Consider the following 144,179-nt stretch of genomic DNA (forward strand, 5'->3'; position numbering starts at 1 on the left):
GTGATGAAGACTTCTCCATTAATCATTAACACTTCTGTTTCCTTTAATACAGCAAAACCTCTTCTTAGTTGTTCTCATCAAAGCACGGGCTGAAATTTTTCAAGGACTGGAAGCTAAGAAAAAAAGTTAGATTGAATTAATTTTTCATCGTTCACACAGCTCTTGCAAGAGCCACGGTTTGGGTGTGTTCGTCTGGTGTCTGCGAAGATCATTTTAAACAATATTCATCTCCTCATATCAATAATCAATAATAACTGACAAATCCTTCCCTGAATTTGCTCCAGTATTTGTGTTTTCAGTACTCATTTGGTCTGCACCTTGAAATTACTCAGTTAATTCCTCACTGATGGTGTCAAATAGTCATTCCATGTATTTGTTTACTCCTCGTCAGATTTCATGGTTTCAGTTTGACCTTTGGCGCAAATATTCAACGTATTTCCAGTTCTGAAGGCTAAAAACAGTGTTTTTACATCCTTTGACATGCATTGCTGCCCCATCAACTCACATTGAACTTGATGCAGATATTCATGGTGCCCAGAGGATGAACCCTCCTGACTTTGCTGATGTGAGCATGTTCATATTTTGAAATTAGCATTTAGCTAGAAGCACCACTGTGCTTCAAGTGCAGCCTCACAGAGCTGCTAGCATGGCGGCAGACTCTCAGTCATGTTGTTTAAATGAATAAAGGATGTTTATACACAGGAAGTAACAATCTGGATGTAAAATACGAACATTTATTCAGGTTATGTGCAAATCTCTATTTGTGTATTTGTATTATTTGTGTGTGGATTGGAAATTTGTGAGTACCCCAAAATATCCTCAAATCATTGTATGTCTTATTTTTCCATTTGTAGATCTTACAATACACATTTGTGACCAGTGAGTCTAATTTCATGCCCAAATATTTTGCCCCAGAGTCAGACACAGCCAGCTCAAGATTTACCTTAAAACTGTCCGAAATGTTATGAAGCATGTGCCTGACATTCAGAACTGCAAAGGATACCTATGTTGTTAAAAAACAGTAAGAAATAGAGACAAGTGCTTTAACACTAACAGTATTATTAAAGTAACACTAGCACTTGTTTAGCTGCCCAAAACTTCCTGTGTTACTGCCATAAAATTAGCTGTTTTATTAGAATCAGATTGTCCCACACTTGCAAACAAAAAAAGAACATTTTGGGTTCTTTGTATGCCGTTTTATTAGCTTATTATAGGTTTATTTTCATTTTTCAGGACCATTCTTCTTCACATTCGTACAATTATGTCCTCATCCTCAGGAGCAACATCCAGCTACCGTCAGTGCCTGTTCACCGAGAGCTGTCTCGTTCTGGGGAATTTTACGGTAACTGCAGCTGAGAAGGTATTACTCACTCACAGTCCCCAGCAGGAGTTGTACAGCTGGTTTGGGATTTGCACCAGAATTCATTCATCAACAGCAGCTCAGAGACAAAGCTGGCTCACAGGTTGACTTTGGATGTTTATGGTGCTCAGCGTTATGTAAATGTATATGTTAAAATGTATAACCCAACCAACTAAACAAAGCTTTACAAGGGAAAAATCAAAAATTTCAAAACACCTAAGATTTCCAACAAAATGCATTCAATGTTGTTCATCAATGAAAGACCTGTTATCTCCCCAAAACCATAATTTCAGCCAAAAACAGTGAATATTAAACTAAACTAAATAAATGTCAGAGTTGCTTTGTGGATGAGTAAATAGGCGACTGCTTACTAACATGTTCACCAGAACTACCTACAGTAACAGCAGAATGATATGTCTGGGCTGTGACGTAGTCAGCTTGTTGTGGAGTTTCTCTGCCCCCTGGTGGTGAAAAAGAAGTTAATGCAGCTTTAAGAATTCCAGCATGTTATTAAAATCTCATGGTTGTTACTGTTAGCAGGTGTGGATTTGAGTTATGTGAAGGTCCAAATGCTGAAAAGCTGTTTCCCCTGTTTCCAGTCTTTATGCTAAGCTAAGCTAACCAGCTGCTGGCTGCTGTCTTAGATTTAACAGACATACGTGTGAGTGGTACTCCTGAACCTCTCATGTAACCCTGCAACATAACAAGTGTATTTCCCAAACTATCTCTGCAACTGTCCTGTTTTGGGACCTTCATTCATTGAACGTCTTCATGTTTTGGCGAACTGAACATATGCGGTTGCAACTAATGACCATAAACGTGACACTGATGTGCTTACTGGATTTCAAAGGTCTGACCCACCCTACTCTCCCTCTGATTGGCTCATCCTGATATTTTCACCCTAACCACTCACACTCCTCATGCCTTAACCGAACAAAGCCATCCGATGAAGGCAGCCAATGAGAGGCGGAGCAGGGCGGGCATGACTAGTGCAACTGGCAATTCAGCTGCAGCGTTGAATATTTGAAGAACTTTTCTGAACAAATCAGCACAGATTCCAACAGAAGGAGTCCAAACTTTTTATGGGTCAGTTTGAATGTCAGACATTTTGCCAACAAATCTGATGCATCAAGTTAAAGTGAAATATCTGCGAGTGAGTGATGATCACAGGAAATCAGTGAAAAAGGGAAAGATTGCGAGCCAACAGCCGTTAAGTTCCTCCATCCGAGTCAAACTCACAGCATTTTGTAAAGGATGCTTACCTTCATATTCTAGCAAATAGTCAGACGTATAATTTACTAGACTACTTTGTAGGAGATCTACAGCTTTTGCAGCTCATTAAAAAATGCTGAAAGAAACGAACGTGAACCAGCTTTTTCTTTGGGACTGTGAACTTGAAAATTCGAAATTGTGAACTATGTGAACATAAACCAGCTCATTTGAATCTGTGTGAACTGAACTTTGAGCTAGCTCTTGCGAACTGTAAGCTTGCACAATAATGAGGACTGAGGATGCAAAATGCCACCTTTGTCCAACGTCCGGTCCACGTCAGTTAGCGGACCACAAAGACCATCTGAATCCGAGGGAAACGAAGAGTTAAAATGGGAGATGATGTTCTGTGTCAGAAGGCTCTCTATATTCATGAGCGTTGCCATAACACAGCTGTCAGACAAGTCCTTGAAATATTTTGGATTGCACTCACACTGCTCATGTGCCCGTGCTCTTAGTGGAGTCCCACAGCTTTCGAGAGCTAAATGCAAGCCAGCATTTCAGAGTGAGACACTTCACTAGCTACTGTCATTAAACTCCATCACACTGAGGTGGACATCAGTCTTTGCAATCAGGTCTGTTTCTTTTCAAAAAACAAAAAGGTTTGCATGCAGGGTGACATGGAGCAGCCATTTCATTTGGATTAACGTCCATTAGTTCCACTTTCAGAGAGCAAGCATTCATGACTTTGAATGATATTATTTGATTTCCACTTAAATGATCAGAAGCGACTCATCAAACACAGGAAACCTTGAAGGAGCTCTAGTTTTACATGTTTGTTTTTTTTGTCATATTTCTGGGAAATGTCTTTTTTGATCTTTATTCCACCTCCTGACAGCTAAAAGCTACATGCCCAGAGTAGCTGATTATGATGATGGGTGCACCGTGGGACTGGGTGTTCTCACAGATAATTAGTTTGTTGTGGGGCACCTCAAATGTTGTCATTTCCTGGCCCTGAGGGTGCACGTGAACTCTGAGCTTCATTTCCTCTGGAGAAGCCTCCGCTCACTCTCTCGTTCTGAGGGACTATTGTTGTAAACAGTAAACGCCACCCCCGTGGACGGCGCCATTTGCCTTGTAAACTGTTTACCGTACATTGTCGAGATGTTTTGTCTATAATTTTCAGTCCTGCAAACAAGTGTTCACAATTTTGTTTTCATGATTTTGAGTTTGAGTTTGGAAAACCCCTCGAGCGAATCATACCTGACCCCTGTCAAACAAATTTAGATTTTACTGTTGAGTACGGATGAACTCAAGATTAAATCCATTTTTTGGACTTCCAGAGAAAATCCGGTAATTCTGTCTAACACATCAATGGAAAAATCAATTCAAACTACAACACTGCCACCCTCCGCCCCTGCTGCATCCGTGTAGCCCTCGCTAAGCTAACATTAAGCTAACGACTACAGCAAGAAAGATGCAGTGTGCTGTGTAAGTGAAAGCATGTGTCGATTTGGACTTTGTATGGGTTCAAATAGATCTTTAAATTTGCGATAGTTGCGTCTTTAACCTAAATGAGGCGTTAAGTTGCTCTTTAAAGTGAACAAGGAAAAGAAACACAGTAAGCTGCGAAGCCCTGCGTGATGCTAACACCTTAAACCTTTGAACAATGGCTCAGCATTAGTGACCTCGTGTCTTACCTGACTTTGTGGGACATCATGAAGATTATTTTTACAAATTCAAAATAAATCTCCACGTCTTCACCACAAATCTGCCTTTGTACTGCACAGATGCTGCTACTTAATATATCTGTTATTCCGGTGTTTATGTGTGTGGGTGGGTGTGGAAAGCAGATTTGTGAGTGTAGGTGTATGCATTATGCATACCTGTGTGTGCGTCTGTACTGTATGTGTGTCCTTTAAGTAAGTCAACGTTTGGCTTTAAACTATTTTGGGCTTCAGTGAGTCACTTGAAAAGAAAAAACAAACTGCCAAGCTGCTCTGAGAGCAACCGATGAGCAAACCTTTCAGCGACTCCTGTGCAAACCTCCCCTCTCGTTAAAGCTTTATCTTTCATTACTGGAGCCTAAGAGCACTCTGTTAAAACACACAGGACACTAAAACCAGGCCGCTTTAATGCAGGTGTTCTGTCAAATTCACAAGCGGGACAGTGTTTCAGAAAGATCGCTGCCCGCGAGCCAGGCTTTTTCTAAACCGTGAATGTCCGGGTGAAGTAAAAATGTCAAGGCCTTAATGGACTGGAATGTTAATTGAGGCATTTATCACGATGTTGAATCAGAGCTTTTACATGGAAACGGGCTGCCTGGACCTGCCCGGCCCTGCCAGGAGTCCCGAGGGCATTGTCAGTGCAGTTTATGTCGAGTATCTGTTACGACATCCTGCCTGAGCGCTGTGGCCTTTAGGGGGGGTTCTCCTCTCTGCCGGCTGTAAGTGAAAAATGAAAAACAACTCGATATAACTAATGAAACGCAATGAACTTCTTTCTTGATGCAGTGACAGAGAAGCACGATATGATGAATCGAACGGAGGAATTCAGCCAACACACACACAGTCCAGCTGTGCCAAGCTGGTAGCCTTCGTATAAATCGCCTCCCTGTTTAGCGAAGTGATCGAGGAGGTTTGCAGACATGAGGATCACAAGGAGGTGAATCTATAGCAAATGCTGTGTTTTATTCTAAAGCTCAGTGCTATTAAAACCATTGTCACTTCCCTTAAACCGTGTTTCATGTGTCAATGTACTACATCACACAGCGCAGCATTTAAAAACCAGATGTCTGCGTGCTCTTTAATGCTACTGTGGGCTTGTAGGCACAGATCTGCTAACAGTCATAAACTTGTTATTCAGATGTGTGTTGTTGTTATTCTTTAAAGGCTGAACAGTGTTTGCTGTGATTCAGTCATAACCAAGCACATAATAAGCTGACAGTGTGACGCTTTCAGGCCATTGTTCCATTGTTCTCCCTGTATGTCACTGTGTAGAGGAGAATGTCAGGCGTATCTGAGGACTTACTCGATCACAGCGGCTGAAAATGCCACGTAATCATGACTCAAGATCCGTGACAACAGACCGGCTGGAAAAGAATCATTTTTACACTTTAGGATCATAACGAGCTGTGTTTCATCAGGCCTAATGATGATGACATACAGGTTTTGCTCATTAAAAACTAATGAAATGATTCTTGTGCACCAGCTCAGTTTTCACAGGTTCTTTAGCTATAAATACGATATAATAATGAGGCTTTTCGTCTCCTCCTACAGCTTTCCTGCTGGTAGTGGAGTATCTCGACTGGTGCACATGTTCTGTTAATACCTGCATCACAGCTGTCATAAAAAGTGATAATTATATTTGTCTCAACTCTGCCAGTTATGCTGTTCATCATTTTAGCTGGATAATCAGACTAAACTGCCCTTTAGCTTCATCATTCAGACTGACATCATGTTGAGTCATTAAGTCGTTATTTCTGTTTCATTGATCTATTTATTTATCCACCCAGCACATTCTCACTTCCAGCTCATTACGTACGATCGCTTGGACCAACTTTTTAAGGGACCTTTTTCAACGTGCAGGGCTCCACGGTCATGTTAGCACTAACAAATACACAACGTCCGGTTACACTTTTAAAGTAACGCTAGCTCTTTGGTTCGGTTTAGGAAACAAAACTACTCGGTTAAGGGAAAGATTTCAGTTTGACTTAAAAGAAGTATGTTACTTACGTACATTACGTTGATTATGTTACTTACGTTACAAAAGGAATCGACTTTCGCTTTCACACAGGAGACCAGGGTCTGTGTCCTGTGTTTGTCCCATCCAACCAAGTCTTCCACCAAATGTGGACTCTTCTTGCTCTTTACACTACGTCATTGGGGGTGTCGTCCATTCTTCGTCCAATCTGGGAACTTGGAAAGTAGCCATCAGTGAAAACAGCCATCAGCGAGCACAACAGACCTGATTGAATCTCTGTAATTACTGGAGATGTGGGCTGCAATCATGTAGCAGCAACATGAAGGTCACATCCTCCATATTTAATTATTTACTGTGAATTTGTGGGTTTTAGCAGCATGGGGGGAGCGGATATTGTGACATGTGCTGATTAATTTTATTTTATCCACAGTATTTTCAGACTGTTTGCGTTTGACTTTTTTATTCTTAGTGATGAATTTAGACCTTCATGCTAACACTGTTATTATCTGTACTTTATTTATGTTATCATATGGAACCAACCAACCAATCAAGGGTCTGAGACCAGGCTTCTAGCATTTAGCCAATATTTAGGCATCAAAACTTCTATCAGATTTGATCCGTTTCTACATTTGAGCTCAAAGGTGAAGATTTATCTTTGTCTGCAAACCTTTTTCATTCAGGTGTTGACTCTTTCATTCTTCTAATAAAACCTTGCTAAGAAGCTGCTGACTGAACTGAATTACTAGTTTTTGCCAATAAAGCCAGAAACTGTTCTTTTTCTTTTCATCTTTTCATGATATTTATTATTATGATATTGTTTTTTGTTTACATGAATGCTAAAATACTGGCAGACTGGAACTCTAGCTGTTCATAATATTAACATTTCCACGTGATGATGAATATGAATAAATAGACAAAATAAAGAAACACTGAGTGTTTCACATTTCTCTGCTGTCATTAAATTTTGTATTGAGTGTTGTTCATTGAATTTTTTAAAACGGCTGGATGGCACACTTCAGCGCCTTTTTTTTTTATTATCATCATTGGATTCATCGTGTTGAAACATGTTCCAGCTAAGGTTCGCTTGATTTTTGTATTAGTCTGGTCATCAACTAGAGCCAAAAAATGAGATTTTCTCCTCTCTGAGTCACACTCAGACGTAATCTACATTCCACTGCTCGCTTGGTTGGACGTCCAGCTGTTCACAGCGTTTTCCCCGCTGATGGAGGAGTCAGGCAGTGTTTTTCTGCTGATAGCTCTTCTGAACCATAGATAGAGAGGCTCCTCATCCCACTTACAGATGTTTGCGATCATTGTTCCAGTGAGATTTAATGGAAGTGAGATGATGGCCAGAGATTTAACCCGGTCCTCAGGTGGCCTGCTGTATTGGTTTTGGACTCCGAGCAGGGGCTTCGGTGGAAAGAAGCTCCCTCGTCTGGCTGGACGGCCAGCTCTCATGTGTCAGGGAGGTGGGGGGTAAATGTGCTACAAACGAGGGGTGGATGAATCAGCGTTAAGGTTCATGGAAAAGTTCACAGACTGAACAACTGAGTTTAATCTGTGCCGTATGAGTTATGGTGTTGTGGTGAACTGGGGTCTCTCCAGAATGTCAGAGTTAAGACGCTCAGTCCTGCTTTTGTCAACGCTGTTATTTCCTGGATGGGAGAAAGCCATCTGGGCTTTAAGATGTCAGATATTTCAGATATATTTATGGCATGTGCGTGTGCATCAGTGCTCTAAAGGTTTATGTACAGGCTGACAGTTGTCTGCCACTTGTACGTCTTTCGTTAAAACACCTGCATGTGTTTACCACAATATGCTCCATCATTGTCAATTTATTTGAATAGAAGCAGATTCATGGCTGCAGAAAAATGCATCTGTGTCGATCAGTTGTAGACGAGTTTACTGTGTTTGTCCCTGCAGTGTCAATGTGGTGCAATGTTTAAGTCTGACTTTCAGAACAAAGACACAGAAATCTTGTCCAAAAGAGGGAGGGAGAACTTTTGTTTGACTTGAACCGAACACACAAACACCATATTGACGCCTGTCTATGTGTGGTGCTGCACACACTGGGAGTGCAGCCTTATTAGCATGTGCCAAATCAAATTCCACAGACCCGGATCACTGAAAGATAAGGCTAATGATATTCTATATTTTTCTTACTGTCAGCAAATCCCATGAAATGCCAAAACCAACAAGTGCTGTCTGTGCAGTCAAAGCCTGATCCATCTTTTCCCTCTGTGCCTCAGAACTCCGCTGGTGTCCAAAAACTATTAAAAACACAAATGAGTCACATTGTAGCACTGGGCGACATGTTCCTTCATTACCATGCACACACACACACACACACACACACACACACACACACACACACACACTGCAGTTTATTTTCATTCAATCGCACGTGCACCACCCTGCTGCTGTAATTACTCAATAGAGCACCAAGTGTGTATTAATCCAAGGCTGAAAACAACAAATGTGCTATTTACTCCTGTTCAAATAGACTTTGCTAGAAACTACAGAGCCCAGCTGTTTTAGGAAACGACTTTTTTCTTCTTAAATGAAACCATATATTTGTGACTTCTTTTCAAAATTACATCTTCAGTAGGAACGAACGGGGGGGGGTCTCCCCAAACACATCCGTCACTGCAGCAATCTGTCATTTCAACACTCGTTTTGATGTCCTGTAGTTCCTTCAGTGATCTTTTTTAACTTGTGTAAATGATGTTGGAGTATTTGGAATAAAAGGTATTAAGAGCCCACAGGTGCAGGGTGCAGCCTTACAAGGCCTCGGTGTTTAGCACCAGCTTTGAAAGTGACAACATTCAGGTAAAACTCTGCCGCATCGTTATTCCAAGAGGTCATCTGTCATTCGTTTCCACAGCAGCCAAAATGCTCTGTTGACGTTTCCCAGACGTAATAAATTTCACACCACTTGTGGACACATCTGCTCCGCTCGCTCATTCTAGTTAAATACAATATAACACTGTCAGATAATTGAGTGGAATCATAATTTTCTAGCAGGGATATTTACATGAGGATTTATAGGTTGTTCAGTCTCATCGTGACACAAAGAACATCCTCAGAAACATTTTGTTCGTAGCAGAAATGGAGTTGTGTTTTGTTCTTTTGTTCTGTGTGTCGGTACATTAGTGAAATATAATTGCTATAAATGCACGCACTAGCTGCGTTTCCATTACCCCTAGAAATGCGCAAAACCTAAATATCGCAATAAAATACTGGTAATGGAAACACCTATATTTCGAAAATCCTCTCAAATATCGCAAAAACATTTTTACGCTCTCATGAGGTGGTTTTTCAGACGTGTCGATATAAAAGTGTATCGCAAAAGTGTAATGGAAACACTTTTTTCGCATTTACATGTCGCATCTGGTGCCACAAGAGGTTCAAGGACATCGCAAAGCTCGTTGAACGTGGCCCGGGTCATCCGAAAATGTTGTATCCACAGTTCGTCTGTGAATTCCTCATTTACAATCTTCTCCCAGAAATCCCTTATTCGTGGCCGCTGCCACACATAAGGGCTTCGCCTTTGAACAGTTATACGTTGCCTCCGCCTTCTGTTCATAATAAGTACAGCAACAGCCGTAGCGGCTCCTGAGATCAGTGTACCGAGACGCATAACGCTTTCGGCCATCTTCCAGTCTCGCGGGACGGCCGAGAATTTACGAGAATTTCGGTTAGTTCGCAAAACACCGTTCAATGGAAACACCTGCAAGTAGCACTTGAACTTTGTCGAAATTTCAGAAATATCGCTTTTATTTTGCGAACAACTGTAATGGAAACGCAGCTACTGACACAAACACTGTGAACGGTTCAAAGTAAGCAGCAAGAGTAAACATATTGATATATTTATTGTCTGCATTTTGGAAGAAGCTCTGAATCTGAATTTTGTGATCTGGATCTGAAACTAAATGTTAATAAAAATGAGTAAAGAGATTTTCTGTAAACTCATCTTGTGACTCACCAGCGTTATTAAATTCAGTATCCTGCTGGTAGTTTTCTTATGCCAGGATCAGACTACGGCAACAAAGGAGAGGAAAAGTTCATAGCAGCAGCCCTGCCTCTTTGATGTTTCCTCGAGGGAAGAAGACCGAGTCAAAAAAGAGAAATGTTGGTGTGAAATAGCAGAAGCTCTTCATCAGCCCGGCGAGTAGCTGCTGCGCTGTCATCACATTAAACCCGTCCCAAGAATATACTCATCATTACTCCAGGAGCATATCATTAGCTAGCTACCATTCAAGAGCTAACCTTATACAGCACATCCACGGCCATTTTTTTTTCTTTTCCTTTTCACTACACAAGACCACCAGCATCACAAACATGATTGACGCCATGATTGACAGATGCTTCACCCGCCTCCACGACATCTCAACTTGTGCGTGATCGTGAGATAAGACGTGCCGTGATTGGTCGGGGTCGTACGTGGAGTCTTGCCAGTCACCCGACCGAGAAACAGAAGGAGTTTATGGTGTTGTGATCGTTAAATCTGACACAGTGACCTCGTTATAATCATCTAGTCTGATCCCGGAATCACTGTAATTGATGCTTTAGTCGCCGTTCATGTGACAACACCCACCGAACAACACAGGAGCACCAGCGGTAACAAATTAGGACTCTTTTTATTTGAAATTGTTCACCTTTTACACACTGACAGTTAATATACACAAGCCTTTGTGGTCCCTCTGGCCCGAGACACGGTCAGTGACGATGTGTGCTGAATATCAACTAGGATGGCTTACGGTGGATGGGAAGATCACACACACACACACACACACGCACGCACACACATCCAACACACACTCATACATACATGGACAAGCACACGCACACATGCAGAAGCACTCACCTGCACACACACACACAGATATGCAAGGACGAATACAAAAACACACATTACGACACGTACTCTAACAATCTAACACAGTCTAGCCATCTAATGTAGACGTCAACGAAGGAGGGGCTTTAAAGTGCATACAGGAACAGAGGAGGGCCTCGCTCGCTCGCTCGCTCGCTCTCATGATCAGTAACAGCCTTTAAGTTATGAGCGACAGTAATCCTCCACTAAAGCAATGATCTTAGTTCCACGCTGTATCTTTACACAAAGCATATCCCTACCATATTTTTAGCTCACACTGCGCCTTGCATCATGAGATATTGACACTGCATAGTTCACGGGGTTAGTCTTATACATTATTGCGGTACAATGTAGGTCCAAGTCCGGGGTCCGGCCATGAGCCGTGGGCTGCAGCGTGACACCGAAAGCATGCACGCTGCAGCCCGGGTTTTCGGTGGGAACAGAGAAATAGATCTACTGAGAGAGAGAGCGCCCAATGCTTCGCTGCAGGCCGGTTTAGCTTTAAATGTGGGATAATCCACACGAGGAGCGGTGAGACGTGGTAAAGGTCCGATCACAGTATGAAGATGTTCAGTATCTGGGATGCATAAGAGGAGGACAGATGCTGCCACGACTCCTTGGCCTGGTCCGGGTGAAGCGCGTGGTTCGGTCCTCGACTGGAGGCCAAACAGGTCAATAAGGGGCAAATAGGACTTGTGGGTGGGAGGTCCTGACAGGCCCAGGGGCCGGGCGGAGCAGTGCAGCGGGGAGGGTCTGTGTCTGGAAGAGGGTGGGGGTTGGGGCGTGGTTAGTGGTGTGGTTCGTGCGGTGTGGGAAAGAGTTGCTGATGGCGGCAGCGACTGCCGCCAGGTGAGCAGGTATGATCTGTGGAGTCAGAGGCTGACAAGGACGCTCCTTCCCCAGGGACAGTTTGATCTGGAAAGAGAAGGACAAAACACGGTCAGGACGGCCCAGATGTCCACATGTGGACAAAATTTTACAAATCTACGCTGCAAAACAGGAAATCCTGAGAAATTTGTTGATACTTTTGACACTAAAACACTAAAATATGAACATGTTTGTTCCATTTAACAACAGAAGCCAAAGTCCACAAATGTTCAGTGTCATCTCAATGCAAGCTGTGACAAAGAGACTGAAACAGTCTTAAACTGGCAACATTTCCATCAATGAACAAATGAATAAGATCCCAAATCTGGCCAGACGCTCAATGCCAACATGCAGGGCTGGACAGCTTTTAATATTTGGTGCTATTGACACATTTCAGTACTGAGGCTTGACGCAAATCTTTAGCGCTAGATGACAATAATAAGCAAATGAAGTGAGCACTGATGTCATTTATCTGGGAACAAGCCTCTTAAATGTGATGAGTTGCTGCTTTTCTCTGGTTTACATCACTGTATATTAAACATGTTTGAACTTACTACTCTGGCATTTTCTACTGTCGCCTGCTCTTTGTCAGAGCAGCTTCACTGTTTTGTTGTTGTGGTTTTCCAGACTGTTCCCTGTTACAACCCTGGATCCACAAAGACAACACTGCGGCGTCACGAGCAGCATTTAACTTTTGAATCAGACTCATTATAAGAAACCTGACTGAACAGGCAGCATGGTGGCTGAGGACAGTGCTGCTGTGGTGCAGGCTGCAGCAGGGACTCACACAGGTGCCACGAATCAGAGGCTGATTGCTGAAAGCTGTCCAGGTGATCTGCAAGACACCGGAGCTTGTGTGGGAAACTGTCAGCCTTTTGCATTAGAAACACCCGTTTAATGGCTTAACGGATGTAGCTGCAGTGTTTTACATGTCAAATGCTGCTACTTCAAGGCAACAGTGTTAAGACTAAACTGAAACTAGGTGTGAGACCTTTCAGTTAAGCGAAATAAAAATAAAAATATAAAATAAAATAAGAAAAATAAGAAAAATAGTGTCAGTCTTTGCTGATTTGGTCAAATATGTGAACACAACAAGCATCTTCATTGAGACTGTCTACATGACTGTGAATCTACTTCTGTTGTAACATCTATTCTGAAAACCAGTCAGACTGCTCAGCTCTGGCTTTGTTTTAATGTAGCTCTGCGTTTACATAATGTTTGCTCTACTGGGTGATTTCATGTCTCAACATCCTGCCTATGCATTTGTATATGTTTTTTCTACTGTGTTGGTTTTTTGTTTTGTATTTTTTATTCTCTTCTGTCTCCTTTATATTCTGACAAATACCCTCCATATTGTAATAAAAAAACCTAAAATCAACACTGAAACTAATAAAAACTAAACAATAATATACCAAAGTATAAACTGAAATTACTCTGGTTTTTGTGACGAACTGCTTTACTGTAAGATTGAGTTTTCTTTGCGAAAGAAAAAAGAGCAGAAATGAAAGAAAGAAAGAAACAACAGACAGACAAATGGAAAGGAGCGCCCAACCTCCAAATAAGAGCCTAATAGGGTGAAAAGGTCACCAAAGTTATCTGGCTTAATCTTCTGTATCAGTAATGGAAAAGCTGTGCTCTCGCGGCACCGGGATGGCAGCCATTGTCATGGGTTATCAATCACTGACTCAGGCATCGTAACCCTATGGGAAGCATTCTTTACTCTCCGCTCATCAAAGAAGCTCCTCTCCGTTAACTCAGTCAATGATGGGTTTCGGGAAAAGTCATTTCCCCCACACTGGTAACCCCCGTGCTTCGTCTCGGCAAACAGTGGGTGTGATGAATGCCATTTTCTGAGGGTTTCCGTGCGATGGAAAGTCGGCCTCTCCTTTATCTTTCCCACACTGAATCCACACGACTCCTCGGTGCATCCTGCCAATCCTGCGTCTCGTTGCGGCGCTCGAAAACATTTGACTTTTGTTTCAGCTCTCGTTCGCCGCATCGGAGCGCCAGCACCAGAAAGTTAAACGATCACCTCAGGGAAATATCTGAAAATTATTTATTGCTTGACACTAATCTGAACTGTCTTGATGCAGAAGACCACACACTGAGCTACTCCAGATAAGTTAAAACTGACATTTACAATTACCTATAAATAGTATTCGACCCGCGTTCCGCCTCCAGCTCGCTGGCCTTGGTACATGACATTTTTGTCTATAAAATATCAAGTTTTCAAATTAAATCATGCTGTTCTCTGCCACGGGTTTTTAATAAAAGGCAGGTAACAGGTGAACCAGTGATGAAAGTTGACATTTTATTGACTAAGCTGATATGAAGTGGATTGAAGGTGCCTTATCAAACAACACACCGTAGCGCCTTTGTGGCATTTTTTTGCTCGTCAGCAAAGAAACTGGGAAATTTCTGCATGAAGTTTTGTTTTGTTCTCTCCCACGCAAAGACAGATCTGAGCTTTTTGTTTGCTTTTTTCCAGGAATTGGACGATGGAGTAGGACAATGATTCAGACTTCAAACAATAACTGTCTGTCTCCTACGAGCTGAGTCAAGGTGATCAGGACAGGCTGATAAGAGGACTGAGGCACGCAGTGACTCACCGGCTGCTTGGTCTGGCCTTTCTGTGGTTTGCTGTAGGGGCTGTATTTCGGTTTGGCCGGTTTACCTGCTGCTCGGTCTTTATGACGCCGGCTGCTGATGTGCTGAAAAGGAGACAGAAAACAGGCTTCAGAGAGACGTCCTGAGTCACGCTGTAGGTCTCAGCATGTCACTCTACTCTGGTTAAAGCTGCAAATATGCTTAAGAACTTTTTCATGTTACGATAATCATGGATAAATGGATAAAAAGGATTGAAAAGATTGATCATTTTTGTCCATGGCACTAAAATGCAGAGTCTGTTTCTGATCAAACCAATCCAGTTTTCTGTTGTCAGCGCAGAAGGTAATTTTTCTGGGAAATTTCCAGCCCTTTCTTCTGTTAAAGCTGCAGCAGGTGAGATGGAGAAGAGAGCAGCCTGAAAATTTGAACCAACACTAGTTCACGTCACTCCCCTTCCCTCCCCGCCTCAAAGCCCCTCCTCCCTGCGGCGTGTTTCGCAGCTGCCGTGACAACCAGTAACGTTAGCCTTAGCATCAGAAACAAGCTAACTCTGCCCAGCCACTACATCGCAGTCGCTAACATACCGTAAGCACTGCAGTGTTACTGTAACAACCACCATATTAGCTTCATGGTTATTTGTTGTCTTAGCCGTATATCCTGTTGTTGGCAGCGGCGGTATGGGCAGTTTCTGCTTTGTGATTGGCTGTTGCTCCGCCATAGCTTTCACTAGCCTCCTGACGCCGCTCACAGAGCTGTTTGACTGAGCGGCAGCCAGCAGCATGAGCGGAGGGAGGGGGCGGTTCGCAGCGTGTGTGAGCAGTGATTGACAGAAGTCAGACAATCCCTCAGACGCTCCTCTGGCTCTGATTGGTTGTTTTGTGTCGGGCGCAGTGGATTCTTGCAGATCACGGTAGGAGCAGTAGGTGGGACCAATGGAGCTGTTTTTTTTTTCCACAGATTATGTTTCATGTACTGCTGTCTGGGCACAGGGACAGTTTTAGCAAATATGACCAAAAATTACTTTTATACAAGTTACCTACTGCAGCTTTAATTCAGTTCATATTGAACTAACACAATACGTTACGAAACATAAATGCCAACTTTCTCTTAACGTAACAAGAAAATGTTGCTAATTAACGTATCCGGCAAGTCGCAAAAATGTTGATACTGAGCAGATGTTTACTGAAAACGCATTTCATCTGCTTTCCACCAAAATAGATATCTTGCAATGCACTATCCATTTCATGCTGGGATCAGATCCTTTTGTCTTTAACGATGGTCAACGATCGCAGTGCCAGAGACTGATTGACAAGACTCCACGTATGACCCAACCAATCACGGCACGACTTATTTCGCATCCTGGGGCGTCGCAGATGCTGCACGACAGATCATTTAGCATGTCAACACTGTCTCAAAACCAGACTAGATCTGAAGCAAAACTCTGTTTTTTCCCTTATCAAAGTGCTGTTGTTGCCTGAACGTAAACACAGACAGAGTCTGGATGCAAACCCTGGATTCTGGTGTCACAGTCTGCGCTTTGCTCACCACAACATCATTATGCAAATTAGTTACAAATAAACTGAATTTCTAGGAGAGATGGTTGGAAATTTCAAACCTGTGAATCCCGAAAATCTTGCCAATTTGAATATTTCTGGTGTGCGAGAGGAAAGATTGGGGGGTCATCAGAACCACAGAATTCATCCCCTGAGGATCATGAACATCCAGCAAATTTAACAATACGGTTTTTATGAAAGTTTGAGACACATTAGTTGGTCAAGACGAAGGTTTGACCAGTTTTAGGTGAAACAGATCCGTTCAGATATGGACAACCCATTGCAGAGAAAAACTGTAAAAATGATCAGTTTTATTTTTATTTATTTATTTTTTTATTACAGATTGTGCTGCTTTACAGACGCCTGTTACTTCAGCCTCAGGCTTGATGCCATTTCAGCTGAGATATCTTACAATGTGTTGAGTTGGAAACAACACAGAGGGAGGGGGCAGGACTAAAAATACACCTCCTGTGTGAAGGTGAAAAGTATTACAGCTTTAAAGATCTCATTGTGACGGGAGCCACCCATGGTGAAAATTACTGCAGTTATGACCCTGCGAGGTACAGAAGTACAGAAAGCATTTACCAAAGGACACATTATGTTCCCACGTTAAACGCAGAACGATGACGGAGTGATATTAAAGCTTGTCTGATGCTAAGAGACCAGAAACAAGCGGCGGATTTGAATAAACAAGTAGAACAATAGTCTGGAATGACATATACAGAAATACTCAACAGCCAATAAATAATTCAGTGTGGGTACACATTGACAACAAAAGGCAGATTTCTGGCTGCATCTAAACTTCACAAGTGCTTGCAGCGGGTTTAACAATCACACTTTTCCTCTGGTTTCGAGCCGTAGCTGAAATTTGTCATGCTGGATTCTCTTCGCGGGGAATCGCCGCCGTTCAGAAGCACTCAGTAAAAGTCCCCGCATGAAAAATTCACACAAAGCCTGTCTATTTTCAGCCAGAAAGCTCAAGGTTAGCTCAGACAAAACCGAGCGGTTTTCAAGTATTGTAGATGAAATTCCCCCCATGACAGAATGATCAACAGCTACAAGAAAAGAAGATTTGCGGAGTGCCCCAAAGCAACAACCGAGAGACACGACGCGAGTTTTCAGCCGAGCCGCACGGAGGAAAATATCACAGAGAGATCAGATTATTGTCGGCTTTGCTTAGCAACAGGATTTCCTTCACACAAATATTTTCCTTATTTGTGGAGGGGGATTAAGAGGAACTCAGTTGACTTCATATCTGCTAGGGTAACTTAATTTCTGGGTCACGTACCGTATGCGCTTAACCAGAGTTCTTTTTGCATGGGTGCATGTGCATCACACAGGTTTCAGACAGGGAAGGCTCTGCTGTGACAGCAGCACGGCAGGATGACAGGAAACATCAGCAGCAGTACATCTCTGTATCCAAAGCAAATTAATCTTAAATCCACCGAACAATGAAATCTGACACTGAGGTGAATCCAAATATGTACGTATGTTTTCACAGATGAAACGTTCGGGCTTGTGCACACGAACGAAGCCTGTCATTAATTGAAATGCATCAAAAAAAGAGAGAGAATTAAGGCTGCAGCATCATTATGGGCTGGGTAGGGTGTCAGGCATGGATCTGATCACTGAGCAGCTGCAGGTGACTGCAGCTTTTCACAGTAACCAGGTTACTACAGTGGATGTCAAAGCATTTTCCAGCCTGAGCCTGACTTCTCCTTGTAACACTTCTGTGTCTGGTGAGCATGTAAACATCAACCAGCTGCCAAAGGCACATTTACCAAATTCCTGTCGTGTGTCCCTGTGTTAATTGTCCAGTAATCTTTGTTTACCAAATATATTTCTGAATTTGCTGCAGAGACCAGCAGTCCTCTGCGGCACCTCTCTCACAGAGGACATGTTGACATGTCACAGCAGGAGAGGCACAGGTGTGCATCGTCAAACTAATGATGAGGGAATTCCACTCAGCTGCTTTGGTTTCGGGTCCCGGTGGAGCTGCTTCCCCTGCCTTCCCTTTGCTACTGTGACAGCTCTGACAGTTTACTGTGAAAAAGGCCAGTTTGTCTGTGAAGCCATTTCTCCTGCTTCTCCCTGGAATACGTCTGTTTCGCTGTGACTTTAAAGGAGACGTTTGAACTCTTACAGCAGTTTTGTGCTGGACATGGTGAATTTAGATATGAGGGGTATCTGTCTTCTCATCTAACTCAATGGCAATAGTATGAATGCGCTTATTTCAAAGAAAACATGAAGAGATCCTTAGCAAAACCAGATATTTCCATTTTGATTTATTTTCCTACATCAAGCAAACAAACCAGCTTTTGGCTTGTTTTGACAAGACATCTCAAGATTTTTTGATTTCACGAAATCATGTTTTTTTATTGTGCACTTGAGGGAATATCAATCAAACCTGTGTTGGTTTATTCATTTTAAGAAATTTCCTTATTCAGTTTGACTTTTATCTGTTTTTGCAAGTGAATTCTTGAAGCGATAAATATTTATGTCAAATAATGATGAATGGTGATAAAATATTCCTTTTTTGCAACATGATTCTCTGTAACCCAGTAAAATCCAGTATAACGAATGAATGATGATATCCAATCTGTATCGATTTCTGGCCTTTGTTGCCTCTTTTGCTTGAATTGAATCTTTAAAAGTTTCACTTTAAAAATGCTTTGTGTGCAGGGAAGTTATGACAATAATTTTTTATTCAGTTTTCTGTCCTCTCACCTGTTTTAGCTGAGTCTCTGAGTTGACGTGCACGTCACACGTCTCACAGTAAAACGTTTTGTTCTGCAGGCCTGTCGATGATTTGGTGGATGCAGCCAGTTTGCTTTTGACTCCCGGCCGGGGGAAAGACTTGATGGAGCCCACGCCGGTCCTGGCCTCGAGCATCGTCTTGTGCTTCGTACCTGCAGGTTCGAACAGGAAGCAGCGCGGTCAGTTCGTGAACTTCACTCCTGCCTGAAGGAACGGGGAGATCAGAGGGTCGCGTCCGTTAACTGCTTTCTGATCTGGGTAATATGGGGGCCGGTGTGAAAAGGTCGACTTGTAAATTTTCCCAAAACATGCCTGATCAAAGTGGAGAACTCTGCTAAGGTCATGCAAAGTTACATATTTGCCCTCAACTGTTGACTTGAACCTAAAATGCCTCTGGATTTCTAACTCAAGCCACAAAAAACAAGTCCTAACCTTGCTGTTTATATAATCTAAATTAAATGTCTTCGGCCACCTCATCTCCTTCTCTGAATGGGAACCGCTCTCTTCTACAAACTCTAAAAGCACTTTGGACATGTCCAGAACTTTAGGATTAACTTATATCCAGCTTGTTATTTTCCACATGTGTATATTAAAAGCTAAAGAAGCAACTCTAAGCCTCTGCAAACCTGCAGGTCTTGGACTCAACCACTGAAGCCAAACACCGACTTTTCCTTCTTTGAAAGGAAATGGAATATTTCGGCAATTACGAAAGGATCCTGTCAAGACACTGGAGGACAAGATTTCCAAACACTTATCAAGAACGGTCTGGCTATGAAAGGCTCACACACTCTCTGCTGAACAAGCCTGATGAGAGTGAGTTCACATGGGACCCTTTCACCGCCCGGCTGTCTGTAATGCAGCCACGACTGCAGCGCTGGAAGACGTCAGCGGCTTTTTTTTCTAGTATGGGTGTTGGCCCTGTTGACAGATTTCCATTTGACTGGCTCTCTCGTTCAAACTTTCAATGAAATGTTAATTATATCTAAAAAACTCATATTGGAGAGCAAAAGCAGTGGGATGTTCCTGTGCATGACTCAGCGCCCTTTCATCACTGCACACCTGCCAGAAATTAGTCTGACGAAGCGATTGAGAATACAATCTTTGTTTTTACAAAAGCAGGGATGTCTCACCATACCTGATCAAACTTGGATACAAGGTTGCTATAGAAACCACTGACACCCCCCCCCCCGCCCCCCAAAGAAATGAAGTGGTTTTTTTTTTGTTACACCTGACAATTATTGTTGGAGACAGCCAATACAAGTCAAGAAAGATGACAAAGAACACTTCAACGCTGATGCAGGATGATTGTGGAGAAACCCAGCAGATAACAACCTTCTTCACAAAAAGCATCGACTGAACTGAACAAGAAAAGGACTTGAACACTGACGCCGGTGCGTGTTTTTCATGGAACTCACAGGACTTGAAATGGAGCAATCACGCTAAAGTTGTGGAGTTTGACATGCGTTGGAACATCTTCTGTGCAGATACCTCCGTCCTAATTACCACAAACACTCCGCTGAGGTTTGCGTTTGCAGGAAGCGTCAGCACATGTCTCTTACCGCTGTTGTGAGCCTCCAGCTGCGACGCCGAGTTGACCGCCACTTTGCACAGCGAGCAGTACAGAAGACGGCGAGCTTTCTCCTCCTCTGTTTCCGTGTCGGTCTCCGTCTCGGGTTCGGCCTCGGGCTCCAGGTCTGGGGTCTGTGTGGGTGAGCCGAGCTCCGACGGTCTCTCGTCCCCTCCAGTGGCTGAGGTAGTCTCTGGGGCCGTGGCCGCCGTGGCGCTCGGGACTATCGGCGAGGCCGCAGGTGGCGGCGTTGGCAGCGTAAGGGTCATCAAAGATGTCAAGGGTTGTGCCAGTCTGAGCACGGGGGACAGCGGTAGGGGTGACGCTCCAGGAACGACATCTGCAGAGAGAAAATAGATGATCTGTTTGGCATCGTGTGGCTCCATCCATCATTTAGCGACAAAGATGTTTTATTCATGAATTTCAACCAACAGGTGGCTGAACATGATCAGACTTCAGAAAATCATTCCTATTTTGTTCGTTTCATTTAAAGATATAAGATCAAATATTAACACACAAATTTTAACATCCAAAATATGAAGCAGTGTATATACACAAGTATTACCACAGTTGAATCTGAGTGCAGCAACAAAAGGATTTTTTGTGAGTTGGATTGAGATAAACTTAGATATTGGTTGGTGTGTGCATGAGTGAACATTTTACTTCAAGCCATTGTCAAAACCTGTTTCAAAGAGCTTGAGAGCAAGTGAAGAAGATCAGAACATATAAATGAGTTAACACATTAAACGTTTCTTTGATAAGAAATTGATATGCTGCAGAGTGAGAAAACAAAGCACAGAAACGCTGCAAGTCACATAGAACGCAACAGAAATGAGTTACAAACATCACTCAAACACCAGCAATTAGCCCCGTCCGCTGCAGCGAGCAGCAAGGCTCTCAGAGAAACACCCCCGCAGAACAAAATGTATTAATATCTGCCTTTTCTTTTAATAGACACATAGCACACGCTGCTGCCTTTTTCATGATAAAACACATGGCGATGATATGCGGGGTTGTAAATTATGAATTTAATGGAATGCAACTCATTAAACGTATGACCTCTGAGGGATTTAGACTGACAAAATTTTCTATTTTCGGTCATTTTTCTATCTAAACAGATTTTCTCTTCAACTCTTGGTCATTTTTCAGGCTCTGAATCTATTGATAGGAGATCTTAAGCTGACAGGAATATTTATGCTCAACAAATTCTACTCAGATGAATTAAAAATGAATGACCACGCCATACACAGGTTTATGCAGTACACACTAAAGCAAGTCAAATGTCACAAAAGGTAGACTAACACAAGAAAACAAGCAGTGGACCAGTCCAAACTGGAATCAGACTTCACTCTCTGGACCAGACAAGTAATTCTGATTTATATTTATGATAATTAAAAGAAAAAACTGCCATTTGGAGCTCTTGAGATGAGTCATTCAGGAGACAATTGATTATATGCCATGGCGTGTATGCAATTATGAAATGAAATCTATATTATTGGGATATACAGCTCTGCAAAATGATCACAGCCTTAATTTACTGTCAGTGCGTAAGATCTCACTAACATTTATACAAAAAGCTGCTGTGTTCTGACAGAAACGTCTGATACTTTTAGGGATAAAGACAGCAGCGGATCAATATATTTGACTCATAAAACAACAGCACATGTCAGTGTATGGAATACAGCAGACCGCTGCCACGTTCACGAAAATGAAATTTTGCCTTAGCAGCACCGCCTGATCGATGCCAATGCCTCGGAGTTCTCCGCACTCCAGTGTCACAGAATGAAGATCAGCCAGCCAGGAGAGCAAATCAATAGTGAATTATGTCATGCTATTTTTGTGGGCCATTATGTATGGTTCTTATTTATCCCAGCAGAGGTGTCGGCGGTTGGCGCCGCAAAACTGCTCCACGTTACATCGCCACCGCGTTCATTTCTGCATCAGAGGTTGGAGCAGCAGGTGTGTTTCTCGTGGCTGAGGAAGTTCAGACATCCTTTAAGATAAATATGAGATGAAACAGAAAGAGCTTCTGGTGAAAGCTGTCTATTCAAGTGCAGGTTCAGGATGACATCCAGGGACAGCAGCTCGCCGTCTGCATGAAAGCTTTAGCTAAATGCTTCAAATGTATGTAAATGTATGCAATGTGGGTTTTTCTTTTAGTATTTCAGTGTTTGTGAGCGTCCCATCCATTAACCTTTGAAATGGGTTTCAGACGTTTATACGTGTTTTAATACTCTCCTCTTATGGTTGACTGACTCCAACTATGATTTTTGCTGCACTTTCATGAAACTCGGTGCATGCTCTGAATGCAGATCTTTATGGTAAAATGCCTTATTTTTTCAGGATTGACAGCAACAAAGTAGACCCTCACAGTCCTGCAACTATAAGCCTGACAGCGTTGGTGGTATTTGAGAGTGAAATTAAAATATGCTAATGGGGAACCAGCTGGTGTTCATCGTTTCCACAAGCACGAACAAGACCTCTAATATTCGGCTAATAAAGAGTTATGAGAAGTATGTCCTGTGCTATAATAGTTTACATCTGAAGTCAGGTTCAATCAGTCTATCGATGTATTGGTCTGGATCCACACTCATTTTACTGGCGTCTTGACTATGTTTGCGCAGCACGTATGTCTGCTCTGAGTCAGCAACAAAACTACAACCAACAGCCAAAACAGACACCACCCTATGACTCCACCTCTCACAGCTGCACAGACTTTAATCTTCTGCTTTGTTGACATCTCCACCCAATCATTTTCTGCTGCTTTTTCAGGTTTGGGCCTCAGTGGCTAAGCAAGCTAACCACATCCTCCAGCTCTTCCTTCGAGAGCCTGAGGCAGCCCCCCTGCCAGATGGGTTACATAATCTCTCTAGTGGTCATCCCAGGGGTCTTGGACATGTCTGGAGTAGCTCCACAGGGAGCCATCCAGGAGGTATCCTAATCAGATGCCTGAACCATCTCAGCCCTTTCAACGATTGTACTCCCGGTTCATTCTGGACGTCTGAGCTCCTCAGCTTATCTCTAACAACAGAGCAAGTCTGACATTGCACAGAGCCAGGACATTATTATCCAATACAGAGAAAGGGAAGGGTGATTTTCCCAAAAATCAACAAATACTCAGACCTCAGCAACGAGAATCCAATGAGATTTTGTCATTGCCAGGAGGAGGAAGTTAAAAGCAGTATTATGATCAGCCTCTAGTGGATACAGTAATTATGATGGGGCCAAAGGAGAAAGTCACATGGCGTAGTATGAAGAGCATGAAAGTCTGCATATGGAGGAGGTTGGGTGGATGGACTTTCACCAGGAGACCGCTGTTTTTATCCCACGTGAAAGTCAACACTGACTTATTTCAACTTACATAACGTACTTAAGGTCGGTAATGTCTGTCACGGCAACGCTTTTAAAGCAAACCATGACTTTACCTAAACCTAACCAAGTAGTTTTCATGTCTAAACCTAAACAAACTGCAACTGCTTCACAACTTTAACCATGTGATGACGATGGTCCAGTATGCCCATTGCTGCTTCTCTCCAGTGGTCATCTATCTTGTTTTTTGGATGGTCATATATGTGGTTTTGGGAGCCATTGGCAGTTCAGTCATTTAGGTATGAGGATATGTTGTTTTTACAGGCAGCCATGAAGGAAACCATGTAGAAATTCAAGACTGATGCACTAATCAGATGCACAAAGTAAATTTGAGATTATAAACTGGATCACATGATGAAGAAACCACACTCAGCTGCTGTGATGTTTGTCTTCTCGCTCTGTTCGTGTTGCTGCTGCAGTACTTTTGTGCCATTTACAGACTACCTGGCAGCACCTGTCCATCACATGACCAGGTGACCTTAAACAAAAGCGTATTGATTACCCTTGAGGATTGAGCGTTCATATGCGATACACGTAGGACTGACTGACCTCTACCTGTATATCTGTGTGTGTTGTTCAGGGAGATGCTGCAGATGCCTGTGGATTGATGTAAAGAAGAACATCTGGCAGGGAAAGGCCATTATTCCAGGCTGTTACACTCAAACCATGACTGGAACATTTATTTAAAGTCTGTGGACTCAGCTCTGAAAAGGGGACCAGCGACTTCACTTATTACTTGTGTGTAATTTATGTTCTGTTTAATTTGAGTTGAGGCTGAATATGCTTCAGAAAAGAGCCAGAAAATCGAGCCGGTTCCCTGAATCCATACAGTCACTGCATGCTGCCATGCTTTGACCAAGATTTAACAAGATCACAATAATCGGAATTTAAACAAAGAAGATGTGCACTGTTACTTATGATGGCTTAAAATATTTAGTTTTGTATTCATATTCATATTACAGATGTTTTCTAAAGCAATAATCTTTATCTATGTCGACAGTCATCATTTTTGACCGTAATGGTTTTACCACTATGAACGACCTTTAGATTACTAAGTCCAATTGAGCACAAGTCATTACCACAAAAACAATAATTAATCTGTGAACTATTTATGAAGTGTCTGACCTTGTCACTCCTGATGAATAATGTTCACGCCACGAGCAGAGCGGCAGCGACCTCTTTGCTCCCTGCAATTAGCGACCACCTACTCCCTGTCCACTCCGGTGTGCCAGGCTTCAAAACAACCTGAAATCACAGCGATTAACTCACTCGCTCTCACCGTGCTCACCAGCGACCAAAAAGCTGCCATCACACCTGCTTCTCTGGGCAGCTTTTCAATGGCACGGTCACCAGACTGAGCGTGGCTCCAGGAAAAGTGCGAGTAAAGCTTTGGTGTTTGTGTGAGCCAGCGAGATTCGCCTGTGAATTGTCGTTTCGTTTCTGTTTGGAAATGCCTCTCATTTCCCTCTTTCATTTATCAACAGCTGGGAAGGATAATCAGCATCATTTTCTCACCAAGAGAATATTTCTTTGGCAAAGACTGACTCCAAGCTGACCCAGTGCTTTGAACAGCAAATACAACAGCTTTCACGAACTGCGATATATTCAGTCAACAGTTGGGGAGAGTAAAATGCTCCGGGTGCTATTATTAAAGGATGCCTCAACATTTTGGCAGCCTGCTTGTTTGTTGTGATACCTGGAGTGTGAAGATCAATATCAATTTCATCTTTATGAATTCAGTAAAGAGATGGAGCCATGATTGCAAAAGCAGTATCTCACATCTTTAATCTATCACTTTTTACAGCCATTTGTTGAATGTTTGGAAAGCTGCACTCTCCAATCTCTAAACTTTCCTGTTTGGCACAGGTGCATTGAATCATTTGTAAATCAGCTATTATGCACTTTCCTATCAGTGAATAACAGTCTCTGACATCAATCTGGGTTCAAACCTGGCCACAGTACAATCTGCAGCCTCTCTAGTCATAAATGAACTGTACAGACAAAAGGTAAAAATGTGCAACCCTCTTCACTGACCTATCCAAGGTCTTTGGTATTGTCAACCACTCAGTTTTACTTAGTAGATAAATATCACTTGGTCTAGATGAGATTGCTTGTAACTGCTTCCAAAATGATTTAACTAATAGAACTCAAGCAACAGTAGTAGAAGAGGTGAAGTTACCCTTCTTGGTGGGCAACAAAGGAGTACCCCAGGGATCTATTCTGGGTCCTCTACTGTTTACCACATATATAGCATATATTGTCATGGACTATGGACATAAGAGTAATGTTCAATGTTCTCATCTGACTTTTAGCAATAAAGGGAATAACTTTATTCCCCAAAATGTCAAACTATTCTTTTGAATGACATGTAAACAAAGCTGTTGAGCTGTTAGAAGACACTTTAGAAACAGCTAAACATGTCAGGAAGCTAAAAAAGATCAAACTGATACCAAGCTACTTGGTAATTGTAATTGTAACTGTAAAGGAAATTACCCTGTAAATTTGTTGTCTACGCTTGTTTTTTTTTCCCAAACGACATTCAAATGCAAAAAAAATGAAAAATTAACTACAATAAAGGTACTAAAATGCTGCTTGATGACTTGGACAAGCTCCTGGTGATGTCTAAGCAGGCAAACAAGCAAATTTCCCAAAATTACAAAGCATTCCTTTAATCCTATGAACAGTAAAGGCCGCGCAAGTCACAGCTGATGTGTGAAGAAGTGTGAAGAAACTGAGTAATAATCATTAAAAACAAGAAAGGTTTTGTCTTTGTCTGTCTGTATTACAAAGCCCGGTTGGTGAGGCCATCCCATGTTAAGTCATGCATGTATTTGCCCTTGTGTTGGGGTGAACCCATCTACCACGGTGCCATTAAAGACCCATTTGCTGTTGGAAGGGCAGGTGATTAAAGTGTACTTTGGCTGGCCTAGGACGCCGTGCACTCCGGGAAGCCTCTAGTAATCCATATCCCCAGTCAGTGTGACCTAACTGGCTCTGCGAGGCCCAGTTAAGAACTCAATCCCCTCTCATTAATGGAGGTAATGACTGTGATCAATCTAAAGTTGGTATGGGTGAGCGGGGCACGACAGCAAAGTAGGAGGAGGGAGAGAAAGAAAGAGATAGAGAGATTGAGGCCAGGTAAAAGAAAGGGGAGGATGAGAAACAAGAACAAAAGGGGATAGATTTGGAAGACAGAGAAAGGTGGAGCTGGAGGAAAAGAAAAGTTAAATGAAAGTTAAACTGGAAACGTAAGCAAACTTTAAGGCAAAACAACAAATCAAGCATGCGAAATAAGGAGAGAGAAAGACAAGGGGTGCAGGGGAGGCGAGGGGAGGGACGCGAGAAGGTGAGAGGGAAGAGATAACATTAAAAGAGAGTAATCGAGTAGGGGACACAATTAAAGAGAGAGAAACTGAGAGGGTGGGAGTGATGGAGGCAACAAAGACGAGGAGACTCAAGAGAAGGGAAGATCAGGACAGGCGCTGCGACCCTTGGAGACAGGACACCGCCTCCTTTCTTTCCTCCATTTGTACCTCAGCCCCTCCTGACTCTCCCCTGAGATTTGCTTCGGCGATAGAGGAGAAATGCTCCTCCGAAATCCTTCCACTCCACTTAGGCTTTCAGGCAATCACAAGACTCCCCAGAGATCTGATTACCTTTCTCAATGAAGCTGGATTAAGCTCTTTAATTAAAATGATTGGCCCTTATTATATGCTGTCACAACTTAAAGGACAGAAATCCCTCGTGGCTCTTGAGTTCTGTCAAATTTCATTCTGCGTCTCAGGTTTTTTTTTCCTCCCCCCTTGTCAGCATTCAAAGCGAACAAATGAGAAAAGAGTCACGGTTGAATATTCCTACAATAAAAGATTGATAAGGTGAAAAATTTGCATTCACAAATAAGTGTGCGTCGCCGCCTGCAATGGTCTTCTTCTTTTTTTTTTTTGAAGAGAAAAAAGCGATCCCAGATATTTAACGGCAGCAGGAGTCATTGATTTGAATTCACACTGATTTATTTCTTTCCAGTTTCATTCGAAAGCAAATGATCCGCTCCTAATTTCTGTTGGGAAGTTTCTGCGGTTTCACGTCGCCGTCCAGAATCCCCACAAATGAGAACATTTGCGGCACGGCGCAGGTATGCAGCCAATCTAACCACACACTCATCGGGTTTGCTGCTGTCTCTCACGTCTGTGTGTAAGGGCTTTTTCCAACCCACCGCGTATGTACACAGACTTGGGCAAAAAGGTGTTTTTTTGGGGGGGTGGCGCGGGAGGGCGGAGGGGGGCGGCGGGCAGCTGATGGGGACCTGAGGAAGAAGACTGTCGGGAGGGGGGGGCAAAAAGTCTTAGCTAGCCTCCTGCCTGCTCCATTGTACAGCTGCTGTCAGTGCTGGCATGGCTCCCCTGACAATCTGCTCTTTAATAGCTAATATCAGGGTACATTTCCTCAGGCACTGGACTGGAACTGAGAGATGGCGGGCTGTGCTGTGGGCATTTCCCTCCCTCCCTCTTCCTCCCGCCTTTTTCGCTCTCGCTCGACTCTCCGGCGCTGCTGCGACGACACACAAATGCACACACACAAACTTGACAGGCGGCCGCTGAGTCATCCGGCTAATCTATACTATCTGGCTGCGTCCAGCTGTCCGTCCACCTCAGAGCACACACCAGTTCAACAAAGAAGTGAAAACGCGGACGCTCGGCGTATTCCACGAAAGCTGCCCTGTTATTACACGCTTTCAGACAGCCTCATTATTCCTCCATGATGCACTTAATGTTGTGTCCACTTCAACTTAAACCACCCTGAGCAGGCGGAATCATCAAATCTCAAAGAGCTGTTTCATTTCACAAATTATTCCTTCCACTGCATTGTGTAAGACCTTGTTTCAGCCAAGCAGTTTGTTTTTTGCTTTGTTGTTATGGTGATTTCCCGAAGATAATATGAGAGAAAATCTGGAAAACATGATGGCGACCCCGTCAAACGTCATGCAGGCGTTTAATGAAGCGATCATTAGCTTCATGTAAGTAGGTTTTAATTAATTCCAGCATTTTCATTTTCAGAATGTATAAATGTGCGTTCAAGTATTTTGACATGAAATGAGTTCACTAAACTCTGTAAATTAAAGGGGGGTTTCAACGATTTTACACATCGCCGTCTGTTTCCAGGCCTTAAGGATCTCTGTGTGACAGAAGCTGCATCCAAAACCTTTCGTGGCTCCAGAGGGAGCTGCTCACGTAGCCCACTCCTCATCCTCCTCATCCTCATCTTGAGACTCGCAGCTCGAGGCTACATTAGCGTCTCTCTGTGTTCAGATAAAAACTAGCTACTTTAGTTGTGTGCGTCACAGGTTAACGGTATCAGCACATTTCTGACCTCTGCCGCTTCGCTTCCTTCGTCTCAGTTCAGTTAAAAAAGATCTGCTGTCATTTCTGTGTGTGTGCGCAGCCTAGGACGTAATTGTTGGAGTAATCTCAGACCGAACTGTTGGCAGTCAGGTTGCATTGTGGGTAATATGGGCACCAGGTTTTAACGAGGAGGAAGAATGCATGGAATAAATGAGATGATATCTCTGGTTCTGCTGCATCGATTTCAGTCCCCTTCTTAAAACTGTCCATCATGAGTGCGACAGTGCAGCAGGAGTGCAATGCTCAATCAATGGTGCACTATTTCAAGTTTCTGAAGAAAGATATCGAGCATAATAGACGTAATAGACACTGTTTATGCATTAAATCTCTCCACACACCCCTCTTTCTCTGCTTCTGGCATGATGGAAACTTGCTGTGAGTGGTTTCATACATATTTAGCTGAGTCATGTTTTCTCCAATCATAATGAAAACAGTGCTAACCATGATGAATGTATCGCACACATCTAATTTAACAAGGTCACGGAGCGGCCTGACAAGTTGTCTTTGGGCAAAGTCTCCCGCGATGTGGCCTCAGCGCTCAGGTCTCCGTCGCAGCTGAGGCGATGACTCTTCAGCGCAAATGGAAAACAGATCCGTCACACGTGTCAGCGCAGCTCAAACAGCTGTCGATTAAACTTAATACCTTTTTTTTTTTCCACTCACAGTTAGTTAGTTCAGTTGAGTCACACATTTAAGGCAGCAGGGAAACTTACATTTTTCTTGGCATATTTCAGTGTATTCGTACAGAATAACAAACGCTCATTATTAATGCAGTAATTAGAGCCCCGGCAGCAGCTCTTAAATAACCAATCAGGTGCATTTCTGAAGCAAAAATAAGCACCTACCTGACGTTGCTCTCAGCACTGGGTGTGTTGTGCTTTGGAATAGAATTATTACTCACCAAGTATTTTGTTTTTCTGCTGGTAATTGTGAAGAAAAACAAACCCATTGAAAGCCCACTCTGCAAAAGCAAACAGCGCTGTGCCACCCTGTTGTTTCTGCCTACTCTCACTGCGGCCATTACTCTTCCCCGAACTCAGCTTTTCATTAGAGTGAGTTTGGTGCCACTGATATACCGTCAAATACTTCAGCCTTGCAGATAATGCAGCATTTACCCGCCTCGACAATTAATTCTTCTGACATCTGAGCACATTAATATTCATTACCCGGTGCCACTTTTGACAAACTGCCGCCCCCGCACACCGTAGATATGATAGAGAGATGGTGTAGAAATGTGCTGCTGCTTTTTTTTTTTTTTTTAAGGCACTGAAATGATTAATAGCCATTTGTCTGTTCGGTTATGATGGCTTGTTATTGAAGGTCTCTGAGGTCTTTGCCTGTGTATAATGTGTTTACAGTTTTGCATGTTTGTATGTTTTGTAAATGTCGGGCAACGTCCATAACAGATGGATGCCTCGGTGCAGGTAGAGTGGGAGGAAGCCGACGTCCGAACACATTTTTACTGTTTAGTCCTCAAGTTATAAATGAGTACTGCAGGGGAATATGTATAACAACATGAATACAAACACCAAAATTTAACAACTCAAAGCCAAAAAGTCTTTAACACCCACTGTCCTTTAATTTTCTCTTTAAGTGGCTTTAATATTGTAAAATAAACAGTTAATGATTAAAGATTTCATAATAATGAAAAGATTTGAATCTGAATTTTAAACATTTATTTGATTATTTCACCATTTTATGGTTCTATATTTTTGTCCGTATCTTTAATGTATTTTATAATGGTTCATTTAATCATCTAATACTGAACACTTTGGGTCTCCACACATTTATTGTGTTAGCAAGACACGCTTGGGACAGAAACTATTAGCTTCTAGTACATTTAGTAGTATTACAGTATCCAGATGTATTAATTTTAAGTGTGCAATTGAGGTGTTGCCCCTTAAACAAATTGTAAGGAAACAAAAAATATCAGATATTTTCATCACATTTCCTTATTTTATTGATGATAAAAATAGTCCTGGACTGCGCTCCATCTCTTTCTAAATTATTAATTAATAGAATATTAGTCAACATGATCGTCAACAAAAGGATATTATGAAGCTTCTTTCATCCTTTCATTGAAAATCTGTTGGGTGAATCAATGAGCCTTGGATGGTCAAGGTTCCCACGGCACATGAACGTCCCACAGTTCACATGATGTAAAGGTAAGTGAAAAATTAAGGCCCCAGCAGCTGCAGACAGAGTGAACACAGGCTCAGCGCATTAAATATCTACACAAGATATAAAATAACTCAGAGTGCATGACTCCATTAACAAAAATCTACCTCGATTTTGAGCTCAGATCTGTGGTTGTAAAGCTCCATTCAAAGACTGATCTGACTGTCGTTACACTTTTCACTCCTGTTGCTTCAGACCTCCGAGGTGGCAGCCAGAGTTTGCCTCAGGTACGTCACCTGAAAGCTCTCTTCCGGTAAATGTCGACAAACTGCCGCGTGGATTAGCTCAGGGGCAGTTTGAGTGCAAATTGCTCCACTTAATGGTTTGACATTTGTGTAGCAGCTTAGCAGCTCTGTGGGATGCGAGACAGACTGCTGCCAGGTGTAAAGCTCTTAAAGTGACATAAAGTCTAACATATGGCCTCAGTGAGGATAAATATATAGAATTAAGTACTTAATTAATATTGTTTTCTCCTCTACTTTTGAACTCATACGAATATTATTAATATTTGTAGCATTTATGAGCCAAAATCTTCAAACCTGTATCCTCTTAGACATGATACCTGGTTGCGGATTTCACTTCAAGCTACCTTTAAACTTCAGGCGTGAATAGGTCACACTCACAAATACGTCACGGTATGTGATGAGCTCCAGAAATGTGCTCCTGATTTAAGTACTTGTGGAACATTGGAAGAAGACGTGGGCAGAGGTGAAATGAATCCCAGAGCGCGACGGCTCAATGTGTTTCCAATTCCTTTAAAAAACCTCTATTGTTACAGTTAAAGGGGAAGACTTTCATTGGGCCAATTTCATGACATAATAACAGGCGGCTTAAAGAATATTACAGTGGAGGAGACGGAGAGGGCAGGGCTCCTCAGCAGAGCTTTCAGTTGCCAAAGACGTTATTCTCCGCAGAGCCAAAATGAGACACAGCAGATAAAATCATTTAAAATAACCTGCATCTGGTTCCTGTCAGGCGCCGAAAGTTGCAGTTGCTTTTTATTTACTTTTCCAACATGTTTTAAAGCAGGAACTTCCATCGAGAGTAAGAACCTTGTTTGGCAGACACCTGGCAGAGATAACCGGATTTAAGCAGCCACCTGGCTGCCGCGAGATGAATATTAACTCAGCGCACGACAATGTGCACCGGAAAAAATGTAATTAAAAGTGGGATAATTGGCAAATGCAAAGTACAAATTCAATATAGGAGGCATGAGGTCTGCAGCGCATGGTTATATAAGTTGCAATGCTTTCACAAACTGCCATCAAATTGAGGAATTTAGCATGATTTCAACTAATCCGTACAACAACATGTCTTCCAACAGTGGAAGAGTTTACGGCTGTTGTGAATGGCCGAACTTAAAGGCAGGATGAAAAGCCTGCCGTCAAAGCCTCTGCAGGCTGCATCGAACTGCCTCCCTGATCGCGCTCCAAGAACTCTGTGGCTTTTGTGTGGCTGTGTCCTTTGTACAATGAGTTGTACAAATGCAGATCGTGGCGCAGAGAGAAGAGAGTTTGAGAGAAAATTAAACTTCTCTCTCAATGCAGAGGAGGACTTTCAAGGTGCATTCACAGGTAAAAACTCAACGGCAGGATAAAGAATGAGTTTCCAGTTATGACCTTGGTTATCATGGTGCATTGTACGATGACCCCGATGAAGGCCGCGTGGCTTCCTCACAAAAAAGTTATTCTTTATGCTACAAGTGTTGCAGGAGTTTCCACCTCTTCGTGAAAGTTTAATCCCCCTAAATGCCGCAGTCAGAAAGGGAGTTAAAGTCGCTTTAGTGGCATTCAGACTGGAAACAGCTGTGCATTAAAAGTGCACGTGTGGATGTGTTGTGGTTGCTTCAGGTACCAGACAATGAAATATGATCCAGGAGTAACAGCTTAATGCCTCTGAAGGCTTACAATTATTATACTTTGAGACAGGATTTTACGACTCTGGAAAGTTATCACACTGTGAATTATTTCACCTGTGAAATAATTGATTGTGAGGTAAGCAGCAGAAATACGCTGTTACAGATTCACCAGGACTGTGTGCTTGTACGTACTAACCTGACTGTAAAAAGCAAAAATACATTAGAAAGTGATACCTTGATAATCCGACGCACACTCAACTGAAAACAGCACAAAGACAATATATTTAATGTTTGAGCTTCATTGATTTCTGTAAATATCTGCTTATCCTGAATCTGATTGTTTGGATCATTCCACAGGTAAACGAGCTCGTTGGTAACAGGTGAGAGCATCATGAAAGGGGCATCCTGGAAAGGCTCAGTCGTTCACAAGTGAGGCTGGAGCGAGGTTCACCGCTTTGTGAACACATGATTGGATGAAGGATGTTGCTGCATGAGCTCAGGGACACTTCATCAAGCTGTTGTTGGTAAACACAGTTTGTCTGCAAATGATTGAATCCTGATTTTATTTATGATTCACACAGCTTCCCAACATCTTTGCCGGATGACGTTATGCTGCGTTGCGGTAAAAGCTGATCTAGGTTGAACTTTTCTGCAGGACAGCTCTGCACCGACAGAGTGGTCCCATTCGAATGAATGGAGGGGCCATGTTTCTTTTTTCAAACGGTGCTGCTGTCTGCATGAACGCGACCTTGATGATCCAGTGAGCACTTTGTTTGAAGCACACAAGGCCCTGCTTCATCCCTCTTATGTCTGACTGTGCCGTGTGTCCTGCAGAGATCTCCCACCTCTACAAATTCAATATACGAGCACTCGTCGGCAGTCAGCCATCGGCAGACCAGCCAGCACAGGCTTGATATAATCAACAGTGAGTCCGTCCAACACATAGAGTGATTGCATGTTGTGTGCAGCAAAACTCCAAAAATGTGCGTTTGCTGGGTCCAACATTCACCCCCCCCAGAAGAGCAGCCGCTCCAGGAAGACAACAACAAAGAACATGTGCTGGGGAATGTGCAGCAGGCAGGAAAACACAAACCTTTCCTGTCGGTGCCGTTGGGAACCTGCGAGGTGTTGATGCCCTTGGCGATATCTTGGTTGGCGGTTTCCTTGGTGGCCGCTGAGCCTTTGAGCTTACTCTTCGGTGCGTCCAGGGCTTTTAGCTTCTTGGCATGTTTGGTCCCCTTGTAGTGGGCCAAGGCCTGGCTCTGTGAGGAGAACAAAATAACAGGCTCGATTTAACGCTGGGAAAGCAGCAAAACACAGAGCCAGGATGAAATGAAATCTGAAAACTAGAGGACCACAGTCAGAGTCGCCGAAGCAGAGGAAGTAATTAGCAGGGGACAGTTGATACGCCCTGCAGTCCAGCTAAACGTGCTAACGTTTGATAGTGTTTTTACTGGTTTTAGGAAAAAATGTTCTTCTCTTACCCAGGTAATTGGTTTTCTAAGTTATTTAAGCTCTGCTCTGTTTATTTTTTTTTATCTCTTGAGTGAATAGAGTCGGTTTTCATTTTTTCCAAATAGCTATAGTAAATCCATCATTCTGGACCTTAAAGTAATCTGTTGTTCTACAGCAGCGATGTACTTCAGAGGGCCGTCGTGTCGGCTGTTTTTTTCTGGTAAAAACAGAGACGTTTTGCAAAACCAGCCCATTATTTCCCTTTCATTTCCCCTGGTTCCAGCCCCTGAATAGCTGTCGAGATTTCAAATTTGTCTCGCTATTCAAACCATCACAGGGTGGTAATGAAATGACCATTCAGAGTGAATATGAAGCCCGTTTCTTTATTAATGAAAATAATACCTGCATGTCAGTGATTGAGAAATTTGTGTGGCCTGCGATGTGGAATTTGTGAAGCGGCCCTTCGGTTGAAAGTCTGAACACGTAGCTCCACCGAGCGTCACCTTCACAACAGATTCACCCGGGCACACAGAAGTGGGACATATGCAAAGACTTTGAGCTGTCCTTGTTTACCTCTGCACACTTCCCTGCATACTTTGCCGATGGCAGTAAGGAAGGTATCAGGAGAGATGCAATTGCCTCTCGGAATAAATAAGTGCGCCAACCACACATCCCCAGAAGACATTTGTAAGCATCTTTATTTATGGGCCGCTGTGGGGATATTCATTAAAGACTGCTGGGACAAAGAGACCGTTCCTGGTAGTATTCTCAGCGTTGCCGTACACTGTTCCTGTTTCCCTTTGTTCCCTCTCAGTAATTAGTTTCCCTTGTTTTATCAGTGGTTGTTTAATTGTAGGAAAATAAGCTTGTGGTATCACGGCAAAGCTCTCACGGCTCTCCTGAATATCATTTAAATTGGCCAAATTTCCTACATATAATATCAAATATAATAGAAAGAGACAAGTAACGATGTGTCATTATATGACGGGAACGAAGTTTCCAGAAATTCATCGTTCAGTAATTCTGTTGGCAGCGGCTGTGAAACAGCTGAGGTGCCTTAAAGGTTTTCCCTTCGTTAGAGAAGCCGTTTTTGGATGAGGCATCACTTTCTCAAACAGAGAGCACATCTTGTTCTGGCATGAAACCATTCATTCTGGCCCGCATTCATCACTCTCCAGGTACCAGAGACATCACTTGTTTTTCTGTTGTGAGACTCAGGTGATATGGATGGCTGTTTAACGCGACTACACCAATAATTCATCTTTCATTAGAGCAATGAAGTGGAAGAATCGCCTGAACTCCGAGTTTGACACATGCATGATTAAAACTGGGAAGGAAATCATTTGTTTTCCTTCCAGGTGCTCTGCGGAGGGGTGGGGGGTGGGGGGGCATCAAACAAGCTGGAGTCAGAGGGTTGTTTTAGGATTTAGAGGCTGGCTGTCTGGAAAACTAAAAGGTCACATTTAAAGATGTGTGCGTGTCAGCTAAGATGTGGGCTATGCTACTGTAAGTCCTCCCATTAAAGACCCTGAGAACACATTTTCTTAATTGACTTCTAACTGTGAGCAGTGGGGTCCAACATGAACACAGACTGCATTCGTGTTTTCCTCCAGCTGGTTTGAACTGGGCAGCGCTCCGTTTTCCCATTTTTGAGCATTTAACTATAATAAAAATGCCCCTTCTTTTGCAAACTTGAACTTTGGCTTCGTTGGCTTTAAGTCTGAAATAAATGCATGTTTCCTTTTCTCAGTAGAGCTAACAAATTTGAGTTTGTACTGAAATGATTTCATGCTTTCATATCTGATTTTTGGACATGCGCTTCACTGTAAATGTGCTTCCGATTTCATTCATGTTTGAACAGGCTTCAAAGTCCCTTTACTGTGAAAGCCATAACAGCAATCTGACCTGTCATCATATCTGTCTTGCAGCACAAAGTTAGTATGCAGACAGATGTATTGAATATGCTCCTTGTTCTCTTCCTCTAAAGCTGCACTAATCAATATTTCCATGTTAACAGAGGATCACGCAGATAACTGTGCAATGACAAACCCACACAAAGTCCTCACCAATGCTGCAGTTCCTCTCAGCTCTAGTTCAAGTTCAAGTTCTTTATTTGTCATAATCTCAACAGTTACAGTGAAGCAGTCGTTGGCAATGACATCCCTGCTGTCAGCCTCCTCCCACAATGCTCATGCAGCATAAATGAAAATCCCCCGAGTAAATGAATAATGAGAATCAGAGAATTTCAGAAATAAGACATAAAATAGAGCAGAATTTACAGTAGAGGAATAAAACTACTGTGGTAGGCTGGTGTGTAACATGGACCAAATGAAAAATGTAGACAGGTTGTTCAGTAATGTAGTAAATGTATGTCCTTTATGAGAAGCAGTCCTAATAATAATAATAATAATAATAATAATAATAATAATAATAATGCATTTTATTTGTGTAGCACCTTTTAAAACATATTTAAAAGGAGCTTCACAACAGCAAAATAAAGACCAAAACAATTAGAATGACAATAAATTAAAGCATTATAGAGGAACATAAAAGCAGAATAACGTATATGATATTGAAATAATAAAAAAATAGAGTTGATTACTATATGCACACAGCAAGAAATTAAGTAAGAGCACATTTTTAACACATTTTAGATTTAAAAGAAGACAAAAATGAGGCCCTGAGAGCAAAGACCTGCTCTTGGTTTTCAATCTAGATCCTGGAGTGTCTTAACGAGACCCAGCAGAGGATCTCAGGCTGCACTTAGGCTCCTATGTGATTAAACACTCACTGATATACTCAGGAACCGGTCCCATCCAGGCCTTAAAAGTGATGATTAAAATCTTAAAACCGATTTTTAAAACACACAGGTAGTCAGTGTAATGAAGCTAAGATTGGGGTTATATTTACTCCCTTGTTAGAATTAGTGAGGAGTGTGGCAGCAGCGTTTTGAATTAACTGGAGTCTGGAAAGGTTGTGTTTGCTTAAGCATGAGCAGAGTGAGTTACAGTAGTCCAGATGGGATGTGATGAAGGCATGAATGAGAGTTTCTGCCTAACTGGATAAAACAAGACTGGAGAATTATCTTAACCTGCTGACTGAAATTAAGATTATTATCAAAAGTGATGTCCAGATTTCTGCAGCTAGCTCTGCACAGATAGGAACAGGATATTGACTGACACACATACACTGTGATGATTTAGCTTGTAAACAGTTCTCAAATCAAGATATATGCAGCTGTACGGCGACATGTGCAGGTAACACACCCAGGTACAACAGGTGAAGCGTGCCACTGCTGTAGCAGCTAGCTCAGCTGTTTTATTTGGTTCATTCTCACCGCTCTCATCAGCTTCGTTTAAAGGCGCAGCACACTGCTGTTTTTAGCAGCACGTTAGCAGTTAGCTGGTAGCGATTAGCTAGAGAGAACATTGTGCAGCTTTTAGCAGCTACGGAGAGAGAAGTTTCTCTCAGGAGTTGGTCGATTCCAAAAGAAGAGAGAGCATTGGACGTCTATTCATCAGGTGACCACATACACTGTGGAAGTCCAAGAGAAAGCTAATGCTAATGTGTCTGCAGGACGTGCAAATAAGCAACCGTTTGCTAACATGTTAACAGCTAAGGTGATGATATAGCAGTGTTGTGGAAACAGCCTGCATAGATATGTGAAAATCAATAAATGCAGCTTTTAAAAAAATTGTTTTAGTAACCTTTTTTGCACAACAAAACTAAATCAGCTGAATATATACTGCCAATGTGGCAATAATACTCTTCTTGAAAATGTGGTTTCAGTGAGGATTTTTGCCTTTGGTACAGGAAATATCTCAGAAATCATCCTCCTAAAGTTTCATTCATGCTTTAACAGAAACCAGAGGAGGAGCTCAGAGGAGCACGTCCAACCCGGCCACTCAGAATAAGGAAACTATTGTCACTATACATCAATATGCATCAGATCATTACAACAGTGCAGTTTATAGTTTATGGGGATGTGAGCTGCATGTCATGATCATCTGCATGTGTGCAAAAGCTGGTTGTCCTTTTTTTAGGCTTGTGTGGTTCATCAGACATCGTCCCTTCCTGTTGAAGTGATGATATTCTCCTTCCCTTCCTCGTGTTCGGAATAACCAGCATGTGGATAAGGTCTATTAAAAAACGCATTCAATTAAAAAGGATGTGAGTAGGCAGGAGAGGAGGCGGCATGGCAGAACCGAGAGAAACTGGAAATGTTCAGTCCACATGAATGAATGCTTTGTCCAGAAATCTGGAAATAAATCCCAGAAAAATCATGTTTGAAAAATTGGGTTACAACATCAAACTGGCCATTGTTGTGCTGAGACAAGAGAGGAAACTTCAAGAATCAAGCCCGGGGGTTCAGAGCACATTGTTCAGGCTTTATAATTAAGTTAACTCGATGTGATTCAAATAAGACGATGAGCAATTTCTTCCATAAACAAGCGACTGTTGCTGGTGGTCAGAGTTATTCAGAGCAGACCCAAAGCTCAACACGGACGAGAGTTTACAAGTGTTACAGCTGTTTATGTTTTCACTTGCTCTCATAAGGCGTCCAACAACTAAATTAGGAATTTAACACTCAAATAAAATTATCTGTGAAGCGCAGCATTGATGGAACGGAGGGTAAATCGTTTTTATTTGTGGAACAGTTTATTCAGTTTTCTTTAATCTGTGGATTTTACTCACTTTTATTTGTAGCACTGACTTTGTGCACCATTTTTAACCAGTCATAAATCTTTATGACCTAGATTCACAGAGTATATACCAACTTGTAGACAGTTGCATCATAAGGCTGTAAGATATGGAAGGGAGGCGTCTTCAAGGGCAGCAGGGATGTAAATTAAAGCCTATTGTGATGCAGATTTTGGGAGGACGGTTCATCTGATTAGGCCCACAGCATCACACATGCACAAACCCACCCACACACATTCCTGTGGGTAAGTTAAGACCCCTGTAAACGATGCCAATTCACAACAAAGAGCCACTGGTTATTGTCTTAACCCACAAAGCCTGAGTGGACGCTTCAGTGTCTGTGGGGGAGCAGGATCAGGTATCGTGGGAAGCAGCCACACCTCGCTCTGATCCTCTGTGTGCATCAGACGTGTGTGACGGCCTAAACCAAACAGAAACATATTCTTCAAACATGTTTTCTTCTGGAAACAGGCTGCAGCCAACACCTGGTTTTTGCTGAGTGTATTTATGCTTTCTCTCAGTGAAGTCGATCAAAATCGAATGATTCTCGGATTGATTGTTGCCGTTGTCTCAGAACTGAGAGGATGTTTATGCCTGGATAAATAAAGAGAGCAAATGTTTGAAAGTAGCAGGCATCTGCCATTAAATCAACAATCATAGAAATACTTCCAGTAAAAGTCATGTGGTCACAATCCTACTAAAGCAAAACAACTGGAGTATTATCAGCGAAATGTACTTCAAGTATGAAAAGTTAAAGACTGCTTTTTGTGGAGTCACGTGACAAAATCATTAGGAAATTATATATGTAACTACAGCTGTTAGATGAATTTGGTGGAGTAAACACAAACACAGGTACAAACGGGTCGAAACACTTCAAAATGCACGAGGCAAAGCTCAGAGAAGATGCAGTTAAGACTAACGTGATGATCTGAGAGCAGCTGTGGACCTCAGGCCTTGTGAAAAACCTCTTAAATGATACTTTTCTTCTTCAACACAATTTGACAGAGCAAGACTAATGAGAAAATCATTCCCAGAAACATCAGAAGGCCAAATGCAATTGCGGTTCCTATGAGTGAGTCTGATACTCTGTCCAGCCAAGTCATGATGAACGTCATGCACGGCGTCGAGTATATCTCGCGTCCATCCAAATCCGTGCAGTTTCTCGAAGTGTCTGTGCAGTTGCAGGAGTTGGGTACCACCGTCGAGTTGCCCCAATCGAGGTGTCCATCAAAGACCCCGCAGCAGAACCCGGCCCTCTCCACGTTCTGAAGAGACTGCTGAATTTCCTTCGGCTGCTCGCTCAGAGGAAGCAGCTGCCTCATGTGTTTCTTCACCAGCTCCTGGGCAGCTGCGGTTCTTGATACGGCTCCCAGCGATCCCACCGCCAACAACATGAGGAACATCGTGAGCAGGCCCAGGAAGAACAGGGCCAGCAGGCAGCGGTTCTCTCGGATCGCTCCACAGCAGCCCAGGAAGCCAAAAATGAGAGTCACGGCACCGATGAATATCAGCAGGTTTACAGCTGGGAGCTGCTCAGTGATCTGGTTATCTGCGTGGTTGCTCCTGATGTGCACGAATAAGCTGAGAATAGCGATTCCACCCACAAAAAACAAGAAGTTGAAGGTGAAAAGCAGGTATTTGATCACCTTGTTGACCGCCATTGTTGAGCCCCACAGGGTCTGAGTCACCAGGTGCTGAGTGCTGAAATGCAGAGGCTGTGGTCAGAGCAGGCGGGAACTGAGATTTTTGTGGGCGTGTTCAGCGGATGTGGGGTCACGGTGTTGAAAGCACAATGAAAACAGGCCTGAGGGGGTTGGAAAAGGTAAGTTCTCAAATGACAGCACCTCTGGATGCTCCTCAACTGTTGTTACTCAAATAAAGAGACGGCATGGAGGGAAAGGAAGCTTGGCAAACCAAAATCACTGGAACGTAACAAATGATGCACCTTTTTAACTAAATAGCACACGAATGCAAAGGCAAAACAAACAAAAAGTCGCTTTAGCACATTTCTGTTTTGTCACATGTGAGCTGTGGGCATTAAGCAACAGATCACGGCTTGTGTTTTAGCTTTGGCCTCATTGTTTGGGGCCCCACAGGTCCTACAGCTGCGTCTATAAAAATAAAAAGAATTGCAAAATCAATAAGTTCTTTTCCTTCAAATATCTTTTTGTTTTCTCGTGGTCTTGTTAAAACCCAAGAAGGATTGAAGTGGTAACCCTTTCCCACATACCCAGTTTATTGCACATTTGATGAGAGAAATGTAAATCATTGTTATTAAAATTGGAAATGTTTCATGTTTTATATGTTAACTGTGGCTCTCTGTGACACATCTTCAACCAAACAAAACCCAAAACTGGGAGTCGGCAGAGTTAATGACGCATGAAAACTACTGTCGACACCTATCAGAGACACAGAGCAGGTGAAGCTCTTTCCTTCTTAAAGCTTTGCATTAAGTTTTGGTTCAACTTTGTTTCTGATGTCAGTGAACATTATAAAAATGTCCACCCCTGCTCCAGTTAGTGGCATTAGTGGCACCCAGTGTTTGCTTAAGATGCCATTATGCTCCATCGAATTGCTTTGGAGGCCCCCTCCCCCGACACCTTTCCAAGAGTTGAACTCTGGTTCCTACTATCAAGCTCGGTAATTGACTGCATTCCTTCCAGAAATCCCATTTAGATTATCAGCTTGTGAAAACTGGACGTCTGCAAAGTAAACAAGCTAAATTTACAAAAACATGAGTCAAGGTAAGGAGATAAAGGAAGAGTTGTAAATGCATTAAGCGTAAGCAGGCAATAAAGCGTAATCTGGTGACTCACTGTCAACAAATTACAGACTCGAGTCGAGTTTATGATCTTGACTCATAAACATGAACGGGTCTAGTAAAGCAGAAACATCTTAAAATCTTTTAAGACAGACAAGCTCTTTTCTCTTTATGATCTCAGACCATTAACTGGTCTACAGACAGACTCTGCTCGGGTCTGGGTCGAGCAGGAGACCACAGGCGGGCCTTCCCGCCGCTTCCCTCAGTCCATGCTGCAGGTTCGCATTACGACAGAGCAAATTAAACGTCCTCTGCCGAAGCTGCGGCGTAAATAAAAGCATCCTCTGGGTGTTCCAGCTCAACAGTGTACCTGCTGATTGACAGCTAAGCACAGGGTCTATCTCTCTAATGAAGCGTTCAAATTAACAGCTGATGGACAGTAAATACACACCGAGATCGAGTTCCCCGCGTGAAACATAATAACCTCATCCTGAGTAATCACCGACACGTTCAGTGTTAAAAATGGATTGATTACTCCTTTAATGAGAGAGCGGTGACACTGCTATTTATGATGCTACTGATTGAACAACATGCAGCGGTTGCAGTGATTTTCTTTTAACGTGTTTTGATTACTTTCAAAATGGTATTCAAATTAGGAAGAAGGGAAATCGAAACCCATCTCCTGGTCCATCGGTTACATTAAGGAAGCTAATATTAATGCAGTTTATGTCATTAGATTCTACTGTAGAGTGCGTGTGTGAGCTAATGAATGTAGAAATACTTTGTGGTGACCTCCGTGTCAGTGATACTGTCTCCTTCCCGAAATCTGTTTTGCTCGTCAGGCTCACCGTATTGAAGCCAACGACAAAAATAATTCCAAGAGATCCAAAAAACATGCAAGAAGATCACCACCTGACCGATGGTGACACAGAGGAACTGGGTCCCCGGGCGCCGGTCAGCTGGCAGCCCACCGCTCCTGGTCTGCCGTGGAGGAAGGACGACCAGGATGGGTCAAATGCGAGGAATAATTTTATCAGAAAGCATGGCATTGTGCATGTTGTTCACCAAAATAAAGCATGTGCCTGTTGTGTGGTGATTAATAAAGTAAAGATCTTAATCTTAATCTTAATTTTCCAGCTGATCCAAGAGGTTTTTAAAGAGTTTATTTCGCTGAAGGAGAAAGACAATGTTCTCAGCCCATAAAGGAACATATCACATTTATCACATTCAAATTCAAAATCACCAAACCTGGAGATACGTGGTTTTCACTGGACGGGAAGGGTATGAAAAAATCTGTAAAGTAACGTAAAGTAAAAGTACAAGATGTGGCTGAGATTTAATGGCGTGAAAGTATGAAGTTGTAGTATTTAGTGTGAAAGTATGAAGTAATGTACAAGTACCTTGAATTTTAATGACAGTACTCGAGTACATTCCACCAATTAGACATGCTAAGAAGAGGCTTTCACATTAACGGTCCCTTTTCAGACATGAAACAAGACAAACAGCCGGACGACTTCGTCCTGTTGTTGGACCATCATGCCGCTGACGGCCCATCATTTCAGTCTGAATGGTGGTTTTTGTTTTGCAAACAGAGCAACTGGTCATTTAAGACATAATTACGACAACTGGGTGCAGCCAACAGAGGCTACCTGAAACTGATTGAACTAACAGTCACTGTTGTGGTTGTAGGGTCAGGTTAGGCGAAGCTGCAGGTTAAAGGTCATCAAGAGCTGTTTTTCTATTTTTACATCAACAAGTATTGATTTGATCAATAAGTATTGATTTGATGTCCGCCAGCTAAACTAAGTAAAAACATCTAGACCACGAAAACACATGCAGGTAAACGCACAGAACAGCAGAGGACATAAAATCAAACACTGAGTTCATAAAATCACAGTTATGTAGCTCATTTCCTGAATGTGGCTTAAAGAACGTGAGTGGGCGAATGAGAGGCCAGACACGAGCAATGACTCTGTAAGAAGATGATTATGTGTTAAAGAAGAAAAGCAATCAGAGAAAAAAAACCACTCGGCAGCCTTTCCTGAACTTCATATCTCTTTTTCCACCTCTGCACAGCATCAAACATCACAGTAAAAAAAACATCACGATGATTCAGACATCCAAAATTACATCTCAAACAAAACCCTCCTCGTTTCGCTCGTCTTCGTCTTGTATAAATTCTCATCCCGAGTTGGTGTAACGGATGAGGCTCCTCTGGAACATCGTATTATGTCTCCATGATGGATCTGACTTTACAGAGCTAATAAAACCGCGGCTTCTCCATCACCTGCCGTGCTGTCACGCAAACTCACAGACAAATCAAAAGCTCACAGCAATAGCAAAATAGCAGCCAACAACATGTGATTTCAGCCTTTTGTCTGATTCACGTGTAGCACGGACACCTACGGACTGCATGCATGCGCTGTGCTGGAGTTCATCTTCCAGTGACTCACCTACTCTCTGTTCCCTCTCAACTGCACAACAGATTAAACACTCAACAGCCTGTTAACAACGCAGAAAACAATTCAGTCTCCTCTATATTAACTCGCATACATTGTATTTTAATTACTGCAGTATTGAATTGTATTTTCAGACTGTGTTCATTTGCATTCTCTTTGCACCAAAGCTTAATTTTTCATGTGCAGTATGTTAACGACATGCTGTATTACTATTGGTGCATAATATAAGTCAGAATTGCTGGTTTGGTGTCATGTCTCCTTTTTTATTCAGGCCTTGAAAACATGTTTGCTGCAGCCTACAAATACGCCGATCCATCTGACCTCATCTGTTTAAGTCAGACTAAAAGGTTATTCAAATGCTGTTCAAAGCTATTCAAATTCAAATGCTCGCTGTCAGATGACGGCGGCTCAGAATAAAGCCTCTAACAAGCCTGAAGACCAGCTGAATCCTGTCTGTACAAACCACATATAAAGATAGTTTCGTCCAATGTGCACACATTTTCAGTCTTCGACAGTCAGGAAGGAGCATAAATCTCATAACTGAGCAAACACACCAATCCACATTGGTGATCCGGCGGTAGACAACCACACGAATCCCATGAGGACACAAACTGGTGCCTGTTCTTGTACCAAAAGAAACACGGTCAGCGACCAGAAGCCTGCATGGTTTATATACAGTGCAATTTGTACAAATATGACAAACACGGAGGAAGACAGGGCAGAGTTTGGATGAGATCCTGGATGGAAGACAAAGGGAATGTGGACTATGACGCAATCTTTGGAAAACGAAACCAAGTTCAGGTAACGCTGCTTATTTGCTGGTATGTCTCCCCCGGACGACACATGCTGTAAATGTCAACACCTTTTATGGATATCAGTCCATCAGACGACGTCAGCAATTTATGGCAGCGATTGAGTCTGAAGACTTCAGATTACAATCTTTGCAGGTCGCAGACTACGATTTTATCTGCCGTCCATCAGCACAGACAGCAGCAGACTCGATCCGACCGTCACGCCTAAATCATGTTCATCATCAGGTCAACAGCCTGAATCTGTGTCCCCACCTTAAAACAGCTGAACAGCTGCTGACTCTGCAAAGAACATCAGTGATACAACACTGACGAAGCATTTTATTTCAGATTTCAGTCGTTTTCATCGGATAATAAGATAAAATCTAATGTGACATAAGTTTGACTTGACTAAAACAACTTTTAGTCAGCTGAGCAGGATGAGGTTGACTAAATATGATGAAAACTAACAAGGACATCTGATATATGACTAAATAAAACTGAGCTGACAAAATTAACACTGATGTGCACCAGATTTACCATTAGTTTAGCCTGTTAGCATGCTAATATTTGCTAATTAGTCATGCTAATTCGACTCAACATTTCACATTTCACAAAATAATAAAACTCTGGATGAAAATTCATTAGAATTTAGCCCCTGGGCATCTTTAACATCTGTTTATAAATAATAAATCAAGATATTTCACCAACAGCCAAAATTTTAAGTAGAGGAAAGGTGAGATGATCAGCAAAGTGAGGAGGAGGAGGAGGAGGAGGAGGAGGAGGAGCTCATCCTCTGGGGGCCACGAACTTTTGTCCAGATGTCAGTCCAGCCAACAGGTCCATCCAACAGACATTCTTCATTAATTTATTTCTGTTTTTCACTTTTCTCTTGAATAAAATACGTCCAGCTCTCACACAGCGTTTCTTTGCAGGTTACTTCCTGTGTATTTTCTGAGCGAATCTCTGGCAGGAGCGCTGACTTTGGATCTTTCGCTCCTCTTCAAAAGAAAACTTGCTCACCTGCGAGTTGAACCTCAGCTGGCAAACGCTGCAGGAGACGTGCTTCCTCTTTGCGGTGGGAGGGAGGCCGAGGGTGTGATGGAGGACAGCTTTCTGAACCGGGTCCATCTGGAGGACGGAGAGAGAGGCTAATTAAAACAGTGCTGAAGCCGACCTGTTAATCAGCTTCACTCCTCCATCGCTCACTGGGCTGTAAAGACAAAACAGGTTGCCTGGAGCTTTTTAGAGAGCCAGCCATTCATGCTTCGCTTCAACTAGTCCTTTCTGGCTCCGACATTAACACAGACATATTAAGAATTAATTCCCCGTTTGCTCATTCGAGGCACATGCTATCAGTGTTTTAACGTAAGAATCTTACTGCGATGGCCGTCGGCAAAATCCCTCAAGCGAACACTTTCAGGGAACCGCTGGCATTAGTGGATTTTTTTTATAATCATCAATAATTCCCCAGAAGAGATTAAAACCAGTGATGAATTTAACCTTCTGACAAGTTTTGTCTGTGAAGCCACAGTTCGCGTATGCCTTGATGGCACAGATGAAACACATAATAGAGCTACAGTCTTGCGTTTGGTGAAATATTCTCTGCAGCCTAATGAGTTTATTGCTTTCAGCTCATCCATCTACGACGCCGAGTCCAAAAAAAAGTTTGGAGGCTGTGAAAGAAAGAAAACTGAATGACATACACTCAGTTGAAAACAGTGCAAAAGACAATATATTTAAATCTTAACCACATTGGTTTCATTGAATTACAAACAGAATCACAAGAACACACCGGCCATATCTCTGATTACATTTGCATGTATTCTTTTTTGCAGACTCTTTCGTCCGAAGCGACGAACAAACGAGGTACAAGCCAAGCTGCTGGTGATCAAGGAGAAGCCGTGTAGAATAAGTGCCTCAGCGCTCATTTCCACCTGTCACAAGTGCCACAAGGCTTGCAGGTGTATGAAGGAACGTATAAGTGCCTCGCTAATGAGCTCGGCGAGGACGCAGAGAGAAGATGATGTGATGTGGACGAGCCAATCGAGGGCGTCTTCAGGATGAAATGAATTCATTGTTTGGATTGCAGTCGAGAGATATATCAGCTAGTGCTGTTTTTTTAGAAGCACAGTTATATGTCATGGCGGAGGAATATCTGGCTGTGGCTTTGCAGATAATACCTGCTGGCGAGATGAATTCCCGGGCCTTATGCAAGAACCGCTGTCTCAAATGATTTAAGACGTGGGGCATTTTTCCCGTATTTTCTCTTACGTATGAAAGTTAAACGTGGTTCAGGCCTGTCGAATGAGTCACGAACAGCCTGCGCTCCTCCAAAGATGAAGGGAACCTGCTGTGAATTATTCTGTCTTAATGTGAGTGAATCTGGAGATCGAATGTTACAGACATAAAGTAAAGCAAGAAATAAGAAATCAAATGTTGTTTGTGATTAAAGTGGAACTTGATTGGAAAGACGTTAAAAAACCTGAGACCAAAGGGGGAAAATGAACTGCTGTGAGTAAACTATAGTTATAACTGAGAAGTTTGAAGTTTCAATGGGAGGTTTGATGAAGGTTTTTTTTATGTGTAATGATATTTTGATGCAGAAGCAGCTGCTATGAACGGGGATCGTCCTCTGTGTACCTTCTGATACCCTCTCGACTGATCTCCATGGCTGTCGCACCTCCCCGTTCAGTCATGGACCGCTTTATTTTTCAGCGCTTTAGCTCTAACTTCACGTCGAAACATTCCTTTTCTATTTGTGTCACAGCCCACTGACACCGCTGGATTTGTGATGTTTTCGTCTGCTGATTTGCAGCAGCAGGACTGGAAGCTCTGCGGTGTGAAATTCTTCTTTGTACTCTGGTGGTTTGAGAGTTTGTTGAATCCAACTTGGAACAACAACACAACTACATCAACGAGGCTTGGATCTGACGCAGGCGAGCCTCACAGAGAGGAGTACGAGGAGGCCCGTGATGCCACAATTATTGTAAAAGATGATTCACAAAGAGCACACATGAATAAAAAAGCCAGCGCACACACGGGTGCCTACATTTTCATCTTAAGGACTAGCTCGGAGTGGTCACGCCTGCACTGCTGCACGCTGCTTGTCTGCTTGGTTCGTGCCTCCCTCTGTGTGCTGACAGGGCTTTGGGGAATGAACAAACACATCTGCCTCGCTGAGAAAGTGTCTCAATAGGCACCACTTGGCTGCAGAAGGAGAAAAGGTGCCGGCTCTGTGTGGGAGGATTAATCCACCTTGACAATTGTGCTGCAGAAGGTAGGCACAATGATGCTGCACTGTCGCTTTCTGTGGATTCTGTTTGGCTGAACTGAGGCAGTTTTTGTTATTTGGGATTTTGAAAGTATTTGTGTGCAGTGGTGGAAAGATTTTCCTGAGATATTCACCACTGGAAGAACAGCGGAAAGCAGAACCACACAGTAATTATCTGTGTCATATACATGAATGTCTTTTCATATTCCCTATTGATGCGTCAGTCTTGGACACCTGGTGCTACAACCACCATTCCAAAAAAGTTGGGACGCTGTGTTAAAGGTAAACCAGAATGCAGTCGTTTACAAATGAACTATTTATCAACTACGTTTTTTATGAAGCGTATTAATCTGTGCATCCGATGCCACGCATCGACATCGGCTCTGCCTGACCACATCTAGACCCAGTCTGGCTAGACTGGATCTTAGGTCTGGCATCCACACTCAACAGAACGCTGACACAGATATTTGTTTTTAGCTAACATAAAACACAGGATGTTTAGAGTGATATCGAGAGCTGGAAGAGACTCGCCTGTTATTCAACAGAACTGCGTGAAAAATGAAAGTAATATAGGCGGGAAATGGATGACACTGCACTCATGTGTGCTGCTGATCTGCTGTTAACAAGGCAGATCATTTATCCAGTCGGGGTTCTGCAGCACACCAGGATTAACTCACACAATATGTTTTTCCTTGTTTTACAAAGAAAAGAACTTACTGTATTAGATTTGCTGAATTCAGAATAGCAGTTTTCTCATTAAAACACCAGATGTGAACTCAGAGGTGAGATCGGACTGTTTATTATCCAGATGACGCGTCTGAGTACAGATGACATTTAAATAACAGTGTAAATGGGGTGCTGATGATTGAAACTTGACAGGATAATCTTGATTATTTCATCATCTCGTGCATCTTTTTCATTTTTGAATTGATGGAAATTTGCCTAGAAACATATAAATATATGAAAGTTGCTTCAAAGGGACAAACGTTTTCTTTTATTTGCATAAAAATCGAGTTTATTAGGCACACCTGTACAGTCAAATGCATTGCAGCAAGCTAATAGTTTGTGCCAGAGGGCAGTTTGTCACCCGCTTTGGTGCTGAAGGGTATTTCTGATATTAGGATTGTCACCCACATTGGCGACAGGCAGTAAAATCAGCTAAACAGTTTCAAATGGACTGACGCAGGAAGGCACGTAATCAGGTGCAGGTGACAGTAATGGCTGGAATGTTTCAACAGCTTGGCAACATCCACAGTCAATCCCAGTATTTACACTGTGACCGAACGAATGAGGAGCAGCTGGGCAGGCAGATGATGAGGTCAGGTGATCTCTGGAGGAGGTCGGTTCACTGAGGGCGACCGGAGGGCGCGGGACACAAAACATGGCACGGAAAATTCCAGAAAAGACACAGTTTAAAGACGGAGATGAAAGAGGCCGAAGGGACACAGCAGAAACCCAACATCCCAACCAGAACCCGGACACAGGTTGATACAGGTTCACAGGGACTGGATGGTGGAGGACCAAGACTAAGTGACTGCGGCAGAGAGCAGGGGGAAACAGACTTGAGCCTGATGGAGGCAAACTAAGACTAAGCACATCCTGAATGAAACACAACGTGGGTCTGAAGGGGACACTGAGAGAGGGACAGACCCAGACTTGGACTGACTCTGGCTCATAGACACAGGCTGAGAAGGCTTAGACTGAGTGAAACTGGTTCTAACTTAGGTTCAGACTCTGGTTTAGACAGAGAAGCAGTCTGTCATAGAACAAAGCAGAAGCTAACTTGGGCTGAGACAAAGAGACAAGTCCAAGAACGTAAAGCTGCATTTATTCTGGCGGCTGGGTTGAACAGGGACAGACTCAGGCTCAACTAGAGAGACGGATTTCACTGGGGTGAAAAGCCAGCCCTCATAGAGACAGAGGAGGCGAGATAATTGTTTAAATATGGGGATAACGGCACACATTTTCAGGAAGTCTCTCAAGGAATGCATTCGTCGTGTCGCGCTCAGCAGCAGGCACATATTTCTGATTTATTCCAGTGCAGTTGTAAAGGGCTGCTTGAGTTATGAGCTTCCAATATGGCTCTGACATCAGATTTAATACCAAAATAAAACACAACAAAAAGATAAATAATTTAAGAAAGGAAGGCGCACAAGTATTCCTCTGAGTTCCACTCGAGTAAAGACGCTCTTTAGTTGTAAACTCAAATCTGCAAGTATTTATTTATTCCTCAACGTACCATACGTCTCATACAAAGCGAAATAAAGTTGGAAACGTGCTTTTAAATGGTTAAATTTTCATAGATTGGATCCAATCAATACTTTCTTCCGAAATGAATACACTTGGTTTTATAATCAAAATCTTGCTACAATAAAATGTTCCCCTCACAGCAAAACAATGACGGCAATTGAGTTGTCAGCGAAGTGAGGCAGTCTCGTATGAATCACTCACAGTGCTTATGTTCACAGACAATACCCAGTTCCACAAAGTAGTCCATGGTGGGTGTTTTCACGCACTTATGATCCACTGCGACACTCAGCATGAACGGTTCGGAGGAGTGGCATTGTGTTCCAGCACTGCAGAGAATTTAGTGGAATATTTCTGATAGGAAATGTCTCCACAGACTGCGTTGACACAGAATGTGTGCAAACTCAACAAGGGAATGGTCTGCAGGGAGGTTACATGTGGTTTTCGAGAGCGTGGCGTGGTCCAGGGTCGAACTCACGAACTGCCAAAAGCAGGACGTGTTAGCGGCTCAGCCCAGTCTCATTTCCAGGACATCAAATAGACATTTCGTCACATTCATCAGATGCACAAGGTTCCCTTTAGTGTCTGTATGAGACGCACCAGGCTTTCAGCTAACTCACTCATAGCAACTGCTCCACCAGAACGACCGGACAGCTTATTCCGCTGACCCTAAGTGATGCAGCTTCAACGTAGAAACAACAGCTTGAGGGTCGATTAGCTTAGTTTTGCTGTTGAGGTGCGTTCAGATATAATGGAAACTTGACTTCAGAGTCAGCATGAATGCATTTGAAGTTCAGTGAATGTGCTTCAGGCACAGCAAACAGGCGCATTCACGCCCTCTAATGCTAAAACTTTTCAAACTTAGGTGAAAATTTGCAGTTATTCTGAATTGTATGGCTCATAAACGTACAGAGAGCGCAGCAGAGACCAGGCTAATAAAAGCTTTTACAGCTTTAGCAGCATTCAAAGGTAGAATGACCTAACACACCTACTCAGCAGTTGGATACATTATCGGCTTTTAATGGGGAATACATTTACCGAAAGTGTTTCGAAAAATGAAATGCTTAAATATATAGCTGGCCATTTTAAAGTACCGAAGGTCAGGAGGGAACCTCTTAAACATCAGAGGCGACAGGCTGCGATTAGGTACACGTACCAGAGTTCTTCTCACTTTCATATCAGCCACATCTGTTCTTTTGGTGATTGCTGAGCACTGCGTCAGCATTATAAAACACTTAATATGATATGGATATGAAATGCATGTGGTGATATACAGTGAAATGTGCAGCCGGGCAGAGAGACCATCTTTTCACCCTGAAATGCTGAAAACTCCCCATTACATCACCAGAGCAGGGTCTCTCCTTAGCCCTGACACACTTTGCTGGTGCAGTGGAGGGAAAGAAAAGTGTTATGCAACAGTCTACCTTTGTACTGTAAATCTCACCCAAGTTTTTGGATGAGAGAGGAGGATGACACATAGAGTTGGCGAGCCCTGTTGGCACGAGAAACACTACAGCAGAGAAACAGGCGCGCTGCAGCCTGCTGGGAAACTGGGGCCTGAGCTCTGGAAAGCTAAAGGCAGTTAAAAACATCTGGGCCACAAGAGAGTGGATGACCTCTTACTAGAAACACGCACTGGGCTACAACCATGTTATTTCTCCTTCGCTGTGGTGCAGATGCTGTGAAATGAATCCGTAGTGATGAGGCCACAAGAAATGACACAATCTGTATTTGTATTCTTATTCGTGGCAATGTCATTAATCACTGAGATAAAGTGCTGAAAAAGGGACTGAAAGTTCTCTGTATGAGTTTATTCCACTGTGCTATTGTTGGCGGCGCTGCTAATTTCCGCAGCACCGAAATTCCACCACCTCCTGTGCATCTTTCCATGTGTCTTTTTAAGAAATCCCCCTGTCATGTAGCATTTAATTCCCTCCCTGCGCTGAAACATGATGTGTTCAGGGCTCATCTGCAGAGAGCAGCTGCAGTGCCAGGGACATGTTATTCCCTGAGCTCCGCTCCCATCAGCCACCCACTGAGCCACGCACTCCACATGAGCCACGCCTGCCAGGGACGGAAATGTTGCCGGAGCAAATGTACCGCGACACACATATAATCCACGTGCAAACACACAGTGCTAACACCCACACACGCCAAAGCATATCACATATGCCCATTCTGCGAGCCTGCAGCAGCGCACGGCGCAGCAAATTCAGTGTCATCTTTCAAATCACTTCCCGAAGCTCTAATATGCAGTTTTTCCTCCGTTGGTCGAGTTCCAACGCCAGCACCTGTCAATCATCCTGATGAGCTGTCTGCCGCTAGCCTGAGGCGGAGGTAAGCGTTAAGCCACCTCAGACGATCAGAGAGCAGATGGCGAACGCAATCAATCAACAATTAAAGGAAATGTTTGCAGTGTTTTCCAACAGGTCTTGTACTCACATAAACATCCTTAACATAGCTGGAAAAAGAAATTCAGGCAAACATGAAGGCGCTGAGGATCTTACACACAGAGTCCACCAGTAATGTCAGGTGTAGTTTATTTGTTATTTTAATGTGGCATAATTCTTATTCATCTTTCCCTCTTAATGTGTTCTTCTCACAGTGGGTCCACACACACATTTACATTTTCCTTTTTCTAACCTCCTTGTATGTTTTCTCATTCCATTCCCAAAAAAGTGGAATCTTCATGCAGATTTTAAGGCTTGCAGATAAGTAAAAAATTATATTTTGGTCTTTAATTTCATTTGTTAGCTTGTAAATGTCTCTTTACTTGTAAATTGTAAAGAGAAAATGTACCCAGGTGAAGGCACCGTAACAATATAAATAAATCTATTTTACTCTGCTCTGTGTCTGTCTGTCTGTCTCCTCTCATTGTTCGTCTGTCTGTGATCTGCACTGATGTGTCTCTGTCAGGGGAGACGTTGGCAGCATGTCGACAGCGAGGGAGAATAAGCAGGTCATTTTCCGGATCCTATCTGACAGCCCACAGAAGGCCTGTCCGTCTCAAAGTTCAGCACAGCAGCCGCCGCCGCCGCTCCCCCACTCAGCGCTGCCGGATAATGTGACAAGACAGTGATGAGCTGCGATGGCGGTCGAGACTGGCTGACTTTTACGTCGGACGGCTGATAAAAGGGACAAAAACACACACTGAGCGCTATCTGTTTTGGTTGCACAAGGCTTCGTGTGCCAGCCGTCTCTGATATGGGTCTGTGTGTGACAGAAAGAGTTAGTGTTAAACAAACAGGCTGGCATTAAAATACACAGCAAAGCTTCAAATAATCAATTACGTGACATTTTGGTTTAATTCGGCTGTCTGAGCTGTTTTCGAGGAGATTACGATCACTTCGAAGGAGCGAAAGCCACATTTTAACTGGCCTGCAGCATAAAAAGACCACAACTGCAGGGGGTGACTGATCAATACCAATAACTTGATGATTACCAGGCTTGATGCTGTAGTTTTTTGGCTTTTAAAGAAATTTTCTTTGAACCGTCTTTCTTTTTTGGAGCAAAAACGCTCCTGTTCCAGTTTTTTATGTACCTGGCATGAACGTGTGTTCATTATCCTGCGTCATTTGTTTTCTCAAGGTCATGAAAGTTTGTAATTTTGCTTTTACACAAAGTCACAATCGTTAGTACAAATCGAATAAAAAGGTTTCTCTACTACTGACAGGACACAACCTGCTTTTCACTCTGAATGTTTATTGATGTTCATTTACATCAGTAAAGCAGTGAAACAGGTTAGTCTTTGTTTAATCACCTAATAAGCAACAGACAAGATGGTGGTTTTCTACGTTCAGTGTAACTCAAACTTTTCATTATGCATGAATGCATGTGCATAATTTATGCGGTCAAACAAATTACAAGTCGGTGCTTATGAGATCTTGGAGGTGTAAATCTGAAAGCTGAACGCAGTAATAAAGTCCGATCTGTCGCCTCTGTGGTAAAGATCAAACTCAAGCTGGTTAACTTAAACCTTAAACTTGAAGTGGTCTGGTTAAAACAAACCCTGGTTTGCTTCGCCTGGTTTCTACAGTGCGTTCGGGCTGGTGAGAAAGCTTTCAACTGAGCCTAATGCAGACCAAACAGAGCAAGACCACCTGGAAAGGAGGATCTCGGTCGGCTTCTGAGCAGATTCTGGTTCGTTTTGTCTGATTTTGAACTAAAGCGAATATTAAATTCACCTGCTGATGGTGACCTGCTCAGGAGGAGCTCTTACAATCGATCTGCATAAGCCTTGTATTCATTTATGTAACTCATTTGGTACCCATGGTAACACGTACGTGCGTCAGCATGTGAGTGGTGGGATTTTCCCCGATCAATCAGTCAACAGCAGCGAAAACTGCCGTCGGAACATTTTCAGTCTCGTAATACGAAACATGCTCATAATCAGTGAGCTTTCTGAGGGACCAGACAGCTTGAAAATACACGAGAAGAATGAAAGTGCAGCCCGACCTGCCGTCTGTCATCAGACTCTCCTGACGCTGCTGGATAACAGTCGCCAAAAGTGAGTTGCCTCTCACTCTGTATGACTTCATCCTCACTCCTCTTGGTTGGTTTGTAAATGTCAGTGTGAACATTAACTGAACCAGAACTAAAAGGCAGCATGGTTTCATTTTTTCCATCAGTCCAGACCAAACGAACCAGACTGCAGGTGTGAAAGCAGCCTAAAACTACATGAAGGAAAGATTGCCATCATGGTTTAAAAAAAGAAAGAAGAGAAAGAAGCAAACCACATCTTCTGGTGTCAAATTCTTAGTTTGTAGCCCGAGCATCCTCCCAGACCGCCTCGCAAAAGAGTGTATAGAGACAACAGTCTCCAATATAAACACAGGTCGGGTTGAGGCGCATCAACAAATGGGCAACGGTGTCATTTTTGTGATGAGTGCAGTCTCATTTTGATGAGCCGTGACAGACTCCAGCTCGACTTGTTAGCACAGAAACAACTTCAGGGTTAGAGTTAGGGCTGCGTGGTCAAGCAGCCAGATGATTTACTATTACATTTTACTGTTGTCCATTGATATTCAGAGTAGCCTTTGTTGTCTCCCTAACCCTAACCCTACTCTAACCCTAACCCTGACCCTGACTTTGCCTGAACCCTAACCCTGCGTTTTAACCCAAACCTAACCTGAACGTAAGTTTTCACAGACAAATTTAATGATTTACGTTATGGGGAGTTGTATTTTGTCCCATAAGTAAGACATGCCCCCACAACATGGGTAATGCATGTCCCCACACATGGACACATGCTGTCTGATCAGGTTTTGTTGAAATTTAACAGACATGTTACCAAACCGTGGTGTGATGCCATAACAGATAATAGATTCAATGACTGCCCTGTAAAACATTAACATAATGCTGATTTCCTCTCCACGGACCCCGAGCCTTTGCAGGAAATGCAGACACTGACTAATTCATGAACATACTCCACTTAATGGGCCCATTGTAACTGAGAATCAAAGTGAATGCCTGAGTTCTTGTGTGTTGTTACCTGCTCAACTCTCTCCCCACTGATTAAAACTGGACTGTGATCATCATTTCTTTAGTTCTACGGATGTTTAACATCAGGTAACCTCTTCTATCTCTGAGATGCAGATCAGTGTTTGAATGTGTCGTCAGTAAACTGAGTTTGGTTGAATCGTCAGAAAACCTGGTGAGGTAGTTGTTTGTTTATGGTTTCTGCGGTTGTTTGTGTATACTGTGAAAAGAAAGGGGGAGTTTACTCCGCCTTGAGGAGCTCCACTACTTAAAACCTGTAACTCAGAGACAGTTGAGTTTGATTTTGACCACAACAGCTGCAGCTTGAGCAGCGACAACTGTGGATATAAGATGAGACAAAATATAAGGCACACTTAAATAAACATGCACTTGAGTTTAAAATGAATTTAATTTGGATTTTATGTCCGCGCACAAAAATACGCTTCCTTTTCTGCTGCAGCACAGTTTACAGAAGACAATGTGATCTTGCCGCACAGTTCAGAATGTGCTTCAGGTAATGGAAACAGAAGAGAAAATTGGAAGGGGAGTGCAAATCAGCTGCTGATTTAATGGCATTTTAAAAATCACATTTTTTTGGATGCTTCATAATGATCTCTTGCAAAGAGCCGCCGGGCAGCACAGACCTGTGTAACACGCCTGCATCACAATCTGCTATATACAATGTGAGCTGCATTTGAAATATGTGCATGACTGAGGCATGTGGTGTTTACACTGGCTGCTCTCTTCACATGCTCCAGAGGTACTGAGGAGCCTATTCTGTAATGGAAACAAGACATTTAACATATACACTCATATCTATCAAACCACATATAGAAAGAGAGAATGTACTGGTCAGTGAGGGCTCCACTGGTGAGGTCTAAATGCTCTATTCACAGCCGCCAGCCTCGCTTACTATTAACTAAAGTGGGATGAATGACCTGTCAAATGTAATCCTCCTCCCTATGTGTCTCCCAATTACCTCCACTGCCTGACCCAGTCCGTTAGTTCATCATCAGCCGATGTTGTAGATTGTTGCCACCAGGGAAGGACTTCAGGAATTAGCAAGTCAAATCCAAAAGGGGGGTTTCATTGGCTTATAATGAGCAAGAGCAGGTTTCCAGGTGTTCATGCAAAAACACTGAATCTTATCATACAGGGGGAAGGTGAGCAGGGCGGTGAATTTATTGGGTATAAAACCTCACAAGTCATGCTGTGAAGCTTCAAAGGTAAAAAATCCAGCGCTGAAGCAGTGATATATTCAGTCTGGGATCACAGTAACAGTTAATAATAGATCACCGTGTTCACCGTTTTGCCTCGTCTAGGAAAAAAAAGTTCTCATTCTGTGGTCAAGTTAGCAATAATAAATATACAACATCCATTTAGACTTTCAAAATAAAGCTTGCTGGGAAACTCTTTAGGTAACGGTCGCAGTTTGGTTAGTTTTAGACACCAGAAGTCATAGTTCAACTTAAAGTCACTGCTTCCTTAAAACAATTAGCACTGACTTTTGGTCTCACATGGGAAACAAACCCCAGTCTCCTTTGCTACACCATCCACACTTTATTGTATTTGTCCTCTGCTGCATCATTATCGCCCCCTGCTGGTCCTGCACCTTCACACGCACCTGTCACCTTGTCATTTTCATGACAAAACATGACACTGTCACACTATCCTCTAATGGATCTCAGGGTTTATCACATGCTTTGGCATGAAGCTGGGCAGGAACATTAGTCTGTGGAACCCCAATACAGCCAAAATGCAGTAAAAGGTCATCAGACATGTCCAAACTATAATAATATAAAGAATATAAAGAAAGTTACAGCTGTCGTCTCACATCCAATCGCCACTCTCAACACCTATAGACACGTCTATCTAATTATACATATAATGATTCAATGTAATGCCTGTGGTGAGGAAAAGGAAATGTATAGGATAATATTAAGCCTATATTGCAAATATTTTGCAATTATGTGCGGTATAATGGGTGTAATGAATGGACACACACACATAAGGAAAGCAAAGACTGATAGATTGGGAGGAAAATTCACGCTGTGCTTTGAATGAAATTCACAAATCTGCTTTCTGTCATCAGACCCTTCTTTCATATTCGGCTGGTTTTAACTGAGTTACTAAAGATCCATTTGATTCTCCTCAAACTTTGCAGAAGAAGTCTGTTTCCACTTGATGATAACTCTTGTTTATCTGCTTTCTCCGTGTGGAGGCGTCTCAGACTGAAAGAGCTCTTAAACACTCAAACACGCTTTGTGCTAACATGTAGTTTTTCTGTCCAGCGAGTTCACACAGAATCATTTTCAGCTATGAACTGTTCATTTCACGTATTCCTATGAAGACGGCTCCTTTTTCTTAAAAGCCAGGGTTGCTTTGTGATGGTAATTAAGTAATGAAATGGCACAATGAAGGTGAAGAGACACAGAAGTGAAAAGAAAGGTGCTGTATGGGCCAAATGGATGCGTTTTATAGCGAGGAAGGTCGAGCATTGCACTCTATTTTCTTTCACGTCTTTCTTTGTCTTTATGTCTTCTGAATATGTTGTCCACCCTCCAACACTCCACCTTCCTGCTGCTCCAGACATCACTTCTTGTTTGTCTCTGTTCGATTTCTTGCTCCATCTTTCTGCAACCCTGACCCCTTTTTTCTGCGCTCCCTTCCTTCCTCCCTCTGCTCTCTTTGCACTTTGTTTTTCACCAGGTATGAATGTTCCCTCCGGACCTTCCCATTGCTCTTCACCGCTGACCTCTTTCACACCACTGGACCCCATCAGGATGAAATATTGAACTGGGAAGGCTCCCTCAAGGCATTTGGCAGGCTCGCAGTCTGTCCCCGAAAGGGAGATGAAAGATAAAAATGTAACACCGTAACCCCCCTCTGCACCAGGTCCTCCCATAACCTTAAAGCATTACACTCATTTCAGCACCAGCACAGTGCTCCAACTGTCAGCTGTTATGGTGCTATGCTTCCATGAAGACTATTTAAAGTCTGGTGGGCTTTTCTCTGTGGACAGGTGATGTAAAGTGACCTAATCTATCCATCTTGCCCATCCAGTGAATCAAAACTTTAACATATCTGTATATAATGCAGAATCTGGGGGCAAGGGACAAGATTTTGGTACGAGAAGCTTTCTGGTCTCCATTTGTAGTCTGAGCAGTAGTATCATAACTGATTGATCAGTCACGTTTGAGTGGCCGTTGTTTAAAAAGAGGAGGAAGGCATTGGCAGAGACACAGTCTCTGAACCCGTCGTCTGATGGTGATTTAGCTTTTTATTGGCTTTTTAAAAAAATATCTGCTTTCATATGCAGACATCTGTTTATAGAGATTAGCTAAAATGTCGAGTTGTTCACTGAAAGTCAAGTTGCTGATCAGACTGCAGACTGACGAACGGAGGAGGAGGTCTTGGTCCAGATATCTGGTGTCCAGATATCTGCTGCACACAATGGAAGCCGTAAAACACTGGCCGTGGCCTCAGAGGCTAAATCGTCTCAGATGATGATTTTTACTCTTAAATTATTGTTATTTTCATTTACCATTTGCACATTAACATTAGCCTTGGTACATATGATTCTTATGTCTTTGTTATCTTTAAAGTAGTTTGTTGTTTTTTTTACCTTTTTAAGTATTGTTCCCTCTTTCTAACTGTGTGTGAAGCCACTTGTACTGCAACAAAGCAATTTCCCTGTGAGGATCAAACTGTTTTTTTAACCAACAACTGATTTTTTTCTTTTCTTTGTTCTTGTTTTTTGTCTAACACATGAAAATACTAAAACCTGGTGTTCAGTTTTTTCATGAGGTTTTTGGGTAGCGACTGATCGTCGAGGTGCGAATCTTTGGCAATGTTTAACTTTGTGTTGTGTTTTACTGTTGCATTGCTCAGTAATATGTTTAAAATATATTACAGTTTATACATTTTTCAGATAGAAAATGTCATGCTCCCACACACTTTGTATCAGTGCTCTGGAGTCGGCCTGTCGCTTTGATCCAGACTTCCTAACCCTGACCCCCATCTCAGCAGCTATTGACATTGACAGGTCAGACGAATCCTGATGCCTTTGGTGCTTTTGACTTCTTGTCTTATTTCTACTTTTTTTTTTTTCTTACAAAGTTTTGATCAAGCAGTGACCTTCATGAAGACCAGTCATATTTTATACATCAGTGAACTGAAGACATACATACATACAGCGCTGTGCTGACCTCCAAGACCTCCAAATCCAAAATGCATCAAAATGCTTCACGGCCTCATTGAAGATGAGCTGTTAAATACATTTCTCCTATTTCAAAGAACTGTGGCTTTCTGCCTATTGAAAACGAACACACCTGTGTCGTCTGTAAATGTGTACATTCAGTAGTGTTGACACTGCAGACAGACAACAGTAAAACTGAGAAGGTGTTCACACTGAGCATCGCTGAGACTGTAGCTGTACAGAAAAGAAAAGAGCGCCACCTACAGAAAGCCAAACTCCAAGGAGAAGTCCCGTCCACATGTTTTGATTGACAGGCCATTTCGCGTAGATGCAGTGACAAAGTAATGCTAAAGCTGCCATCGAAAAACAAAGAGCACTGAAAAGACACCCTCATGGAGCTAAAATACGTTCATTTTGGACGAGGAATGCTTTGCTTTCGATAAGGTACATGTGCTTAAAAAAATCTGCTTTTAGCATAGACCGTAATAAGCTCTGGAGAAGTGCAATGTCAGGACATTGAGAGTCTTTTTGCATGTAAATGACCGTCCGTGTAGAGAAACTCAAGCGGATGGAGTTCGATCGTGTTTTTGCTAAATTCCCTCACAGGCTAATTTCTAATCCATCATTCTATCAAACTGCTTCAGCTACACCCTCAGGGTGGAGGGGAGTGTCTCACTCATGACACGGTTCAATAAAAACTAAGATTAAACGATTTATCTTCTCATAATATTCCACCATGAATATCAAGCAAGGCTGATACCCTGGTAATGAGAGAGGAGCCCGAGGAGTGTGGCCATCTATTGGATTTCCAAAATCAATGCCCTCAGATAGAAAAATGCATGAGCCACCTGAAACACTGAATCTTAACAATGCAACTTACGCGTCGCACTCCCTGCAACTTTCCACTCAGGCCCCGCGGGGCATCAAGTTTCTAATCCTGCTTTCACTGATGTTGGTATTCTTCAGCTTCCCTCAATGCATGGAAAGTTTGCTGAGCAAGCACGCTCTTTATCAACACCCCCTGCTCCTCATTTATTCAATTCTACATATTTATGCACATTATCTACCACAGTGACGCCTTGTACTGCTGAGTATTGAGGACTTGCACTCATGAGCTGCATTTGGGGGGCCTCTCTTGTGGTTTTGTGTTCTCTTCAACTGCAACACAACAACACTCAGATTTGACTCTCAGCCCAGTTTCTTCAGCTCCAAGGCGACTGCCCCCTTCTTATAGGGGCTTTGCGCCATTAATGATTTATGGTTGACCCTTGCTTGAGTTCTCTTTGCACACAGGGGACACATTAATGTCCGCTCGTGAAGAGAAAAACACTGATCTCGAGAGAAACGCATATGAGAAATGAGGGGAAGTACCGCCGTAACAAACAGGGTGTGTCCGAAGACCTCGTACCACTGGCATGCAGCTGTGCCAGGCCTCGTCAAAGTGATGATTTAGTCCCGGGAGTCTGTCGCTCTCATAAATCCACAGGTCAACCTTGTCTACAAAAAGATGCTGTTGAGTTCTCCTTCTGGGACTGGTGTGCTTTTCAATATGGGAACAATGGTGTTGCAGGTGCAAACTGCTTGCACTCGTGCTCCAGCTGTTTCTGCTTTGACGGTGAAACATGGTAAGCACGAGGCCAACCCTAATGCACGCACACCCAGCGGAGGAGATTACTGAGGGACGGAGGTTCGGGTCTGGGAAACAGCTGTTTTTAAAGGTAATGGTACTTGGTTTACCAGTTATCTTATGTTTGCATTGTGCCGATTGTTATAGCTTCACTGACATAAACACTCTTAGAGGCAGAGACAGTCTCCGGTTGAGTTAAACCTCAATGGGAAAAGACAAACCACAACTTTTCTGGCTAAGTAACATCAGATGCAGGCCTCCGGTGAGACAGGCTGTTAACGTGAGAGCGAAGGAAGATAATACTCTGAAGCCAGTGCTCCTCTTATAAACTAACTAAATTGAATCTGGCTGCGTAGCGTCATCGAATGAACTTCCAAATGTAACCCAGCCGTACTATCCATTGTCAGCCATGACAAAGCTCCCATTAAGTGGCTTGTGATGCTTTTAAGGAAAGCAATGTTGACTTTTTATGACTTGCGAGGCCTGAGTAGCTAAAACTACCAAACCTCACATTAAAATCAAGCCTGTTTGTGTTTAGTGTAACCTGATGCAGACTAGACTGGAGTGCATAATGTGAAGTCATATAATCTAACTTCTATTTTAATTTGCATCCTCACAGCTGGAAGGGGGGGTCCACCCTGATGTACAACAATGGGACCAAGCTTTGTTAGCATCCTGGTAGGAGGTATGCAGGCTTTTTCCAGAGCTTGTTTGCCAGCAGGTCAGATTTAAATGAACTTGTGGGACAATGCGGTGACAGTCTTGATGAGTCTCACACTTTGTACATGTCTTCCAGGTCCAGTGCTTCTACTATTGTTTACAAAAGTCCCTTTCTGAAGCAAAACAATGTAAATCTGAAGCACACTCACGCTGTTTTACTGCTACATACCTTCTTAAATTATCAAATTGAATAGTATGCCATGTTTTCAGATGACCAGATGGGCAGTTAATGCTGACATATTTTTGTTATCGCCTCAAAGAACCCCAAGCACATGGCAACGCAAATAAGCAAAAACAGATGGTTCTGTCTTTCATTTCTCTCCTCCATCCAAGCCTCTGATGTGCAGAGAGCGTGCACTGAAGCACAGGAGGGAAACAAAAACACGTCCTTCGACTCAGATCCCCGTGTTCGTCAGTGACACTTCACAGGACTTTAACACCCAGAGAAGCTTTGAGCGTTAACCTGACTATGGTAGGCGCGGAGGGGACGCTGGACAGCAGCATTAGCTCGCATTCGCCTGGGAAGCTGGCACTAAGCACCTCCATAAAAAATCATCTTGAGCTCCTCGCTATTATCTATGCATTCCACCGAGAGAGCAGTGAGCTGGCAGACATCCAGACAGAGTGAAATATTATCGTGGGAGAACACATCAAGACGAGCTCCGCCAACATAAAACTTCCACTCAGTTCAGGGGGTTAAAAAGCCCCAGAGCACGAGCTAAATGATAAGGGCCGCTGCACCACACATTAGACAGATATGCACTCCACTCCACTCCAGCAGGTGTGACTCGCTGGAAGGAAGGCGGCTGGCACCGTGGTGGTCCCGCTCGCTCTCCGGCTTTGATCATTCCTCGCCTTTTGTGGGCTTGCATGCTTCCCCCGGGAATACAATTTATAGAGTCCATTAGATGTTTATAGGACATGTGTAAATCAAATGAGAGTCTGCAAAGCAGCCCTGACTCACCCTTTGTTCTTTTCATTATATCACAAACAGAGCACGCTTTGAGCAATCATTTGTCATTTGAAAGTCAACAATAAAAAACAAAACAGAGAGGATGAGGCTGAGGAGTGGGAGGAGCTGCTGGTCCTGGAAGAATTTATCACCACCACAAATCCTCTTTCTGAAGATGTTCTTTAAGTGATATCCTCGGTTTTCCAAAACAGAAAAGGCACCTCCCAAACGATCGAACAATATGTGGGTTTAGAGATTAGATTAGATCAGACTTTATTGTCAGGAATATATAAACATCTCTGGAATGATGTTATTGCCACCACTTTTAATTCATTCAACCTTTAAGCACATTTTTTGGTCATGACAAGCTGTAAACAAAACACTAACATGTCAATACCCTATAAAGTTGTTATGGCTAACGTGTCAGCAAACAGCTTATTTACACATCCAGCAGACTCATAGCAACATTAGCATTAGCAGTCGAACTATCTGGTTGTTTAGCTGCTAAATGCTCCAGTGTTCACCAGCTGGTCGCTAACGTTGCCCGTGTGATGTCTGGTGTTTGGTAGTTAGCGTAAAGTTTGTTTATCAGAGCTTTTCTTTCCCTTGAAAACGGACTTTTTGTTGACAAGAGTGAACCAAAACTGTAAAACCAAAACAACGAGCTGAAAGATGCTAAAATGCTTCGCATAGCTCTCTGTCAGTTCATCACCACAAGCGACACCTTTCAGTCTTTTGCTCTATTGTTAATATGATTATATTGATCAGGTTTTGGGGCTGCACAGTGGCGCAGCAGGTAGTGCGCGTGCCTCACAGCAAGAAGGTTGCTGGTTTGATCCCCGGGTCAGGCGGGGCCTTTCTGTGTGAAGTTTGCATGTTCTTCCCGTGCATGCGTGGGTTCTCTCCGGGCACTCCGGCTTCCTCCCACAGACCAAAAACATACTCATTAGGTTAATTGATGACTCTAAATTGTCCGTAGGTGTGAGTGTGAGTGTGAATGTTTGTTTGTCCTTGAATGTGGCCCTGCAATCGGCTGGCGACCGGTTCAGGGTGTACCCCGCCTCTCGCCCACTGTAGCTGGGATAGGCTCCAGCCCCCCGCAACCCCCGAAAGGGATAGGCGGTATAGATAATGGATGGATGGATGGATGATCAGGTTTTGTGCCTTCTTTACATACAACACTGACGAGCCTCAGATTCTGTTTCTATGGAGAAAACATGGCCTGTGCTTCAAATTAGAGGTTTAGCAAATCCAGATCGCTTTGTCATTACCAACTGGAGACAAAACACAGTTCATGCTCGACACGCACAAGGTGTGTGTCTGCTTTGTTTCATAGTGGCTTGAAATCTTTTGTTTATACTTCAATTAACCTGTAAATGGTTCGAGTCAAAAAAACACCCAGAGACCGTCTTTGTCGGATAATGGTTTACAGCTTCATCTGAGTAAGAAAAAAGGCAGCGATTCACTTTTTAAACTGTAACACCAGTTCAGGAAAAATCCTCAAATGTCACGCTGAAAGCTTTTTATTGTGTGTTTTCTGCCACCGACTGATCGTTTTAACCCTTCAGACTACAGGAGGGTTAATCTCACCGACAAGCGGCGGAGAAAGCCATCACTGAGCAACAACAACGCCAGGCCGACATGAATCAGAAACAAATCAGAGATGTAAGCCAGTGATTCACAGGTCAGGCTAGCTCCGACTGTCACTCACATAACAATGTGCAAAAACTAAATGGTTTTTGTACGTCCAGAACCTTGAACGCACAAAAGAACTCCACCGACTGCATTATGTGCTCTGTCGAAAAGCACATTTCCATTACAGCCACTGATGCTAACATTGACTTAGCGAGGGCGAGCACACACACTGCGATGCTGTCGCGAGTGCAGACTGAGGCCGGCGTGTCAGCGCTGCTGCGGGACTACAAAGCAATTTCCCAGCGTGCAGATCTGCGCACAGAATCGATAAATCACATTCCTGATTACTCTGCAGGGGGAAATGGAGTTTGTATTGTTTCTCAAAGACAAATGTAGGCTCCAGGCAAGACAGATCTTATTTTTAGGGCCAAAGAAAGACAACCCACACACACACATACACACTTCCTCCGCACAGCCTCGCACTCTGTTAAACTGAAAACTACGTTTCCCTCCTTTCACTTTTCTCTTTCATTACACTCCAAAACTGACTCGTTCCTGTCGAGCTCTCCCTCCTTTTCTCCCCTTTTCCACTCCGGTTTGCTCCATTTCTTTCAAGGTGGCAATTTCAATAACTCCCCCACGATTGAATCAATTGAAAGTTGCAGAGCAATCCCAAAAGTTCTCCAGAGCTCTCTTCTTGTTTCTTGCACCGTGAACCGGGCGCTTCGCCGCAGCTCCTCAGCGAAGGCAACGCATCCCGACACGCTCAGGTTAACGAATGCAGAGCATCCTGATTGTATGATTTCACATGACTTAAAGGATTCATTTGCTCCTGAAATGCTTGAGAAATCTTGGACTCTTTCACCCAACAGCAACAAGAGGACACAACCAATCGTGACACATTCGTCATTGTTTTCCTTCCAGCAGCTCTGAATCCAAATTCTGTCCCCGGAGTGAAACAAACCAAATGCTGAATCTCTTCCTTGATGATGAGAATGTTATTTTGGACCAAAGTCGGGTTGCACAAGATAGATTTTCATTAATTTCCTCCAGATGTGTGAGTGGCAGGAGAAGAATTTTAATCTCCTCGACCCCTGACTCCGAGGGGTCTGACAAGGCTGGAAACAGACTTTAAATTCTCCGTAGTGGAATTTTATGACGCAGTTTTGATTTATTGGTCATAATACTGCAAATCATCCAGAAATTCAACTGAATAGATTAAAGTAATGTTTGTTCCAAAGCCTGGAAGGTGTCATGGAGGGAAAAAACAAAACAAATTAGCTGGTGCAAACTGAATGTGAATTTAAAAATGTGGAGCTGCTTGGGTTCAGTGTGTTTAGTTTGGATTTTTTGTGTTGATATCTTTGATAGTAAACATATGTCAGACTCTTAATATGATTTAACTTCTGCACACCGATTAATAATTTAAGAGCGCTGTCAAGTTTTGGCTAATCCAGCTAATTAAATACAGCAAAAAAAAAAGGAAAACCAAGATGCTTCATCGTGTGACTGCAAAAACTATAAATCCACTTTTACCACAGAGTCAATTCTGTTTATTGATGTGCACCGTTGCCTGAGGTATCGGGGTAATAACATCAGTAGAAATAGCACCGCGAAAAAGGCAATGTGATGGCAACCAAATTATATTTATTAACATAACGAGGAAATGCTGTTCATTAATGACCTGGCAAGTCAATTTCAATTGTTTTCCACCTAAAAAGGAAATCTTGCAATGCACTATCCACTCGATAGATAGATAGATAGATAGATAGATAGATAGATAGATAGATAGATAGATAGATAGATAGATAGATAGATAGATAGATAGATAGATAGATAGCAGTATTAAATTAAAAAAAAGCAGAAAACACATTACTCAAAAACCATGAAGCCAATAAAACAACACCTGTGCAGAAACACGAGCGTCTGGAATAACACGTCAATAAAGCCAGACTCGAATCAATCAGCGGGCCGGGCGTTGTTCAGAGTGCAGAAACAGAAGAACCTCATAAAGCGCTCCGCACCTGGCATTGAAAACATTACCACAAGACAACATGTTCCCCCCATCCTCTTCTCCACCCTGCCCTGAGCGCTGAGCTACATCAGCTTGTTTGTCTGAAGGCTCCTCGCAGGCTGGAGCCCCCTGGAAGACCCTCTTACCCCCCGTGTGTCCGAGCACATGTAGCGACATGCATGAAGCCTTTTCTTCTCGTGTCTTCTAGCCACATTTTTCTGTTGGATGTCCTCGTGTAAAGGGGCCCACCGGGGAAAAAGGAAACAAAGCGAGAGAGGGAGAGAGAAATGTAGCCGGATAACAACCGTCTTTTCCTTCCCTCCGGCTCAGGACTTCCTGATTGTGTCAGTCACTCAGCACAGAACAAGATTGTGCAAAGGCTCAACAAGAGACTTTGGAATTAGTCCCATTTCATGCAGGTGTGGACACGCTTTCACTCTTTTCTATTTTCTTTTGCGCCGCGTATGAAAAATACCTCCAATAATGTGAATGTTCCCTGGATGAAGTGTGTGTTCGCCGCTGCGGCGCGTTAATGGAAGAGCTGTCATCATCGTCTATAGGATCATTTGGCATTTTTCTGAAAAAGGGAGCGTAAACGTTTATTGAGCCCCGGAGGCGCCTAAGCAAATCTGACCTCATCTCAGCAGACATAAAGTTTGTGCTTTCAGTGGGAGTTCAGATGGAAACGAGCTTCAGCTTGATTTGTAAATCATAAAATCTGCAGCTCTGAATCGGACAGCTGTTTGGTTTCTGTGCACAATTATAATCAGAGATCTGCATCTTCTAATCAAATGCTTGACTGACGCCATATCGGCCATATGTTGATATGCTGGAGGTGGAAAGTTACTTCTTAGCTAAAGATAAGAAAGTTGTTGATGTACTTTGCTTATGAATATATTTAAGTGTTTCCATTTGCGCAGCTTCATCCTGCTTTTTACTCCATACATCACATTTAAAATGACATAAACCCTCGAAATATCACTGACATCTTTATTTTTCAGTTTCTTTTTGTCCTTTCCTTTCCTACATTCTTCAGCCTGTCCTTCATTTCATCCTTTTCACCCCAAGTGAAGAATTATTCCACTTAAATAATACTTTCTGAAGAATGTACACACGCAAGTGTACGCAGGTAGTGCTTGAGTACCACACGAGTAATACTTGAGTGTACCTGAAGTGTAAATAGTACGCTAAACTGATTCATGAGTATTCAAAACACACATGCAGTACAATTGTATTATATCACCAATGTGTTGGAAATATACTTAAATATACTTCGAATGAAGTGAAATCAAAGTAGTAGTTAAGTACACTAACAGTGTATTACGAAGGACTTAGAAATAAACATACTTTTTAAAAGTACACTCAAGCACAATTTATAGTACACTTACAATAAAGTACACTTTTTGTTAGTACTTTGAAATACCACTTTAAATATTGTAGAATTAGCAAACTCTTTGTAGTGACTTCTATCTAGAGGGACACGTTTTACAGTATATGTCAAATATGCTTTCAATTAAAAAAAGTAAGTGTACTCGTACTGACTTTTATGCTTAAATTAAATTCCTAATGCACAGATTCTCCTCTTTGATTTCTTTCTTTCTTTCTTTCTTTCTTTCTTTCTTTCTTTCTTTCTTTCTTTCTTTCTTTCTTTCTTTCTTTCATTTCCTCACTGAGTACTTTCACCTCAGATGCTTCAGTGCAATTTTTTGCCAGTTTTTGTTTTGTTTTACTCGATCAACAATTTGAATTGAGGTCTTCTCCTCTGTGCCGCTGATTCCAGCTCTTGCAGCACTCTTAATATGATTTGTAAAACATCTTTTCCCACCCAGCGTGACAGCGGCTGTGACACAAAGACACCCGATCAGACCTACGAGCTGGCGAACCGGCTCCTTTGTTGCACCCTTGAAACCAAACTTACACTGGCTGAAAGTGCTGAAGAAGGGGGCTTGTGTAGGCAGAACAACAGACAGTAACTTGTGCTTGAACTCGGTTAGAAAGCTTCTGGTGTCAACTCCTGATTTCACAGCACATTCTGCTGGTGGCTGGGAGCTCGGAGGAGAGACCGAGCGACAAAAAGGGAAAAAGAAAGAGGCCGAGAGAGAAAAGGAAGGGTTGAAAGAGCGAGGATGGCGTGTCGGTGTGTGTCTGAGCGACAGAGAGCGAGAGGTGATTACTTTGTGTTAATCTAGTATCAGCTTTCCACCACTTGGAGGCTTCCCAGTGTATTACTCATTATCTGGAGACAAGTCTGTTAAATACAGATTAGACAGGGCGAGAAAAGAGGCGCAGTATTCCTGAACTTTCTCATGAAACTCTCCCCGTCTTCTCACGGGTTATCCGGACTTTTCTTTGGACTTTTTTTTCCCTAATTTGTGTCTTTTCTCTCACTCTGTGTCCATATTTCAACCCCTCTCACCACCACAGTTTAAACTTTAAGCCATCCCCGTCACTGAAAAGCAGACGCTGAAGTAAAAACCTTTCAGGCTTTTATCTGTCAGGTTTTTCTTTTCTCCAGCAGTCATCGTATTTTTTTGATGACCTTGATGATTTTGAGCTGAGCAAGGCCACATATTTCCTCATAATTACTTTCTACTTTCAAAAAGAAAATCAATAGATCCATACGACCGTGCACGAGTCCTGTACAGTAAGTGCACATCCAGTGAGTGCTCCATTTAAAAGGCAGCGCCTCGCCGATCGCAAATCCAATAAGGTCTTTGTAGCCACATGCTACATGCTGCATTTCAGGAGGCTGTTTACTCGACTTATCCACGCTGGAGAAATGGTCAGCTGAGGAAAAACAATCAGCTCTGAAGGAATAATGAAGTTTCCACATCAAAATAACAATAGATTAATAGTATTCCTATAACAGTTAAACATGCCAACCCACCGCACACAAAGCCAGAGACCAGGAGACAGACCAGCGAGGACGTTCACGTCTGAATTTACTGCATACAAAACTAATTTGTCTTCCCAATTACATTGTGATGGGAAACTTAATTGCCGCCCTCATTACGTTCACAGGTAATTTGTTTCCGAGCCTGAGAAAATGCTGCACTGTGAATCTGAACCACAAGCACGGAGGTGGTGGTGGGGGTGGGGGGGTGGGGGGGGGTGGTCTGATGGACTTTGAACCAGAGACCAGGAGGTCCACGTGAGGTTAGTTTCAGGCGGCAGAAGCACTAAGAAAAGATTTTTGGTGTATGTTAACAAAGTAGACCTGTGACTTTTTCTGTATTCTGTATGGAGTCAGTGTTTGGTTTGTCCACTCTGGGCTTCTGTAGAAACATGGCGGTGGAATATGGTGAACTTTCAGGTGATGACACACTAATGAAAAGATAACTAACAGTGTTTTATTCCATTTCTGCCAATAGATGTCTTAAATCCTGCACACTGGACCTATATTTACTTGCATATAAATATAATTCCTAGTAGACAGTGTTGACACCAGAAGCCACTGAAATGTAACCTCTGACGTGCTCATTCAAGCGGGGCGGGGGGCACGTGGCCCACCAGATTTTTAGATTTCATGACTGTTTTTTCTATAATATGCAGCTACGATGATTTAATGTTATAAGTCAAGCGTATTTGCTTTCAATCATGTCATCGTTCAGACCTCAGAGAGTCACCCCCTCTCCTGTGGCATTGGTTTCTTCCAAAAGCTGCAGGACGAAATGGGTTCACAACAAGGCTGCAGCTTGCATGGCGCCCCCCGTGTCACCTCCTGTTGTCACGTGAGTGGATTTTTATAGCCACGTATCACCATTTGTGATGCGAACGCATAATTAAAACTCTACCTCTGAACACATTTTCATTAGCAGCAAACGATTTGCCAGACATGAAGCATTATTTTAACTGCTCTCTCTTCATCGTTGACCACCTGCATGTTAAAAACTGTTTTTAAGGTAAATATTACTGATCCAGATCCTGCAGCTTTTCCCCCTCCTGCCTTCTGCTCTGCTGCAGCTTCATGCTCGCTCTCATCTGCCTTTTTTTCTAATGCGCTTAAACAAATTTCTGGTGTTACTGCAGAAGCGAACTGCCTCCTCACATACATCAGTTTGCCCCATTTTTCATTCACAGCAGTGAAACGGCTTCAAATGGAACTCAGTGTGGCCAACTATTGTGCGCGTGCTGTCGCTGTGTGGTAGCTCTCATTGACGTTGGCTTCATTTCGTAGTTATTCCGAGCGTGTCCGGCACTGACAAACAACAGCAATGATGGAAAGCTGTGACAGGCTTCAGAAAACACACAAACATAAATGAACAGAGGGAAGATTGGCTTTTCTTCTTTAACAATAGACCTGAGGAGGAACGTGAAGCTGGGGCGATTTCAATGTAAAAACTACTGTTAACTGACTGTGATCTACTAATAATGTTGAAGGAAGTTTCTTGGCACTGACTGGGGGAAAATTGGCTGAAATTGATTTAAACATAAGTAAATGCATTCTCCATAAACCTTGAATTGTTTGTTTCCTGTCCAGAAGCTGACTTGCTGTGTGCTGAATTTTTAGGTTACATCAGCTCTCAATTGGACATAGTTGATTAAACTGAAACAGCAATCCTCTATTTTCTCAATAATTTGCACCAAATTCAATCGTCCTCTCCAGGAAACGTCCTGAAAATTATGAGTAAATCATTTCAGAAATGACAGACCGGTAAAATAAAGCGTTAAAGCGTTATTATTTGCACTGCGTGGCAACATGTCTGCAGTTGAACTCTTGCTTCCTCCAGATGGTGCGCACCATATTGCACCCGGGAAGAGGTGACATACGTTAACACTATAATATTCCAAACTGCCATTAGTGCAAACATCTCTTGCAAACTTCTCACAAAAGATGCACTCAGAGGCTGTTAAAGTGAGATACTTAGGATGTCGATATTTCCTATGATTAACTATGTTTGTGTGCTTGAAAAATAAAAATAGATGTGAAAGTGAACAAGGAGAAAAGACCTGCTCTCACTTCCTAAAGTCAGAGCTGTCATTAAATCAGTAAGACAGAGATGAATATGCAAACTATCTGGAGAATAAGTGCACTCTCACAATAACCACATGTTTACCCTGAATGCCTCGCTGCAGAATTTCTATGGCTTCAGTAACAGAAATACACCCAAATGGTCAGAAATGAGTTTGCCCAGCTTCCATCTGGTAGCCGCTGAATGAAGGTTTGCATAATAAAACATACATTTCTCCCACAGAAAGATGCACTGCTCTTAAGTGGACTGTCGGCATCATTGAATTTATTCCTCCTTTGCTTTAAAGCTTTAAAAGCATCACTTTAATTAGATGTTTCACGGGTAACAATGAGGGAGCATTTTAGAAAAAAGACCAAATGAGGTTGAGGAAGGTCGGACCTCAAGGCGAATAGCTGCTTACTGTTTGTTGTTTGGAGTTATTTCAACAGCTTTGAATAAAAGACGTCTCCAAATGTGAACATTTTGGGATTATAAGAACCTTGGAAGCATCCATCAGAATGACCTTAGCGAGGGTCGTCTGAAAGCAGCGAGAGACTTACCGTGTTGAATCCTGGGAAGAGGCGGACGGCCGAGGCTGTATCCAATGGAAACGGGAGAAACTGCTTTATGCCCAGCGAGGTCTGGACGGCAGGCAGGGTGGGACGCACCAGGGCGGGCATGAGGCCATTCTGACATGTGTTACCTGCGGGAGGGAGAGCAAAGGCAACATGTTGAAGCGCAGACGGCAGCGGAGACACGAGCCCGAGCCAAAATCTTTACATCCAGGAGAAGCTGCCGTTTGTTTAGTCTGTGTGGAGCGGATCACAACGCCTCTGTGCTCCGTGTCACGTCTTATCGTTCTTACTCCGTTAGCTCCAGCGCTCACAGTTCCAGCTGATTTGATTTCAACCACTGCCAGGAATAAAAACAACTTCTCTAATTTTTTGGAGGGTGTTGTAACTCATCTGATTGCATGGAAATCCCCAAAATCTCCAATCTGGATGCTTTTAATGCTTCAACCCTGGAAAAACCTGGAATCTTGTACCTTTCGGGAGATTTTCCACCATTTCAAAGTAAAATCTTTTGTCAGCTTTTATTTTCGTCTGTTATTATTTCATTGTTAACTCCTCGTAACTGCGTTTTCTAGCTCAGATTTTGGGGATTTCCAGGCATTTGCAGCCAAAGTGTAATGTTTGTGACAGAACAGTCTCAACTCAAGGTCTGCTGACAGGCAGCTAGAAAAGGCTGCAAAAGGAAAGCAAAGCTTGAGTTTGTAACATATACTGAACTTTCAAACTCAAACAAATAATGTTTCGATTTTTCCATCATTTCATTACAATGACTGCCATTCTTTCATGTCATCTCTTTATATTTTATCAGAACTTAATTCTCTATCTACAGTTTTGGAGATATCGGTGATTTCACACTGAATGTGTTTCATCTGTGACCAACTAACAACGTAACTGGACCTCGACTTGAGATTACATTGTCACACATGTGAAACCCGAACTCAGGAATGAACTTAACACTCAAAGAACTACAACTACGATTCCAAAAAAAGTTGGGCGGCTGCGTGAAACATGCATAAAATCAAATTGCATCCATCTGTGTTTAAGCACAACAGTTTGACGAAGTGTCCTTGAGCTCATGTAATAACACCCTTCATCCAATCATGTGTTCACAAAGTGGTGAACCTCGGTCCACGACGGAGCCTTTCCGGGACGCCCCTTTCATACCCAATCATGACACTATCACCTGTTCCCGGTGAACCTGTTTACCTGTGGCATGTTCCAAACAGGTGTTTTTGTTTTTTTCTCAGTCTTTGAAATGTGTTGCTGCATCAGACTCAGAATAAGCAGATGTTTACAAAAATCAATGAAGCTGATGAGCTCACACTTTAAATATATTGTCTTTGTGTTGTGCTCAGTTGAGTTTATGCCAGCAGGGATTAGCAAATTAGCACATTCTGTTTTATTTATGTTTGACACAACGTCCAATTTTTTTTTGTAAAATAGATAAATAACTCCTGTTTGGTTAAAAAGAAGCACACTCCCGCATCTCCAGTTGTGCAACATGTGGCCTGCCAGGCATGTTAAGACACTGATATCAGTCCATTCTTCATAATGAGTGATTTTACTCTGTAAGTGCGCACTAGTGCATGTTTATTTTGTGTATCTGCTTATACTTATACTCATAAATTTTGCAAGACTTTCACTTGTGAGGGCATATTTATTTATTTTTTTACTTTCTGAGGTTACTACTTAGCAAAAGTATTTCAGCACTTCAACCACCACCACTGTGAGCTGGCTCAGAGATCATGTCTGCAGTAAATTAGCTGTTCGCTTGTGAATTAGAGCCTCTTCTTTTAATCACAATCAGACCCAAATGATGTACCGAGGAGCAGCCGTACATGTGGATGACCACTGCATGAAGCTGCGATGATGTTTATCTCCCCGAAACAGATGTTCCCATTCTGAAATTGTCCCGACAAATAGCTGATGTGGAACGACTGCAGCAGGCACAGCGTGTCTTATGAGATGATTCAATGGCAAGAGAGGCCTGGCCCACACATCTCTAGGAAAAACAAAAGTAAATACTTCACTTTTATTGTCATGTGAGCGCGCCACGCCAGCACAGCGCTTTACAAACCACCAATTGGAAACAGCACAGGGCTGATTTCAACACGGCTGGATGAAAGAAAAAAAAGAGAAAAAGCTGTCACAGCCTTCCAAAACATTAGGAATTAAAGAAGCCATTTCACAAAGCTGTAATGAGAAACAGAGGGACGACTTTTTTTATCGCTGCACATTTAACAACGGTGGAACTCTGGGCCAGCAGGGCTCTAAAGAGCTGGCAGATACAGTATCAAACCACCGTCTTGAGACAAATAAAGGTTTGCCACGTTTCAGTCCCCAGGCAGCAGTGAGGGGTAAATAAAAAGCAAAATCATAAAGACAAGAAGAGGGAAAAACCACAGACTGTCTCCTCTTCTTCCACTCTGTCTTCTGTCTTCTCCCTCCAGTCGCCGGAGCGCTGCCATCTGTTGGAAAAAGAACACATGCCGTCTCTCATGTGGAGGCACGTCCTCGTCCCAACTTCAGCAAAGCATGTCCTTCTGTAGGGATCATCGAACCGTGCCATCTCTCGACATGCCGGCCTGACGTCAGCCCGCAGGCACGCCTCACATCGCGCCCAGCCAAATCCACCATTCGCAGCCCCGACGTGCACGGTCACAACAGATCGCACTCAAACGCAGCAGGCCTGATGTGTGGGATCAGTCTGCAGCGAGGTGAAGGCTGACACACTCACATGTGGGTTTATTTGAGAGGGTCGTGTGCGCTGAGTGGTAGGAGATTGAATCTGAAATGTCACCACGGCTGAAGCCTGCGAGTTTCCTCCATCACACAGAGGTGATTAGTTCCACCACTGAACGAGGAATCAAAGTCTTAAAGTTCTCCTTTTGACACAGTCACAGCTGGAAGAAGAACTCGGCAAATACAATCATTTGAAAACACTCCATTACATCCAATCCTGCATTCCAACTTTTACTTTACTTTTAAGTACTTGGACCCATTTGTATGATCTGTGATGCTTTTTAACGTTGCATCCAGGCAAAGAGGAGCTCATTTTAACCAATTTTCATACTGTGCATAGTTTAAACCATAGTAACGCATAAAATTTTACATTGTGATCACATGTTTTGAATAAACAGCCTCTGTTGCGCTAAAATGTCAGCAGGCTAACCTGCACACGATGACAGCGCTAACATGCACAGTGTATATAATGTTTCTGCACAGACGGTTTTTATCTGCGGGTTTCAGCCGTCCGTCTCTCATCTGACGGAACAGATCCTTTCAGTTTTCATCAAGCTGTCTGCACAGGCTGCACGTGTAAACACGTCTCAGAGTGTATTTCCCTCAGTGACTGTGTGCGGAGCTCCTAATGCTGCAGCAGTGAGGGCGAGGAGTTCGTACTGTACCTGAACACTGTGTGCCACAGAGGAGCTACCGTATGTTAGCATCCGCTAATACGAGCTAAACACAATGATGGGAGCGATGGGAAAGTCAGTTTTGTTTAGTTAGAGGGCGTGAAATCCAGGTCAAACAGGAGTATACGTTACTGTATTAGAACTATAATTTAAGTACAGAAAAGTCAGTACAAGTACACTCTTACTGTTTGTGCTTCATCTAAGTATATTTGACATATACTTTTAAAAAATGTACCTCTAAGTAGATGTCATGAAGTTCTACTTTAATGTGTTATAATGAATATACTAATGTGGTATTTCAAAGTATTCATAAAAAGTGTTCTTCATTGTAAGTATATTATAAATTGTACTTAAGTGTACTTTTAAAAAGTGTACTAAATTGCAAATACTTTTAATAGTGTACTTGTGAAATGTATACTTATTTCCAAGTCCTTTGTAATACACTATTAGCATGCATAATTAAAGTGTACTTCAGCTTCACTTTATTTGAAGTACATTTAAGTACCATCACCAACACATTACGATACAGTACAATGATGATACAATTGTACTGCAAGTGTGTTTTGAATGCAGATTAAATTCACTGGTGTACTTCATTAACTTGTTAAGTTTAGTTAAAGTTAAAGTTTAGCATACTATTTACACTTCAAGTATACTAAAGTATTACTCAAGTGGTACTCAAGAACTACTTGAGTACACTTAAATATACTTGAAGGTGACAAAAACAGGACAAAGTGTACTTAGTACATTCTTTCACATGTCATGACAGTCCAGCCAATAGTTGTGGAGATATTTAATTCTGGACTGACTGACCTGAGACCAGCAGTGTCAGAAACTCTTTTGTCTGGCCGAAGGAGAACCTGTTTGAGTAAATGCACTTACTTCCCCTCACTGCACAGCTCACACCTCCTCCTAAACCTCACACTGTTTCTAAACCCGACACTGTTTGAGCTAAAACGAGACAAATTGTTTTTCTCGTCTCCTGTTGTGAAAGGTAACGCAGCGATCGAAGTCCAGCAAACATGCCTCGACACAAAAGCACATTCCAGCCTGCAGCAGGGGTTAGCGTTCCCGCTCTCTTAAGCCTGATCGTCTGTCACCGCCAGCAAAACAGCAGAATATGAGGCAGAGCAGGGAAATGAGCCTGCGGTTGCTAATCTGAACTTTAACCCAGACCTTTGAGCAGCATGCTGATGTCAGGACAGCGAGACAGAAAGAGCCTGTTACTGCAGACTCTGGCAGGAAAGCACAGATGGCATCCGTAATTATCTATTCCTTAGAAGTGTCAATATTTGACTGGAGTTTGGCTAAAAATGTTCATATTTGAGTTCTGTCGACAACTTGGAGGTTCTGACTCTAGCAGCAGAGCGCGGGGCCCAGGTGGGTGAGTCTCTCCAGCTGACGCTGTCGTCTACTTTGCATCGCTCCTCGCTGAAAGGTCAGCGGGTGACAGTCATTAAAATCACTGGCGGGGGATTGTGAGAGCAGCCTGGGAGTAAGGCAGCATGAAACCGTGGAGAAAAAAGAGGAAATTGCAGTTTTGTCTCAGGCTCACATTTATTTTTCTGCTGGCAGCATTCATTGGCTTCTTTCGATTACGTTCATTTTAATCATCTCAGAGCCAAACAAAGAGAATAGAAAAGCCTTCCCAATGAAAAGCCCGGTTACACGTCAGCGTCGCCCTCTGCGTGCAGCCTCCTCGCGCTCATCTGTTTACATAGCGAATGAAATCCTGTGGCTGAGTGAAGACTTCTCACTATGAGCTTCTCCTGCAGCCACTGACAGCAAGTATGCGATGGCTAAATGCGAGATTTATAAGTGTTTGCGGTTGTGAAATGTTTGTCTATGTAAATCATAGCCACAGATTTGTATTTCAGGCCACACAGACAGCTGCAAAGAGTGGCTAGTTTCTGTCTGCAGCGCTCAAACCTGAAGCCAACTTACACCACATATTCAAATAAAATACACCTATATATAAATAAAAAGACGTGCGATCGTGGCCTGATTTACCTGCAAGGAGGTCATTCACCTCCTCTCGCCTTCCTCTGCTGGAATTTGCTGCATGATTATTTCAGAACATGCAACATATAAGGTCATTATTGAGATCATTAAAGTCTTCAGGAGGAAGCCTCAAAATCAGCCAATGCTTTTACATTAACAAAAACTGCCTGTCCAATGAAAGGTGTTGCCTTGTGTGACAGAAAATTCCCCCCCACTCTGCATTTCTTAGTAAACTTAGCCTCTTTCAGCTTGTTTTTGGTTCACTCTCTCTGCTCTCACAGGCAGCTGGTTTCAGGGAAAACGCCTTGAAAAGTCACTCTGCACCACCTGATCAGCACCATATGTCAGACAGGCAAAGGCAGCAACAAGCTAGAGAACATTTAGCAGCTAAACAGCCAACAGCGGACAAATTAGAGCAGGACAGACATTTGTCACATTAGCAGAAACATGACTGAATGAATGCTAATGTTGTGTCTCTGGATCAAACCGTTTTTAGCATTGAATTTTCAAGGCCTAATGTGTTAAACATGTGTGATTTTCGTTTTCTTTCACAGGCCAAACGAAGCTAATTCATGCAGCTTAGGAGACCTTATCATGTCAGTTGGTAAAAGGCTTTCGGGCTGCATATTCCAAAGCATAATTTTAATTAATCAAATTACCACAAACCCGCTGACACGCTGAACCTGAGGCTTTTGGAGATGCTTTTTTGCCCGCTCTGCCCAGAAGTGTAACGATGTTCAACTGAGATGAGATGTGACTTGTGGAAACGTTTGGAACTGATGGGGCGCTTTTACCCGCTGGCCTTTGTTTATCCGCCCGCTCTGAGGTGAACGACGCAGCGCATACGGTGCGTTTGGAGACGTTCAGAGCAGCTCATTGGACGGGATGTGTGCTGTTGCTGTATCATGACGAGCTTCAGACTGTGACTGTCCTCTGCACTGCCCTTCCTGAGAGATTCACTCGTCTGGGCTCGAGTGTTTTTACTCCTGCGGCACTACGTCGAGAGTAAAAATGATGTCTGGAGGACGCTGGCCGGCATTAATTATTAATCATCTGGTGCAGCTCTCCTCCACCTCCCGCCTGCTCTTAGTGTCCTGAGCCCGGCTGCTCCTCCGATAACATTCGCCCTGAGAGTCCACGCAGGCGGAGAGCCTCAAAATAAAAAGGCCCTTCACTTTCCCTCAGCAAACATAAATCCAATTATTAGATCAATCTGAATTCCTCTGAAAGTCATTGGTATGCTGATGACGTTCCGGATGTGATTACCACCTTTGTGTTTCCGTCGAGTTTGCTGATTGTATTCTGTGACCCTTAACATGCTCCGAGATCAGTACTTCCCTTCAAGCGAGGAGGATAAAATCATTTCACCCCTATTAAACCCAACAAAGTGACTACAAAGGCTAGATTCAAGACATTTTTCTCCCTTTTTTTGAAAGCTACACTTTCACTGATTTTCCAATTAACCTTTCCAGGATAAGCTCCGTATTCTGGTGAATCTCCATAAATCTCTGCATGCAGCATGCATGTGGCTCCATCCCCTCCAGATTAGCATACTGTAGCTCTTGCTGCTGTCATGAGTGCAGCTCACTAATAAACACAGCTGTCTCTGAATCAGATCCAACAATCACCTCCCGTGCGCTCTGTAATCTGAGGTTAACCAAAAAGACGTTTACGCTGCTAAACGCCGACCGCAGAGCCAGACGCACCGGGCAGATTTCCTCGGGGCCTTCGGCTCAACGGCACTAATAGCTTGTACGACTGCAGCACACACTCGAGACCTATTAGCCTGCTGGGTTGACTGTCTGCTCTTGATGTACAGCGTTGTGTGCAGGAGGACGTTTCCTTTTGATCTGTTTGTTTTTGCTCCGTTTCAAACAGGTCAAGAGTGACGCGGCCTCCTCTCGCGGTGCTGATATCAACCGTTTTAACTGGAAACATGTTCCAGTCAAACAGCATCAATGCAGAGCTGGTGAACAAACAGCGTTATTAATCTTTCAGGAGACGGTATCTATTCTACTCTGTGCAGTGCACTCAGGATTGCACTCATAAATGTGCACATCCCGTGCGCAGACGGCGACCTTTACCCCTCCTGCTTTACGCCGACCAGAGAGATGCTTCCTAGTACTTCATCTGACAAACAAGCGCCGTCAACCCCAGAAACCTGCCTGAGCTGCGCCTCGCTTGAAGGCCAGGAAGCTTCTCCCCTTTCTCTCCTCGTGATACTGGGTTAAACGGGGCCATCCAACCAGACCTGCATCGTCTCCGTTTTCTCCTCGCGCTCCAGAAGCTGCACACCTGACCGACGCCGGTGGTGGATCTGAAGCTGTCTCTGCACCTGACAGCTTATTCATTTATAAGCTCCCAGCACTCTTTTCTTCACCCCCTCCTCCTCCTCCTCCTCCTCTTCATCCTTCTCCTCTGTGTATGGCATAACAAGAGAAAATCCTTCTCGCGCTTACAAGCCACGGTCTGTAACTTCAGATCGCTTTAATCCCCGGGATAAAAAAAAAAAAAAGAGTCTTTCATTTGACAAATCACCCCCTCAGAACTCGGGATCCCTGTGTAATTATTCCTCCTATGTGACTGTAAGCCAGCCGTGAGAAGAGCACTTGACGAGAAGCCACTCGCGCATTAAGTCTCCCTAAGCCTCCTCCAGTGTCTTCCATAAAAACTAATGGAGGGGGCCTTTCTCTAAAATTCTCTAAATATCCCACACAGAATATCAAGCGGTTCTCGAGGCTGGGGTCTTATTTGGCTTCCTGCAGTCAGCTGGTCAAACAGCCACAATGAGATCTAAAGCTCGGATCCCAGCAGCCCAACATCTGGGATATAACCCAATAACCCAGGAGGAAGGGGGGGTCACCTGGTGAGCAGGTTCATTCAACATTTTTAGGAGCCTTCAGAGTGCAACTTCACGCCTTCTGTCTTTTATTTTTTTATCTTCTGCTGCTACAGCAACCGGCTCTCTCATCCATCTTTTTTAGTTTCCAGAACAAGTAACAGGCAGGCTGGAACACATTTACATTTAAGGAGAGGGAGAGTGTGCGCTTACACTCTGCGTTTGACTGTGATGAAGCACAGGCAGTGAGCACACACACACACACACACACACACACACACACACACACACACACACACACACACACGCATAAAAACAGGTCTCCTAGGTGTGTAACTTCACACTCTTCCCCTGTAACGGAAAGCAGCACTTGTTCAGCGCGCGGATTTAGACGCATTATGCATTGAAACACTATGCAAACACACAGAGACAAACTCACCAAAGAACATGCTGCTCTCCATAGCTCCTCAGGCTCGGGGGTCTGCTGTATTTCCTCTCGGGTGCCCTGCCGGTGTGTGTGTGTCCACGGGCAGCAGCCCGGGCATGTCTCATACACTCCTCAGGGGTGTGTGTGCATGTGTGTTCAATCCGGCGGCGGCGTCAGTGGCCAGTCTGCATGCTGCACTCTGCACGCCGTCTGTGGACCTCCGTATCTGCCTCTCTCTCCTCGCACTGGTCCTCCCTGTCTCGTCCCCTCCCCTGCTCTTTAGCTCTTCCCCTCCCTCCTCCTCCTCCCCTGTCTTCCTCCTCCTCCTCCTCCTCCTCCTCCTCCTCTCTGGCCCCTCCACACACTGGATCCCTTCGCTTCTTTCCTTTCTCTCCCTCTCCGAGGTGTCTATCTACATTTTCCAGCCTCCTCTCCACAAATGCCCCCCCCCCCCCCCCCCCCGTCTCTCTCTAGGTGTCTCATCTTTGTTTTATGTGTCAACCAAGCCCCAAGCCTCTCTCTCACCCTCGCTCACTCCTTGCTTTCCCCCGCTGTCTCTCCTTTATTTGATCTTATTCCCCTTCCCCTGCTTGCATCTCCAGCTCGCTGCTTTTCTTTTTTATTTATTCTGACTGTTCCCTCTCTCTCCTCTGGTTCCTTCTCTTCCTTATCTCTCTCTCTCTCTGTGTTTCCACCTCAGTACATATCTTTGCAGTGTGCTTTTTTCCCTCTCTCATTCTGTCTTTCTTCACTTTCCCTTTTCGTCTCTTGACGTTTCTCTCCCTTTCACATGGACATACAAAAAAACGGTTGCTTTAGAAATCAGGTTATTTTGGAAAATGGGCAACACATAGGAAGGAGACCATCATGATATGTATTCAAGTCCTGGATGTGAGCGTTTCCGTCTCTCAGTATTGAACAGTATTTAAAATCCAAACTCACTGGGTGGCAGACATTCCTCTTTGTGACTTTTTAAGATGCATTAATCAATATTTTTATGTAATAGTTATCATATCCAGAGCGGTTCTGTTTTACCATCTTTTCAGCTCATTGTTGTGGTTTTACAGCCCTCTAAACCTCCACTGTACGCTAGCGGTTCAGCACCTAACGGCAGGAAGCAGCTAGCGTTTAGCCACTGAAGAGTCAGATGTTTCCCTCAGGAGACGGTGGAGACCAAACCAGAGACAACTGAAGACTGAATATGGTCAGAATCTGCAGCTCTCCTCCTTCTTGTCCTTCTGGGGCTGGTGTTTCCCCTCTCCCTCTGTCTCCTGTCTGTCTGGAGGCCCTGCCCCGGCCTCCTCCTCACCTGGGCACACCTGCAACCAATTATTCAATCAAGACCCATCTGCTGACACGGTATAAAAGGGCCGGCCCTTCATCTGGTGTTCGTCGGATCGCTCTTTCACCTTCATGGCAACACTTTGAGATCACCTGATATTTCACCTGCCTGACCTGTCAGTCTGCTGTCGTGACTCACCTGGAGCTGGACTTTCACCTGACCGTGCACTCTCAGTTGACTCTCTTTGTGTGGATCATCTCCACTCGTCTGTTGCACATCCTGTCTGATGTTCCATTAAACTGCTGCCTTTTACGTATCTCCGTCTCCGAGTCTGAGTTTCAGCGTTTGGGTCCGTTTACTTCTGACTGATGTGCGCAAACATGTTCAGGCTAACAAATGAATAAGGCGACAAATACGATGCAGAATTTATTTCTCGTGAGCTGGAGCACAGCTGAGCAGCTCAGTGCTGCCTCCGGTGGTCAAACGGTTTTAATCAGTAGCTGTGATGAGGCTGCTACACTGCAGTTAAACAGAGAACTCCGACGCCATCTTTTCTTTTGTGTTGGCGTTAATGGGAGAGGCCGTTTTCTTTCGTTTCCGTCATGTTCTTTGTTACTTCTGTACGGTTGCCAACCCAACGGTGAATTTGTACCTTTGTGGCAGTTTTAATTTTCAGCTTTCGAAACATTTTAGGAGGTCTGAGCACTGTGTGAAAACAGCAGTAATCAGGTCAGTAATCAGATTTCTTATTTTGGAGCCATGACGACAACATGTTGCTTTGTGGAGTTTATTTATTTTTGTGTGTGCTGGAACATTTGGACTGACGAGAGGACAGACTCTGTGGTGTGATAGCAGTTTTCTTACAGTGTAAAATTAACAAATGACCAACTGTTAAACTGACTTATTTATACTTGTGGAGGCTTCTTTGTGTCTTAGTCTGAGTTTGAATTGAATAATTCTGAAACGTGGACGCATGTGACGGTCTCTCCTTTCATCCCGCCGCTCTGCTGTCACACCGATTCGTTCTCTGTCTGAGCTCCAGCAGAAATATCGCGGCTTGATCAGGTTTCTCTGAACGCCTACCACAATTATAGAAACCAGGTTTCTTGTTTACGCGACATTAAGGAAATCAAATTACTGCAGAAAGCTGACAGTAACGAAGTTACTTAAGTGCATGAAAGTGCACTGATTGATTCTTTCCTTTCGTCTTTCTCCTCTTCCTCGGTTACACCTCCATTCACCCTTTGTTGATGACACTCACTCTTGTTTTCTCTCTGATGCTCACACACATTCCCAGACTGTCTTTTTGCTGCATTTTGCTCACTTCTGTCTTGTTGTGCTCTCACTAAATCACTCTCTTTCTTTTCGTGATCTGTTTTTTTTCTCTGGCTGGTTGTAATCAGACTGAACAGGAGCTGATATCAGGCTGCTGCTGCTGCTGCTGCTGCTGCTGCTGCTGCTGCTGCTGGTCTGCTTCTGCAGTCATGAGACACTGCTGCTGCTCCTCTCTATCTGTAGCCTTCACACACACATGCACACACACACACACACACACACACACACACACACACACACACACACACACACATTCAGGTCTTTTAGAAACCTAAAACAGCCACCAAACATGCACAAACTGTGCATCTACTTGACACATTCATGGATACAGATGCACACATGAACACAAGCAAACAGCAGGTACAGGATGCTCTAAAGTACACACACACAAACACACACACATAAAAACACAGAAACACATAAACAACCACACTCTTATTTGCACAAAACACGCATGTACACTGAATGACACACGCGATACAAAAAGACACACACTGACCCAAAAACATAGATAATATGCAGGCAAACTCATACACCCACACAGCCCCTGACACAAACGCACACACACACACGCACACACATACATAAACATATATGCACCCACTCTTACAAAAACATAAACATATGCACAGATTCTGCTAAACACGACCAGCTGCAGAGCACACACAAACGTACACACACAGCATTCACACATGCCTCCTCTTCCTGTGCAAGGGAATTATATTAAAATTATATATATATAACCTGGAAATAAATTAACTTGTTAAGAAAATTGTCAGCTTTGGTGATGATGTGCAGCTACAAGATGAGCGAAGAAATGCAGTTAGAATTACACATCCAGCCGCCATTTGTGCTCGCTTGAAGGAAAAGAGATGAACCGGGTGAACCTGCACAAAAACCTCCTTTACTGAGATATTTTTCTCACCAGCAGCACAAAGGGATCTTTTCAGCTGTTGCAAAATGTCTTCCAACAACAGAAAGCGTTGTAACTGCCAGTTTTTTCCAGTTTGGCCTTGTATTTACTTTGTGCTGTATGTTGTGACTCAAATGTAATCATTAATGCCAAATGATGACTGCATAACAGGCACAAACGGAGAGGTGGGTAAATCGTGGCGTGTCATCGCTGCCGCCCACCTGGTGTGATATCTGCTGTATGTTAGTGTAAAGAATGGATTTGTCTGTTTTATTCACACAAACTGTGTGGGCTTTTTGCGAGCAGCATTTCATCTTATTATTAATTTCTTATTTTTTGGGTCTTTCCATTGGAGCTGAGCCGTTATCTGCCTGTTCCCTGTTACAGATATTTACAGCTGCATTTGTGATCAGATCTCAGTGTGGATCTTAATTAGAACCAAGGGAAGCGATGCTGCGGCGGGGTGTCACATCACTTTTTGCTCACATGCTTGCTACTGCTGCAGTGTATGCCAGCCAGCAAGAAGAGGCAAAGTTAGGTGACCGTTCAACTTGCTTTTCTAAAGAATGTGGTCAGATCAGGTCACAGTGAGAGCCTCCAGATGTGGTCACTCCTATCCCAGTCCAACCCCAAAGCAGGCATTTATACCTCTCATTGACATGTATTCTGTCCCCGATAGAACATCCAGATCCTGGTCGCACGTTAACGCCAGCTTCGACCTGCTGGCGTGATGAAGGCTGAGCCAGTAATACACAGGCACACAACAGTCACCCATTCCCCGGCACATTGGAAATTTCAGTGTATATATTGTTTGTTGTTTATTTTATATTTTTGCACCACTAAACCTATTGCTCTACATTTTGTTGTCTTTTTGTCCCCCTTGAGCTGTATGTCCTTTTTTTCCTGTGCAAGCAAACTGAATGTGATGTTTAACCTCCTTGTATGTGCACACAAACCATTTATTTAAGTTATATCATAGAGAATCAGGCGACCATTGAGTGCAACCGTCATCTTCACCTCATTTTTTTTTTTTTAAAGTGGGAACGATTACTAAGTTGAATTTGAGTTGGAAACAGCTGTTTCCATCAAATCAGAGGGAATCAGAGTGATCCTGTTCGGTCCATTTGCATAAAGTTGAATCTTTCTCAACCTCGCCGAGTCACACCAATGAGAAGCCTTTAAGTCCTGAGTTATTTCAAGGTTCAGTCCACATGAACGGCATCCAGCGGCCCACTGGCTTCAAAGTGATGCTGAAAGAAGGAGGAGAAAAAGAAGCAGAAGCAGAATCTATAACATATTTTTTAAGTCAGCGCGCGACAAACCTCATCGCATCGTCCCTTAATTGATATGTAAACATTTTTTCAGATGTTTTTCTGGTGTAAACATGCTGACAGAGTGTATATGCATGCGTAATTGCGTGTTGAAACATGGTGTATGTATACAAGAAGCATAACAGTGCACATGTTTGCACCTGTGTCTCCGTGCAGATGTGTTGTGTTTGCACAGCGTCGATAACTGAAGTTCAAGCAATCCTGAGGGTCTCAGCAGGATTGGCCCCGTGCACTCACGTCTGTTAGGGTGTGTATGTGTGCTTTGGATAGCATTCCTGCACGTGTTTAACCTCCGCCTGGGCTTTGGCTGGATCTCACACACACACACACTCACGCACACACACACCCCGGCTGATTGGTCCACTGTAACGCTGCTGCTGAAGGTCAGACAGAATTGACCGCTGCTGAGCCCGCCGGTATCGACAGCGAATGAGACACTTTCTTGATCAAAGCGATGTCTGCCTGCGCGCGCACACACACACAACACACACACACACACACACACACACTGAGATATCCAGCCAGACAGTTGGTGACATCATCAGCTGTCTCCTCACAAGTGAAAAAAAAAAATAAATAATACAGAATCAAACGTAATAAACATCCTGGAGTGCTGTGTGTGATTCCTCTTCTATCATCCCATTCAGGATCCTCTGCTGTGACCATTTTGTGCAGCACAGATGTTTTCAATTAATCCTGAAATCCCATTCTCCCTGTCCACCCCTCCCCGACCCCCCCAGCAGAGTCCAGCTCCAGTAAATAAGTTCTATTCTATTCCCTATCTGCAATGGCAGCTCCCCCTTCCTCCTCTCCTTCCTCTTTGTCCTGCCTCCTCCTTTCCATCCTCCATTCCTTTATCCCTGTTCCCCCATCCCGACATCCTCCGCCGTGCACCGGCTGTGGCAAATATGTTTTTTAACCTTGACTCGCAGGTGTCGGTGGCAGAATGGGGCATTATTTGTCACCATAAATAGCTGTTAAGCAGCGGCGGCAGCCCTGCAGGAAAAGCCCCGGTGTGCCGCATGCGAGTGCAGCCGAGGATACTTCATTAATCTCGCTGTCACTTCCATGACGCTTTTCATTAGTTATGGGGCTATCTGATCAACAGGCAGACTCTCGACTTTTCAAAGCCGTCCGCCGGCAGCCAGAGAGAGGAAAGCGGGAGAAGAGGAGGACTGTAAAGAGACAGAGAAAGCAGAGACATGAGACGCCAGCAGAACCAAAGGAGGACCCCCGTTTGTCTCGGCCTGTATCAAATCAAAGTCTTGTGGGATGTTGACCCATGTGGCACCACGAGAAACCAGCTGACCCTTTGACAGAAGCAGCATGTGATACATAAATTTGCTAAGTGAATAATTCTACTTGAGGACTGTCCACGTGTCTGTTATTTGTTTTAGTTAGCTTGTTGGGAATGTAGAAGAGTTGAAATTATAATCTGTGAGATCATTCTGTCATAACCTCTCTGCACATGCAGTAGTTTTCCTTGTCAGTGGCGGAGTCCGCCACTCCTGGCCCGGATTCAAATTGCATCAAGTTACTGCCTCTTTAAAGGCAACATTTCCTCCTGTCGCCACTTCACATTAAAAGCATTCAATAACCAGCTGATAGCGATGGTTCACTGAGAAAATGCACCAAACAAAAACACGTTTTCTGCGTTTAACATCAATTTGAAACATTGCAGGGAGTCGTGAAGAAGAAGGAGCAGCCAATGAGCTGTTAGATGAAGACACAATCAGTTGTTTGGCTGCACTGTAAACACACGCCGTCGCTCCTCTGCCTGAAACGGACGCTGCTCGACGAGCGTTTGCTGCAGTATTAGACGACATGCGCTGTTACCGTGGTAACCACGGGTGATTTCCTTGAGCAATTACCTGTTATTTAGTTTTAGCTTGATCCTTGATCCGAGTCCAAAAAAGGGAGGAAGTACCTTGAGAACAAGAGAAGCGCTGGCAGAGTCTGAACCATCTGTGAACATTTCATTTGTTGCAGTGTTTGTGTTCAGGTTCACTTCTTGTTCTCTTGTAAGATGAAAATTTAAGTCGGCTTAAGTCGGCGTTATGCAAGATGTTGTAATACTCTGTAACATCTATTACCGCCACACCTCTCTGAGGCGCCGACGTGAGAGAAGAAAAAACCTGAAATTAATAAGCCGAAGCGTTTCATTTTTATTTGCTTGGGATCGAGGAGCCATCATGAGTCATTCACAAAGAGAAACATCACAGCAGCACAAGTGGAAACTCGACACCAGATGAGAAAGCTCTCGACCGCAAGCCTTTATAAGCAGGCCGAGTGTTACATCGACGACGGCCATCGAGGGTTTATGAACTGCACCGCTTCATAAAACTGCACCATGGCGAATGCGGCTTGTGTGTAACCCACCTACATGTGTGCCGGCGGCGCTGCGGCCTCGTCCCTCCCACTAAGCCTCCTGGGATTGAATCTGGTTTCCCACCATTTCCTCTCCATGTGTTTTACATCACTGGTCGAACAGCGAACAGGCGGGAGATAACCGCTCGTACCTGCAGGGGACGACACAAAGTAGTCGGAGGAGGTTTCAGTCTGAAATTTGACACACACCAACAGAAACAAGTGGCGGTGCTCTGAACGGAACCTGGCGTGCGAGCGGAGCTCATAACTGTTTCCAGCAACAGTGATGAGTCATCCAAAGACCTCAGTGTGGAGAATAGCTTGATTTTTTAAGGGATATCATCAGTGTTACTGAGATACTTGCTGATAGTGGGAGCCTTTTTCCTCTCTGTGAGCTTCAGGCCAGCCTGCAGCAGCAAAGAAATAAAATGACACATAAAACCGCTGCAGTTACAATTCCAGCTGAAAATGGAATAGAAATGTGGTCTCAGGTAATCAGCCTGAAACTGTGCGATGCTCAACCACTCGCCAAACTGTTGATCAGTCTCTCATCCTTTTTTTTTATTTCTTAAAGTTTCTCTGCAGGGAGGATCAAAGCGTCTTTTCAACCTCCACCAGCACAACCCCCCGTTTTTACCCAATGAGGTAATTGGAAACAGATAATGTACAGCACGGATAAGTCACGGCACCCTGCGTGGGTACTGTGATTGTTAGCAGGGAGGTTTCAGAGCAGGAGCAAGAAACCAGGAGAACGATCGCAGAGCCGTTCAGCAGTTTGACTGCGATACCTGATTTGAACATCCCAGTCAGAGGGGAAAAGTCTTGAATATGGTACAACTGGTACCTTATTTTCGTCTTAAGATTTGAACTTCAGTGACATAAATATCAAACGTCTGACAAAAACCTTGTTCCTCCAAAACGTGGACTTAAAAAACAGCCTTGTTTCATCTCGATGGCACAATGACTTTGAGACACTAAAGCTCAAATCTTCCTTCTTTCCTCCCGTTATTCTTCCTTCCTTCTTTGCATCCTTTGCTTAGTCACCTGATCCAAAGCCAACAGATTTAAAAAAAACATCAACCAAAAGCACAGGGCTTTGACACCTGAGACCACAGCTGTGCTTCCCACGTGTGGTTCGCTTCAGGCCAAGATGCCCTAGAGCGAAGCATGAATCTCAGGCTGCAGCGATGGCATGAAGTGTTGAACACTTCCTGTCTCTTAACCGAGCACAGTCGCCCGTCCCACCGATCTTCTCGTCCACGTCACAATGATACCCCACTAGATAAAGCTCAAATTTTCTGTTTGCACCTTAGTTACAGTCAGTGCGGAAACCCACCAGACAGACGCAGGAAATGACTCAAAGTTCGCTGTCTTGTTCTGTTTAATCTTGCAGAAAGATGGTGGTTTTGATAAAAGTGAACACGACCATTGGCTTTGCAGTATTTTATGATCTTCCCCGACTTTAAAGTGCTTTGAGTGGCCTAAAAAAAAAAATTAGGAAAACAACTGAAATATGTTGTCAGTCCGAGTTTTGCATCGCATTGTGTTGATAAAAACCTGATCTAGGAGGAGTTACGTTTCTCAAGAAATGTATTAAATTCTGTAAATAAAGTAAATAAAAAGGAAGTAATTTTACTGGATACAGCAGCACCAGTACTTGTAATGGAGTATTTTTTTTATAGTTTCACTGCAAATGTGTCAATGGATGAATGTGTTGAATGCAAATGGATTATGCTGCAGGAGTAATTTCATTTCCTGAATGTTTTGAAATGTATGATTTCCTGACTCGGTCTCTGTTCTACTCCTGAAGCATCTTTCACCTGTAAGAGTTGAGTGTGCAAAAGATTTTCACTGGATTGTTCCTTTAAGTAATGCGACCACTCTTTCTCTATAGGACCAGAAGGAAGGCTCCGCTTTCAACTGTCCACCCAGTTTCCACTAACAGCACATTAGACCAGTATAAGGTGTCAATATCCAACACGTCCTCACCCCAGGTCGTCAAATAATGACGCCGCTCCTCTGCGTCTCATGCGGATGCACAATACGCTCTTTAGCGCCTGTGTGCGACGCACAAAACCTTCCTGCCAGAAAACCTTTCTGACATGTGGTTAATGTCAAACAGTCGCTGCAGTTTGTTTAGCTTTAGGGAAAATATCATTGACTTTTGGTTTCACACCGGACACAAACCCCGGTCTCCAGGGTGAAAAGTCCCGTTTGCGACTAACCCGACCTCCAACCTCTAACTGCGTGGGTGGCCCAGTTGCTCTTACATCACCATGGATTGGTTTACTTTGCCCGGTGCGTCTCATACAGACGCTGAAGGCGACCTGTGTCTGCATGAGGCGCTGAGGGGAGCGACAGAGCGCCGGTATTTGACCACTTGGCATCAGCCTTTTCCGCCTGTCGTGTCCTCAGCATGGAGGGTGGAGGTTCCACCCTGTAACCCTGTAATGAAATCTCATTTCTCTGCACATTCCAGTTGTTCATTTAATTGTTCAATTATATTAGGAAGAATGACGCAGTGTTCACAGCAATGAAACAGAGCTTAAACGGAGTAAAATTGCAGAGAAGATGCTATGAATACATAAATGAGGACATGAAGCTGAGGCTGTTTTTATCAGACTGAACGCTCTGTAAGTGAATCCTTCCTTTAAAGGCCTAATCTGTTCCAGAGACTTCTTACCATTCAATATGTGGGTCACTCTGCTTTGACAAGCTGCTAATCTTTTAAAAAAATTAGATTACTCTGACTTTCATGTCGAGTCACATGAGCCTCAGCGACGTTTCAGAGGAATGTTTAAGCCAAAACTCCATATTTTGGTCAGAAAGTGTTTCAATTCAAAGATAAATCAAGTATTAGCCTTCAGAAATCCTCATTACTTTGAAACATCTGTCAATAACATTTATTTTATGGAATCACACAAGTGCAAAAACCTTGGTAACCTTGATCTGAAAACATCACAGTGGCCAGGCAGAAAACATCAAGCGAGTCATGCTCGAGCAATAAAACCAATTCCAGATTTACTCTGCAGCTTGGCTGTTGTGATTCCCTCCACCTCTATTTCCCTCTCTCTTTTCAATCTCTCTCTCCCTCTTTCTTTCCACTTTATCTGTCTTTACAGCTTGTAAAGCCTGAAACAGCCTGAAAGAGACGAGCCGAGGTATTGATCTCAGGGGGAGGGAGAATCGCTGCAGTCTAACAAACACAAATTGGTGTCAAAAGCTCATCACTCGACTAAAAGACAAGTTTGCCTCAGATAAATGTTTACCGCCGCTCAGAGAGATCTGACGGACAAGACGGGATTAACCAAAGTGCTTAGACAAAAGAGGCATCAAAGTTTAGAGATTATTAAAAGGGAAGAGCTTTCTGAGCTCAGCGCAGATGAGATCTAAATGTCAGCTCTCAGCGTTTTCATCTATCCTTGGTTTATTTTACTCCTCACTGTGTTTAGACACGATGTGGACGTAAGGTCGTAATGAAGAGCCGGCTCAGCGCAGGCCTCTGGTGCAGCAGAGGGAAGTCATAACAAGCGCTCTGCAATTTCTGTAAAAACACGGACGCAGGGATGATGTGATCGAAGACAACAGGCGTCCAAAATGAATTTTCTTCGTCTGCACTTCGACCGCCAGCGCCCGTCACTCTCCAAACTCCAGCGAGGATTATTCACTCTCCACTCCCCTTTCGACACGAGAGCAGAAAAGAACCAACGGCTGAACTTCTGCCTCCGCCAAGCTCCACAAGCGAGGTTCCCAGTTTTAACAGCGTCTAATTGGATACTGATGTGCTCCTGACGACCTTTAAAAGCCATCACCGGCACTAAATCAGGAAAAGAGCAATGTGTGCAAGAGATGGCAACTGTCTCAACATCTGTTTTTACAAGGAGCAGACAGAGCAAACTGTGGTTTGTGCAGCTCGGTCTGCTGGTCGAGGCCTCTGGAGATGCAAAGAGAAGATGATTACAAACAAGAACGCTGACATGCAACGTTACATTAATTAAGACAAGTGCAGAAGTGAAGGCTTCTTGAATGGAGTGAGGTCTCTGCTGTGGCTGTATGTGATGGCATATTACTGGCGACTGTGGGGCCAATCATCTGACTCTTGTTACTTTGAAAGCTGAGGAGGTTTTAGCGAAGACATTAGCCACACAGGAGATGGCGTTATGAGCGCTCGTGACAAACTGCTTGTCGTGAAACTGTCAAGTCAAACCTGATGACGAAAAACTTCAACATGTCGTCCAAGAAGCTGCACTTCATCCTGCTTGATCTCTGACTCTCTCCCCTGTTGTTGTTGGCCTTCTCAGAGCTTAATTAAACCTGCCAGGAGTGGGGCGTTTCTCCGGGAATAAATCAGAGGGCTTGCACACATGGGCCCGTGGCACCGGAGCCGATCTGGTGTGGTCGTATCGATTGCAGCCTGCGCGGCTCGACCGAGCCTTCAGGATGTCGGGTCAATGCGGAGCTGATATGCATCACCATCTCAGAAAACTGAGCTGGAAGTTTCCTCGTGAAATCTCCAGATGCACGCTCGGTGTGGCTGCTGAGTGTGTCTTGAGGTTATTATGGAGGCTAGAGGACATGACAGCTGAGACAAACAAAGACTTTTCTTCGCTGCACTTACTGTTTGATTGCGTTTCCATCCGGATCAAAGGGGAGCAGCCCGAGCAGCAGGCAGATATCTTGAAATTCAGCATGTTTGTTCGGTTGCTTGGTTGGTTGCTTGTTTGTATTGTCAGCAAACGTCTCGCCAAAAGACAGTTTATCCATTTTTATGTTTTCTTGGGAAAAGTTGCTCAGAGCGATCTACCCAATGAACTGGTAATAAGCTCCTACACCCTGTGAACTTCATTGTTATGTAAATATTTCATTTGAATTTGTGTGTTTCTTTTTATTCTCTTTTTCTTTTTCACTCATCTTCCAGCCGTTTAGGTAGAAAAACAATCACTGATTCTGCATAATGTGTGTGACGAGACCTAGCTGCTTATTATTATTAGCAGGAGTAGTATCAGAAACTAATTAGAAGTAGCACCAGAAACACAATGTGAGCATCCTCGATGCTATTAATAATGAGTGAGTAAAGGTCTCAGGCTGCCTATAAATTAATGTTGGGCACAGACTTGTTTTCTCTGACTAAGTGTCCCATTTTTCAAACTGTGGAAATCTCATTGCGGAACGAAATCCAGAGGATATTTTCCTCGCAAGTAGTGCAGATCCAGAGCTTAAAGAGATCAATTTTCCTCTCAAATCTGTCTTCATTAGTTTTTCAAGAAGCAAGAATTTCCTTGACATCGGGAATGCACAGGCCTGAGTAAGCACTTCACTGCCTATACAAGCATGTCATACATCCACTTGCCGTGCTTAAAATGCATTTGTGATCCCATCCAAAATTTTCTTGGCTGGTCAACAAAGGCTGCCTTTGTAAACCATCTGAGAGAATGTTTGCTGTATTTTCCAGCATCCCTGGATTAGTGAGCCGAGAGGAGAGAAGAGGAGCTGCAGAAAATGTATGCCGCAGGTCGGCACCACGGCGTGCTGAGCCGACAAGCCTCGGCTTGATGGGTCATTTATTTCATGATCCGTGTGACAGAACTCTTTTTAGTCCTCATTTTAATCAGTGCATCGTGCTGAATGGCCCCAGATCTCACTGTCAAGTGTGTTTTATTTACAACCAGCAGGAATCTGTATTAATTAACATGCAAAGAGCTTGTGCGATCTCTATTTTTCCACGATATGTCACCAGTAATTGATTCTTTATGCACAGAAATTAGTAATGAATGTGCACAGATTATTAATCCCTTCATCTTCAATTCCCCAATTCACAGTGTTGAGTTATTGCAGTATTGATGCAGTAATGTGCTGCTCTGGCCAGTTAACGACTGAATGTTAACGGCAGCTCTGTTTTATACCCTTTGTAATGGACTAAAATGATCCCGTGATGCAAAGTAAAGTTAATAATTGATCATCACAAAGGGCTTTGATACCAGCGAGTCCTGTGTGTGCTGAGGCGCACTGGTTGAAGTCAGGGAAACATGGTTTGGGTTAAATGTTATAACGTAGACACGTCGTGTTCTGATTTTTTCAGTGATGATGATGTTTCCCTGACCTTAACGTCCTCCTCCAATCAAAATTGACTTCTTATTGTTCCTTGACTGCGATGTTTGACCTTCGCTGTGCAGACTGATGCATGTGCAGAGTTTGACACCAGAAGGACGTTTTCACCTTCACCTGCTGATAGAGAACATTTCTCCGGCCTTAAATATGACTGGAACGAGTCTGAGCAGGATTTTGTCACATCGGCACTGGCTCAGAAGCCAATCGCTGTCCAAGTGTGATGTTACGGTGGCTGGCGAGGACAAATGGAATATGCTACAGCTTCAGAAATTATATCAAAATAAAAACACGTATGAAAATCCAACAACATCGGAAACATGCAGCAGAAGAAAAATCGTACTGCAGAACATCAAAGCAGATACGCTAACAGCAAACACCTCGAGGGTCTAGGTTGTGTTTCTTTTGGATTTTCTTTTGTGTTTTTGAATTGGCTTTGTTTCTGTAGCTACGACATGTTTAGTCCCCGAATGATGTGGTGTCGGGCGTCCACATCAACACTGAGAGAGTGGATGTCAACAGGGAAGCAGATGCGCTGAGCAATTAAACTTCTGAAATTAGACATATTTGCATTTTCGTAGATCCTGGAGCCAAAGCAATAGTTATTTTTAAGAAACTAAAACTCATATTCATATGATTTCAAACATGTCTGGAGGAGGTCTTGAGTGCAGCAGAAAAAGTTTGATGCTTCAGCTGCTGCAAGCAAATATTGTATTGCAAGAGCGGATGTTGTACAAAACAAATGAAATACATACATAAATGGTACAAAAAGAACATTTTGCACACGCAGTCAATATCAGCATTTCAAATATAACAGCTTTTCCCTTTTGTGTTTGGAGAACATGTCCTACATAGAAATACTTTAAACAGACAGAGTCATCAAGAGCTAACAACCAGCACTGTGCAGCCAGGTCATAGATTTATGGATTTTGCCATTTAACACAATTTATAGTCGTCTACATACAGTTTGATTTCCTATAATTTGAACAGAGAACATGATGAATATTGAATGATTCTGAAGACAGTTTTAGTGTAAAGGTGCCGGAGGGTATTGAGGATTATGGTTGACGTTGTCTCAGCACTCCAGTGTCGGGAAAGTTCACTTTCTATATGAACTAGTTCAAAGTTCAGTTCACAAATTTTAAAATGAACTAGTTCATTGCTCTTTTTTTCCATATGTTATTACTTTTCAAAATTATTGCCTCAGCCCATATAGAACCACAGACAGCAATTGTTTTATCAGTTTTAACACTGAAACTATGCGACAGATTTCATCTTCCTATGAATCCTCATCTAACCAGGGTTTACATTAGCTTTGAGGGGACAGCATTTCCCCATTGCTGCTTCAACGCTTTGCTGCTGTCCATTCAGTCCACACTAGCAGCAGCTGCAGCTTTCGCCCCATGTGACTGAAGGGCGGATTTTCTTTTTGACTGCCAGCGGGCAAAGTTTGCACAGAAATGTAAGATTTTTCTCATCCTCACCGACCTTGTCAGAAAACAAGTTTAAATGATCATACGATGCCTCCATGTTGCTTTTTGTTTTAATGACGCATGCGGCGGTGCAACACTGGTGGCTGGTGTTGCCAGATTGGGTGTTTTTTCCGCTACATATTAAGGCCTGTTTACGGTGTGTTTTAGCCAGGTTTTTGCCTGGAAGGCTCTATAGAAATCTGGCACCCTGTTGAACAAAGTTAAACTGAGAGAGCGTGCCGTTCACAGACACCAGAATGAACAAGTTCACAGTAATGTTCATCAGGCAGTAACACAGTACGTTCAGTTCAAAATACGAACGAGTTCATGAACTAGCATTCAATGAACGCTGCAGCACCGCTTGTTTACTTTTTGTGCTGATGTGACCACGTAATTAAGTTCAAATTAACCTCTGATTGTTACCAAGTCATGGTCAATCCAAACAAGTCGCTTAGAATCGATAGAATTTGATCTGAGATTAGTTGGTTTTGGTAATATTTCTACAACTGGAGACGTTCTGTTGTACTGATCTGTGATTTGTTGACAAATTAAGGACAAATTAAGTCACTTTTATGTAAAGTAACTATGAACGGACCCCTGACACCCACCACTCCTTTGCCTTTTTGTAGTTTTTGGTGTTTCTTGCTTCAGCATCCTTGTTTTCACATTATCACCCATAAAGCAGACCGAGTGTGTTTCCTCCACCGCAGTTCATGCTTCACTGGGAATTCTGCTTGTATATTCTTTTATATTTTCTTCCATAGGGCTTCAGTCATAAATTTAACACAATGTATAACTCAATAAAAGACATAACCTCGAGGTTATTTACAGGGAGCTCCCAACTACTATCATCTGGGCCCATAATGCACAGAAAGAATGTGCACCTTGTCACGGGATGACACCCAAAGCCCAATAAATCCCACTGCTGCCACTGCACCACAAGATAAATGGAAGCCTCCTCCACCCGAGCTACCTGCAGCCCCCCACCCTCGGTCCACCAGCAGCCACTGTCAAGGTTACCCAGAGCAAAGCACTTTGTGAGGGATCAGCACTCTTTATTTTCCATCAGCGCAGTCCCACACAGCTGGAGCTGAGGACGTCCAGCCTGAAGGAGATCAGTGCATGATGTCTGGGCTGCCCTGATGGCGATCACGGATGAGCGAAAAGCACTTATTTATTCAGGTCCCAGTTTATTAATATCATGCCAGAGGTTAAAAAAAGGCATTTCTAGAAACGTCAAATCGACGCTCATGCCACGGCATGACCAGACTTCCCCGGTCAGATAATCTCTGCTCTTTCCATTGTTTCATTTCATTGTAAATATTTAAAATCAGGGAGATGACAATAAATCAGCCTTCTTCATTTCATTCATTTGTTTTTCATTCCCTCGTCACGCACAATATCTCAGACACAGATTGGAGTTTTCGTTATACAAACACAGCTGCATTGGGAGCACAAATAATCATATTGGTTGGTTAAACCTCAACAGACAGAGTAAACAAAACCCATTTTTTGCAGAGCCCGCGAAGGCTAAATCGCCAACTGATGGAAAAGGAACATTGATTAAAATTCAAATAAATATATGAAGAGTAAACACTGGGTTTGGGAGACATGGCAATATGAGACGATAGAAATCTGTCAGCAGTCACATTGTGCAGCAGTTTCTGAGGTGGTTATATCATTTCACGGTCAGCGTGGATGTGTTTTTCCACATGGATGCAGACACTTTAATTCAGGTTTTTTAACTTGCAAAGTGTTTGATTCTCAAAGTGTTTTTTAAGTTTTCTTTAAACACCCTCGATGTCTCTGAACACAGAAACACAGGATTCTCCCGCCTCATGTAACACTCCCATTGGTTTATGTTATGACCGCCACTTTCAATCATTTCAACATCATTTCTAAGAAATTAGGCTTTGTGAATTATTCTGGGATGGTGGACAGATCCAGATACTCATGAGCCTCAGCTGCTGTTGCCATGGTGAAGAAGCCAGTCAAATCAGATCAATTGAATTTCCAGAAAACTGATACATGTTGATCTCCAGTGGTGGAAGAAGTACTGACAGATGTTTAAAGTTGAGCTCAGTTGAAATATTTTATATGTTCTGTTGGTGAGTTTAATCTACAGCAATGCTTTATATTCTATGACATCATCATATGTTTGTAGTGTGGCCATCCTCTGAGAACCACGTATCTCTAAAAAGTTTCATGAACTCATAAAAACAGCCTTCAGCCTTCAGCTTTGTGAAGATGCATCTTCCAGCTAATCCAAGAGGCTTTTATTTTAGTTTATTTAGCTTAAGAAGTTTTTTCAAACAAAAAAGGGACACTTAATCCTCCAGTTTAGCCAAATTGGAGATACAAGGTTTCTACTAGACAGGAGGGGCATGAAAAAATGTAATCTGAAAAGTAACTAGTAACTAAAGCTGTGCAAAATGAATGAAGGGAAAAGTATATGTGCCACTCAGAAAATGAAAATACCACCAGAAAAGTACCTTGAATTGATGTTTAAGTACAGCACTTAAGTAAATGTACCATTGCTTTGACAGAAAGCACAAACCTTGCTGTGCATTGTGTTGCTGCAGGTTTGTTTTCATCATCTCGCCTTGCTGCCTGCAGCGCTACACCCATAAATACAAAAGCTCAAGTTGCTTTGCTGCAAAGCTCTCATCCGAACAAGTTTATGTATTTGTTCCTAAATGTTTAAGATCATTCACGGTGGAATATGTCTCCAGCCGACTGTGCTTTAATGTTTAAGTTATCATTATTGTGATTAAAACATTAAAGCAAAGCACATTAAAACAAACACAAGACAGCCAAAAGACACTGCTGCCATGCGAGTGTACACAAAGCTTTCATCACTTATTACGTGTGTTGCGTAATGTCGGGCTGTACATAATAGCTCAAAAAGAACAGGAGGGCTTAGGTTAGGCTGATGCCATATGGATCTTGTTAAGCGAACAACATGGACCTTGTTTATTCAGCAGGGATTTTAAGCTGTGAATAATATGATGGGCGACTGAAGAGAGGCTGGGAGATTTAAATAATAACATAATAATGGCTGGATCAACAAAATTACAACTCGCTGCTAACTAAGAGGAACACTACAAAGCTCCTGCCACAGCCAGCTTCAGTGAAGGATTGCTGCTCGCCGCTGGCTCCCGTCAACGCCACAACCTGCCAAAGGCTGACTCAGCACAATTCAGAAACCACATCGGACTCAACAGGCGAGTTACCAACAACATAATGAAGGTGGAAACAAATTAGCAACAAGTTCATTAAAATTTGCAGTTGTTCAAAAGACCCTAAAGTTTGTGGTTAGTGCTGGTCTGCCCCGCAGAACAGCTAAATAAAACCCACGGCATGCTGAGCAGCAGAAGAAGAAGCATTCAACAGATGGTTAGCTTAGCTTAGCTTAGCTTAGCGCAAAGACTGGAAACAGAGGGAAACAACTGGACAGACAATGAAGACAAAAGCACCTACCTGCACCTCTAAACCTGACTGATCAACACATCATTATCTTATTTAATCTGCACAAAAAGTATTAAAATGATTATTGTATTGCCAGGCAACCAGGGGAGACTCCAGGAAGTACACAGGTCCCAGCCAAGAAATAGACATAACTTAAAGAAAAATTGTCCTTTTTAAACTTCAAAACTCCTTTAAAGCTTTAAAACCTTTTTTTGGACATAGCCATGGTAGTTGTTTCCACCTGTGTCCAGTTATCTGAGTAAGATAAAGATAAAGAATGAGTGAGATAAACAATGAGTGAGATAAAGCTAAGTGTGTTGAACAGACAGACATGAGGGTGGCATCATCTAACTCTCCACCAGAAAGCCAGTAAGCAGATTTCTCTTTTCTTTCTTTTAACCAGCATCTATGGTGATCAGAGAAATTAATATTTGTTGTACATGAAGAATACATATCAGCTGCAAAAACAACAGCTTCAAACATACAAAACTTTTGACTTTTTGCGACATAAAAATATACTAAAATGTCAGTAACCTTTTGAAACGTGCTCTAGCTTTGTCATATTTCATTAGCATTTAAATGCCAAGCATTTCTGAGTCAGAGCAAATAGCAAGAAACTAAAAGTGCATTATGAGGTTTTGGTAATCTTTTCACTGACTGACACCAGCAGCAGGAGAGATTATTACAGTAGTACTGGAACTACTTACATGTGTCCTGATCTTTGCCAGTTAAGCCACAGCATTAAGAAAAACACACTTTGAAACAAATGAACAAACCCAGAAATACAGAATGCATCTCCTCCAGCAGCTGTTCGACGCCGTGCTTCAGGGTGTTTTAAAAGGACTTCATCCACGTGATTATCTGTCCATCACATATGCATTCATGTGGTTCCCTGTGAACCCTGTTCAGGTGATTTGCAGGTGAGAAGATGTCGGTGTATCTTAGTTAAAAAGAAAAGAAAAAAATAAGCTTTTCAACCAAACGTCGGTTTCAGCCGTGAGGCAAAACATCAAAACGGATTTCAGCTGCAGGCGAGTCCAACAGAGCAAAACGAGACGAGGAGGGCCAATTCAATCAAACTGAATAGAAGAAAATGTAATAAAGAGTCCATACAGCCGGCGAACAAGGACGATAAAGGAAGCTCTATATGTAAAAGACAAAAGGTTTTTGTTGTGGTCCTTGGGGAGGCTGCAGAGCCTGACTTATCATCGAGGCCTCAAGTCTGCGGAGTATCATTAGCACAAGGCCTCGCTGCTTCGTGCTATCACACCATCAGAACAAGCGAGGAAAGAGAGAAAGTAAGAGTTCGACGAGAGAGGCAAATCTCAAAACACCAAGGTGAGTGTACAGAGACGTGAAGCCTGGACGTCCACGCCGAGGTGAGACAAAAAGGAAGGGTGAGACTGGCACAGCACTGACACTTCTCCTTTAACATCCTCTTTCCAGATGGCCCCTATTTTGCTTTGATGAGATCTGCGCTCGCCGGCAAGTCGACAGCGAGACACCGTCTTATTTCCCCCTCCTGCAAAGTGATGAACGCAGCATTTCCCTGAAGCCTTATCTGCAGCAACACGGTAACACGCAGGGCGCCGCTCCACTTCCATATCTGCGAACACATAACCTGAGAGATGTGACAGCGCTTGTCGAGCCGACGGCATCTGAGCCGTTATCGCACAAACAGGAGGTAATACGTTTAAGCGCCGCCGCTGCTTTTGTGTTGAATCCTTCCCGCTCCATCTGATGAACATGTCATCAGAAGCCTGATCGATGAGTTAAACACTCATATGAATCACACAACGTGCAGCAGTTTAACATACAGGAGGCCTGGTAACCCCTCACCTGACAAATAGGAGCTGACAACAGAGAGGCTTGTTCATTTATCAGCTGAGGGGAAATGAAAAAAAAATCCTTTTGCATACAGATTGCAAAGCCTTATGGGAAAGTCACTCAGCAAAGAGGCACATCTGTGATCATCTAAATCAAATCTTCGCGGTTTAGTCAACAAGTTTCAAGCTTGGTTTGTTTTTACATCACGTCAAGCAGATGTATGAACTTTCAACTCGTAACAGATTTTTTAATTATTTGTGTCTGTAAAAGACAATCTGACAAACTGCTGTTTGACGTGAACCGAGAGGAGAAAACAGAGAGGAAACAAAGATCTGGTCTGTTTCACATCGCCGTTTTCGGTAAAACGCCGCTCTGCAGGCGCGTTTCCCTCATTGGTGTAACGTAATCTGGCAGAACATCTCTCTGAGTTTGTTTCGAGAGTTTATTTATCCGGAGAGCATCAGCCGAGCACAGCGTCAGCCCCTTCCTCACTCATTTTAGTCACTTGTGTTGTTTCCCGGCTCAGCCACAGTCGGCTTTTTGCCACTCACTGAGCAGCTCTGATGGAGCTCTTATGAGGACGCTGCTTGTTTGAGGGAGCGGGAAGCATCATTAATTTATTTCCCCCTAACCACATTTTCCCAGCCAGTCCGGGAACTGGTGACTCTCCAATCACAAACCTGATCTCTAATCCCAGCAGACGGGCGCTCACTCCCTACGTGCACTGAATCGAGCATAAAATAGCTCATAATGCATTTGTGGCTCCTCCAGAACGTGTCTGCTCGCACTTTCATGTAGTAACATTTTCAGTGTTGCATTAAAATTTGCAAAAGCTGGGAAGCCTCCATTTGCTGATGTAACACATTTAGAGGTTAGAAATTAAACATTAAATTGATTAATTCATTATTATTAATATCTGATGATGATGCTTTAATTATAAATTAGAACAGCTGTGTTAACAGAGGGTGTTGTGTAATGTCGGCAGCACTGCAGAGATAAAGTTTTGATTAACAAAAAGGAGCTTTTTTTTTGTCTCGTGCAGCTTCAGAGCAGTGGAGCAGAGTGTGCAGCCTGTCTGGCCCAGATTTTAGTGAGGACAAAAGGAGGCAACAACAGGCTCATTTCACCGCATTGCTTCAGCACTGGCACGTGGTGGAGGCAAGCCGTATTGCCCGCTGAGGTGGATATTGAAAAGACAATACCAAAAAGCAGACAGCCCAATCCATTACGAGGCCTCTAGAATTACTTTTTCCTCAGATACAGCGGAGCCCTGCGAGGCCCAACGCACTCTGTTCCTGGAGATGGAAACAATTTGGCCCACGTTGGCTAATTCTGAGATGATGTGCTCACTGACAGCGAAGATGGTGTAACACACACGCGCAAAAAAAGAGAGGGATTTTTGCAACAGAGATTTATTGGACGTAACTCAAGAGCGACGCGCTCGCCGTAACAGCGCAGACTTGGGAACATCTGGCCCCGTAACCTCCAGCGCGGCTGATGAGCGAGCTCTAACCTCCAGCTTTTTTTTCCTCGTGCTGACAAAGTGCTGCAATTTTTGTGTCAGCGGATTGAGCAACTAAAGCGGGAGCTGGACGCCTTTTGTTCAGCATTTCAGTTGCACAGAGAAAACTGAGCAGAGAAAAAAAATGAGTTTTGAGAACAGATGGCTCCCCCTGAGAGTGGCTGAAGGGTGTGAATCAAATTAAAGCAAAATGAATTATATGGTGTGTTCTGATTGAATTGCGCCCGGGCGACTATTACCAAGGGACAGAAGTAAAAGGAAAAATAAGTGTTGTGACATGAAGGGCTGTGCTGTCCGTACCCATGTGGATAGGTTTCTTTTCTAGGATGCTGTAGGATTTGGGGGGAGCGGTATCCTCCTCATTACAACATGACAGAGAGCTTATTGGGGTCGTCACAGCAGCTGTTTCGTTTAGATGACATTAGCATGACGAAGCCGTGGTCCTGAATCGTGACGTAGTCCATCCAAACACGCTGTGGACAACCACGCTGCACCTCTGCAGGAAGTCCAGGTGCTTTACTTTTGTTATCTGCAAGAACAGAACGAACAAGAAAGCTGCTGATGCTAATCAAAGATCTGCAGGGAGACGTTATGCTGCATGTGTACAAGCTGATCAGATTTCCTCATTCCTTTGATCATATGTACACGCTTTGAAGTCCCACAGGCGCACTTTATACAAATCTATTAACCCCGCTGTGCCGTTTCATCAGGGTGAAAAACAACACTTATTATGCAAAGGGACATGTGAGCTGAAACCAGATGAGGAGTCCACAGCCATGCTAGCTGCTCTGTGAGGCTGTATGTAGGCACAGCCGAGCTTTGAGCTTAATGCAAACATACGCTAATTAAGCCCTTACATCCACGATCACAGTATGATCCGGGTCAATTCTGATCCATCCCAAGAATCCAATCATAGAAAGTGTTCTTCCCAACATTACAAACAAATTAACATTAAAAAAAATCTTCATATACTATTTAATTATAACTATTAAGAATTAATTCAACATTAACTAACATTTCACAAACAAAACAAAAGTATTTGTCAATTTGAAACTAGTCTTTGCGTTCAGAGCAGTGGCTGGAAAATGTGCAAATGTGGCGGGAACCACCTGCCTTCCTGTGATGATGTCCTGGTCCCCCATAAAAAAATACACATGGACAAAACCTCCATTTTGCTTCCTGGTGGACCAAAAATCCATCTCAGTGGATACGGGTCAGATTGACCCAGATCAGCTTCCATGTCCGAAAATCTTTGGGCCTACACAAAAGAATAATATTTCTAAATATTTGGATTTTTGTGAATTTTCTACATTGAAAGACTTTAGGATTCATCCTCTGAGCAAACTTCCATGACACTCTGTCCAACAGACGCTGAGATATTTCATTCATACTGAGCCTTTACATGAAGGGCATCTCCACTTCTTCCCCTTTTCATTGATTTTTATTTACATGCTAACGACTCAATTCTCTCCAAATCCAATGAATCTAAAGGGATTACCGAGCTTGTCACAGATCCTCAGCACATTTATGACCACAGTCTCTAAATCTGCACATTAATTCACTCACCAATCCTCCGTCGTCCGTCGTCACAGTCATCGCTTGTTGGTCTTGTTTTATGGCTTTTAATTGGTCGCTGCTGTTTCTGGTTTCCTAAATGGTTAGAGTAACAAAACCACCGGTGCCCCCAGTCATCATGTTGTGTTTAATGCTCAAACAAGAAGGAGCAACAGCAATTATTTACAGATTTGGAGCACAACAAATGAACACGATGCCTCAAAATATGAACTCCCTCCACAACAATGAGTTTTTCCTACCGAGGGAGGATTATGTGGCGGAGACAAAGAGCAGAGCAGAGCTTTCCCGTTCCTAAAATAATACGTTCTGCTGGCAGCTGGCAACTTTTAAGTGTGTGGCTGGGTCCATGTTTGGTTCCAAACTGATTTCTGGCCACTAGAGGACAGAAAGTGGCCTCCAAAACAAATGTTCAGAATTTTTGCAGCAGGTCGATTTTAAATGTACTCCGCGAGCGCACAGAGGATCCCACCGGACTCCTGTTTCTCGCCACCTGTTGAATGTTAGTCCAATGTTGACTGGTGTTGACATAGCTGTGGTTCGGTCCACCAGCTTCAGAGAAAAACAACTGGGTTGAGGTTTCCACCACTTTCATATCATGCTGGGAAAACATCTGCGGTCTTACAAAAGGAAAAGAAGAATCAGTGGTTTTGAAACAGAGGGGCTCAACCATGGTGAGCAATGAGCTGGAAGCTAACAGAAAGCAGCAGACTGGGGTGTTGAGTCTAGCACCCTTTTCATATTATAGTGTAATTATCAAAAGTTATGCAACAGGGAGCTTTCACTCCTCTTACCGAATTCTCTAGGAGTTTGAATGGTTTGTTTTCATTGCCGAAAATTAGCTGTTAGCTAATAAACACATAATAAACACAAGAAAACTGCAGGTCAATTCATGCAATTATCACATCCAGTCAAGCTCAAGGAGGAATGAGTGTTTGTATTTGTCCATCTGTGCTGATACTTAATATTAATTCCACATTCATTTTATTGGGATGGGTTAGGGTTAGGGTTGAAGACAAGAGAAAAACTTCATGCATCTTAAGCCTGCACATGCTAATGCTTCCATGCTAATATCAGAGCTTTTTCACTCACTTCTGAATCTGCCCTGCAAACCTCATGACATCCGAGAAGGAAAAAAGTGACAGACGAATGCAATTTCCTGTCAGTCCTCGTGAAAGCAGCGTGACTCCAGTTTAGCATTCCTCTAAAATTGGAGATTCCAACTACTTAACCCAGTCAGACATGGCCACTAAGCAAGACAAATAAACTGTTTGATCCCAATAATTCAATCGTCTCATAATCTCTTCGGAAGTATGTCGAAGTGAGTGGCGTGAGCAGGTAAAAATGAAGCTGGAATGTGTTTTTGGGCTTTAAAAGACACCGTGACTAACAGGATGAGAGATTTCCAGCGCTTGTCACAACACTTTGATTTAGCTCGGAGCTTCATTTTCGTTTTCGGAACAGTCTGCACATGAGGCAGCTTTGTTCCCAATCCGAGACATCTGAGATATCAGTGTAACAAAAGGTAACTTAGAAACTGTTCGCAGGTCTCTTCAAAGGATAGAAATCTAATCTCCATCAAAACTGTGACACTTTTACACTTCACATCATTGGAATTTTGTTCAATTCGGTCTTAAAATAAACCTCTTCAAAGACAGATAATGACTGTGCTTGTGGTTAAATGTGTGTAAATGGTGGCCAAGCATCATGCTGTGTCTGGAGCTGGGAAGCCCCCCAAAGCCAGCGGAGATCACATGTTCAGAGTCCAACCAAAGTCAGTGGTGGTGCTGAGGCGGGAGGGAATATGGGAGACACTGTCTCCTGTGTTTCTAACCAGCACTCCATTCACCAAAGCCCAGAGCTTGTCAGAGTGACAGCTCCATTGACAGCACGCTAGTGACACATTGAACCAGGGTGAATAATAACAGAGACTCAAGCTGAAAAATAGGCTGCCCCAGTTGTCCTTTGTCAGCGATGCCATTAAAATTCAGAGGAAAATAGCTGGTGAGAGACTTGCGAGCAATCACTTGTGTGGCTGCTGTAACTGCAAGAGAGATACAAGCGCTAAGCTAATCCGAACGGCTGCGCTTCAGCAGCTCCATTCATTCATTGTGATCTTTTTAATTAAAGGCTTATTTAATTGATCTCTTACTGTGGGGTGCAGCTGATACCTGATAGAAGAAACGAATGTGGCCGCTCTTCAAATCTCTCCGTCCATTCATCTACGCCGTGCATGTTAGATGTATTTTCCTCCCTCCCTCCCTCACCGGCCTCGTAGCATCTCGCTGCTTGAATTCGAGCAGAGTCGGGCCGCAGGTTATTTGTCATCCCTCATTTCTTCTTTGATCCTGCTGCTTTCCGAGGCTCATGCGATTCGAGCTACCTCCATCACCCTTTTGTAATTAATAACAGGCTTCTTTCTGGGGAATTCTACTCATTTGTTTTCTTTTTCCCCATAACCATCCAGCTGTGTCTGTGCTAGTCCCACAATAATCGCTTTTTGGCCTTTGTTGGTGCAGACCAGCAAGGAAATCCACTTAAATTCAGTTTGAGAGAGGAAGGGGGGATGGAGTGGCTGTTGTGTATGCATGCCAGTGGGCAGCGGAGGATTGTTCTGTTGCTTTACTGGCCCACCTTGGACCGCAGATGATGTCACTTTCTATTAAAATAATTGGTCTTGATAGGAAACAGGAGGGCTTTGATACTCTGTTCATCCAAAAATATGAAACTAATTATTATTTGGGATCAAGAAGTTGCTTGTTGGAAAATGCAGAGGGGATATTGCTTTCTTCAGGGATAAATTCTCCTGTTATTGTTCACTTATTTCCTCTGCTTATTAAGCAGAAACAAGGTTTTAATCAGGAAGGAGGCATTAATCACGAAAGAAATAGAGCTCAAAGAGCACCGGGAGCAAGAAAACATAGCAGCAAATAGTGTGTTTTGCCTGGGAAGCGTGCCAGCGCGTGTAAAGCAGGACTTCAGTTCTCTGCACAGCATGTGTTGTTTGGTTCCAAGCCTCTGACCAGCTTTTGCTTCACACGAAAAAAAAAAAATGGACAGCAGGAAAATTACAACCAAATTGCAGCATACTCGAGTTAATCACTTAAGGCTATCAGACAACGCCACAGCAAATGATTTATGAACCAATTTTCAGCTGACCTGCGCTGCGTCAAGATGATCTCAAGGTGTGAACAGGCTGGAGAGCTCAAATCATACGGGACGGGAAAGGGCCTGGACTGAAAATGTCTTTGGATGTGAATCTGGAGGCTTCGTGTGTCCCAGTATGAAAGTACAAACAAACCAGGGCAGATTCAAACAAGTTCACACTATGAACATCAATAACCACACATTTGATCAGCTTCTGGTGTTATTTTGAGGAGGTAACTGCCACTGACAGAGCAAGGACTGAGCAGGTTTGGACGAGCATGAGGTGCAGTAAAGGTAGTTACATGTGTAGCTTTGGAGGCGACACGTAGCTACACCACAGACCACGTCAAAACGTTAAGTTTAAAACGTTTCCGATGGAGATTTTTCCTTGTAAAGATGACATACAGAATACGTACATTTATGTAGTGTTGTGACACTGTTAACACCACAAACCCACTTACTGCACTGCTAACACTGTGTGTTAATTTTATTTATTTATTTATTTTTATTTATTTTACCCAACCCAACAGGTGAATTTCCCTTGCGTGGGATAAAGTCTTATCTATCTTACCTTATCTTAACAAATGAAGCTGAAGCTGAACTATAAATTACCTCAAACGTAAACCTTCTTAAAGGTACAGTAACACTTCCACCTTCAGAGACTTGCCTCCACCTCCTGCTCATGGTCTCCTGGCTGGCTTGGGATCAGACTACAACAACAACAAACCACAACACGGCTCTCATGCGGTGTTAACAGTTTGTGATCAGTCTGCTTGGTATTTCTTTCTTATTCACTCCAGAACAGCACGTCTTCTCCAGAGCTAAAGTCCGAGGTCGGCTTAAAACAACCACGTATAAAACAAAAATACCTGTTCCTAAAGGACGCACTCAGAGCCCCAAATCAAACAAATTGTACAAATGGAGTCAACAGCGCTCACTTTAGGGGAAAATTCATTACAGAGATGTCTGCTGTGACCTCTGACCTTGACCAGGACAAACCATCACGTGCCGACCCTGCAGCTCATATCTGAGCTCATAGAGAGGGATGTGGGGAACGCTGCAGGAGAGGTTTGTTAAGCTTTGCTTGACATTTTGATATTTTTTTAAACTGATAAAACCAGTCGCTGTTTGAATCCAACATAACTGAAGCTCTCTTCTCTGCAACTAATAAAACTTTAAAGTCTCGAGAATTTATGTTTTACACTGGAAAGATCGAGTATCAGTCCGAGTGTTGGTCACTGAATTTAAAAGCTATGTTATAAAATCAAGCCCAGAAGTCAAACGATAGCTAAACAACATGAAAGGGACTACATGAATCAGGCCTGCCGTCCAATAAAAATGCTGCTGATCGTCAGTGTCAAGAGGTTGAAGGTTCCCACAGCACTGAACGCACCACAGCACAAAAACAAATGTCAGCAGCTACACAATCCCAGAGCTGCCCGCAGCAAATCAAATAACAAGCGAAAGCATGGGAAAAAAAAAACCTTTTAGGGTTCTTGAACATCGTTATAAAAGATGCATAAATGAAGCAATGAATTCTTCATTCTGCAGCCTGGATGATTAGCAGTACTGAGGGAGGGGAGTCAAAAATAAGACAAATGTGATGTGGCAAATCTTCACTCCGGCGAGCCAAGTGCTTCTCAGACCGCGAACTGGCCTCACATCTGGACTGTAGCTATTGTATCTGCACAATTCTCACCCCTGAGCCTGACAACTCATCCCGCTGCTCAGTGGGAGGGGGCTACATCTTGTCAAGTGCTCAAAAATATCAAGCTTGAGGTGGATCAAAGGGCAGATTCCCACCTTTTACGCTTGCTTGATGTTCGGACACATTGGCGTCATACAGCGTGGTGCCGGTGCAGGAAGGCGGGCACCCGGACTGCAAACGTGACCACGATCTTTCCCCTAACCCACTGTTTTGATTGCCTAACCCTCAGCGTGCAGTCACCATGTTTTATTTGCCGTAATCTTTCCCTTACGTCAACTAGATGTAAAGCACAACACAAAGCGCCCTTCACACCCCCTTCATAACTCATACCTCCTCCTCCCATCTGCTGTCATAAAAACTCTCTGGCCAGAACAAATATGTTACAGGCTCACAATGAAACACATGGTCCAGAGCAGCGCAACACATGTAATTACACGAGTTACCTGTGAAAAACATACTTATGGAAAGAGTCGGCGACACTGGCAACGTCTATCGCTCTTCACTGTGAACTTAATAACCTCAGCCTCCATCCTCACTTTAAACACATAACAGCAGAGAACAAGTCGAACAACTGTTTGTCTTTACAGAAGCACAAAAACACGTTTAATATGCATAACAAGGAACACGTTTTCACATCTGCATGAGAAAACTATTCTCCTATGAGCTCTTTTACAGGTTGAAACCTCATACAGGAGGTGGAGCCCCTTACCCGAGGAGTTTATTTTTTCTTACTTTCTCTCTGGTTTTACTCTCATGCATTTTGTAAAGAGACAAATAAAGATTATTATTAGTATTATTATTATTATTATCATTAGTATTATTACACTTTGTACTGCATTCATAGGTCGGCACCTTGGTACTCGAGGTCTTCATGGGTCCACACAAACCTGAGGACCCTTTCCCAGTGCTCCCCTGTCTGTTTCTCTCTTTGTTTATGGCATCTGTGTGTGTGTGTGTGTGTGTGTGTGTGTGTGTGTGTGTGTGTGTGTGTGTGTGTGTGTGTGTGTGTGTGTGTGTGTGTGTGTGTGTGTGTGCACCTGCCTCTCATCAGTCTGCAGCAGATCTACAGACTCTCCATCAACCCTTCACCTGATTGGTTGGTTCTCCTCTGCAGGTCACCGCTCGTCAGCTGCCAACCTGAATCCAAGCTCCAAGCCTTTGCACACATCCCCCTCATCTCTCCAACGCCCAGCCGCCCTCCATCATCCTCCTGCCTCTGGACCCACCTGTCATCTGCGTCCTGCACTTGGATCCCACAGGTAACACCTGTACAGGTTCAGATCACATCAGGTCCAGGTCCGGTCTTGGTTTTTACTTCTTAGCCACATCTGTTTCTTTAAAATAATATAAAAAAATTTCTCCTTTATCAAGCAAAACCACAAACAAATGTGAGGATTTTTATTCCTTTTATATGATTGTAAATTTAATATCTTTGGATTCTTGACTGTGGTCACGCATAACAAACAATTTGAAGACATCATTTTGGGCTTTAGGGTGTAATGATCGTCATTTTCACTGTTATGTGATATTTTATAGACTGAATGAGTTCATTAGAAATAATAGAGAAATGAATCTATAACGAAAATAATCATCAGTTGCAGCATAAGTCATACACAGTGAAAGAGATTTTAAATGGCTTTGTGGTATTTCTTTTCAAACGCAGTGAATTTTTTTCACATCTGTCTTTTACATACTTCCTCTTAAAACTACATTTGTGATACAGCAAATGTTGTAATCTGTAAAGCGGAACAAGAAATGATGATAGCTACATATATTAACATGCACTGTGCAAACAGGAAACTATTGTTTGTCCAGTGCAAAGCATGACAGTAAAGAGTCTTTACTCCTCATCCTCTTTGGTTTCACAAAACATGAAAGGTGTTTCAAACTCTTGGACTTCCACAGAGAAGACTGGAGCTGGAAAATCAGTGTTTCTGGGTGGAGGATGGGCGGATGGACGGATGGGTGTGTGCATTCACCGTCAGCTCATCCTTCTCCTGCTGCAAGTGAAGTCGTTCTCATTCAACTTCCATAACCTTTAGATTAGTTTTCGGAGACTATGCGCCGCCGAATTTGTGCAGTGTCACCTTGTCTTGAAGTGAAGTGCTTGTTGAGAGGGCATGATGAAGTACATGGCAGCGAATCAGAAACCTCCACCGTGATGTGCTATTATCACTCTCCTCGGTGTCGCCCTATTTCATTTCCACCTTACCACTGACCTTCATTGAACAATGGATCCTGCTGACTTAAAGGTTCCCCTGTCCTTTCTGCATGGATGATGGACGCCCCACCTGTCCTCTTTCACCCAGCACGAGCACTGAAACAAGGCAGACGTCTGTGTGTGGGGTGGAGACCCACGCCGCCGCCGATAAGGACAGTCACCGCTACAGTCTTCCTCTTCTTTTCCGGAAATTGACTGCAGCCTCTTCAATTATTCACACTATTGAATAATGTCGTTCTCGTCTTTATCTGCGCTGATCCTGACCGCTGATCCTTATCTGAAGGTTGAGTAATGCCAGAGTCGATGGGGGGGTGGCAGGGTTTCAATAGAGAGTCGTCGTCGTTGTCGTTGGATGTTTAACCTGAGTAACGCCGCAATTTAGGACAAGAATGAAGATGAGAAGTTGATAAAGTCTATTCATGTGATGAGCAGAGTCACTTAAACGCATGTATGTGCTGGACTGGACAGCTCAAGGCTCCAGTAATCAAATGATGTGAAAGCTGTAGGTCGCAGTGTTGGTAGCTTGTAGCATTTTAGCCTATTTTAGCTCGTTGTTTTGGTTTTACAGCACTGTTACTGTGTGGTTCACTCACACCGCTCATATCAACCCTATTTCCAGCAGCTACAATCAAACTGCTGCATGCAACCAAATGACAGGTGGGTCATGCTAGCAAGTTGGTGGAGACCGAAGCAGAGCTAAAAGCGGAGAAGACCACTCCAGATGAATTCATAATACTGAATATTAGGCGACTGTTCGCTCAACCGTGAGCCAGAAAAGCTTAATGAGGAGAAGTAATGATTTGATGATCCGTCCTTTTCCTGCTGCAGTCCCTCCTCCCCAGCCGAGGGGGTCCATGCCACATTGAGCAACACCCCTCCAGTGTGCTCTGGGTCTACCCCGGGGTCACGCACCCTAATCAGATGCCCCTCAACTGACCGCTTTCAGTGTGAAGTCGCAGGGATTCTGCTCTCATCTCATTTCAGCAACTTGTATCTGTAATTTAATTCTTCTGCTCGTTACCTGAAGCTCATGACGATAAGCTGAGCTTCGTCTGCTCCCCCCTCAACAAACAAACAAGACCCTGAGAGAGTTAGATGCCCGCAAACCTTGTCGACCCCTCTAATATCCTTACGAGAGTAAAGAGACTTGTGAAAACATTCATTAAGACAAACTGCTCACTAAGCTAACAAGTATTTAGCCCTCAGCATTAGAGAAGCGCTGGAGTGTCTATCTGTGAGCGGTGCTGCTACTTGATCCGGTAGATGTCCAGTAATTCAGTTAAAATGGAGTAATGTCAGAATTCAGAGCACATCAAAGCTGCCCCGCGAGTCCCTGAAGGCCAAACTATCTATTTTCATTATGGTTTTTACTTTTCCTTCAGCAGTCCCACCTCCTGTAGACCATTTTACAGCTTTAAACAGGAACATTAAAGCTTATTTGCTACTGCAGGAAGCGAATTATGTCTTAGGGAGGAAGCTGCAAAGAAACTGGATACGATGTAGTCATCAGCAGTGTTTTAATTGATGTATTATATGTATTGAATATATATGAGATCATGTTCTTGTAATTGCAAGATAATGATCTCTATTCTGAGATACAGGTCTTATAATTACAGTGTTATTCTGAGGTATTAGTACAAGTATAAATTATGAGATATGAAGACACAAAATGTTCATCCATTGTTTTATTTATTTATTTATTGTCGAATGAAACGCGCTTTCATAATTGGTCTCCTGGTCTGCTGAAACTCTGCATGAGCCTCATAACTTGTTTGCTTTTTAAGTACAACGCCGGGGTTTAGTTTGTCTAATGAGCGCAAAACAACCGTCATCTCTGCGTCGCTTTGCCTTCGAGATTAATCACTGAGATAACCAGGAAAAAGACGATTGTCTTAGGTGTTAGAAAATTGCTTTAATGGCGCTAACATTATTTCTGGTGGAAAAGGAAGGGCTGAAAATCATTTTTATTAGTGTATCAGCTCAGTTCGGCAGCGCGGAGCTCAGCCTCACATAAAACACACCTGCTTGACTCCAGTGAAAGGTGAAAACTCAATGATTTATAAAGATTTTGAAGGTGCATTATCAACCAAAAATGAGAGCCATTCTTCAATATGACAAGACAAGAAAGTACTCGCTCTCCTTTTCGCCCTGTTCAGGAGGAATGTTGACAAGAAAGAGCAATGCCTGTGTCTCATAACAGACAGCACATTCCAGAGCTGTCAGCACACCGCAAGCACTGACACACACATAAACAAATCATTATGTCGCAGGGACGGATGCACGAGTACACACACTCCAGAACAAAATCAAATATATTATCCCTACAAAACTTTCATTGTCTGCATACATATTTTCCTGTCATGGAAACTTACTTTCATTTCTCAGTCTGAGAAGATTAAAATCACAGCTGAAATGAAAATGTAAACACATTTAATTAAACTACAGCCATAATAAATAAATCTCCAACTCGCTCGCACAAAGGAGGGATCGCAATCAGGCAACAGTAACTCGCTCCAAATGGGTGACATGAGTCACAGCACGATGATTTAATTTTGAATGGGCATTTATGAGGACAAAAACAATCAAGGGCCTCGCAGACTTCCCAGAAGCTTGAGCGAGTATCCATTAGATTCAGAAGATTCTGCTCTTTGATACTGGCAGTGCCCCGAGACGGAGAGAGGAGGCAGAGACCCAGCGATTCCATCCGAGCCTCGTGACTAATCTCTGACAATGATCTATAAGGATTACATAATGTGCCATCATTAGTCATGTTCCATGAGCCATATGTTGAGCTAATTGACAATAATGGCAACAATCAGGACGAAATGGAAAAGCTGTGGAAAGTAGCACAGCGACCATAGCAGATGGTTTTGTTTTGCCTCTGTTGTTGGTATTTTTTCCCCACTTTAAAAACAAAAGATCAATCTGACTTTCCTCAGTTGAGACAGACAGTCATGGCACGTCTGGGCTCATCCGCCGTTTGAATCCAGCTCAGGATCTTTGCGTCGTATCACCCTCAGCTCGCTGTGTGCAACCTAAAGAAGCAGAAATGTCAGCTGATGCAGGGAAATGTCCTCCATCACAGAACAGCCCAGCAGAAACTGTGCACACTCAGGTCTGCGGGTAGTTTCTAAAAGTCGCACTGCTTCTTGCTTCTACAAATACAATTTCAGATGCTTTGAGCAGGTGAGACTCTGTTCACCTGGCATGTATCTCTGAACCTTCAAATCTATCATATAGGTCAAGTTTGCAAGCAGGTTATTAAGTTAAGTGTCAGGCAGCGACCTCTCATAGCTGCTGTAATTGTGGCAGGAGTGAAGGAGGGAGGTGACGTAGTATAAAGAGCAAGAAAGTCTGTATCTGGAGGAAGGTGGGGAGGACAGATGGGTCAAAAAACACACAAACTGCTGTTCATGTGTGAAACTGAAAGTCAACAATGAACCATTTGAGCGTACTTCAGTCACGTAACAGTAACGTGTTTATTTTAATCAAAACATCTTTTCCTCACGTAGTATGAGGTGAAGCATGCTTGAATTCGGATGGTTGGAGTTAAAATTGTTCTTCTCAGATCTCATGGTGTATAAATGATCAGCTGGAGAGTTCGACCATCGCTCAGTCGGGGATGGTACAGCGCTAATTAGACAAGGTGTCCCACACGGGATCTGGATCGTCTTACAGCTAACAGTCGTGGTGAAGAGTCAGATTTGTTTTATTATGTGTTAATGACATCATATCATAGCAGAAGTCGCCTGAGTGCTAATATAATATTTCTTTATTCAAACAGAGTCACAGTGAAGACTCATTGGTTGGTTATACTGTCACACAGCACAGTCCCGTCCTCCGTGAGACGCGCTTCACGGGCTGCATGAGGTCAAAGAGAGGAGGTTTTTCTGAACGTTACTTAACATAGAAACACGAGACTCTCCCAGATAATGATGAGGTCATACACCTTAAAGTAATGACCATGACCTCCAGGCCCAAATCACAGCGGTCTGCATATTAAATATGATTTGTCTGTGAAAAAAACAGAATTCAGCACCACAGTTGCTGAATTATGGTCAAAATTGAGCAAACCGATTTAAGCTCAAATCAGTCGTCTCAGCACCGTCACCTTCAGCCTCCACCCACCGTCAGAGGCAAGCGTAGCACAGCTTTCAGCTCGCTGATTGGATGCCTGTGGCCAAAACGCGCTTTGGGAGTTTTAAAGTTCTCCCCCAACATTTACATAAAACTTTCCAGAAGACGCAGATATTTTCTTCTTTTGTACTGATGATTCAACTGGGAGGATTTCAGTGAGTCACATCACATCGTTGAAGGGAAAAACGAGCAGAGCTGCCCGGAACAGCTCCTCCGAAGTTGCAACCCTGTACTGTAATATTTTTATTTGTTTCATTTAATAATTGTTCTTTAGTTAAATACACAGCTCTCATTCTTAATCGTTATAATATCAAATTCTCATGAGCCTTGGATTTCGTAACAGCTCGTAGAAATAATTAAGAAAAAATAAAAAGCTCTGAGTCTTTCCTGGGAAAGTCTTCTGGGGAATTTCGTGATCAGCATTAAACATCAAAACAAGATGTTTTTTCCCTTGTAGGAAAAAGCACATCAACATTGTTTTGGGGGATCTGAGATCTGAACGTGAAGGATGAAAGTGAAGAAGAAATTCGAATGATGGAGGTAAGAACTGATGGGGGCAGATGTTCCCTCCCCAAAGGAAAATGCCCCCCCCCCATCCCTCACCATGCACAGATGAATGTTCCCAAGGTTGCCGGTTGGAAAGCGCTCAGCATCCTATCTGTTTTGATCATCAGATTTTTGACAGCACCACTGATTGTAGATCACGTCGTATGTTTGCAGCTCGAGTTCTTCCTCCTCCTCCTCCTCCTCCTCCTCCTCCTCCTCCTCCTCCGCCGCTCCTGATTTGCCTCGCTTGCAGATTTTCCTCCATATGCAGCACTTTGTTGGATGGCATGCATCTCCTGATGAATGAGGGAGACCTTTGGCCCCTGCAGCAGCAGTTTGAGAAAAAGTGGAGGCTATAAACGCCGAGCCGAGCTGCAGGCGAGAACTGGCATGAAATAATTCACCGCTGACATCCCGTACATTCCAAAAACTGCCTCACAAGAAAATGCATAATTAGCAGCATCTCCACAACATCGGCCCTTTTAGAAAAATCCACAACCTTGAAATAAAAGACAAAAAAATAAACCTGCAGTCACTCATTTTCCAGGTTTTTGCCCCGAGGCTATAAAAATCAATGTTGGACCGTTCTCTCTTCGTCTTGTTCCAAGATAGAAACGCTATGCCAGATTTGCTCAACCTGAACAATTAGAGCTGACCCGTAGTCTGAGCATTACTGGTGGTTTGGCCTCATGTTTCATCCTGGCTTTGTCACAGCGGGTCAACGAGAAAGAGGCTTGAAGTGCTGGTACAGTGAGGCTTTCCATCACCTCAGCTCGCTGCAGCCCCAGAGAATGGCCCATATGGAATCCATATGCATGGCCGGCGTTGCCCCGAATGGGTTAATGCTGGTCACGGCCAGGTTGTCATGCTTCAGGGGCACGAAGGCTTTGATGGACCACCTCTTGGTTTAATGCCGGAGCCACCGGGAATCGGTCAGGCGAGCACTTTCCTGGAACATCTGAGGTATGTCAGATGACTTCAAGCTGTGTTTTTAGAGCTAAGTGTTTGAATTAAGGTATCGTGTTTATTTCGCATTCTTGGCTTTAAGAGAAAATCTCCATGTACGCGAACAAGAGACTAAACAACAAAGATAAATGCCAAACGTTCATCAGGAAGGTTTTGGTATGTTGAAATTCAGATTTATACTGATGTCATGCTCCTTTGTGGCCATTTGTCTGGCATGCAGAACAGTTTGCTTTCCACCTCGTAGCCTCGCAGCACTATAACTCGTCAAACGAGCTCATGCGCGGCAGAATAGGCTAATTGGGTGGAAACGTGTTGACATTTCACCAACACGTCTCTCTAGAAGCAGCATGAGATGTATCTCATCAATTATTCAGATGATCTAAGCATGACTAAGACGAGCATGCACTGGGCCCTCCTGGACGTACGCCGGCCTCACACGCTAATGGCTCATTTGGAGAACGTCTGCGACCTCTGCCTGGTGCGTTGCATGAAAACTCCTGTGTGCTCTCATGCATCTCACCTGGAAAATAGAGTTTGGTTTCATTGACTGGCTGCAAACATCTGTGCAGCTGTGTGCGCTACTGTGCAGCAGGAGAGTCATTCTCATCCCGATGCAAAGGCGCTCCCGCTTAAAGCGATGAGCGATGCGGGACAAAATCCACACTTCTTGTGCAAAAATTAATTCTGAAGCACAGCCCAAGATAACAAGAAGCCTCAGCAGTCAGACTTAAACAAATCAAGTGGGTATCTTGCAAAGTCACAGTCCTTTTAGCACAGAGTTCCCTCGCTGTGTTAATACCCTCCACCACAGCTGAGGACACTGTCTGAGGAAGGAAAAAAGATTCGTTTTGGTACTAAAAAGACTTTAACTTTTGAAGATCCTCTGTTGATACACTGTCACTAAGTCAAACCAAAGCCTCTCTCATGGATTATTTGCACAGAATGGAGACTGGGGACTTTTTTCCCTCATCTCTTACACTAAAATCAGCTCAGACAAGGATTTATTCACAGCCAATATAGACAGAAGGACCAGTTACAACCACCAGTAATGCCTTGAAATGAAATATTTAAAGCAGATTCCACAGTTCCTGAAGGTCTGCCTCCAGTCGCTCAAAGGTATTTCACTGCGATGCTGATGATGAGGAATGTTTGATGCGTAAAAAGGGCACAGAAAGATCGAGTCAAACAAAAGAGCTTTCTGAAATGTGATTAAAATAGAGATGAACTCACATTTCTACGCTCTGCCAGCAGCTGAGTGGAAGCTTTGCTCTTGACTCCTGATATCAGAGGAGGTTCACATGTGGCTGCTCATATTTACAACATGATCACCAGAATGCGACGCAGCCATAAAGAGCAGAAAACAACGCTTTCTTCCAAGTCATCCCCTGCTTTCACTGCATAAATCTGCCAGCTGACCTCCTCTCACATAAAGCCCAGCAGATCGTGGAAGCCCCCTCCTCCAGTCTCAGCGCCTGACAGCATCTCAGATTTCAAAGGCCGGTATGAATCCCACATTTCTGCGCGCATGCATTTGTCCCACATCTGTTCCAGTCCCTTCCTCTTTTACGGCGCTCTGTCCTTGGATATGCTGATAGGTCCTTAGAATCCAATTTATCATTATTATGCCTTTCTGCGAACGGCCTCCAGCCATTATTCAAATGGGTGTGGGTTCAAACCAGCGAGCGGCGGAGCCGGCGGACAAACCAGAATTGATCTCCAAACGTGATCGTGATTAGGAGCGAATACTGTACAGCAACCGTGTGTGTGTGTGTGTGTGTGTGTGTGTGTGTGTGTGTGTGTGTGTGTGTGTGTGTGTTAGAAGAAGGGAGGAGGGCGTGTTGCTGATGGGAGTGGTCCTGTACAGGATGCAGTGTGGCAGGCTGGGGGATTGAGGGGAGGTGAGGGGGGGGGGGACGGTGGCGTTTATTACACGCATCAGTGCACACACATAACCCCGGCTCAGACACACAACCATCACTCACACACACACACACACACACACACACACACACCTTCCTGCAGGCAGAGCGGACAAACCGCCTGTGATTCACCTTCCTGTCTGTCACACCTCACACACACACACCAACATGACTACAGTTACCTGCTTTGAGCTGCACATCTGTAACATCCGTTCGTCTTCCATCTTTCCCTCCTTCCTCTGTCTCATCCCTTCAGTAACATCAGTCCTGAGCTCAAACACCAACACCAAATTACTCACGTTCCCAACAAAAAAAAAAGATACTTTTGGAGAGCAATTACGTCTCAGTTGCTTTTAGCAGCTTGTAAAAACTTGTGAAAGGCCTTAAAACACACAAACGTCTCCATAACTCCCTGTTTTTACAGGCCTGGTGGTTTTGACTTACACTCGTAAAAGTCTCCAAAAAACAAACAAAAGTGGAGTAGAAACCGGGATTAAACACGTCTCAAAGGCGGAGGATGAAAAGGAATCACATAAAAAGAGGAACACACCTCAAATTCAGGTTTTCACTCATAAAATGTCTGAAGAACACGAGAGCTTTGAAGTGAATCATCACACACAAAATTTTGTTTTGACGCGTGAAATGTCTGAAAATGATGTTTATTTCAGGTACATCTGTCCCATTTAATGTCCAGAATGTACCACGTGAAAAACGTGAAAACCAAAGCCGAGTTTGACAAGTCACATTTTCATTTTGTCACTTTTTTTATACGTTTTTACTAAATTAAGCTGTTTGAATTTTTTGTTTTTTTTAAAAGGTTTAAAGTAGAAATCCCATTTTCGAAATCCCAATGAATAAAATATCACTTTGAAACTGTTCTTTATAACTTTTTTTTTACTTGTTTTCTACTACAGCTAGAAGAAAATTTGGGCTCTTTAATTATTATTATTGAAAATAAATAAAAATTGTGAAAGTGAATTTTGTCATTTTGATAATTTAGAAAAAAAAATGTCTTATTGATAATACAAAAAGATACACATATATGATACTGAAATTACAACAGTATATAAAATAGTATGTAGTTAATGTGCACCACATAAACTCTACGTTATTTATTTATTCATTTATTTATGTATAGTGAACCGTGGCGCACAATAAGCAGCTCAAATGCATTTTTTTAATCACTCAGTGTTGCAGCAGGACTTTGTTTTCTGTAGATTATTGTGATAAGGAAACATTCATGGAGATGTATGATTCAGGTTAATTAATCTTCCTGTACCTACCTACCTCCTCTAAAGGCCCCGAGCACGCCGCCATCTTCAAACTATTGACTGGGAATTCTGCTGGTTTCCATCACTGCTCGTCTTCATCCCATTACAACAGATTCAGGTCAGGGAACTTGACAAATGATTGGCTGCGTCTCGGTGACCCACCGGCCCAATCAGCACAGGACGTGTGGATGAAATTGCGGGGCAGATAATGTTGCTGGCAGACGCATCATTAATTACTGCCCTTCTATCAATATCTAATTATACCGGCTGTCTGGCTGAGCGAGAAGGAAGATGAACCTCGTACTGGAACTCTTTATATTGGCAATATAGCCACCAAGCCGTGATGGCGTCCCTCTTAAAGCAGCCGTTTTCCAGCCGGGTCATCACCGCCCAGAGCTGCCGGATTTCATTTTAGCTGTTTAATCAGAGGTTATTTTACTCTCGGGATCCAAAGCGAATGCAATTAATTTCCATTAACCACCTGGCAGGAAAGATAGAAAAAGCAGCGGTTTGAATCTGGCAACCGCTGCCTTAAAATAAGGCCTCTCATTCACACCCCCTGTCAGTTCTGTCCATATTAAGAGAATAAATGTTGGATTTATTTTCATGGGATGTTTTTTAAAACGTGGCCACTGTTGGTTCTGTCACATAAAAATGAGCAGATCAGTTTCGACTGATTTTCACCTGGATGTTATTTTGTGTGTTTCCTGCTGCGAGAGGATGACGATCACAGTTTACAGTGAACAAGGTCGTCGTGTGACAGCAAGAAATCCTCCAGATAAAAGCAAGGAAAATGGAGAGAAGATGCGAGAAATGCTGCTGAATGGGCTCCAGAAGCAGCTTAATCAACGAAGGGAACGCCAGCTGACCAAACTCTGTACATCTTTATGAAGATTTAAGAAAATCACAAAATTCCACATTATTTGTTTATTTATTGAACCATTAAATTCTATTTTCTGTCAACACATTTGCCCAACATTATGCCCTGGTGCTGTCTGCATAATTCTGGTGGATAAAACTAATCTATTTTAATTCAGTTAGCTTATAAAAGGCCAAATTTAGTCTAAAATCTGCACTTCAACGCGTATGACGAGTTAAATCATAGAATTTAAACTCCTCCTGTTGTCATTATAAAAACAGAAATGCACAGAAATGTTAAATGGGGTCATGACCTCATTGACCTCATTGTGTCCTCATTGAAAGCAAAGGCCCAAACGAACACATTTATTATGCCTGATGTTTTTATAGAGTTTAATTCAGTTTATTATGATTATACAACACAAAACACAAAATTAAAGTTGGCCTCACATGCATGCTTACATGCTGCAAACATTATAGTTTTCCTGTTGCAGAAATTGTTCTTTACTTATTAATTTTCAGTGGCTTTACCTCGTCAGCCGACTGGCAGTTTATGTCTTTAAATCTCCATCGCTTGGAAAACGGCGCCACGAAGTCTAAATAATTTCTTGTAACGATGAACTTCAGGTACTTATTTTTATCAGAAGGGGTATTTATAGGCTATATAATGTCTCAGAAATAAAACTGTTTGTATATGACATCAATAAAACAGTTGAGAAGGAAGGCAGTGCCAGATAAAAGTTTGGATCTGTAACAGAAGCACCATTAAGGTTTTAATCAGCGCAATAGGCAGAGACACAGTGCATTAGCTGGCATACCGAGCTGGGAGCAGCCTGGTTATTTTGGCAGTTAGATCATTGTTGCATTAATGTGTTTCCCTCAAGAGGACGATGCAGCTGTCCTTGAGTAAAGCACTTAAATGCTATTGCCTCAGTAAACACTCGGCTGCTGAGCGGTCGAACTCGGGAAGGGACTGCGGATGGATCGGCCTGCTGTTGTGCAGAGGAGGTGAAAGTTGGGCTGAAGGAGGGAGCGGCGTTTTAATAACGTGCCATAGACCTGAATTCAGAGTGAAAGCCTCATATCATGTAAAGTAAGATAAGATAATCCTCTGTGCTTCCTCCAGAGGGGAAAATCAGGAGTTACAGCAGCACAAGGACAGAAAGAGTAGAGGAAAACAGAGAAGTTAACACATCAAAGAGCACATCAAATAAGAATAAGATACACATACAGTGCAAACAAATGGCTGCTGTTGAACTAATGCAAGTGCAATACTGTCTCAAGCACGTCGTGATGTGATTAACTGCAGCAAAGTCAGCAAAGTATATTCAGAGTAATATGATACCGTCAGCTATAACAGTGTACACCAGGATATTACATATATGGGTACTCTGTTAGTCCCAGTGGGAGATCGTACCAGCTACAGCCAGCGAGGTGCACATTCTGCAAACAGTGCAAATGAAATGCAAAGATACTTTAAAGCTGCAGCTCAGTCATGGATCAGTTCATTCACAGGGGCTGAAAGGTGGAGGAGCGTTTGTATTGGTCATGTGTTGGTCATCAGGTGGCAGCGTGAGGCTTCACCTGCTGACCCCACCTGTCCTGACACAGAGGGTCTGCTTGTTCGGCCAGATTGGACCTGGCAGGAAGGACCTCCTGTGGCTGAAGGAGCTTCACTGTGTGATCAGGAGGTCGTTGAGAGGACGCGAGGTGTCTTCCATGATGCAACAGTCTGCACAGAAAACGAATGAGGAAGAGAAGCTATAGTCAGCTCAGATCCATCAGATCATCACTCATATCTAAAATCAAAACAGTGCAAACACTGTGTTTATTATCCATATTTGACTCGTGCTCGTGCAATATTTGTCAATGCAATTTAATATCAGCAACAGTATTCTTAGAATCTTGTATATAATATACATATATCTAGTTGATTTTTGTCTTTTTTTCTGTATCCTCTTGTATCTCAATCTCTCTATACCTCTCTTTTGCTTGTTATAACATTATAACTTCCCCGGTGTGAGATTAGTAAAGTTTTTATCTTATCTTATCTTATCTTATCTTATCTTATCTTATCTTATCTTATCTTATCTTATCTTTTTCAGAGTCATTCATTCTTGGATGTTGTTAGACCCAGACCAATCATAGCTTTGCATCTGCTTTGTCTCTGTCTGTAATCAGGCATTTATGAATGAAGGTAAACCTGGAGCCGTTTGTCGTCTTTCCCTCGGGGGTGAAGGTGGGCTGTGTCTTCTTCCCTCTCGCTCAGTTTGAAATGGACACGAGTAAAACCTGCTCAAACCTGATTTACATAAATCCACTTTCAAAGAAGAGACACCTGAAGGGGACCCAGGCACAGTCTGTCCCGACCCAAACACCAGATCCAAAATGAGGTCAAACCAAACAAAGAAGACAGCAGTAACGTAAAAATAATGCATGTGAGGTCATGTTTGTTTATATTTCCACCTCCTGCACCAACAACAAAACAGACAGAAGATCATTTTAAAAGCTCCGGATCAAACTCCAAAGAATAAAGCATACGTTTTATTCCACAGGCCGCTGATGTGAGGCACCACATGATCACATGATCCGATCCACTCTGACTTCTGCCTGATTCAGACCTCACAGTATTTTGTCTCCTGATGCGATGGTCACAGCATCAGATGAGGTCATTACACAGTCATAAATCCTCTCCATGACTTGTTTGGGAGACATGACAGACTACACCTTCATGGTCTGCCCTCCTCCACGACCTGCATGATGGCATCAGGAAGCTGGGGGCCACTTCCACCATCAAGAGCGCCGTGTAACATACTGGCTGTCTCCTGTTTGGAAAAGCCTAAAAAAAGGGAAGAAAAAACGAGTGTGACCTTTAATCTGTTTCACAGTTCCACCTCGCAGCACCAACACCATCATTCCTCCTTCTCTTGTTTACAGTGGAGGAGCGCTCTGTGCGAACACTGCTCAGCGTTTGCAGCACGTCGAAGAATCCGCAACCCTGAGAAATTAGGTTTGTATACAATTTGTATTCACAATTATGTGGTGCTGGCAAACGCTGCCTGGATTGTGTTCAGAGTCAACGTATGTTCGAGTGGAGGAAACATAACATTTCATGTAACGCACTGGAGGCGCACGGAGGACGTGCAAAGTGCAGGATTGTGCCACCAGAATCCAGAGTTCACGTCCAGACTGAGGCTCTGAGGCACTTTGATTAAAGTTAAAACTGGCCGTGATCTTTTCTTAACATTAACCAAGTGCTGCCGGTGCCTGAACGTCACCATAAAACAGCTGAATAACACTGTCATCACTACGAGTGGAGAGTTCATTGCAAGGTGCCTATTTTGGTGGACGACAAATGAAACACGTCAGTAAACATACGTTCAGTATCAACATTTAGCAACTTTTGCACAGTGTGTTAATTAACATTTCCTCATTATGTTAAGATAAAAGTTCTCATGAGTTCAATATAAACCTTACGAGCTGCTCGTCTTTCTGTAAGATGTCCACAGTGATACACCACACAGGATAAAACCATCAGTTGTCGGGCTGATATCATGAGTCTGAAATCAACATTAGACACAATGAAAGTAAAATAAGATTCTCCTGGACCCAATTAGACCGAGTATAATGTAGATCTGGTCCAGCTGAGATGGGGCCGTTAAGGCCAGTAGACGCTTCCATAACGCAGCTGGTTCGAGGGTGAAATTCAAATGTTTGCAGGTTCAGTTAAAAGAAATAAAACATCATTCCTCCTTCCCTCCACCGTGTTCAGAGCTGTGAACAGTAGCTCAAGTCTCTGATGGGTCAACACATCATAAACGTCATCAGACTCAGAAGAGAGGCCAAAAAAAGACCTTAGCTTCCAGATGCTACACTGGCTGTTATCGCCACATGGGTTAGACGGCACATCTGTGGAGTCGCCATCATCCAGCCGACCTGAAGCATCAGACGTGTGATGTGATGTCATGTTTCCAGCAGCTAAAGTGGAGTGAAATAACAGAGCAGGCGTCGAGTGTCTGAAACAGCAATATAAATATCAGCTTTGGGTGTCAGTCGCTTACAGTGGAATAATAACGGATTCTGGTTTCAGACTCACAATTTTTGGAGCTACATTCAACGATCATGAAGGCAGAAATCCATCAGAGCAGAAGCAGAGACTGAAAACTCCCCTCTGACAGCAGCCTCCATAAAGCAGCATGTGATGCACGCTTTCTTCTTCTCTCTGCTATCACCGTCGTCGTTTTCATTTTCTGGGTAGAGAAAGTTTCTTTCTTGGAAATCCAGTGGCTGATGCAGGTGCAGGTGATTAGACAGGCTGAGTGGAAACAGACAGAAAGAGAAGAAGGAAGAAGACAAAACATGTTCTGTGACATTTCTGCCAAAAAGTGCAGATGATATCTGAGAGCGGCGTAGTGATGGTCAAAGCGGGGGGGGTGGAGGGTTTTTCTTCCCTTTTTTAAGGCTGATCGTTAATTTGCTCTTGTGAAGCAGCACAAACCTCACGAAGGCGACTGGAACAACAGCGTGGAGTCACAAGACGTAACCGGGATTGAGGATCTGAACTCCACGCAGGTTCATTTACATCCATGAGGAAAACAGGGAGAGCAGCGAACTTGATCTCCTGCAGGTGGGGGCTTTTATCAGTGGGCGGTGTGTGATGGCTCTATTTATGACTGAAAAATCAATCATATATCAAAACCTGTTTCCAACCTTCATCTCAGATCCCGTGGTTTTATCCTGTTTTTGAACAGTTTCTTTGTGCACCACCTGTTCTTCAGGTCACTGCGACCCAGACACTTTATTGTCTGGTACCCGTCCAATGAGATCACTCCCTTCACTCCCTGCTCCCATCCCCAGTTTGGGTTTGGCATGTTCCTTCCTGTTTCCCTTACAGCAGTCCTTGTTGCACCTGATTCAGTGACCAGCTTTAATGTATGTTCAGTCAGTAACTATTGAGACAGAGCTGCTTAAACATACTGTGCAGGTTTTACATCATGCTGCGAATGTTGCCACAGAGACCACATATGTCCAGGAATAATAGCTTCCTCCTCTGCAGCCAGTCTATTCCAGCTACTCCTTAACCCCTGGCCTCCCATTCCCCCGTGCAGGCTCCTGCAGAACAAACACATCTGATGTACATGAGCACAGCGATGAAGGCAGTGATCACGACTTTTGTGCCAGGAGTGCTGAGAAGTCCTGACGTTTCAGTTTCTAATGTCCCATTATTATAATTCATCATTAATGTGTGTTATGTGGCCTCCACGCTTGGTGCTCATATATATTACAACATGAGATCACGTGTTCCAGTCTGAGCGTGGTTCAGTGTGCAATGATAAGAACTGTGTCAGAAAGGATTAACCGTGTTGCTCATCTTTTCTCAGCATTTCCTTCCGCTAATGTAAGATAAGAAACTACTCTCCCTTCAGTGAGCGTATCCTTGTAACTGTGTGCGTGTGCATGCACACAGTAATGTTAATGTGCGTATAATATCAGTCTAGATAATGTCATACTGTCTATCTGGATTGCATTTTAAGGTCAGTGATGTTGACTCACTGCAGCTAAAAGTTAGCATCTCCAGCCAGCTGTGTGTTTGCTGTCTTGAACGCCTCAATCCTCCTGAATGACTCAGTCTGTCCCTGCACTTTCACTCAGGAAGTGATTCAGTTCAGATGGTTCACCCAAAAGATTTGTTCTCCTGAACAAAGAGACAGACAGCCGGCCGTCTGGCAGCACCTGATCGGTCACCTCCCTGCTGTCTCACCTTCCTGCTCCTCTTAAAAGAGCCAGAACACCTCAGGCACCTGCAGGTCAATTATCGTCAGCAAAGCCCTGAGTGCAGATTATTTCACACACAACTTCAGGGAATGATAATCAATGCTCCCGGCTGTCAGCAGGAGCTGCGTGGAATTATTAAAAAGACCTGAATAGCTCCTGGGGGTTTGTCGAGAAAAGGGAAGTGTTTTGTCGTTTATTGCATTGTTCAAACGCTTCTTGTTACGCTGCCACGTCAAATTATTCTCCCTCCCGTGTGCACCAGCCTTCAAGTCTTCCAGGGAGGCGTTCAGGCAGCAATGCTCTGTCAATATTCTTGTCAGCAGGAGATGTCTACTATTATTTTCTTATACAGACAAGTTCATGTGGTGTTCATGTAAGGACACATTTGCACAGACCTGCGCAAACCATGTTAAGGTAAAATACAATATAATAAGACCCAGTTAATTGACTCCCATGGGGGGAAAGTGGGTCACGGTGGCAGCAAAGAACAGACAGCTAAAGAAAATGAATGAAAAGGCAATTGAGGATATAAATATTTATAAGCCTCGGTGAAGCATATAAAAGTTTCCTGCTTAAAGAAACCTCACAATGATGGAATCTGACAGACTGCAGTTTAAACATTTACATAAAATGAAAGAGCGAAGAAGAAGAATTGTACGGGTGTTGTTACGAAGAGGAAAATTCAACCCGAGAGGTTCTTCTTCTATGAACAGGTTTACTGTACATGAAGCTCTGCACAGATCTCTGCCACACAGGATTATAGAGACTTCTGCACAGACTGCCTCAGATCTCTGCAGACGTTATTGTAATTTCATGCTTATTTTAGATATCCTTCTCTATTAACGCTCTCACAAGCTGGAAAGGAAGCAAAGCAGTGAATTGAAATCAACCAGCACAAGCAACAACACTTTGGTTTTCTGTCCTGACACTGAAATTAGCTGTGTGGTGGCCGGCAGAGTGCACAGGTGAGAGGACAGGCTCAAACAGGTGAGAGGACAGGCTCAAACAGGTGAGAGGACAGGCTCAAATAGATGAGAGGACAGGCCCAAACAGGTGAGAGGACAGGCTCAAACAGGTGAGAGGACAGGCTCAAACAGGTGAGAGGACAGGCTCAAATAGATGAGAGGACAGGCCCAAACAGGTGAGAGGACAGGCTCAAACAGGTGAGAGGACAGGTTCAAACAGGTGAGAGGACAGGTTCAAACAGGTGAGAGGACAGGCTCAAACAGGTGAGATGACAAGTTCAAACAGGTGAGAGGACAGGCTCAAATAGGTGAGAGGACAGGTTCAAGCAGGTGAGAGCACAGGTTCAAGCGGGTGAAATGACAGGTTCAAACAGGTGAGAGGAAAAGTTCAAACAGGTGAGAGGACAGGCTCAAGCAGGTGAGAGGACAGGGTCAAATAGGTGAGAGGACAGGCTGAGAGGACAGGTTCAAACAGGTGAGATGACAAGTTCAAATAGGTGAGAGGACAGGTTCAAGCGGGTGGAAAGTGGGCTCAGAACAGAACATATACACACACACATGCACACACACGCACACACACATATACACACACACACACACGATATATATCGATATATAGATATAGATATAGATATAGATATAGATATAGATATCGATATCGATATCAATATAGATATAGATAGCATTATTAACCTCCTTAATGATTGTGTTTAGGCACACACATGTGGTTAAGGTTGGTCAATTGTGAAAAAGTCAGCCATTTACTACACTGTGTAACCAAAACCACCATAGCATGAATCCCTCAGCCTCAGGGAGCAATGTTTTACACTTCGTAGACTGTCCGTCCCGCCCAACCACCCCTCTACAAACATACAATGAAAGCAGCACACTGGAAAAAATTACGCAAAAAAGTGTTTTGCATCCCGATCTCCTCGTTTAAAGGTATCTGAATTGTTGTCTGATCAGAGGATGTTTAGCGTTCTATCTGGATCAATCATCAAAATTAGAGTTTCCGCTCTGCACAACGAGTCTCCTTTTTAAGTCCTGCACTCGTCCAAACCACTTAAGCTGCTCCTTCCTTTCACACAATCCAGATGAAGCGAGCGGCTGACGGCGATTAGCTGACCCCACCGCCGAGAACATCGGCTAAACCAAACAAACTCTTTCAAGGATTTAAATGTGTTGCTGTTGATGCTGAGCGGCGGGGGAATTCTGTGATGTGCTACAGCGTGTTTTAATTCGACTTAAATCCTCTACATCCACAGTTAGCAGTAATCAATGCTGCTGATTTTTTGCCTCCAATTATCAAAATGTGAAGGAGGCGAAGTGAGAGCTGCAGCTGCCGGCGACTGAGCGCAGGATTAAGGTTCATTGTGTTCCTTTCGCTGTACTGAGGAAAATGTGAGAGATGAGAAGCAGAGGAGAGGCCTTTCCTCGTCTGCAGGATTATCTCAGCCCGCCGTGCTGTAAAAGGCACGCAGATGCGGTGTTCCTCGTGTTCCTGCAGACACTTGACCTCAGGGGGAAAAGACACACTCGACACCTCAAAATCCACGTCTTTGTCGACCTGAAAGCAATTAAACCAGTCGCACATGTACGCCGTGTCTCTGTCACTGCACTCTTATTATAGTCTGATGAGTTGTCGCTTTAGTGGCGCAGAGTAAGTTCATGAGAATATCAGTGTAATTAGTGTTTGTGAGACCTAAATACAATGAGGGCTTTCAGTTTCCCGCTCCAACGGATGAACAGTTTCACTCAAATAAAGATAAATTTTACTCAACAGAGTGGATTTATTGGACTGAAAAAAGGTAAATGAGCCTTAATGAACTACTTTTAAAGGAACTTTCAGCAGCCTGGTTTTCATATTTGTACAGAAAAATCTTTTTATACTGCAGCACGAATTTGAACGGTTTGAACATATTTGGAAGAGAACACACATTTTTGCTTCCAACTTAGCATTTATTACTTTTTTTATTCACTTATCTACAACTTCAGCCTCCGTTGCCAAAACAAAGACGGCAGCTGCTGGCTACCTGGATGGAGAACAAGTTAAAAGGAAAGTTTTATCATTGAGTGGATGGATTTCTCTTTCATCCAGATGGTTTGAAGATTCTTGAAATACCTCCAGATCAACAGAAAGGTGATCCGAAAGGTTTTTCCAACATCAGCAGTTAATTATCTTTTAGAGAAACTGATGTTATCTCTGCAACTCGAATGTTTGCTAAAACACGTGAGGAACAAAGTGGGGGACGCTTTCTTAACGAACCAAGACATCAATCTTCATTTAACCTTAACCAGGATCTTTGAGATGCCCCAAAAAAACCTTTAAAAACACTTTGTATTTGCTAACGCTAATTAGCAGCATGCTATTTTTAGCAGACCTTCACAAAGTGTTTTCTATGCAAGACAAAAGCACAATTATACTGTTACAGTACGGAGCAGTGAACTTTGACCTCTGCCTTTAACTGTCACTGAGGAGCAGTGGGCAGCCATTGTGTGGCACCAGCTCCAGCTTAAAACCAGTGCTTGGTCAAAGGCCCTTACAGGAAAATGAACCTAATATGCATGTTTTGGTGGTGGGGGAAACCGGAGACCCTGGAGGAAACATGCAAACTCCAAACAAAAAGGCCCTGCCCCAGTCAGGAATCAGACCCGAGCTGTGGGGTGACCGTGCTAACCGCCGCGCTGCAATAAGCAAATATAACCTCCATTATGACTTCAGCTTTCACTTCCAAATAAGCAGTTTAGATAACTCAATGTGACCCCTGAGAGTTATCTTGAGGCCCCTTGGAGGGCTTCCAAACCCCAGGTTGGGAACCGCCGTTTCTATTTGTTTACACTCATATTTCTTGTTCAGTCAGAACTGTCTCGTTGCGATGGCGCCATGCCCAGATCTCAGTAACTGACCCACATTGTGAAAACCATTTACAGCGTTTGATATTTCAGGATAAACTCCAACTGATTCCAGCGCAAAGATCACCATGCATTTATTTCCAGGTGGTCACTGCCTCACATTAGCTGCTGATTAGCTGATCACACACACATGTTGAACCCAAGCCGACTTCAGCTCTTTCCTCACGTGCATCATAAGAGCGTCCAGAGACAAACTAGCATGGACGCTGTCAAAGTAGGCCAGTGCGGGAAAACGTTCTCACATGCTACTGTTACTGTCGCGGCTTCATGAGGTGTCCTAGATACGACATCAGTTGTCGTTCACAATGACACAAAACAGGGAGTAAATGACAAAGCGCTGCGCCTGATGCTCGCTTCTGTTGCAGGCAGCTCACGTCTGTCAGATCAGGCCATTACTGGGATGATATCATTCTGCTCTGGCCTGTAATACGAAGAAAGCGTCTTTAAAATATTTATTCGTCTGTTGCTCTTTTGGTCTCATTTTACTCAACATTATTTCCTGTCAGAGTTAAACAGACGAAACGTGCTTCAAATTATGCTCTAACCAGTGTAATGTGCACAGTTACTGTATGTGATCACAGCGATATGATCACTTATTTACTGTCACACACTCATTACTTTCCTTTCTGCATCACTTCACCAGTTACAGTCGCTGCAGCCGCTTTTAATGCGATTATCTGTTTCCATTACTGAAGAAATGTTTGGTCCAGCCAGCCGACACCCTCTGAATGTCAAACCGCTCTGTAGCTCTGACGTACGGCGGCGGGCGTCCATGCCGGCAACCTGGACTCTCAGAGCCCCCAGTAAACACGCCCCAAGGACAAACCAGCAGGACACATAAAGCCTGGAGCATTAATTATTCAGAGTGGAGACGGTTGTCTGTGGCAGATAAATGTGTTTTACAATTCTGCTCTTCCTTCTTGATGCAATTTCAACCGGAGGGAGGAAAAGAGGAGCGCAGCTGTCTATTAATATGCTTTACTTTATCCCCTCAAATGAACAAACCCCCCAAACAAATGTAACTCACTCAACTGAATGGCAGCAAAATGCAAAGAGGAGCGAGAGAGAGAGGGCTTTGAAAAGCTCTGTGGACGGCACGCTGCAGAAAACCTTGTATCCCTTATTCTGATTTTCAGAAATACACAGGAAGTGAAGAATTTCAAGATCATCAGCTGAAAGAGTTCAGTGATGTTGTTTTGGACCGAGAGGCTGCAGAGCAAAAAAAAAACATGATTTTCTCAATTTATTGTGGAATAAATGAAACTAAATTCTTTTAGATTCATTATTTCAGTTTTTGTTTAAGTGAAATTACATTAGTTTTGTGTTGTTTTCGGTAAATATCAGAATTAAACTGCGTGAATCAGGCTTTTGGTTTCACTACATCCTCATATCATGTAATCACCACTGCGGCTGGTTCTGCAGCTAACAAAGTCATTACTTGAGGTCAGAAATACCATCAGCATGGGTTGTTTGCCATTACAGTAATGTGATTACTCTCTCCTGTAACAAGTAGATAAGTGACTCCAATTAGAAATTCAGAGATTAGAGTACATTACAAGTCACTAAATCCAAGAATGCTCCATTACTTGGACAGTTTGGGAGTCGGCTTCACTCTCTTATTTGATGAGGGTTGATATCAGTTCGGTCTTCAGTGGACAAACTGTTGCAGGACGTGTTAGCTCGGGGAGCTGCAGGCAGCTAGCCTCCTCTGAAAGAGGAGAAACAAAAAGAAAAGTTCATGTTTAGGTCTGCAAACTAAAAACATTCTAGAGATACAAGGCTTCCCCCTCGAACAGCACTGTGTAAATTAGTGTGCTTCTGAATATGTATGCAAGCATGTGTGTCTAAATGTTTATGTGTGTGTCTGTGTGTGTTCGCCATCAGTGCTGCATCTGCGAGCTGCTTCGGTTCTCGCGTGGGTGTGAAGATCTCAGCATGGCGACACGCTCTGTGGCAAAATGCTCCACCTAAACGCCTCTACTGCTTATCTTCCTGTGGGTTTTACAACGCATTGCAAGTGAATGCCGAGCAGCATAACTGACAACAGTCACATTATTGTAGCACGAGTGGCGATAAGGCTGCACCGCAGGCCTTTGTGCAGCTTTCTGAAAGTGGAACACACACAGAGAAATGAGGGTTTTGTTGGAGAATGTGTGAAATCTCTGTGATCTGATTATTACAGAAAGCTCGCCGAGAGCCAGAACATCACCGGACCTCCTCGCCTTTCTGCCCGAGAAACAGAACAAACGGGCTTCTCTGCCGGCTGCTCCTCGCTTCACATCGCACAGTTCGCTCACGTTCTTCACTCTTAATTTCACCACCACCTCATGGCTTCCTCCCAAAACACAGGAGCCCCCCCTCCGCCTCCCTCGCCGCCCAGGAGGATGTCTTCACCAAAGGTTATTATGGCACGTTTTCCGTGTCATCCAGCAGAAGACGAACCTGCACTCTGATCCTCAGCAGCAGGGAGAAGATGTTACATGAGGTTAAATCTAACACATAGGCTTGTGCTTAGGTGATGATTTGCATTTCTGCACAGCCGAGAGCTCTTTATTCTCTCTGTGGGAGGCTGTCTTTTAAGGGCAGCTTCAGTTTTTGCCAAATCTTAGACCTCCTCTCTCATTCCTGAGTACTTTCAAGTCGTATAAAATGACTTTATGAGATGGCTTCTACTTCCAAGACAGCCCAATAAAAGCAAACTGAAGCGGCTGATGTACGCGGCCTTTGGCTTTTCACTGGATCTTCAATGGCCTTCTGCTGAAAGATTGAGCTGCTGTAAGTAATCCTTTTGTCTGCCGAGTTACCTTATGTGGCCGCTGCTGTTGCTGTGGAGAGATGCAAATAACAGCCAGCTGCTCCAGAGGTGGAGCTGGACAGCTTCCAGCTGAGAATGTGTGCAATTGTATGAATGTGAAGCAGGCCTGGAAAACAACATGCGTGCTCAGCAAAAGCCTTGGCCGGGTGAATTAAGGTTAATAAAAGCTCACAGCTTCCAGCAGCAAAGTCATGAAGGAAACCTTGTTCTGTGCTGAAGGTTTCTACCAATTATATCAGATTATCTGCCCGTGAACGCCGCGCGCTCGCTCAAAACTACTGTCCCAAATGTCGGAAAACTGCCTCGGAGCAGTTGCATCCTAGTTAACTCGATGCAAACCTTAGATGTGATTTGCTTTTTATCTTCCTTTTGAGCCAATGAACCTGTCACGAAAAAGGGCCTAACGTGTACACAGAGTTCAAAGAAAACCTAATATTATTTGTCACCGCTTTAAAGCCGAGGGGGAAGTCAGCAATTGCATTGCTTTCCTTTAGTGGGCAAAGTGGGAAAAACACAGCTGGAGTCTGGTGAGAACTGCAGCAGCCAGGGTTTGAGCTGCTCCCCTCAGCACTTCAAATCTCAAAAGACATTATTGGAATTGTGCACAACTGTGAAAGAAATATCCCCCTCTTTGATTGAAACTGTTGTTTTTTTTCTGCTTTATTATTTCCACACAAGCACAGATCTGCTGATGGTTTGTTTTCTTGCGGTGACGCTCGTTCTGACAAAAGGGCAGAGAGCAAAGCCCGGAGAGACTGGAGCTGACTGAAGCAGTGACAGAGCGAAGGCCGAGCGCTGGTTTCTGGGGAAGAAGTCGTGTCAGAGGGAGTTGATCAGTCCTGTTTCTATAAGGAAGGAAATGAGCAAGACGTGGAGTATCTCATTTACATGAAGAGAGAGGATTCCTCCTCCTGTGTGCACTTCTGTGTGCTCAGGCCACGTGTGTATGCATGTATATGTTTGCATCTTAAATATGCTACTGCTGTCACCTGCAGGGCAAACACAGCACTGCACGCCGTCCTCACTGAGTCCTGATTTGTTTTTCTCCGCCAGAAAAGTCAACATCATTAAAAATAGATGTGGCTGGAATAGAGCAAACAGCTTCTCCTCCGTCATGAATTATGTTTGCATGGATTTCTCCCCACAAATAACATCCAACGGGTTGTTAATGACGACTCAACAAAACGCAAGCAAACCCTGCCGGCTCTCCAGAAGACAAATTGATAGCAGAGAACAGAAAGTACAGCTTGAGTCAAGATAGACGAAGCTGAAGACGAGAGTTTCCAGGAGCAGATTAAGATCGTTAGGAAAGACAAAGCAAAGATTGTGACTGTGATCAGAATCGATCAGCATGATGGAAAAAGAAGAAACCAGAGACCAGGTGGAATGTGGAAAGAGTTATATTTGGGCTTCCAGCTGCTCCTCTTGTATTCCAGAGTTCAGCTCCAACATTTAAATGTCTGTAGCTGACTGGATTGGAGGCAGACAGCTGCTTCTCCTGCTGAATGATGATGATGGTGGTGATGATGATGAAACACATCCACCATTCAGACGAGCACGTTTTCTTGACAGTGAATTCCAAACGGCGCATCGTTTCGTATGCAGGTAATACTGCTCCAACTCGAGGCGAGTTAAGTTTGTCGGGCACGGACTGCGAAGCTTTGATTGCAGCTGATTGTATCACATTGTTTTCTCAAGTTTCAGACCAAACTTTGAGTTGTGACTGTTCCTCTTCTTCTTCAATGAAAAGCAGATTATGAATTCTAACTTATCATCTTCTTCAGACCTCTTCCTCCAATTACACAATGTTTTGATGATGAATTACTTATTCCCCTTTGAAATGTTGATTGATGAATTTCAGATTGTAGGAATGAAACCTTTCGCTTTTTCAAACACATCTATTCGCCGATCTGCTGTTTCATTACACAGATAAGCCAAATAATTAACATGTAAAGCGACACCGAGAGCCGTTTTCAGTCATTTCTTCATTCATCGCCTCCTTTCAGCAACTGATACCAATTATGTTTGAGTTCAAAAGGGGATTATGATCATGTTGTTGGACTTCAAAGGCTGACGTCAATCTGTCCCCAAGGGATTAATGTGCAAACCCGCCAGCTTTCAGAGATGAATAAACAAACATTTTCCACATTTTCTCCTGCCAAACATCTTGCCTGGCTATAAAAATAACATAATTTTCAAAGACACTGAAACAGCTTCTGCTCACCTACCGGGCCAGAACGAGCCACTGTGGGCCCTGAGCAGGATTTCAACACAAATCCCAAAACCGAATCTCAAAAGGTTTGTTAACACATTAAACATCCTAAATCCCAAATTTATAATCCAACATTTGTCACAGCTTCCCCAAATCTCAAAATCTCCTATAGCATCCCATAAGTGTTTGTATGTAGCACCACAAAACCCAAAGTTTTACGTGAATGTCCCACCCCGAAAATCTTATAGTTTAGTAACACATCCCCAAAAGTCACAGTCTAAAGCCCAAGGAAGCGTCCCCAAATTGTTTTTTACAGTAATTTGTGTACAGCGTCACTAAATTCTAAGATTCTGTGAATTATTCAATAAATTTGTTATTGTTATGACATAAAACAAGCATCATAAAACGAGCATCAGGCGCAGCGTTGTCATAACAAATAGATGTTATAATACATACATAATGCATATATATAATGATAAAAATTAGAAAAAGATAATACAGTTCCCTTAAATCACAAACTTTGATCGACTACCCTAAAAATGTTATTTAGCTCTCCCAGATGTCTAATAGTAACAACAAAGGTCTCCAAAATATGAGCTAAATATTGGCACCACTAAACCATAAAATTTGGTCTAACCCAAAAAATGTTTTCTGATTTATGAGCATCTATTCAACTGCATGATGAGATTATGGTGGGAAGCACTGTCGCCCCCTGCTGCTCTAACTTTTCCACAGAGCTGGCAGCATCGCGCCCACCAATCGCGTTATTTTTTGGAATCTAATCATTTCTTTTAGCATCTTCATCATGACTTCCCAGCTCACGATATTTTGTGATTTTGTGAACAGACGAAATTGAGGAAGAGCTCAGATTTTCCATTCATGTGGGGCCCCTGGCGGCTGAGGGGCCCCTAAGGGCCAGGGTGGACTCCAGATGTGTTGTCCAACTATCTCGGACATCAAAAGCAATATTTTTTAAATATGGCGATAATGAAGCACATTTTCAGAAAGTGTCTCCTGGAGGATTTTCATTGTGTTTCGAGCGATAGAATTCAACCCTCGTCGCCTTTCTCACCTCTTCGCAGGTGACCAATCACAGCACTAAGCAGGTGTGAACATCAAATCATCGGTTTCAGAGAGTTCCAGAAATGGTCAGACCACCGACCCCGAGAGGGGGAGGGGGTTTCCAAAGCAACTCAACCATCCAACGAGCAGCTCTGACGGAGCAAACTGACCCTCTGAGCAGCCGCTTAATTAGCTTCTGCCTGCGTCCCTGCAGGCTGCAGCATCACACTGTGTCGTGATGACAAGTCTCCACGACTGTCCAGAGGTCAGAAGCTAAACACACAGAAAGAAAACAAACCGCAACATGAGCATAAACTGCATCTCAGTGCCTGGACATGACATCTGTTACCAGTAAATTCCTCTTACACTGATTCTTATCTGCACAGCGATCCCTCAGGAAGCGTTTCCCCCTCCTGCTGCATTTATCTCCCATTATATGCCCAGTATGTATACAGCAGCGTGTTTCTTGGGACAGCACAGCGATGAAGAGCACGCAGGGAATGCAAACAGACCATTAATCTCCTCCTGTCAAGCAGAAAAACAACCCACACAGCGAGCATTTCCTAAATACTTTCTCCTGCTTATTTAGACTATGCCGTTAAGGCTCGGAGGATGCAAACGATAAGGCCACAGAGTATTTGCTTGAGAGAGGAACCGCAAACAAAACAGTTTATTAATATTTTACTATGGGGGAGAGAGAGAGACAGAGAGGATGTCAGGAGTCTGGATGTTAAGTGGTTGAAAATGTGTGTTTGTGTGGAGTATGAATAAATAACTACAAACAGCGGCAGCGCTGTCGTTCTCGTTCTCGGTTACGCTCACAGTTGCAGCTTTCATTATTGGCCAGTAAAAGCGCCGGCGCTGCCAAAAGAGGGAAAAATGATAAACAAAAGACGGAAAAGAGAAACATCTGGTAGTTACAGTAAAAAGTAACCTGTGAAAAAATGATGCTAGATGAACTTACGCAGGCGCTTTGCAACGTGGCGCCGTGCATGTGCTCTGTGCTAACACGTCAGAGTTCAGCCTGAGCCACGGACTCGAAATCAGGCTCCCACACAGCCGGCGAGCACAGGAACCTTCTGGAAACTGACCAGCACACACGATGAGCAATCAGATGTGATTGTGTTGGTAATTGGAGAGGAATTTCATGTGGCTCCGTGGCACAACATGGTTGATTGTGTTTGAATAGCCGCTGATTGATTGAAGCCTTGTTGCAGCCAAGCTGTGAGCACCCTGTGTCCCGTACGGGGGCAAAGAAAGTGGTTCCCACAAATAAAGAGCGATCCACTTCCACTCTCAGCTTCAAGTTTAGCCCGACCGCAGGGCTGAAACGACTCTATTGAAGAGTCCCAGTTGGAGGAACATTTGAAGGGTAGATTTTAAAATGACAAATGAGTAGGCGGGTGAAGGCGAAGCACCATGCTGCGTCAGAAATAACAGTGTAGTGCTTCATTTGAGTCGTGTTTTTGTTGAACAAGAGAAAAAATAATATTACTGCTGAAATCAAGATCAAGGCAACATGTGCTTGTTTTTTGTCTGACAAGATAAATCTTCTTACCAGGCAGTTTGTATGTTAGAGCGTTTCACTTTCAAACTTTTATGTCCTTAATTATCTCAATAAAATCTACGTTCTTGCTTGGATTTCATTACTGGTTCTGAGTAAAGCATGAAGAGTTTTTGACCAATAGTAATTCTATGGAGAAATGTTTTTTAGGAGTGTTTCATTTGCACCTTGTGAATGCACATGCAGACACGCGGTGATGTGATTCACACTCTTACTGCCGGTTTCACGCAATTTCGCTGATTGACAGTTGGTGGCAGTAACGTCGTAAACATGGAAGTGGTCTCCATAGTCTCCACTTCACCCACAGGTGTCATAGTGAAGCTCAGTAACCGCCTGACTCCACCAAACTCCCAGCTAGTGCAAAAATGAGCAAAGAAGTGGAGGGTGGGTGCAGCTGAGGCAGTCAAATGAAGCCTGGTTGCTGAAACCTAGCGGCTCAATCAAAGCGGCCATGCCCATAATTATGCATGACTTAAAGCTTTCATATAATTTAATCAGTGAATTATATAAAAAAATCACCCCCAAACATTCATCATGAACAAGGAAATTAGCTATAGAGACACAAACCAGGCTGTAAGCATCCTTGTTTCTGCTGTAAAGCTGTACATTTTAATATGGGGGTCTATGGGGATGGAGGCAGCCTCAAGTGGCCGCTTGAGGAACTGCAGTGTTTGTCACTTTTGTATTGGCTTCATTTGTCAGACCTGGAGGTTGCTGCTTGGGAAACTCACAAAGAAGTGAAGCAATGCACTAATAGAGGCAGTGAAGAAGAAAACAGCAAAGACGGATGTAAACAAAGCGATTCAAAAATCACTTTTGCAAATGTTTTATGAGGACAGAAATTCATTCAGCAGGCTTCTCGGCCTTCAAGGATACTCAAACTGTATTTTCGTGAGGAACATTAAATGCAAACATAACTCCACAGGGAGCCTTGATGCGGTAAAATATGGCAGTTTAGGAGGTCTATTTAAAGAGTCGTCAGTAAAGGGTTTTCCCCCACATTCAAGCCGACGCTGCTGATGGTTTTGTTGGAGAGAGAGGAGACCTCTCTCTGAGGATAACCGCATGGTTTGACCTGTAGGGGATTCCTGTGGAGCTGACAGGACAGGACTTTGAGCTGAGTCACATTTTCTGAGGAAAACAGGCCGCAGAGAAGCGAAGTGTGTCAAGGAACCCATGAAATGACAGCTGAAGGCAGTAAAGAGCGGTTTTAGAGTCTGATAGCGACAGTATAATGGATAAATCAGATGGGTTAGAGTAACGGGAAGACCGAAAGCTGATCCTCAGACGACAGCTCAGGATATATGCGCAAATATGTTAGGAACACATATGTGAACACACATGAAAGTGTTCTTTCTGGGTGAGCTTCTCACTGAGTTTTTAACAAGAAAAATCCATTTTGAAGGCTAAAACTGAGAGGAAATTGCTGTGATGTGACAGGACAGATGTTTTTGCTGGACTGGGACATGGAGGACGGGGTCGCTGGGTTAAGTCCAACACCCAGCTGCTCCAGCTGAGATACTGACTGGCCACCAGCGCTGGGGAACTCCCAGTTGTGTTTGCGTGTAAAGTACATGAATAAAAACCAGGTTGCTGATGAAAAAACAGCATGCATGCGTCATAAACCTGCTCCCTGGATGCATTAAGGTGAAGAACCAGAAAAGGCATCATTTGTTCTGTTAATAGAGCTGCAGGGAAAGGAGGAAACGTTAAAAACCATATGTTTCAGATGCGATAATGGCAACACAAACCCCTTAATTCTAATAAAGTAAGTATTTTCTCATTCTTGCGCTGCAGCAAACTCTTCAGCTCTGAGTCTGGCTGAATTGGAACGAGTCCAGCTCCACTTACAAAGTGAGTTTCACATGATTGAACCTGAAATAGAACAAGACAGCCATAAAGAGCTCCCCTGCACCCTTGGACAGGGTCTGTTTCGCTGGAAAAACCTCATGTCTCCGATTTTGATGATTTGAATGTTTTATTCTAAAGGGACTAACTAACATTTATGTCCATTTTGAGCCCAGAAATGTCAGAATTGGGGATAAAATGTGAAACAGTTGTTGGTCTGTTGGCGTGAGAGACAGACTAAACGTGATTTTTTTTTTAACCTGCAGTGAATTTGATTTTTTCCCCCACCTGCCAATACAAGGTTTTCATGTGACAGCAGAGACATTCTCTTTACCTTAGCCATTACCTGAGTGGTAACCTCTTTTCTCTCCCAGCCAAAAGCCACTGTCAAACCAACTTATCGCTGATTTTAAGAACTCAATACTATCAAAGAAAAGCTATAAAAGTCCCTTGAGACCAACTGCCTTTGTGTGACATTTCAGGAGGGCGATTACACCTGGTAAAACAATTTAAAGCCTTGAAGGATCATTGAGCATCAAACGATTCTGAGCTGGGAGTTCATTTTTCCATGCTTAAGGGACTATAAGGGAAGCTTTTACGCAGCCCGTCCTCCCCACGCTTCACTGCGGAGCCCGTCCTGCTTTGAATAGAAAGATGATGGGTTTGAGTGACCTTGGCGTGCTGTGGTTTGTCTCGTCACAGAGCGGCGGTCCCGTCCAAATCAATGTCTCTCAGACTCAAGTGCTGCCATCCCTGAGCGGCAGAGGGAAAACAAGACCGCCAGGAATCCACACACACACACACACACACACACACACCACACATACTCACACACGCACACACACCACACATTATCACACACACACCACCACCGTCACGCCATCTTCACTCCACCGCCGTGACATCAAGATGACAGCAGCACCACCATGGAGAAAAAAGTACAGAGATGAGGAACATGAGGCAGGAAGGTCTGGTGATTAGCACAGGTCTCACAGCCCCACCTTGTGTTCAAAGGTGGGAAGTGGCGCGCACACACACACACACACACACACACACACACACACACACACACACACATCAGGGTGGAGAGAGAGAGGGAGTGATGATATCCTCAGAGTCAGGAAAATCTGACTGTTCAGGTGGTAAATACACAGCAACACAGATGTGTCATTTACAAGGCAGTAAAGCGGGCTCACACACACACACACACACACATATGCTCACATGCGCACGAATGCACACTCATAAAACTGGAACAGATGCTTATTATTGAGTCTGAGTGATTTATTTAAATGCAACTTTGGGGGGAGACTCTTTCGTCATTCATGCTACTTAAGCACATTGAATTGAGTGTGTAAAGTCGTTTTCATGCCTTGTCATCACCTGTCATGCAACTGGCGGCTGTATTTTTAGCCATGCTATGTCAGTCAGTCCACCAGTCTTATCTCGACTGAGGCATGTCAACAGATATTTCTTGAGTTTCCATGACATTTTGTTCAGGCGTGTTTCCCTCAGGTTGAGTCGTAACTGCTTTGTTGACCCATCACCTTTTCATCTAACGCCACCATCAGGTAAAACTTTAAATCTGTCAAATACTTTGTGTGTAGTGCTAATTGCTAAATATTAGCATACTCAACCAAAATGGTGAACATAGGTAAATATTACCTGCTAAACATCACCACGCTAAAAGGCTGCTCCACCTGCACTCTGAATGAACTGTTGGACTCACGATGGACAGTTAAGATAAAAGACCAAAATCTATGAGACAAGGACGTCTTTTTTATGTCAGACATTCTTCTTTCTTGTCAAAACCTGGCACCTGCATAACCCACAATGCAACCCGACCATCGGCAGATTCGGGCATGTAATGCTAGTAGCTGCTAATGTTGCCAGGACCCTCTGGCCTGAAGCGGAGATGAGGAGGGGGCTATAAGATGACTTCTTCTAACTCCAATTTATTTCATTTTCAAACTTGTTGTCTTCAGATCCAACGGACGCTGCCTCGTGACATCACTTGAGGCGATTATCAGACATCATGCAGCTTTTTCTGGAGCCACAAAAGGATTTTTAGACGTTTTCCACAAATGCAGCACTCCTCAAGACCTTTAACGTGAAAAAACTAATGGGAGTTCCCCTTTAACACTGTCATCGGGAACATGTTAGCATGCTAACATTAGCACTTTGCTCAAAGTAGCACATACAGCCTCATGGAGCCGCTAACATAGCTGTAAACTCTTGTTTTGTACCGCCGGCTTCTAAAGCAGATCATGTCCTCGGTTTTTAAATGTACCATTAAACAGCAAACAGTGAGTTTCACAGATCACAGCCTGGAAATCTGATGGCGCACCGCCGTGCAGAGCAGAGGATGAGATCACGGTGAATCAGCAGTACAGCAGAACAGATGAATCGTGCTCTTGGCATGAAAAACATTTTAGTCAGCCGACTGACATGAACAGATTTGCTTTTACATGAATAGTGAGGATGCATGGAGTGTGTACAGTCGTGTATTTGGCGTCTAAACTGATTTCATGCTTCTTGCGGCATAAAGCAAGCTGGGCTCGGCGAGGATCGGGGAGTGACCCTGTTTAACTTTGCCCTCCCGGGGGAACTTGGCGCTGGATAGTCCCAAACATATTTTATCTTTCCTTGTATGTGCCACTGTGGGACAGCATTTTCTCCTTCAGTTGGTTATTTGTGCACGTTGTCACAGATGGATTTCATTCTCTCTCTCCCATCCACCCTCTGCAACATCTGTGTCAAATCTGAAGAACACAATGTCACCCCCACTCAAGCATACTTAACACTTATCCATCCAATCTGCAGGCAGGTCCAGTAACAAGGATCTGCCACGGGACTCGCAGCCTATTGCGTCTGGATTGAAGCAGGGGTGACCGAGGGGGGGGCCAGCGAACATGGAGGGCCAGGTTTTGGATTGTTCTAGGGGTTAAACTTTATCCACAGGATTTCCATGACAAAAGCCTCCTCAGAGGCGAGCAGACGTGACCTCGGGGCCTGCCAGGGACAAACTGAGGAAGTGAATTCACTGAAGCATCCCCCATTCACGTGTAGGCCTTATAGGTCGCTGTCTATCATACCGAGTACCCGACCCTCGCCCCACCTCCTCCTCCTTTTACACCGGCTAGAGTCCCTTTATTATGCTGATCTAATGACTGTGGAGGGTAATCCAAAAGAGCTTCATTTGAATGAGGGTGGCATGTTTCACAATCAGCTAGATCTGAA

At 43.4% G+C, this 144,179-nt stretch overlaps 1 protein-coding gene and 1 pseudogene across 1 annotated transcript; both read right to left on the reverse strand.

Moving 5' to 3' along the window:
• Nucleotides 1-10,892: 10,892 nt before the first annotated feature.
• znf385d (zinc finger protein 385D) lies at nt 10,893-82,196 on the reverse strand. Its single transcript, XM_070966278.1, has 8 exons — nt 81,831-82,196; nt 73,124-73,266; nt 46,490-46,597; nt 34,396-34,564; nt 20,491-20,838; nt 18,902-19,083; nt 14,624-14,725; nt 10,893-12,062 (listed from the first exon to the last, which is right to left on the reverse strand). The coding sequence occupies exons 1-8, from the start codon at nt 81,850-81,852 to the stop codon at nt 11,820-11,822; spliced, it is 1,317 nt and encodes a 438-aa protein (XP_070822379.1). The 5' UTR covers nt 81,853-82,196; the 3' UTR covers nt 10,893-11,819.
• On the reverse strand, nt 40,427-41,143 carry LOC139333510 (tetraspanin-8 pseudogene; annotated as a pseudogene).
• Nucleotides 82,197-144,179: the final 61,983 nt, after the last annotated feature.

This window comes from Chaetodon trifascialis, chromosome 7, assembly GCF_039877785.1.
Source record: "Chaetodon trifascialis isolate fChaTrf1 chromosome 7, fChaTrf1.hap1, whole genome shotgun sequence".
NCBI lineage: Eukaryota > Metazoa > Chordata > Actinopteri > Chaetodontiformes > Chaetodontidae > Chaetodon > Chaetodon trifascialis.

Excerpts from the sequence above, each read along its gene's own strand:
- znf385d (XM_070966278.1), bottom strand. The coding sequence starts at position 81,852 with ATGGAGAGCAGCATGTTCTTTG. Across the intron at positions 20,839-34,395 it reads CAACGGCACCGACAGGAAAG|ATGTCGTTCCTGGAGCGTCA; the intron begins GTTTGTGTTTTC and ends TTCTCTCTGCAG. Across the intron at positions 14,726-18,901 it reads CAGAGACTCAGCTAAAACAG|CACATCAGCAGCCGGCGTCA; the intron begins GTGAGAGGACAG and ends TCTCCTTTTCAG.